The sequence below is a fragment of the Mya arenaria genome, chromosome 17 (assembly GCF_026914265.1).
Source record: "Mya arenaria isolate MELC-2E11 chromosome 17, ASM2691426v1".
Lineage (NCBI taxonomy): Eukaryota > Metazoa > Mollusca > Bivalvia > Myida > Myidae > Mya > Mya arenaria.
This window is the reverse complement of record NC_069138.1, coordinates 26,175,591-26,307,076: the sequence shown is the minus strand read 5'-3', so window position 1 is coordinate 26,307,076 and position 131,486 is coordinate 26,175,591. Positions and strand designations below refer to the sequence as shown.

Below are 131,486 nucleotides of genomic sequence, written 5' to 3'. Positions count from 1 at the left end.
GTATACAGTTCTTGTCCTGAATTTCAGACTTCATTTCCATTGCATTAATCTTCATTATCACTACCATACTCTTAGTAATGAGTGGTAAGTCCGTTGCATGCTGTTTTTGATTAATGTATGTACGTTGGTGTTCCTCTCCCGTCTTCGTATGTCCGACTGAAGGGCCGTCATACAGTTGCTGTCCTTGCTGATCACTTTTCGATAAGCGGCTTACCCGTCTTTGTCGTCCAATGCAGTCCTACATGTCCTGGATCTCATATAATTGGCCGTTTATGCTCCTCTAAAACCTCGTCGAATCTGCTGTTAAAGATGCACTCTTACTCCCAATTAGATTTACCACAATTAATAAAATTGCTTAAAGTATAAATAAATGTCAAATACAATGGTTCTAATGAAGGATACTGAGTTTAATTTAAGAAAGGGGCAGAAAACACGGTATTTCTAACTAATGAGACGATATAAGATAAAAGTAAATATTTTAGCACTCACCAATCATTTAATATTTGTGCATTTTCAGCTATTAAATACACAGTTATAATATTTTTATCAGTTATAAATTTTTACATAAATGCATTGTTTAATAATAAGTTAAAGGTTTATCACTAAAAAAATGTGTGTTTGTTATACATGTGTATGTATTGATTTTGAATAAGAGTGTCACTTTAACTAGCCTTTCACTTAAAGTACCATATTTATTTTGAAAATTCAGCTCCTTGTGAAGATTTAAGGACAGAGTTCGAAACCTCACTTTAATACTCTTTGTTAATTTCAGCAGGAAACGCAAAATGATCAGAACAATTATTCGATTATATATCTTGACCAGTCAATGCTTGGTTCACACGAATGACCTTGCAAATGCAATACTACTATATTTTAAACGTTTTATTTGTGTATACTTCCAACCATTTTCTCGAAATTTGTTCGGAAAATATACAATCATTGATTTAAAGAGATATTTGTACTATTTGTAGACTGTTATATAAAAAGGTATTGCATATATATGGCAATATCTGCATTCGCTTCGTTACTAAATTTGTTTGACAATAAGGGCGACAAATCAAATTTGCAGAATTCTAGCTCTAAAATGTCAATGTATGGCATAGTTGTTCTTATCGTCCAAAACGTTGCAAGTAGGCCATGTGTTAGAAATATTCATGTACCCCGTAACGCTTTAAAATAGCTGTGTGAAGTTAGCCAAACATACGACATTGGACATTCAAAATCGAATGTTGTGCTGGCACGACATTGGACATTGGACATTCAAAAGTGAAAGTCGTGCTAGCACGACATTGGACATTGGACATTCAAAATTGAATGTTGTGCTGGCACGACGTTGGACATTGGACATTCAAAAGTGAAAGTCGTGCTAGCACGACATTGGACATTGGGCATTCAAAATCGAATGTTGTGCTGGCTCGACATTGGACATTGGACATTCAAAAGTGAAAGTCGTGCTAGCACGACATTGGACATTGGACATTCAAAAGTGAAAGTCGTGCTAGCACGTCATTGGACATTGGACATTCATAATCGAATGTTGTGCCGGCAAGACATTGGACATTGGACATTCATAATCGAATGTTGTGCTGGCACGACATTGGACATTCAAAAGTGAAAGTCGTGCTAGCACGACATTGGACATTGGACATTCAAAATCGAATGTTGTGCTGGCACGACATTGGACATTGGACATTCAAAAGTGAAAGTCGTGCTAGCACGACATTGGACATTTAAAAATTGAATGTTGTGCTGGCACGACATTGGACATTGGACATTCAAAATCGAATGTTGTGCTGGCACGACATTGGACATTGGACATTCAAAAACGATTGTCGTGCCGGCACGACATTGGACATTGGACATTCATAATCGAATGTTGTGCTGGCACGACATTGGACATTGGACATTCAAAAGTGAAAGTCGTGCTAGCACGACATTGGACATTGGACATTCAAAATCGAATGTTGTGCTGGCACGACATTGGACATTGGACATTCAAAAGTGAAAGTCGTGCTAGCACGACATTGGACATTCAAAATTGAATGTTGTGCTGGCACGACATTGGACATTTAAAAGTGAAAGTCGTGCTAGCACGACATTGGACATTGGACATTCAAAATCGAATGTTGTGCTGGCACGACATTGGACATTCAAAAGTGAAAGTCGTGCTAGCACGACATTGGACATTGGACATTCAAAATTGAATGTTGTGCTGGCACGACATTGGACATTGGACATTCAAAATCGAAATAGCACGACATTGGGCATTCAAAACAATATGTCGTGCTGGCTAGTTGTCTTGGTAATAAATATAAATTTTGGACCCATGATAGACGGATAATTGGTGGTGGTGTTGTTGTTATTGTTGTTGTAAGAATATGATTTATTGTTTTTGTATAAGGCGTAGTTTTAAGAATATATGTTGTTGTTGTTGTTGTTGTTATTATTAATTATTATTATTATTATTATTATTATTATTATTATTATTATTATTATTATTATTTTTCTCATGCTATCATTATTACTATTTTTATTATTATTATTATTATTATTATTATTATTATTATTATTATTATTATTATTATTATTATTATTATTATTATTATAAGTATTAGTATTAGTATTAGTATTAGTATTATTCATTTTAATATTACATTTTCAAAATCATAATTATCAAACAGCAATGTCATCGACAAAATCTGTGAATAATATGATTCTCTTGCTTACCACCATTTTGGTCAATCATATATGTCACAGTTTGAAACTGTGAAGAATAGGATCCTATTTTTCCCAGACCTGTGAAGAATATGATCTGGGAATATTAAGGTACTACAGTGCTCCGTAATGACGCTAAGTAACACTCGAAAACTAATAGAAAATTGTATACTTCAAACTGATATAAAGAAGTCAATTTTGAACGGTACTTGTCAAAAAGGATCTCTTCTTTAGTTTGTTCTAAACAAAATCCATTGTTGTTTCTTATATTTGGAACACTATTTCTTAATTGTATTCGTCTATCACTAGTAATCTTGATTTTAATTATCAAAATCCCTCAACTGAAAACACGTCCATTACTGCTTACACCCCACGACCAACCCAAATAACCACACCAACAACGGTCATAACTATAACTTAAACTACAACAACAACATAAAACACAGAAAAATATTCTTTATAATTACTACAACAACAAATATCTCTATATCAAACGTTACTATGCCTTCAATCGCAGTAAAGTCGCAACTACTAATACAGCAACACACCATAAACAACGTGTTTTTTTTTACTTCAGTAATCACACCTAGAACAACAAAAACAACTATGAATAGAAAAGTGGCTCTTTAGACGAACATTTTACCATAGCTTTAAATTCCCAACACTATCTTTATTTAAAAAATGTGACAGAGATGTAAAAAAAATAAACATTTTGGTAAAAAAACTCACAGGAACGTATGTGTTTGAAATGTGTGTGGCAAATGAGATCCTATTATTCCCACCTGTTCGGAATAGTACCTTTTTTATGGATGTGACAAGATGATACAGTATGGGTAAAATAAGGTCATAGGCATCTCGGGCCGATCGTTCAGAATTTTTTTAAAGTTAACATCGTTGTTAACTTTTAAATCTTTCCTGCTCTGGAAGTTTAATGAACTCACTTGTGATCTGCTGTATTTCAAACAATATTTGAGCTGTACTTGTTAGCATTTAAATAAATCAGCACATCATCACTTATTCACGTTTAAAATAACAACGATGTCGTTAAACACGTTGTTAACTTTAACAAAGTTCTGGTTAGAGTGTGTCGGGAGCTCTATGTTTCCTTACAATGTTGAACGCAAATTAAAAAAAAAAACGTTATAGTTTCAATATCTCGCCGATACTAGGGGGAACACACAGCGTTTTACATGTAATGCTAGTATATCCATTTTTTTATGTTACTTAAGATAATTTTACCGGTGATAATACTCCAATTCTTAACTCATTAACAGCACATAACAAAAATCAAGCGTTTTCCGGACGTAAAAAAATGCTAAAATTGTAAATATAGTTTTTATAGAGTTGCTTCATACGTAGTTTACATTTCGTAATGGTTAAAAGTTGTACGAATGTACTCATAAAATAAGTGGTTTGATGTGACATAGTGAACATATTATTAATTAAATTAACATGCATTAACTATTTTGTGATGTACAATACTATTGTGTCAACTACCCACTAAGTGGGCCAACGACTGTTTATATATATCGGTTCACCTGATTAAAATCAAGAACGGCTGACTGTTGTTTACCAAAGAAACCCATTGGCGAATTTGAAATATACCACTGCGGAAAATGGTTTAATATACGGGAATGTACTGAAACCCGTACATCCAACGTGTACGGTAAGTGTACGGGATGATGAATATACGGGTGTGTTCTCGTACATCTTGAGTATATGGGATTCGATGTACGGGCGTGAACTTACCCGAACACCAATGTTATAATACAAAAATGAATTATGTCATCAAGTTAGGTATATTGGCGTTGAATTTGATAGCATGTATGCTATGAACAACATATATATATCATTGACTTGTTAACATTTTCCCGTGTTACGTAGAGGAACAGGAAAATGTAAGTAAGAGTCACTTTTTGTAGAAAATGTAATGCCCTTTTGGGGGTTTAACAGCCTTTGATGAAATTAAATCGACATCTTTATGATAAAAAATAATAAAATTTGACAATGCTTATTGGTGTATCATTTGACAGCATATATGATATGATCAATATTTATTACATATACCATTTTCGTTTTTCCGTGTTTCGCAGAGTAAGACGAGTCGCGTTTTGTAGAAATATTGACATCTTTAAGATACAAAATACTAGTAATTGAATTTGACAATGCTGGTTGGATTAATTCACGGCTAGGGCTCGGGAAGGTTTAGTTTCCCGTACATGATGAATGTACGGGCGTGTACAAATGCCGTATATTATGGATGTACGGAAATATACAAGTAACGTTACCCGTACAAAATGGAAACACGGACATTTGTGTTTCCGGTACACGCTTGGTGTTCGGGAATGTTTAGTTTCCCCGTATACCCATAGGGCATATTTGGTATGAGGGGAGGGGTTCACTTCTTAATGTTTGGGCTTATATGTATAAACACGTAAGGCTATATCACTTTAAGTAAATGGCAGGAATTAATAAATTCATTTTTCCGATAAATTCACAGACGACTGTTTCAACTTATGGGTGCCCGCAGAGATGTGGTGCTTAATTAATATATGTTGATTTTTATATTGATAGGCGGGACCTTTTATGTTTATAGTGTCAGCACTGTCTTGTTCTCGGGTACTTTTATGGCCTTTCCAATTAGTGCATGTCGCGCTGAGATCATTTGTTTACATAAACAACATGGCCAGTTAATAGTATTATAAATAGGATGATTAAAGGCAAACAGAAAATTAGTTGCCATGGTAACCATTAAAAAAATCAAAAAATGCTAAGAAACATGGGTTTTTGTTAAAAAGGAGAATTATGTATATCTTGCATTGATTTGCCTTACAATTGTAAAAAAGGTGAACTTTAACCCATCTATCAATTCTGAATCTTTTAATATAAGTATAAGATTGTCAGCAATTTTCAAGGTTAAATTATAAATATAATTGTATACAAAGTATGACCAAATGAATACAAAATAACAGAAATATTTCATTGACTGAAGCGGACATGCTAAAAAAGTATCACATTGAAAGTACTAAGGGTTTTAGACAACAATTACAGTTTCCTAAGAAAACTAGACTCTAGTTACCATGTCAACTGTTTAAAGTGACACACTTATTCAATATCAATGCATACACATGTATAACAAACATATATTTTGACTGTTAACTCTTTAAAGCTGCACTCTCACAGATATACCATTTTTACAACTTTTTTATTATTTGTCTTGGAAAGGGCAAATTTTTGCGTAAATATCTGCAAACCAACGATATAAGAATGTTGACAAAAATCAGATCGTAGATTTTCATATTTCCTTCAAAAATTAATGTTTTATGGCTTAAACCGTTACTGACGGTTTAAGAAAAAATCATTAACATCGATTTTTGAACTTGAATACAAAAATCTGCGGTTTAATTTTTTTGCAAGCAGTCTTGTATCACTGTTTTCCATGGATTTTCGCAAAAATTGGCTCGTTCCATGACAAAAAATAAAAAAAAGTTGTCAAATCGTTCAATCTGTGAGAGTGCAGCTTTAACTACTTACTTAATAATTCATTTATGGAAAATATTACTGAAAACAAGATTGTAACAGTGTATTTAATAGCTGAAAACGCAAAAATATTAAATGATTGGTGAATGCTTAAAGATTTACTGTCATCCACTATGATCTCAAATTGTGGAAATACTGTGTTTTATGCACATTTCCTTCAAGTTAAAATAGGTACCCTTCATTGGAACCATTGTTTTCGACATTTATTGATCCTTTTTGGAATAATAAAACAATAGTATTAATTGTGGGAACACAATTATTTCATATAATCTTTACCAAATGAAGACGACGTAGCATGTTCGACTAACTGAGTCGATAAAAAAACAAGTCGACAGGCAGGAATAGGTTACTTTATCGACTCATTGACAATATTTTTTTGTGTTTACGTAAAACCAGATAGATGTACGGACGATTACATTTATACTTGTAGGAATCACCAATGCATGTCTATATTTTCCATATGTCATTATATACTGTGGATATAATTATTTTCACTTCCTTTATAAATGGTACTAGACGTGTAGCAGTGGTGTGTAAACAATTAAGCTTATTAAAATATGCCATTTTGAAAGCATTATCACTGTTTGTCTACATATAATCCACTTTCTCTGCATATGTGACATCATATATATCTGAATCATGCTTAAGTTTCAAATATTGCGATGGAATCGTCATGACAATGCTCTCTTGGTGTTAATAAATTCTATAATGGTTCATTGCTTTGTGATCTCTAAACCTTTTCAAATAATTTCAAGACAATATCTCAAAAAATCCGAATATTGCATGCCATCAAAATTAATTTAAAGTCGGTAAAAAAAACCATTCATTCATAAAACATGTCATACATTGATTTGAATGTGCTAACTGCTAGCACGACTTTCACTTTTGAATGTACAATGTCCAATGTCGTGCCAGCACAACATTCGATTATGAATGTCCAATGTCCAATGTCGTGCCGGCACGACAATCGTTTTTGAATGTGCAATGTCCAATGTCGTGCCAGCACGACTTTCACTTTTGAATGTCCAATGTCCAATGTCGTGCCAGCACAACATTCGATTATGAATATCCAATGTCCAATGTCGTGCTAGCACGACTTTCACTTTTGAATGTCCAATGTCCAATGTCGTGCCAGCACTACATTCGATTATGAATGTCCAATGTCCAATGTCGTGCTAGCACGACTTTCACTTTTGAATGTCCAATGTCCAATGTCGTGTCAGCACAACATTCGATTATGAATGTCCAATGTCCAATGTCGTGCTAGCACGACTTTCACTTTTGAATGTCCAATGTCCAATGTCGTGCCAGCACAACATTCGATTTTGAATGTCCAATGTCCAATGTCGTATGTTTAGCTAACTTCACACAGCTTTTTAAAATGAGGTTTAGTATACAAGTTAATTTAAACATGTATCTGCCGCCATGTCATTTATGTTCATTTTATATACCTCTTTTGCCATATATTATGGTACGAGAGAATAAACGTTGTTTGACCTGACTTGACTTTAATTGTCAAATTTAAGAAACACATACTTGCTTGCTGGTTCTTGTCCGAGAATTAAAATTTGGTGAAACAAACTGCAATGGATGCGTTCGATTAGTAGCACATGAGTCGCAATCGCCTGAAAGAAGTCGTCTGACAAGTTGATGTATTACTAGATGAATAATACGACTAGTATATATCTTTGTTACTTATGCATGGGTTTGTAATTGGTCTTATTGCAATTGATCTAGGAGGCGTCAAGATATTTTTCATACGTTCATACGTGCTTTTGCATCTCATCAGTGCATATATATTTGAGGTTTTCATATAACCAAGAACTTGTTTAATACTATTGTTGTTTTCTAACCTTGATTTAATGACATGAGGGATACATGAAAACAGCTAAATAACCTTGCCAATTAATTTGTTATTCCTGAGTTATGCTTTTTGAACTGAATATTTATGCAAAAAGCTACAGAAACAAGCTCAGTAGCAAAAAGTTTAAACATAGACCCGGTTTAGTGGCACGGGGTAAACGCCAAAGACATAGAACATAAAATCACAAACAAGAAACATAGAAGAACAGCACAAAACTCCACAAACAGCACAGTGCATACATACTATATATAAAAAATAGGTATGTTTATCAAGAATTGTTAGGTACCGCCTTGGAACGGTCAGTAAAGTGTAAATTTACTGGGGGTTTAAACCAGTTTATGTGCACAAACCTCACTCTTATTCTAACAATTCTTAATAAAGATAAAACGCAAAAGGTAAATCTTATCAAAGTATGCATTAACTTGAGGAAACTTATCAATAAAACAAATAATAATAAACGTATAGGTAAACCCCAAGTACTTCTATGATGCCAATTAAAGCGAATCTTCTGTTATGGTTTTATCATTATTAAAGCATAGACGTATTGACATCTACACGTAGTGTTGTAACAATTGAACATTCAACAATGTTGCAGCTGCACGCTGATCAAAAAAACAAACTCAATATTAAACACAACATTTTATTGCTTAAAGCCCGTAACATAACAACAGAACATGTCTCAACGCATTATCAGCATGGGATTTGGGAATTACAACACAACAATACAAGGGTGTATATAAGCAAAGTAATAACTTAAAATACAACTCAAATACAATACATCTCGTCGGTAATACTGATCCCGTCGACGTTGGTAAAGAAAGGAAAATACACGGGCAACTCATCGTCGGGATATTTTGACAACGTCCCATGATGCTACCGTGTTCTGTTGCTTAGTGGAAGAAACTAGTAGGCTGGAAATAAATAACCAAGTCCGTATTCATTTTGATTAAACTTATCGAAAATGCCTATAATATAATATGCCATTTGATATTAATTTGAATATATGAATGTATCATAATTAAATTTGCAACACCACACATGTACAAATAGTGTATGCTAGTATCGTAAGATTTGCAGAAATGAAACCATTTTTGATACACTCAGGTTGAAATTTGAAAACTTACAACTTTGGTTACTATTTTGTTACCTTTTAAAAACCCACAGTTCATAGAAACTGAAATTAATTATTTTTACCATTGTATTTTTTTTCTAAATACCGATCATGAGTAATAACTGACTTCTGTCAATGGAGACGCCTCCGACGTTTCCACCGAAATCGCCTCCAAATGTGCCTCCAAAGCCACCATCCACAACACCTGGACCAGCTCCACCGAACACCGGAAGGTCAGGCATGGATCCTCCTGGGCCATTGTAAACGGGACCGCCTTGAACCGGGCTGCTAGGCCCGCTAGATCCGCTTGTCAAGACGAGGGTACCGCTGGCTCCACCTGAAAATGTGCCGCCTGGGTAGAAGCCACTGGGCCCAGCTACAGAACCTCTGGAAGAGGGTCCACCAGAGACAGGGCCACCCGGTAAGGAGCCACTGGGACCAGACACCGGGCCTCCGGATATGGGACCACCGGAAACAGGTCTTCCGGACACTGGACCGAATGAAGGTCCCCGAGCAGTGGGTCCACCGCTTAAAAATGCCCCGCCGGTAAATTAAATGAATAATATTAAAACCTTTTTTTAAATTCATCCTTATTATGCCATGCTGTTATTTGCATTCATTTCAATTAACCAAGGTATGAGCGCACTTAGCGAAGCTTAGTAAACAAAATTTTTGACAGGCTTATTTTAATAAGTTTCATTTTTTTATATCTTTGTTAGGTACTTATCCATACCCCCGATAGATCCACTTAATTCAAATCCATTGCTTGGTCCAGTACCGGTGGGGCCACCAGAAACTGGGCCGCCCGGGAAGGAAGCACTGGGACCAGATAAAGGACCTCCGGAAACAGGTCCATTGGAACCAGGGCCTCCGGATCTTGGCCCGCTAGGTCCGCTTGTCATGACGAGGGTACCGCTGGCTCTACCTGAAAATGTGCCGCCTGGGTAGAAGCCACTGGGCCCAGCTACAGAACCTCTGGAAGAGGGACCACCAGAGACAGGGCCACCCGGTAAGGAGCCACTGGGACCAGACACCGGGCCTCCGGATATGGGACCACCGGAAACAGGGCTTCCGGACACTGGACCAAATGAAGGTCCCCGAGCAGTGGGTCCACCGCTTAAAAATGCCCCGCCGGTAAATTAAATGAATAATATTAAAACCTTTTTTTAAATTCATCCTTATTATGCCATGCTGTTATTTGCATTCATTTCAATTAACCAAAGTATGATCACACTTAGCGAAGCTTAGTAAACAAAATTTTGACAGGCTTATTTTAATAAGTTTCATTTTTTTATATCTTTGTTAGGTACTTATCCATACCCCCGATAGATCCACTAAATTCAAATCCATTGCTTGGTCCAGTACCGGTGGGGCCACCAGAAACTGGGCCGCCCGGGAAGGAACCACTGGGACCAGATAAAGGACCTCCGGAAACAGGTCCATTGGAAACAGGGCCTCCGGATCTTGGCCCGCTAGGTCCGCTTGTCATGACAAGGGTACCGCTGGGTCTACCTGAAAATGTGCCGCCTGGGTAGAAGCCACTGGGCCCAGCTACAGAGCCTCTGGAAGAGGGACCACCAGAGACAGGGCCATCCGGGAAGGAGCCATTGGGACCAGACAAAGGGCCTCCGGATATGGGACCTACGGAAACAGGTCTTCCGGACACTGGACCGAATGTAGGTCCCCGAGCAGTGGGTCCACCGCTTAAAAATGGACCGCCTGTAAATTAAATAATTTTTTTTTTTTTTTAAATTCATCCTTATTATGCCATGCTGTTATTTGCATCCATTTTAATTGACGTTTGATCGCACTTAGCGAACCTTAGTAAACAATTGTTTTGACAATCTGTATTTCAATAAGTTTCAATATTATTTTTTTTATCTTATTTAGGTACTTATCCATACCCCCGATAGATCCACTAAAATCAAATCCATTGCTTGGTCCAGTACCGGTGGGGCCACCAGAAACTGGGCCGCCCGGGAAGGAATCACTGGGACCAGATAAAGGACCTCCGGAAACAGGTCCATTGGAAACCGGGCCTCCGGACCTTGACCCGCTAGGTCCGCTTGTCATGACAAGGGAACCGCTGGCTCTACCTGAAAATGTGCCGCCTGGGTAGAAGCCACTGGGCCCAGCTACAGAGCCTCTGGAAGAGGGACCACCAGAGACAGGGCCACCCGGGAAGGAGCCACTGGGACCAGACACAGGGCCTCCGGATATGGGACCACCGGAAACAGGTCTTCCGGACACTGGACCGAATGTAGGTCCCCGAGCAGTGGGTCCACCGCTTAAAGATACCCCGCCTGTAAATTAAATGAATAATATTAAAACATTTTTTTTTAAATTCATCCTAATTATGCCATGCTGTTATTGCATCCATTTTAATTGACGTATGATCGCACTTAGCGAACCTTAGTAAACAATTGTTTTGACAATCTGTATTTCAATAAGTTTCAATATTTTTTTTTATCTTATTTAGGTACTTATCCATACCCCCGATAGATCCACTAAAATCAAATCCATTGCTTGGTCCAGTACCGGTGGGGCCACCAGAAACTGGGCCGCCCGGGAAGGAACCACTGGGACCAGATAAAGGACCTCCGGAAACAGGTCCACTGGAAACAGGGCCTCCGGACCTTGACCCGCTAGGTCCGCTTGTCATGACGAGGGTACCGCTGGCTCTACCTGAAAATGTGCCGCCTGGGTAGAAGCCACTGGGCCCAGCTACAGAGCCTCTGGAAGAGGGACCACCAGAGACAGGGCCACCCGGGAAGGAGCCACTGGGACCAGACACCGGGCCTCCGGATATGGGACCACCGGAAACAGGTCTTCCGGACACTGGACCGAATGTAGGTCCCCGAGCAGTGGGTCCACCGCTTAAAGATACCCCGCCTGTAAATTAAATGAATAATATTAAGACATTTTTTTAAATTCATCCATATTATGCCATGCTGTTATTTGCATCCATTTTAATTGACGTATGATCGCACTTAGCGATCCTTAGTAAACAAAAACTTTGACAAACTGTATTTTAATAAGTTTCAATATTTTTTTATATCTTATTTAGGTATTTATCCATACCCCCGATAGATCCACTAAATTCAAATCCATTGCTTGGTCCAGTACCGGTTGGGCCACCAGAAACTGGGCCGCCCGGGAAGGAACCACTGGGACCAGATAAAGGACCTCCAGAAACAGGTCCATTGGAAACAGGGCCTCCGGACCTTGGCCCACTAGGTCCGCTTGTCATGACGAGGGTACCGCTGGCTCCACCTGAAAATGTGCCGCCTGGGTAAAAGCCACTGGGCCCAGCTACAGAACCTCTGGAAGAGGGACCACCAGAGACAGGGCCACCCGGTAAGGAGCCACTGGGACCAGACACCGGGCCTCCGGATATGGGACCACCGGAAACAGGTCTTCCGGACACTGGACCGAATGTAGGTCCCCGAGCAGTGGGTCCACCGCTTAATGATACCCCGCCTGTAAATTCAATGAAAAATATATTCATTTTTTTTTAAATTCATCCTTATTATGCCATGCTGTTATTTGCATCCATTTTAATTGACGTATGATCGCACTTAGCGAACCTTAGTAAACAAAAATTTTGACAAACTGTATTTTAATAAGTTTCAATATTTTTTTTTATCTTATTTAGGTATTTATCCATACCCCCGATAGATCCACTAAAATCGAATCCATTGCTTGGTCCAGTACCGGTGGGGCCACCAGAAACTGGACCGCCCGGGAAGGAACCACTGGGACCAGATAAAGGACCTCCGGAAACAGGTCCATTGGAAACAGGTCCACTGGAAACAGGGCCTCCGGACCTTAGCCCGCTAGGTCCGCTTGACATGACGAGGGTACCGCTGGCTCCACCTGAAATTGTGCCGCCTGGGTAGAAGCCATTGGGCTCAGCTTCAGGACCTCCAGAAATGGGACCACCAGAGACAGGACCACCCGGGAAGGAGCCACTGGGACCAGTTACAGAGCCTCCGGACATGGGACGACCGGAAGCAGGGCTTCTGGACGCTGGACCGAATGTAGATCCCCGAGCAGTGGGTCCACCGCTTAAAAATGCCCCGCCTGTAAATTGAATAAAACTTTTTTTTTTAAAAACATCGTCACTATGCTATGTTTTTTTTGCATGCATTTGAATTGCCCAAACTATAATTGCAATTTGCGAACCTTTTCAATAGTAAGCCAAAATTTTAACAAAATGTATTTTAATATTACGTTTATTTTTGTTATGTACTTATCCAAACCTCCGATAGATCCACTAAATTCAAATCCATTGCTTGGTCCAGCACCGGTGGGGCCACCAGAAACTGGGCCGCCCGGGAAGGAACCACTGGGACCAGATAAAGGACCTCCTGAAACAGGGCCACTGGAAATAGGGCCTCCGGACCTTGGACCAAATGTCGTTCCACCAGCAGTTGGTCCACTGCTTACAAATGCACCGCCTGGAAGTTTAATGTGAAATATTCAAGATTGTAATTGAATTATCCTCGATATGCAATATTGTTGTTTTTGCATCACATTTAGAACCAAAAAAATATTGACAAATTGTATTTTTAAAAAGAAAAAAATTCCGTCTATGATAAATAACTTATCCATTCCTCCAAAAGATCCACCGAATCCAAATCCATTGCTAGGTCCAGCACCGGTGGGGCCACCAGCAATAGGGCCGCTCGGGAAGGAGCCGCTGGGACCAGATACAGATCCTCCGCTACCGTAACGAGGGCCTCCGGACACTGGACCGAATGTCGGTTCACCAGCAGTAGGTCCACTGCTTATGAATGCCCCGCCTGAAGTTTAATATGTACTATTAAAGATCTGAAATAAACATCGTTATTATGCAATGCTGTTTTTAGCATCTGTTTGAACTGTCTGAAGTATGATCGCACATTGTGAATCTTTAAAATACTGAACCCAAATATTGATATACTTTTTAAATTGAAATATTATGTACTTTTTTAAAGACTTATCCATACCTCCAAAAGATCCACCGAATCCAAATCCAATGCTAGGTCCAGCACTGGTTGGACCACCAGGGCCGCTCGGGAAGGAGCCGCTGGGACCAGATACAGATGCTCCGGAAATGGGGCCACCGGAACGAGGGCCTCCGGACATTGGACCGAATGTCGGTCCACCAGCAGTTGATCGACCGCTAACGAATGCCCTGGCTTAAATGTTAATGTAAAATATTTAAGATCTCAATTAGTTAATCCTTACTCTGCACTGTTGTTGATTAGCATCCGTTTTAGCTGTGCGAAGTATGATCGCACATTGTGAACCTCTAAAATTATGAACTCAAATATTGACGTACTGTTTAAGTTATAATATTTTGTACTCTTTGTTAAAAATACTTATTCATTCCTTCGAAAGCTCTACCGAATACAAATCCATTGCTTGGTCTAGCATCGGTGCCGATGGATCCTCCTCCGTTCCTCCCTCCTGTTGATCCGGTTCCCCCCAATGTTGATCCCCAGCTACCACTAATTCGTCCGCCCCATCCTTCACCTACACCATCTGTTGGGCCAACACCACCACTTCCGCCTGTGACACTGCTACCTCCAGTTCCGGGCATGCCATCCCCGGGGAACGGTCCTTCACTTCCCCCGAATCCACCCCAAGAGCTCTGTCCGCCAGTTCCCCAGCTACCGGTTACGCTGCCGGATGCTCCTACTCTCCAGCCGTTAGGGCCGGCATTGCCACCAGGACCGCCATCACCAAAGGCCCCTATGGTTAATGTATGACATGAAACACTTTAATTTGCATTAAGAGATTGGGGTGGAGAATTATATATACCGTTTCCACCATTGGATATATTGTATGTGATGAGTAAAAAATAATTATATTAAAATCTAGGATTTCTTGGACTCATTTTATGCAATGTTTGTTTCAGCAAGACATGACCATTTTATGTTCTATCTTTTGGCGAAAGTGCATCAAGTTGAAAAAAGAGAGTCTCATATCAGCAAATACTTCGGAAACCAGATATAAAATCATTTTATGCAAGTGTCGTTTATCCATACCACAGCTACCGAGTTTCAACGCAGACCAGAATTAATCTAAAATCATAACTGCTCTGCTTTGAATTGCTTATGTAGTATGGAAGGGAGTTATAAACGTGCATTACAGCTGAACAAAATGCATGTAGAATTGGGAAATATCTCGATGAACCATTTTCAAAGGACATGACTTTTCTGCAAGATTTTTTAGTTCATTATCTTTAAGAAGCAATTACGGAGTTGTTCACAAATTATATACTGGCAATAAATGTTATCAAACTTTGTTAAAAATACCACATTTTAATTCAATTAAAAAAAAACCGAATACCCTAATGTAATTTAATTGTCAATAGCGTTAATAACGCTTTTTGCCGAGTTTGATCATTTTTGGTCGCAGTAGATATCTTATTTGATCTTACGATGCTGTTAAATCATTGTCATGAGGATGTTTTGTCCACATTTCTCACGTAAAACTGTTTTAGTTTTTAACCCTATAACACGTGAATATGTCGCGTTAATATTTGAAGCTGAAGGATATTGTTATTTAATAAAAAAAAAACGATAAAAATTTAAATCACGACTGTTGTTATAAAAACCAATCTCCTTCTCACAACTAAAAAAGTTATAGAAATTGTTCCTAGTATACATAGACAGTGTTTCGCCGATAATTAAATTAACAAGTCAGTACCTTGCAAGTTCCTTGCTTACTGAAAGAACAGCATATTGCAATATAAAAAAACATAAAAAGAACAATGTCTTGCAATACTATAAATTGACCGAGCACTGTACCACACCGCGTAAACGATTGTTAGTGCACTTAATCGAAACACTTTAACCATTGTAAAAGCCTTGTCCAGCACGTCTACACGAACCATAAAAACCCTTGCTGTCTTTGGGATATTCCAATATGAGAATCGTCGTGCATAAATATAACAAACGAAGATTGTCTTGTTATAATTAGAAGTTATTACTTTACTGTTATACAGTATATCAAAAGCAAAAGACACACTGTCAAATGATTTCTATGAGAGTACCTTCGACCGGATATCCAGAACCACCGCTGCCGCCAGCAACAACCATAACATGACCACTTCCTGATCCGCCGCCGCCACCTCCAAAAGCACCGCTACCGGTAAATGAACCACCGCCGCCTCCTAAAGTGCCGCCGGAAATGGTGCCACCACCTGCACCACCAAAACCTCCGCCGTAACCACCTGGGCAATAGCAAATGGAATTAAGAAATAGTACACGCCACTGAGGGTCATTTGACATTATAAGGACCGGCGAGTCAGCACCCGAAGGCCGGTCCTTATAATGCCATATGGCCCGAACTGGTGTGTTATATTTCTTATATTATGCCGAATACTTATTATACCATTGAACAATTTTAAAGCGCCTTTAACGTGTTTTATTGAACAAAGCCAATAATGTTTACTTGCGAAAAAAATGTCGTTGTGATAATTGCAAGCAGAACTAAGTTTTATGATGCCAGCGGTCCTTATAATATAACGTCAGCAGCCCATATTAAATTTTTGCCGAGTTACGGACCATTCAAACTGGATTTTTATTAAAATACAATGATAATTATATGGTCCGATCAACTTTATATACACAAAGAAGATACACATTTATGTAAGGTATCATATTAATCATAAATGGTACTGTTATCAAAACAAGTCGAAATTATAGCTCTATTTTCATGTTTCTGTTTTAACTGCACAAGAAGTATTAAATCAGAAGATGATTTATTATATTGACTTTTTTTGAAACCCATGTTAGTTATATATTTGGGAAATAACAAACATAGCTAGTTATTCAATGTTCACAAATTTATACATATTTCTATCTGTACAGCTAATACATAACGCACCTTTGCCAATGGCCAGAGAAGTACCGACCAGCAGACTAGCGATTAAGAGTATCTGCATCCTTGTAGATTGTCTGAAATATTTCAATGTTGCTTTATAATTATCAATTTAGCTTAATTCCATCTAATTTATCTACACATGTGACTGTCCCCTATTGTAAAAGAAAAAAAAGAATTCCTTTAATTCTTATTGTCTTAGTTATTTTGCACGCAAATACTTTGTTCACCCTTTTTCAATCTTAACTTAGCAAAAAAAAATTCCCAGCAAATGACTTACCCTGCGTTGAAATAAGATGGCGAATGCGAGATTGAGCGACTTATATATCAATAGTCTCGGAACCCATTCGATCAGCTAACATATCATTACATGGATGAAAAATGCAGAATTTATTACCTTGTATGTTAACATGTGAACACGGTGATAAAAGACAATGAACCATACATGTGATTCGCTTGAGTCATTTAAGCCGTTGATTTTGAATGTCCCTTTTTGTGATTGCAGTGGTTATGTTTAATTAAGTAATGAGCTTTGTAACAAGAGCATGCACCTCACTAATACCTTTTACAGTCGGGTTAAGATTATTTTGCATAACGAAAGCTACATATGTTTTTGTGATTTACAATGGGACTGTGTTTGTTTAGGCGTAAGAACTAATACCTTTAATTATTAATAGTAGTGTAGTTTTATGTCGTGTTATTTCGTCATTAAACAATAAAATATTGTGTTTAACAAATGGTTGTTATAAAATCTGCATACAGTTGCATCATTGATTCATGTTCAATTGTTTGAACACCTAATGTAGATGCAATTTTGTTTCGTGCTCAGTTGTAACATCATCGACCCCGGCCTTCCGAGCAATGCTTATGCAATCACTTGAAAAATATATTCAAATGTATATTACAACATATATGAATGTAAGCATTCATCATAGCAATAGTATTTATTGAATGCTACTATAAATGCACTACCTACGCAGACGTCTCCTTTCCGTGTGTTCGACTCACGTGCTTGTACTCGATCGCACCCAGGACATAGCATTGCATTTTGTTCCACCAAAGTTTTACCCCGGACAATAATAGTTGCTAGTAGAGAGGCTATACCATTTGTTTTCAGCAATCTCCTTAATTCTTGCCGTGATACATGTACAATATGTGTTTCAATGTATTTCATGAAATAAATAATGATTTTAACTAAGTTACTAGCAATTCTGTGCTTCCAAAAATGCACATAAAGAGTTATAACAATGTTGAGAAATGTGTGAGATTGTAAACCGAATCCCATGTTATAATGTTACGATTACCCCTATATGTTCAGCTAATCGCCGACTTGCAACGTTTGACAATGCATGGACATTTAACAGAATACCTATGGACCATATACTATTGCAATCCTAGTAAATTGTCAAATAATTGTAGCAAAGAGTTATGTAAAGCAACTGCTTTTAAATGCCTATTTGGACATTCAGGAAACCGTAACAGTTCAGAAATGTCTGTTGTAATCGTATTATTCACTCTATTCAGAAGGAGTGGTAAAAATGTCCTGACCTTTCCAAAAAGTATGCTGTTTTACTCTGTTCTAACGAGAGTGACTTAGAATAAATTTATATACATTTCGTTACAATTGTAGAATAAATAAGGTTATATTTAACTTTATTGCCATACACGAGCACTTCAAATGGAACAAGAGGAATTGAAAGGGGTTGAATTGTAAAACCGTTGTTTTATGAGTTATGATCATATTAGAACATACATTAAGAATAAATATTGTAAATGTCTTTGATTTGTGTAGAAATGAAAGCAAACCATCTTTGGATTTTATTGCTCGTATAAGTAAGCAGAAACACGGTGAATATCTACAACGTCAGGATTTTGCAACCACCCTGCGCAGACCGTGTCTATCACTTAATTTAAAATTCTTTAATTTTTATTTGTTGATGGTGGAAGTCTCAAATTTGCTTAAAATATAGTGAAAATATAACACTCTGATTCTCGATGTAATGTTTCTTGCTCAAAGAAGTATATGAACAGGGTTAAAAAAACTTATTTACGTTAGTTTGGATATTTTCCTTCGTATGAAAAATTCATTAGAATTAAATACAGGCAATGGATCCTACAGGGACATAGCCCTACCCCTAAATTAATTTAGAATTTTCGGCTTTTTTACTATTATTAATCAGTATTTTGTTCATGGAAACAATGCTTGAATGGTAACAATAGTTTTTCTTCAGTAGTTTGTAAAACAATTTTACTGATGATGATGGCAGTTCGCAATGCAATTTAGGCATTTGTAAAACATTTCCTCAGATAACACTTAAATCATGAAATACATGAACAAACTTGTTGCAACAGAATAGTTAAATAAAAATATATTTTGTTACTATATGCTCGAACGAGCTACCATATCCCCGTTATTGTTTTGATATTTGTCCATTTTAACAATTGCTTTTAATACTTGTAAAATTTTGGAAATTCAAATTGTTTCCGTATAACATATATAAATTTGGAAAGAAATGTTTAACCAAAGCGCTTTCGTTAAAAATGAGCGCACGCAGCATTGTTGGTTGTTCAATCATGGTGGCCAGAGAAGGGTAATTCATTATATACGTCGTCTGAGCGCAGTTACTCGGCATTTCCGTCATGTAGTACCGGTATTCGCGTCTAATTTTCATGTCCTAATTTCAGGACTCATTTCAATTGGATGTATGTTCATTATCACAATAATACTGTTAAAATGAGTTGAATCGATGGTTGTATGTTGTCTTTTTCGTTCAATGTCCACACTTTATTACATCTGGAGATATGACCATTAAAATGTAAATTTGACCGAATTAACTTTGTGAGCTCTCACAATCGAATCCTTACAGATTGGGCGACTGGCAATGGTGATAATATCTCATTTGATTTCGATAAACAAAAAGGTCGGATGATGTATTCTAGAGTTACGGTCTGTGAAAATCTCAAAACTTTAATTAAATACACTTTGTAAAATTTCAGTCGGAAACGCCATAAAATTAGGACCTAGCAACTACATAACACATATATTTCAAAAGGTTCACATTTCAATTTTCAAGCCTTTTCTCATTACTTGTGAAAAATAGATACACTCATTTATTTAAAGCGAGTTTGTTGCGTTTTAGATTGTATTATACAAAGAAGTATTGACTATATATGGCAGTATCTGCATTCGCTATTGTGCGTAAAATATTACTACTTAATTGGGTTTGACAATGACCGGCGCTCCCGACAGGCGACCTATTCGATTCGCGGAATTCTAGTATTAACTGACACTGTTATGTCATAGTTGCTCTTAAGTAAGTCATAAGTCAGATGCAAGTGTGCTTTATGGGATTTGGCAAACAAGCTTCCACAATTCTATATTATCAACCTTAGGGAGCACACTTACCAGCAATTTCTTGTCCGAGAATAAAACTTTGTTTGAGATGATACACTTTTAATGAATTTCCCTTTACAATTCAATTCAAACCGGCAACACTTCAGATTGAGAAAATGGCATTTTTAGCGATTCACGAATATGACAAACATACACTTTAAATTCAGATCAAACCCTATTGATTTAAACAATGAAAAAAAGATAAGTCGCGTTTCTCCTAAAAGGTCACTCACTTTGAAGTTTAGCACCGTTTATTATACCAAACGTTCATACTGCACCAGTAGTTCTTGTCCAGCAAAAACACTTTAATCTCTGATATATTTCCCTCTGACTGCACATATTTGGCTGAATTTTAAAGACGCACTCTTACTCCCAAATATAATTACCAAAGTTAATACAAGTGTTTTAATATACCAAAAAGGATGAATAAATATAAAAAAACTAATGGTTCTTACGAGGGATATCTACCATATGAAATGATAGTAAATCAGAGTAAATCTTTCAGCATTCACCAATCATTTAATATTTTTGCGTTTTCAACAAGTAAATACACGGTCATACTCCTGTTATTGGTAATATATATTTTTCAAAAGTGCATTGTTTAGTAAGTAGTTTAAAGTTTATCACTCAAACTGTGTTTGTAATATATGAATTTGTATTGATTTTAAATAAGAGTGTCACTTTAAATGTTAAGTGTACAAATTATGTGCAATCACTCAGACTCAACAAAATATCTATCTGAAGTAGCTTTCGCAATCTTAGTTAAAGAGGAAGCCAACTGGGGCCAGTCCCTGCATTTTCTTTTTTGAAAAAGACTTTTGATAGTACATACATAAATACACACACTTCTAGATCAATCTGATTGTCCCTGACAGGTTTTCTAGTTTCAGTGAATGCCATCCAATCACCTGTGCGTCTTTAATTTTAAGCGTTTTGACAAAAAGCCATTCTTCGAGGTTTTTAAACTGAACCTGGACCCATATGGCATCAAATGTTGCTGCTCCACACATCTTTGCACGCATTTCAAGTTCTAGCAATGAATATTTTACCATTTTTGGACAGTGTGCGTGCTCACAGGAATGCAGACGAATTAATTAAAAAATAGGTGAAAATTGTGATAACCAGAAAATGGAATACTTAAATCAACCGGACAATATAAATGCATTTAATAGTAGTGTCTTGCTGAAAAAGTAAGATGCCATATATTTCATAGCAAAGATTACACTTCTTAAACAAAGCAATTTGGACCAGTCAGATTAAACACTTCTAGTAAATTTGCCTATACATTTCAATGAAAAAGAGGCAACACTTCAGATTGGAAAAACACCATTTATAGCGTTTCACGTTAATGAAAACCATGGCAACCATACATTTCCTTTAAATTGAGTTCAAACTCAATTGATTTAAGCAATAAAAACGATGTGTCGCGTTTTACTTCAAACAGCTCACTATCATTGAAGTTAAGCACCGTCAATTTTTCCGTGAATCCATGTTGCCGGAAGTAAGCCAGGTTCTGGTCCAGCATACAATATCTCATATATGAGATATTTATGGATTTTTTTCCCTCTGACATTTTAAATACATTTTAAATAATCTGGTGATAAATAAAGCATGTGGACCGGATCTGATAAGTCATAAAATTTTGAAAAAAAACCCCAACGTTTTCTACCGTATCCGTTACAATTATTGTTTCATAAATCGCTTTGTGAATGCGTGTATCCTGCTTTTCGAAAAATAGCCAATGTTACTCCTATGTAACGGAAAAAAGGATAATAGATCTCTTCTGTCTAATTATCGACCGATTTCGTGAATAAACTGCGTAGGAAAGATTATTGAACGTATTTTTTTCAAATATGTCTGCCATCATCTACTTCCCAATATTCTTATTTATAATTTAAAATCTGAGTTTTTACCTGGTCTCTCCACGGCTTTTCAGGTGATTGATATATACAATCAAATATGTAAGGCATTTGATGAAAATAAATCAACTTGCATGGTTTTCTGTGATATGTTCAAAGCTGTTGTCAGAGTCTGACATATTTTTAAAATACAAGAATATGGCATCGAACACAATGAGAACGATTGGAGTTTTCATTATTTGTCGTATAAGCACATTATTGGACAAACGTCATCTTAAGTACGCAATGCTAATGCTGGTGTACCTCAAGGGTCTGTACTTGGTCCATTGCTTTTCTTATTAATGTTAATGCCATTAACAACTCCCTTGTTAGTACAACGCGACACTTTGCAGATAATAGCTCGCAAGCCATTTTTTCGTCAGATACCAGTCATATTGAATATACACTAATTAGCGATCATAAAAAGATTTTAAATTGGGCTTAACAATGGCTTTTTTATGCAATCAAATTCAACCAAATATTATGTTCAACGATACTTTGTTGAACTTTGTTTGGAATTATTAACACGTACGGCATTGGTTTATAGCGAATGGAACATTGCACGACCGTATAAGTCAAATTAATAATTCAGTCTCTCAAGTGCTTGTGTCAATAAGCTTGTTAAAATATAAACTTATTAAAACTCTTAATCTTAGACAGAATTTCTTATATCCACAATACAAGAATCAGAAATGCTTGCAGCAAATAAATGCACATCTCCATATAAGTTTTTTTCGTGATACTCCTATTGGTGACTGTGGATAAGGAACAGAATATGCAGAAATTATTTCTTTAAATGTACTAGATACGGCGAACAACGCGTGTTATTGTTTCGAAATACTCGAATATTTCATCCTTTAAGTACATTAGAATTATTATCTGGAATTGAAAATAACACAGGCGATGAAAACAGTGTGTTTTACTGAAGCTCTCAAGTATATAAAATTAACCAAACGCTCTTTTAATATCACTCTCAAGCACGATATAAATGGTCTTGGCTGTTATTACAATGTTTTTTTTTTCTTTTGGTGGCAACCAATTATCTTTTTTCTTAAATTAAAAATGTTAACATTTTCTTGTTACTTTTAATCAAAGATTAAAACGACATCGACGTAACATTGACGGCTGGGAAGGGGTTAAACTAAACTACCATTTCGTTAAAGCACACCTTGAACTATTGCTATGCTTTATTGAGGAAACTTTCAAATGCTTGCACATGCGTCGAATTCGCCAGAAAGTAAACATCCGACACAAAGCTTGAAGTACATTGAATAATATTGCTAGTAGACATCTTCGTTACTGCTTGTAAACTTCATTGGCATGATTTGTATTTGGCTTCTTTACATTTTCCCTAGGAATAGGGGCGTCAGGATATTTTGTATACGTTCATTGACATTTCGTTTTGCATCTGCATCAGTGCGCACACACTTGAGATTCCGCATAACCCAGAAAATGTTTAAGAATATTGTTTTTTTTCTACTCTTGCTTTAACGCTTTTGTTGTAACATGCAAACCTATCAAATAGCCAATTAATCTGACAAATTCATAAACGTTCTTTGAAGTGTCTTTTTAATCTAAGGCAGGTAGTCAAACCAAACAGCCAATGCCACTTCCAAATCTGTGTTCATGAGTTATTCTATGTTTTTATCATAGGAAAACATTAAGGTATTGACATTTGAACGTAGTTTTTTAACAACTAGACACTTCACAATGTTGTATCTCTATTCGGTGTTCAAACAATTGAGAATTAAACAATGCTGCAGCTGCATGCATATCTTATAACAAACACATTATGAAAGACAATTATTTATTGCTTCAGAAGCCGTAACATGACATCATTACATATCTCAACGAAATCTTAACATGACATTTGGGAAATACAACCAACATACAAACATACAAACGGAGTATTAAAGCGAACAAATTGATAAGAATTGAAGTAGTGTTCTAACAACTAGTAACACAGTTGGATACATTTTTTTATTAAGCCGTAAAAGGACTCATTCTCAACATGGCATTTGGGAAAAACAAATCAACAATATAAGAGAGTATATAAGCGAACTAATTGATTATAATTTAAATAAAATATAATATATCTCGTCGGTAAAACCGGTCCAGTTGACGTCGGTACTGAATGCAAAAGACACTGGCAAATCATCGTCGGCTAGTAGGCTGAAAATGTACCACAATGTTCGTATTCATTTAAATGTCCAAAAACATTGCGTCATAGATGCTTATTCGAAACTTTTAAGGCAACATAATAAATGACAACACTTTCAACACTTTCGCTAGTGAATTAATATAAGTTATTTGATCATTGTCATTGTTTGTAAAACACGTTGCTTCCCCAAAAATATGAATGCTCATTTAAAGAATTGTTTCATTTTTGGAGAGTCAACTTAAGCGATATATATATATCTCCTGATTGTTGCAGAAAATTTAATTTTAATTTGAAACCATATTTTGCACCTTTGTGTTTATATGCCTATAGACTGATAAACCATGCGAGAATTTAATATATAATCGTTAGATTAAACATTAGACATCGTTCAATATCAGCAATCGAGTAAAACATTTCGGTTTGCTGATACCTAAAGCCTAACTATACAATTATACTTCAAATAGATCAACGGCAATAACTCACTTTTTCTAACGGATGAACCACCGACATTTCCTCCCAAACTGCCTCCGATTGCACCCCCGAAGTCGCCACTTACAACGCCGGCACCAGATCCTCCGAACACTGGAAGTCGAGACCCGGAAATGGGGAGACCAGGAGCAGGGCCTCTTTGTCCACTTGTCATAACGACGGTACCACTAGTTCTGCCTGTGAAGAAGCCACTCGGACTAGCTACAGGACCACCAGAGACAGGACCACCCGAGAAGGGACCACTGGGGCCAGATACAGCACCTCCGGACATGGGGCCACCGGAGACAGGTCCTGCGGACACTGGACCAAATGTCGGTCCACCAGCAGTTGGTCCACCGCTTACAAATGCGCCGCCTAAAAAAATAGTAAAATACTTATTTAAAGATTTAAATTCATGAATTCGAACTGTGCAATGTTATTTAGCGTACGTATTAAGCTGATAGAAGTAAGTCTGAACTTTTCAATAGTAAAACAAATTTTAAAAAACTGTAATTTGAAAGTTTCAATATTTGTTTATCTTTGTTAAAGACTCATTCATGCCTCTGAAAGATCCACCAAATCTAAATCCATTGCTTGGTCTAGCACCGGTGGGGCCAACAGAAACAAGGCCGCCCGGGAACGAGCCAAAGGGGCCAGATGCAGCACTTCCGGAAATTGGGCCACCGGAAAGAAGGCCTCCAGACACTGGACCGAATGTCTGTCCACCAAACGTGGGAACACCACTTAAAAATGCCCCGCCTGGAAATTTTAAGTTAAATAATTTAAATTACAATTTATTCATTGTTACTGAGATTGCTGTTTTGCGTCATTTTCAGCTGATGAAGGTCACTTATCACACATGGTAAACCTTTTCAATAGTTAAACAAAATTTTGACAAACTGCATTTTAAAAGTTTCTGAATATAATATCTTCGTTAAATACTTTTCCATACCTCCGAAAGATTCACTAACGCCAAATCCAGTGCTTGGTCTAGCACCGGTGGGGCCACCAAAAACGAGGCCGCCCGGGAACGAGCCACTGGGACCAGTAACAGCACCTCCGGAAGTAGGACCACCGTAACTAGGACCTCCGGACACGGGACCGAATGTCGGTCCACCAGCATTGGGTCCACCGCTTACAAATGCACTGCCTGGAATTTATTTAAACTATTTGTGATTGCAATTGATTTATCCAAACTACGCAATGCTGTTTGTTTATTCATCCAAAGCTGTCGAAATATGAACGCATCTTGGGAACATCTAAAATACTAAACACCTACTTGACAAACTGCGAAAAGTTTAATATTTTTTCCTTCTTCGTGAAAAGACTTATACATTCCTCCGAAAGATCCACCGAATCCAAATCCATTGCTTGGTCCTGAACCGGTGCCGTCAATCCCTCTTCCAAAAGAGCTCTGATCGCCAGGTCCGAAGCTACCGGATACGCTTCCGGCGCCGCCTATTCTCCAGCCGCTAGGGCCCCAAGGGCCACCAGAGCCACCGGGACCGCCAGCACCAATACCCCCTGTGGTAAAGCATGAAACATCATTTGTATCAACAATTTGAGAGCGAATAACATAATGTTTCCACCATTGGTTATCTTGTATGTCAAGGCAAAAAGATTAAAAAAGAGCAACATGAAAATCCTTGGATTACTTTTGCCTATTTTTATGTTTATTTGAGCATAAAAATACCCTTTTATATACGTTTTTGAGGAAAATGAATCAGCTTTAAATATTATTTTGTAAGTCTCATATTACTGCATACATTGAAAACCATGTATAAAATCACTCTGTTAAAAATTCTTCATTCATACCACATCTAGAGGGGTACAACGAAGTACTAAATTGTTTTTAAAATTATAACTGTTCTGCTCTTAATTGCTTATTTATTGTTAGGCAATATTAAATGGAGTTAACAGCTTTCTCTATGATTGGTTTGCAAAGTGCCAGATTTTTTTTAAACAAAGGTTTCCGAGTTTTCTTATGTTAATTTAGCAATAAAGAAATAGTTCACGAATTTTATTAAAATAAACGTATTAGTTTTCCTTTTTCTTGAACAAACACCAAAATATCCAAAAATAATTTAATAGCCAAGAGCGCTGATAAAGCTTTCTGGTAAAATCGAGCTCTTATAGTCGCATATTCAATATATGTTAAAAATGGAGATCTTACTGGAATGATTTGTTTGAGAGTAATACCGTAAGGATATCCAGAACCACCGCCGCCACCAGCAACAACCATTACATTGCCACTTCCGGATCCCCCACCGCCACCTCCAAGAGCACCGCCACCGGTTATTGAACCACCAATTCCTCCTGAGGCGCCGCCACTTACACCACCAAAACCTCCACCATAACTACCTGAGCAAAAGCAGATGAAAATTTCCTTAATTGTAATGTTACGAAAACCGTATAGCAATAATACGTCTATATAGGTATACATTTCACGAGAATATTAAGTTGAATAGATATATTGACTTTATTGCAAAACATATTTGTTTTATATTTAAGATAGAAACAAACTTAATTATTTATACATTGTTAACTGTATTGTACATAAATCTGTTCAACGAAATAAAACGGACCTTTGCCGACGGCCAGAGTAGTGCCGACTAGCAGACTAGTGATTAAGAGTATCTGCATCGTTGTAGATTGTCTGAAATCTATAAATACAGATTTATTAATATCCATATAGCTTATTGCAATTAATATACACATGTTATAGTACTCTATTGTAAAAGAATAACGCATATCTTTAACGGTTATATCTAAGTTATTTTTGGCTTAATATTTCGTGCACTCTTTTCTCAATCTTAAAAAAAAACCTGAGTAAATTATTGAATGACTTACCCTGCGTTGAGGTAAGACGTCGAATGCGAATTGCTTACGAGATTGCGCGACTTTTATATCAAAAGTCCCGGAACCTATTTGATCAACTTACATATCATTACATGGATGAATAATGCAGAAATTATTACCTTGTATGTAAATATGTAAACACGGTGATAAAAGACAATGAGCCGTTCGTATGATTCTCTCGCGTCAATTAAACCGTTGCTTTTACATGTGCATGTTATTGTTACGAAGTGCATCACTTGATGCAACATAACCACTGCCGCACGAAAAGGAACATGCATATTTATTTTTATTTTTTATAATTATTAATATTAAGGTTAATTTAAATGTATACATTTCAAATAAATCTAAAAAAATATTTGTTTCCGATTTCACTGCCCCATAATAATTGGGTAGGATATTCGGGATACTGGGGTGTGGAGAGATAATGGGGTAGGTAAGTTGGAATGATGTGGTATGAGGGATTATAGGGTAGGTAAGTCGGGATAATGGGGTGGGAGGGATTATAGGGTAGGGAAGTCGGGATAATGGGGTGGGAGAGATAATGGGGTAGGTAAGTTGGAATGATGTGGTATGAGGGATCATAGGGTAGGTAAGTCGGGATAATGGGGTGGGAGGGATTATAAGGTAGGTAATTCGGGATAATGGGGTGGGAGAGATAATGGGGTAGGGAAATCGGGATACTTGGGTTGGAGAGAAAGTCGGGTAGGTAAGCCGGGATAATGGGGTGGGAGGGATTATAGGGTATATAAGTCGGGACATTTATTTATCTATTTTTTAGGGTGAAGTTGTGTCCGAATGTAATTGTTATTCGTTGTACGCACTTTAGATCTATGAGTCTAGAATTGCACTTTGTTGCTCAGATGATATTTTCATTTTCTTAAAATGAATTGACAAATTTACTTGTGCATGTCCTTGATACTACCTGGTGGGAATGTTTGTACGAGATGATTTTAGTGGACATTGCACATACAACACATCTGTTGAAGCCAATGTCGTTGCACATAAATTGTGTAAAACATTGTCTGCGGTGACGCCATGGTGAATATTGTTTGCTATGCCCTTGAATTTAATTTAATAAGAAAAGGTTTGAGATTAACATGTTTGTTTCTATTTGTTTTCGCAAAACAAAGTTCAACTTTCACAAGATGAAGTTTACATCAAGCTTAGTACTTTTACATTTAGAACATAATACAAAACAATGACAAATACAAATAATGTATGAATATAAATTACATATGCTTAAAGTTATTGTGATTTGCGTTTGATGATACTATTCGTTGCGTTTAATTATTATAATTATATCCGTGAAAAGTTAAGTAAAAGAAAATAGTGTTAAAGAAACCTATTTAAAAAAGGAGAAAACAAGAAAACGCTGATTTGTATCTTGGTCTTGTAAAACATTCAACCTACATGAATCTTTAATTAAAGTCGAGTATATACTAACATGGAATATTAGCACAATGAGCTGTTTTCCGACATGAAACACAACAATACATAACATATCAATACTTTTGTAAGTAGCAAAATGTGCATTATATTGCAGCATGGTACAGTCATGTGTAATAATAATTCAGCTTGCTGGTAAACAACTTAAACAAGTATTGCTAAGTGGAGGTATTTAATGTATCATGTAATTTAAATACTACAAGACTTTGTTGATATTATCAGAAACAGTAGCGTTCTAAGGCATGGTTGCTCCTTTGATTGGGTCAATCAGTACCTACAGATAACCATTCAAACGTCTGCCCGGTCACTGTCCTGACAATATCAGCTCCCACTACTGTGTAAGAATATTAATTGAAAATGCAAAATCCTGACACGGTAACAATACTTGATGAACAAACACACAAGTTGTTGTATGTGTTTGACAGATTTTAATGATCTATACATTTGAAACTGTCAATAATAGATATTAGACCCTGCTATTTAATTTGATATTTTTTATTCATATTCAAATATCCCGCTAAACTTTTTCAGTTTTATTTATGCAATTTTGTCCAGTGGATGTTAGCTATTCCACTGAAAGCAAATCTCCTATTCAGTGATGACAAAGGATAAAAGATATTCAGTGAAACACCTCATAATTCTATTTTTTTTCTTATGTTTTAAGTTATAAAATATTATTTTCACATTCAGCATTTACAAAAGGGACCTGTCCAGGTGCGGATCAGTCTTCTAAATTCCATGTAGTTTTGAGAGCACCTTATTTCATTTTGGAGGTTGTTCCATACATGACTGGCTTCAATGCGGATGTATCCATATTTATTTGTTCATACTGATGGCACATCTACACGGTTTTCTGGTATTATTCTGTCAAAAATATGCTAAGTGTTTGAAGGATGTTCAATTGCTTTGTTGCTATATTTTGCTTTCTTTAGACACCTGGGCATCAAAATCTAATAAAATATCTACCTCAACGCTAAAAGTTTAACCTCCTCTTCATAAACATTAATGGGAGTAAGTAAATTGATTTGTTTTATTTCTTAAACAGACTTTGAGCCAACTGAAATTCCTTGAAATATGTAAGGGATAGCCTGCAACTGATTGGAAGTAAACCAGTTTAACACAATGTTATTTTTCTTCTTAGTTAAGTGGTCTTAACAACATCAAGATTTTTATCAAACACACAGAGTATTGTCATCTGCATAATAACACAAGGCTGCCTTATTGTTGAAGACTAGAGGCCCTTGTGGCATGCCTTCCAATTTGACCATTTTTTGTCCTGTTTTTAAGATAGATGTGCGTAAGTTTACATGCTGCAGTTGAGATACCATATGCTTTAAGCTTCAGGCAGGCAGTCGAATGCTTTTGAGAGGTCCATAAGAGCTCCATCTACATATTTGTTCTCAAGGGTCTTTCCCAGTCTTCCAGCAGCCTTAGCTGAGTAGTTTGACATCCTTGTTGTTATGAAAGCTGCCATGGAAGAAAAAAAATGTTATCAAAATGACTAATCAGTTGCCCACTTATAAATCGTTTGACATTGATTGTAAAATACTGACTGGCTTAGAGTTATTTTCCCTAAACATAGGGGTAACTTGTGCTAGCTTTAGACTATTTGGAAATGATTCTTGACATATGATTTCATTGGCCATGTTTTGGTTGGGATTTTTTAAAGTATCAATGCCAGCAATGATGATTTTGGGAGTTGCATTGTTTTCTATTTTATCGATCAATATATTTTCCAATATCTTTATCGGTGACCGGATTGAAATAAAAGTCGGGTAACGTTTGACAATATTACTGTATATTGTCAAAAATAGGTTGTTGTTCATTAAGCTCAGTTCCAGATTTTCCATTATTTTTGGCTATATTGATGTGAAATATCGTCATGTAAGAGTTGTTGTCAAAGTTATTGTATGATCGTATATGGCTCACATTGATTTCTAATATTAGTTGCTATGTGACAGCCGATAAAGCCTTAATTAAAGTTGACATTTATACACACAAAATACTTTGCATTGGTGAGGATGGTGAGACACCTGCTGTTTTTCATAAAACATGTAGGTTCAGAAATGATATTTTCTAGGATAATGTTATCAGAGATGTTATGGAGGAGTTTACATATATGTCATTTCAGAAAGTCATAATTTAATTTTCCCATGCAGATGATATGTTCAAAAGTTATTAACATAGAGGCATAATTTTCAAAGTCTGTATCTGACATCTACGGTTTGCGATACAAGCACGGAATACCCAATTTAGGCCACTGGAATGACAACAATATAGTTATAAATGTTGTTTGTCTTAAATGAACACACATTTGTTATGTTGTTGACCAATTTATCATAATTTTATTGATAAACGAATCATTGGAAATGGTTCCAAAAACAACTAACTCTAGAAAATATACAAAATATGCAGGATTTGATAACGCAAGATGTTGTTAAAGCTGAAGTGAAGTTTGGACAAGGGACATCAGTGTAACATTGTATATCACCTTAATGGTGGATTAGTTAAGTATGTTTTGTAAGCCATACAAAGTATGTAGGTTTTGAAACGCAAGCTGTTGTTAAAGCTGAAGTGAAGTTTGGACAAGGGACATCAGTGTTACATGTTATATCACCTTAATGGTGGAATAGTTAAGTATGTTTTGTAAGCCATACAAAGTTTGTAGGTTTTGCCATTTTAAAACATGTGTCAAATGCATTAAACATCTGACGGCATATAATTTCGAAACATTTGGGTTCCACTTTCTTTCGAGAAGCAGTGATGAATATAGAGGAAGAACATCTGAAAGATTTCTGTTTCTTTAATATCCGACTCTGCTTTTAAAACAAGTTAAACATTTCTTAATGCAGCCATCATTGGATTGTCAAAGGGTTAAACAATTTACTTGCGTGGATTGTTGCATTAGATATTCTGTTTAATGCCATGCGTCATTATAGTGAATCACATCGTCGTCCGCTGCAATTCGGCTTTAAGTCAGAACCGCCAACTCATGAAAGCACAGACTTGCTTGTTAATATCGTGTCAGTAAATACAGCTTTGGCGGAAGAAAGGAAATGTAATGTCAAAGATGAGAACAAAAATCGCTAAGCTCACACAATGCACAAATATTATAACTAAATGAAAATCCTAGTACAGAATAACCCAACACAAATGTATTTTGTTGTGAAACTGCTTGTAAACTGTGTTAACATACTTTGCAGTTGATGCCGTTACAATTGCTGTGGGGAGGGTGAGGGTAGGAATATGTTTAAAGCTCGAAGACATATCTTTTCAATCGGCTTCAGTGCGTAAACACTGATAAGTTCTACAGAACCCAGTAATATTTCAGCTGATTGGCTTTTACACTCATTCAGCGACATGATGCATACAGAGGAAACATCAAAATATGTCTGGCATAAACGTTATATGGCATGTGGATTGTATTTTGTTTAAATTAAAAGTGGTGCAATAACTGAAATGCTACTCTCCCTAATTATAGGAATACGCCGTTAAAACTTGTGGTTCAAATGTTTTAATACAGCCGTGCCATGAGCAACATCGAATACATAGAGGATATTCGTTGATTTCGGAGTGAGGTCGTAGTTTATTTCACTAGTTTAAATATAGTTTATATAACATAATATATTTCGATTGCAAGCGAAATAAAATGCTTACACTGGAATCAAACAATGTTCTGTTTTTGCACGTTGTTTTAGAAGAGTCAATGGTGTTTTAATTTAACTATTTTTAAATAGCCTATTTTTGAATACCCCGTTGCTACCCGATCAATGATGACGTGGACGTTCGTTCCTCCGCAAGTTGCCCTTACTATCGTTTTGAAATAAATAACATTTGGTCGATGATGACGTAGAATGTTTACTCTTGTTTCAACAACATTCGTCAATAAGCGTTTATTAATGTGTGTTCCAGATATTATGAGTAAATGCACGATTTCATTTAAAATTGACTAGGGCATGAATACACTGACCAAATTAAACTGGTCGTCATTTACTGAATGAAAATTTAAAAGATCGAACGTATCAGCGAAACAAATTGGAAAAACATTGAGTTGATTAAAAACATATTTCAAACTTTTAGACTTTGTTTCCAGGCACATGGCTTCATGATACATGGATATTTACACCCTCACTGTCTGAATTCGATTTTAGACGGTTCGTTTTCCAGATGGAAAACGATGACTCAGCTTCATTCTCGTCATCTAGCAGTGGGGTATTTCAGTTAAATTAGTTAAGTTATAAGACAGTTGCTGAGTAAATTTTTCGCGATATTCGTATTACAAAGTCAGACGGTTTTGAAAATATATTAAATAAATGATATAAGACCGAATTTATGTTCAAGTTATTTTTGTGACTGTAATGAATTATGAAAACATAAGTTCGAGCATTCAGTTCAAGAATACGTTTGAATAATACGATTACCATATCCTAAATAAGTGAGGTCGAATTCCAATAAAAGTCCTTGTTTAAATATATGCATTTTTACATCAAATAATTATATTTTGACATAAGTTACTTGTTCAAAAGTGAGATACTCCATTTTGATCAAAGGAAAGAAACTACAAATGATTTTAAAAGTAATTCTTAAAATTGATATTGTCACTCTTAAAGTTGTAGTGAAAATATCCGAATTTCACTGTTATTTTTTCACTGATAAACTCCATATTCACCGAAAAGCATGACTTGTTTTTATATTATTGCAAATTCATATTTGTAGAGTATATGGTACGTCACTCAATTTGTTTGTGTTTGTGGCTGTTTTATGTATTTTGCCTGTTTTTAAAGGCACATCTTTAGCTTAGGCGTCAGTTCACATTAACGTTTGATTTTTGTACGCAAATGTCCAAAGACAAGATTGACATACCAATACATGATAAATACCTAAATAACCTTGCCGAATAATTATAATAGTTATAATCAGTCCAATTAGCTGGTCGAAATCTTAGTGTAGTTATTTACAGCCCAATAAATTGGACGCACTCGTTGTAGTAGTTCTTCAGGCCACATCAATTTCTTTTTTCAAGAATTTTTAAGAAACAAAATTGGGCTATCGAGCGAAAAAATACTTTCTTTACCTTTCAAAGAATCTAACGAATACAAACAAAAATATATTTTTACATTTCAATTTCCAAAATAAAATATGTGAAAGTCTTTATTAAAGGTATTGAATATATATATGGCAATATCTGCATTCGCTATGGTGTGTAAAACATTACTACTTAGTTGGGTTTGACAATGACGTGCACTCTCGAAAGGCGACATAGTCGATTCGTGGAATTCTAGTCTTCGAATATCAATGCCATAGTTCCTCTTAAGGAAGTCATGAGTCAGAAAGATACATGTATGTTTAAAGTTTTAAAATGGGATTTGGGATACATGTTCCCACAATTCTATTTTATTACCCTTAGGAAGCACATACCTGCTAGAAATTTGTTGTCTGGGAATGAAACTTTGGTTGAGATTATACATTTTAATAAATTTCCCTATACATTGTAAGCCACTTCAGATTTAGAAAATGCAATTTTTAGCGATTAATGTTTATGACAACCATACATTTTTTTTAAATTCAGTCCAAACACTCTTTTAAACAATAAAAGGGTGTGTCGCGTTTCTCCTAAAATATTCACTCACTGTAAAGTTTGGCATTGTTCATTTTACCAAAGTTTCATGCTGCACCAGTAGTTCTTGTCCAGCAAAAACACTATATATTTATGCACGAGTGTAGGTATTGGACTGGATTAAGGAATAACGTTTAAAAGTTATGTGCATCACTCACACTCAATGCAATATCAATCTGTAGAAGCATTTGTAATCTCATATATTAGGAGGGCATTCCAGACCCCGTCCCTGCATTTATTTTATAAAAAAACTACTTTCAATTAGTCCTACACACATAAATGCACTCATTATAGCACAGTGCGTGTGCAATTTTAAAGCGTTTTTACGAAAATGCCATTCTTCGAGATTTCCAACAGAACTTCGGGCCATGATCATTACGAACAATCCCAAGTCCAAGTGTCGACTCAGACACAGAAAAGCATTTGTGGAAATCATATTTATTCCATTTCTTTTATAAAAATGTATGTAAATAATATTAAAACATTCAAATGGTAATACATTTCAGCAAATTTTACCACCAATGCTTTGATAGCAGCAACATGACAATGAAATGAAGTTTTGCCATGATGAGTCTTCAGTCAGAACTCAGACTTGAGACTGTTCGTAATCACTGTCCCAGGACTCAAAAGGCATTTTAAGCATAAAATTATGCAATTCTACACATCTTTGCACACATTCTAAGTTATCGCAATCAATATTTAACCATTTTTGGACAGTTTCCGTGCTCGTAGGAATGCAGGCGACATTATGTTCACGTTCACACCAGTTAACACGATTAACGAATTAAAGTCAAATTAAGAAGATACACAAAAGGCTCAAATGTTCCGAAATAATATTTTGTCGGGGACAGACTTACTTACATCCACCATACAAAAATCGGAAATGTTTGCAGCAATCTTTATGCACATCTCCATATAATCTTTCTTCGTAATTATCCTATTTGTGACTGTGGATAAGGAACAGAAGATGCAGAAAATTATTTCTTTAATTGTACTAGATACGGCAAAGAACGCGGATTATTGTTTCGAAATACTCGAATATTTCATCCTTTAAGTACATCAGAATTATTATCTGGAATAGAAAATTACACAGGCGATGAAAACAGTGTGACTGTTTTATTGAAGTCCTCAAGTATATAAATTTAAATTTTATGTAATCTGTACCGTTGACAGGAAAAGAACAATACCCTTTGATTTAAACTTAGCATTTCGTTAAAACACACCTTGAACTATTGCTATGCCTTTTCAAGGAAGCTCTCAAATACCAGCACATGCGTCAATATCGCCAGAAAGTAGACATCCGACACAAAGTTTGAAGCATAGTTAATGATATTGCTAGTAGACATCTTTGCTACTGCTTGTAAATTTCATTGGCATGATATGTAATTGGTTTCTTCACATTTGTCCTAGGAATGGGGGCGTCAGGTTCCTTTGTATACGTTCATTGACATTTTCTTTCGCATCGGCATCAGTGCGCACACACTTGACATTTTTGAATAACCCAAAAAATGTTTAAGACTATTGTTTTTTCTACCCTTGCTTTTACGCTTTGGTTGATACATGCAAACCTACCAAATACCCAATTAATCTGACAAATTCATAAACGTTCTTCGAAGTGTCTTTTTAATTTAAGGCAGTTAGTCAAACCTAATAATGAAACGACACTTCCAAATCTTTGTTCATGAGTTATTCTATGTTTTTATCATTTTAAACATTAAGGTATATGCATTTGTACGTAGTTTTTAACAACTAGACACTTCACAATGTTGTATCTCTATTCGGTGTTCAAACAATTGAGAATTAAAAAATGCTGCAGCTGCATGCATACCTTATAACAAACACATTATGAAAGACAATTATTTATTGCTTAAGAAGCCGTAACATGACATCAATACATAAATCAACGAAATCTTAACATGGCATTTGGGAAATATAACCAACATATAAACACACAAACGGAGTATTAAAGCAAACAAATTGATAAGAATTGAAGTAGTATTCTTACAGCTTAGTAACAAAGTTGGATACATTTTTTAATTTCTTTTGAAGCCGTAAAAGGACTCATTCTTAACATGACATTTGAAAAAAAAACAAATCAGGAAAAAATATTATATATCTCGTCGGTAAACCCGGTCCAGTTGACGTCGGGACAGAATGCAAAAGACATTGGCAAATCATCGTCGGGAATGTTTAAAGAACGATTCACGTAAATCCTCACGACTAGTAGGCTGAAAATATATCACAATGTTCGTATTAATTTTAAAAAAATGCCTCATTTTTGAAGAGTCAACTTAAGCGTTATAAGGGGGCTTAAATGTTCGTTATTTATTTATACTAAAACATACAGGCTAGCATCTCCTGATTGTTGCAGAAAATATAATTTTAATTTTAATCCATCTTTTTGCACCTTTGTGTTTATACGCCTATAGATTGATAAACCATGCGGAAATTTAATATAAAATAGTTTGATTAAACATTTGACATCTTTCAATATCAGCAATAGAGCAAAGCATTTCGGTTAACTATACAATTATACTTCAAATATATCAAGGGCAATAACTCACTTTTTCTAACGGAGGAACCACCGACGTTTCCTCCAAAACTGCCTCCGATTGCACCACCAAAATCGCCACTTACAACGCCGGCACCAGATCCTCCGAAAACTGGAAGTCCAGACCCGGAAACGGGGAGACCAGGAGCCGGGCCGCTTTGTCCGCTTGTCATAACGACGGTACCACTAGTTCTGCCTGTGAAGAAGCCACTCGGACTAGCTACAGGACCACCAGAGACAGGACCACCCGAGAAGGGGCCATTGGGGCCAGATACAGCACTTCCGGAAATAGGTCCTGCGGACACTGGACCAAATGTCGGTCCACCAGCAGTTGGTCCACCGCTTACAGATGCGCCGCCTATAAATATTAAAATTTTCATTTAAAGATTTAAATTCATGAATTCGAACTGTGCAATGCTGTTTAGCGTACTTTTTTAGCTGATAGAAGTAAGTCTGATCACACATTTTGAACCTCTTCAATAGTAAAACAAATTTTGAAAAACTGTAATTTGAAAGTTTCAATATTTGTTTATCTTTGTTAAAAACTCATCCATGCCTCTGAAAGATCCACCAAATCTAAATCCATTGCTTGGTCCAGCAGCGGTGGGGCCACCAGAAACAGGGCCGCCCGGGAACGAGCCAAAGGGGCCAGATAGAGCCCCTCCGGAAATTGGGCCACCGGACACAGGGCCTCCAGACACTGGGCTGAATGTCTGTCCACCAACAGTGGGAACACCACTTAAAAATGCCCCGCCTGGAAATTTTAAGTTAAGTAATTTAAGTTACAATTTATTCATTCTTACTGAGAATGCTGTTTTGTGTCATTTTCAGCTGACGAAGGTCACTTATCACACATTGTAAAACTTCATTTTAAAAGTTTCTGAATATGTTATCTCCGTTAAATACTTTTCCATACCTCCGAAAGATCCACTAACGCCAAATCCAGTGCTTGGTCTAGCACCGTTGGGGCCACCAAAAACGAGGCCGCCCGGGAACGAGCCACTGGGACCAGTAACAGCACCTTCGGAAGTAGGGCCACCGTAACTAGGGCCTCCAGATACGGGACCGAATGTCGGTCCACCAGCAGTGGGTCCAAATGCACCGCCTGGAATTTATTTAAACTAGTTGTGATTGCAATTAATTTATCCAAACTACGCCATCTGATTGTTTATTCATCCAAAGCTGTCAGAAATATGATCGCATATTGTGAACATCTAAAATACTTAACATCTACTTGACAAACTGCGAACAGTTTAATATTTTTTCCTTCTTCGTGAAAAGACTTATACATTCCTCCAAAAGATCCACCGAATCTAAATCCATTGCTTGGTCCTGAACCGGTGCCGTCAATCCCTCTTCCCAAAGAGCTCTGCCCGCCAGGTCCGAAGCCAGAGGATACGCTTCCGGCGCCAGCTATTCTCCAGCCGCTAGGGCCACCATGGCCGCCAGAGCCACCGGGACCGCCAGCACCAAAAACCCCTGTGGTAATACATGAAACATGTTCATTTGTAACAACAATTTGAGAGGGAAAATGACATTGTTTCCACCATTGGTTATCTTGTATGTCAAAGAAACTTAACAAGCTTAAAAAAGAGTAACATGAAAATCCATAGATTACTTTTGCCTATTTTATGCAATGTTTGTTTGAGCATAAAAAAACCTTTTATATACGAAAATGAATCAGCTTTAAATATTATTTTGTAAGTCTCATATTACTGGATACTTTGAAAACCATGTATAAAATCAGTCTGTTAAGATATTATTCATTCATACCATATCTGGAGAGGTACAACGAACAAATAAATTATTTCAAAATTATAACTGTTCTGCTCTTAATTGCTTATTGATTATGTTAAGCAATATTAAAAGTACTTTACAGCTGTCAGATATATGAGCGGTATTGAAAAAGTTCTCTTTAAATGGTATGCAAAGTACCGGATTTTTCTACAAAGGTTTCTGAGTTTTCTTTTGTTAATATAGCAATAAAGAATAGTTCACGAATTTTATTAATATAAATGTATTAGTTTTCCTTTTTCTTTAACAAACGCCAAAATACCCAAATTTAATTTTATTGCCAATAACGTTGATAACGCTTTCTGGTGGAATCGAGGTCTTTTGGACGCATATTCAATATATGTTAACAATAGCGATCTTACTTAAATGATTTGTATGAGAGTAATACCGTAAGGATAGCCAGATCCACCGCCGCCACCAGCAACAACCATTACATGGCCACTTCCGGATCCCCCACCGCCACCTCCAAGAGCACCGCCACCGGTTATTGCACCACCAATTCCTCCTGAGGCGTCCGCACTTGCACCACCAAAACCTCCGCCATACCTACCTGAGCAAAAGCAGATGAAAAATTCATTAATTGTAATGTAACAAAACCGTCTAGTAATAATACGTCTATACAGGTATATATTTCACGAGTTTTAGAATATTGAGTTGATAAGATATATTGACTTTTTTGTAAAATATATTTATTTCATATTTAAGATAAAAACAAACTTAGTTATTTATTCATTGTTAACTGTATTGTACATAAATCTGTTCAACCAAATAAAACGGACCTTTGCCGACGGCCAGAGTAGTGCCGACTAGCAGACTAGTGATTAAGAGTATCTGCATCGCTGTAGATTGTCTGAAATCTATAAATAAAGATTTATTAATATCCATATAGCTTATTTCAATTTAATATTCACATGTTGTAGTACTCTATCTAAAAAAACAAATATCTTTAACGGTTATATCTTAGTTATTTTGGGCTTAATATTTTGTAAACTCTTGTCTCAATCTTAAAATCCTGAGTAAATTATTGAATGATGACTTACCCTGCGTTGAGATAAGACGTCGAATGCGAATCGCTAACAAGATTGCGCGACTTTTATATCAAAAAGGCCCGGAACCTATTTGATCATCTAACATATCATTACATGGATGAATAATGCAGAAATTATTACCTTGTATGTAAATATGTAAACACGGTGATAAAAGACAATGAGCCGTTCGTATGATTCTCTCGCGTCAATTAAACCGTTGCTTTTACATGTGCATGTTATTGTTACGAAGTGCATCACTTGATGAAACATAACCACTGCCGAACGGAAAGGAACATGCATATTCTCACCTCACTTAAACCATTATTGTTTGTTTATGATCAGCATGCATTAAGAAAGGTACATATGTGTTCCTGAACTGCAATTCATAAAAACAAATATTTTAAGTGTTAATATTAAGGTAAATTTAAGTGTATACAGTTTAAATAAGGCCAAAAAATATTTTCTTCCGATTTCACTGCCGTATAATAATTGAGAAGGTAAGTCGGGATAGTAGGGTGGGAGAGATTAAAGGATAGTTAAGTTGGGATAATGGAATCGGGTTTATAGGGTAGTTAAATTGGGATAATGGGATGGGGATGGATAATGGAAGATGTAAGTCGGGATAATAGTTTGGGAGGGAATATGGGGTAGGTCAGTCAGGATAAAGGGATGTGACGGATTTTGGGGTATGTGAGTCGGGATAATGGTGTGGGAGGGATTATTGGGCAGGTAAATCGAGATAATGAGGTTGGAGGGATAATGGGATAGGTAAGTCGAGATAATAAGGTGGGAGGGATAATGGGATAGGTAAGTCGAGATAATGGGGTCGGGAGGGATAATTGGGTAGGAAAGGCGGGAAAATGGGGTGGGAAGGATAATGGGGTTGGTAAGTCGGGATGATGGGGTGGGAAGGACAATGGGGTAGGTAAGTCGGGGTAATGGGGTCGGGAGGAATAATGGGGTAGGTTAGTCGGGATAATGGGATGAAAGGGATGATGGGTAAGGTTAGTCGGAAAAATGGGATGGGACGGATTATAGGGTAGATAAGTTGGGATAGTGGGTAGGGAGAGATAATGGGGTGGGAGGGATAATGGGATAGGTAAGTCGGAATAATTGAGTGGGACGGGGACTAGGGTTGGTAAGTCGGGATAATTTGGTTGGAGGGATAATGGGGTAGGTAAATCGGGGCAATGGGGTGGGAGGCATAATGGGGTAAGTAAGTCGGGATGATTGGGTGGGAGGGATAATGGAGTACCAAAGTTTGGATAATTGGGTGGGAAAGATAATGGGGAGTTTAGTTTTAATAGTGGGTTGGGAGGGATAATAGTATAGTTAAGTCGGGATAACGGGTGTAGGGAAGTTGGGAAAATTGGGTCGGGAGGGATAATGGGTTGGGAGAAATATTGGGGAAGGTAAGTCGCGATTATTGGGTGGGAGATATAATGGGTAGGTAAGTCTGGATAGTGAGGTGGGGAGGGATTATGGGGTAGGTAAGACGGGAAATGGGGTTGGAGGCATTATAGGGTAGGTAAGTCGGGATTTTGTTTTCGGGGGGGGGGGGAGGGGGGCGAGGTGAAGTTGTGTGAATGTTATTTTCACACAACAAAACAACGCCTTTTGCTGCAGATTTATGTTAACTAGAGCTTTGTACAAATAAATCATCAAACCTAATGAATCATGTCTAACGTCATCACATTGTTTCAGAAAAATATTTTGAATGGTATGACATTCAGCTGGTCGTTGTATGTACCTTTGACTGCGACCGCATTCTGATTTGATCAACATGAAGCATTTCATAATCAATTGTGTTCCATAAAAAGCCATCGATGACTTATTTGTTGTATTCACTTCGGAACTATGAGACTAGAATTGCACCATGCTGTTAAAATGATATTTACAGTTTCTTTAAATTCAAATGACAATTTTACTTGTGCATGTTCGTGGGAATGTTTGCACGAGGAGACCCATCGGTTAAAACAAATATCATTACACATACATGTGTTAAACATTGTCTGCGGTGGCGCCATTGGTGAATATGTTTTTGCTATGGACTGTCATTAAAATAAATACGATATAACTTTGATATTTACATTGTTTTTTCCCTTGCAAATCAAAGTTTAACTATCTCAAGATGAAGTCGTCATTAAGCTTAGTACTTTAAAACTTGAAACGTTATTTTGAAAACACATCTGCAAAACGAAATCATGCACGTTAATGTATACATATTACATGGAACAATATAAAAAGCATATATTTGCATTTATTGCTGTTTGCATTGGATGATACAATATTTATTTTTTACATGTTAATTGATTATACAATATTTCAATGTCGAACATAAAAGTAGTAATAACCCTATACTGCGGTCAAAGGTGACCCCTAAAGCTGATAGAAACATCCCATTTAAATAATTTTGTTGCAGCGATGTAATTGCAAGTATTCGGTATTATAAAAACCTAAGCCTAAATCCCTAGCTTTAACAATTACTAGTTATGGAAGACATGTATTAATATCCGTTTTTATCTGACTCATTAAGGATTTATATGTTCGTATAGATTTCCAATTATAGTGAGCTTCGTGAGCTTCACTATTTTTGCTGTTGTTTTTCTCATAATTCTTCTACTTCTTCTGATCTTTTTTTGCATGAATCAATACTTATGTGAAAATCTATTCAAGTTGAATTTTAATAAATACTCGTATGTCTGTGAAAAGTAAAGAAAACGATAATAATATTAAAGATACCTATTCAAAATTAGAAAAGAAGAAATTGCTGATAGAAGTGTTATACAAGATATAAGAATCTTTATTATATGTCGGGTATACACTAACAAGGTATATTAGCTCAGTGAGCTATTTTCCGTCATGAATAAAAACAATACATAACATAATAAAACTTTCGTACGAAGCATTATGTACATAGAAATTACAGCATGGTACAGTGATGTGTAGTTGGTAAAAATGTTATGATTAATTCAGCTTGCTAGTAAAAACTATTGCTAAGAGGAGGTACTTAATTTATCATGTAATTTAAACACTACTAGATTGTTCAGTTATATTATCAGAAACAGTAGCGTGCAAAGTCATGGTTGCTCCTAATATTTGGTCAATCCTACCTACAGGTAACCATCCATACTTCTGCCCGGCCACCTTCTTGACAATATCCGCACCTACCACTTTTTAAGAATATTAATTGAAAATGCCAAATAGTAATACAAATACTTGACGAAACAACACACAAGTATATGTATGTGTTTGGCAGATTCTAATGATCTATACATTTGAAAGAGTCATGAATATATATTTGCCCTTGTTATTTAATTCGATAATTTTTATTCATGTTCGATTTTTTCTGGTCTATGAATGCCAACTTTTGTCCAGGTATAGGCAATCCCACTGAAAACACGTTTTTCGTGAAGACAAGGGATAACAGATATTCAGTGACCACCTTATAAATATCAATTTCTTTTTATGTTTTAAGTTATAAAGTATTATTTGCTGATTGAAAATTTCCAAGAGGGACCTGGTCAGGTGCAGATCAGCCTTCTAGATTCAATGTAAATTTGATAGCACCTTATTTCTTTTGCGAGGCTCTGACTGACATCAAGGCGGAAAAGTTCTTCCCATATTTAGTTGTTCTTAATGATGGCACATCTACACAGTTTTCATAAATGAGAGGACAATTACATGTCTTAAAAGCTACACGGGTTTGAACATATCCTGGTGATATACCGTAAAGATATTTATAAGTTTCAATAGCGATACATCTTACCCTATTCAAAATAATGTTGGCAACTGAATTCTATGAAGAAGATTTTTGTAAGTAAAAGGGTGAAATTTTTCAGGGTTAGCCTGCAACTGATTGGAAGTAAACCAGTTTATCAAAATGTTACTTTCTTCTTCAAGAGTGGTCTTAAGAACGTAAGGATATTTTTATCACATACAGAAAGAGTCTTGTCATCTGCATATTTATACAAGGCTGCCTCACTGATAAAGCAGAATCAGTCATTTACAAAGATATCTGAAAACTAGAGGCCCTAATATTGATCCTTGTGGCACACCTTTCAAGATGGAGTCCCGAGCACTGGTAATTTGACCAAGTTTGACCCATTGATTTTTGTTTGTAAGATAGCTGTGCATAAGTTTACATGCTGGGGCTGAGATACCATATGCTTTAAGCTTGTTTAGGATGAGATCATGGGCCAGGCAGTCGAATGCTTTTGAGAGGTCCATTAGAAATGCACCTACATATTTGTTCTTATACAGGGGTTTTCGCAGTCTTCCGTCAGCCTTAACAGAGTCGTTTGATATCCATATATTGTTATGAAAGCTGCCAGGAAAAAGAAAAAAGAAAACTATTATCAAAATGACTAATCAGTTGCTCATTTATAGCTCGTTCATATAAGGTTGACATTGATGGTAAAATACTGTCTGGTTTAGAGTTCTCTTTTATAAAGGGGTCATGTTTCTTGAAAATAGGTGTAACTTGTGCTAGCTTAAGACTATTTGGAAATGATTCTTGGCTCATGATTTCATTGACCATGTTTCGGTTGAGAACATTTGAAGCATCAGTGCCAGCACTGATGATTTTGGGAGTTGCTGTTTTTGATTTTACCGATCACTATATTTACCAATATCTTTATTGGTGACCAGGATGAAATGAAAGTAAGATAACGTTTAGCAATGTTCCTATAAAATGTCAAGACAAGTGTGTTAATCATTTAGCTGAGTTCCAGATATAACATTATGTTCAAGTAGATAATTTTTGTCAAAGTTTATGCAAGATTTAAAAGTGACCTTCTTTTAAATAAATGGCTCACATTGTTTTCTAATATTAGTTGCTATAAGGTTATGACTGTAGATAAAACCGCAATTTAAGTTGACTTTCACACACATAAAATAATTTGCATTGGTGAGGATGACATCTTTACATGTGAGCCTGCCGTTTTTGATAAAACATGTAGGTTCAGAAATAATATTTTCCAGGCTAAGGTTATCAAAGATGTTATGAAGAAGTTTAAATGTATCTCTTTTTTGAAAGTCATAATTTAAATCTCCTATTCAGATAATATTTACAAAAGTTATTAGCATTTTGACCAAGCAGTTTTCAAAGTCTGTATCTAACATCTACGTTTTGCGATACAAGCACAGAATACCCAATTTATGTCTCTGGAGTGAAAATAATATAGTTATAGTAGTTTGTCTTAAATGAACACACATTTGTTATAAAGTTAACGCTAAAGTGAAGTTTGGACAAGGGAAATCAGTGTAACATGTTATATCACCTTAATGGTGGAATAGTTAAGTATGTTTTGTAAGCCATACGAAGTATATAGGTTTTGAAACACAAGCTGTTGTTAACGCTAAAATTTTACTAGTGAAATGAACACATATTTTTTATCAATAAACTGATAAGGTGAAAGATTTCTGTTTCCTTAATGTCCGACTCTGCTTTTACAAGAAGTTTAACATTTCTTAATGCAGCCATCACTTGATTGTCATAGGGTTTGACTATTTACTTGCGTGGTTTATTGCATTAGATATTCTGTTTCAACACAAATGTCATGTGTTATTATAGTTAATCGCGTCGTCGTCCGCTGCAAGTCGGTTATAGGTCTGAACCGCTAACTTAATAAAAGCACAGACTTTCTTTTTAAGATCGTGCCAGTAAATACAGCTTTGCCGGAACGAATGAAACGCCATGTCAAATATGAGAATCAAAATCACTAAGCACGTGAAAATTCCTAGTTTAGAATAATCCAAGACAAATGCACTTTTATGTGTTGTAGCTGCTTGTAAACTGTGTTAATATACATTGAATTTGATGCCATTACAATTGCCGTGGGGAAGGTGAGGGTCGAAATATGTTTGTAGTCTCGAAGACATATCCATTTGCATCATTTAGTGCGCATACACTTAAAATTTCTGCAACATGATACAGAGGAAAACATCAAATTGAGTCTAGCAAAACCTTTCTATGGCTTGAGGATTTTTTTTATGTTTTTATGGAAGGGATGCATTATTTGAAATGTTACTCTCCCATGTTTCAAATTGTTTTGTACAGCCGTGCCATGAGCAATATCGAATACATGGAAAATATTTGTTGATTTCGGTTTAAGATCATAGTTTATTTCAGGAATGTAAATAGGGTTTATATACTTAAATATTTTTACACTCGCGAGTGAAATAATATGTGAAGTTCGACTGAAATCAACACATTTTCTGCTTTTATGTTTGTTTTCGGAGATGTGTTGGAACTTTAATTTAATTTTCTCAATACCCCTAAATTTGAATACCCCGTTGCTACCCGATCGTTTATGACGTGGGCGTTCGTTCCTCTACAGGTTTACATTTTTATCGATGTGAAATAAATAAAGTTATTACAATTTCTGTTTGAGGCCCCTCATACTAGGATTTGATCGATGATTACGTAGACTTTCGTTCCTACGCAGACTTTTGGAGAAATAGATTTCTAATATGTTTTTTGTTTAAGTTTATTATTTACTCTTATTTCAGTAGCATTTATCAATATGCTTTTATTAATGAATATGTGTTCCAGATAATCAGAGTAAATGCACGATTTCTCTTAAAATTGACCAGTGCATGAAAAGAGTGACCAAATTGTACAGGTCGCCACTTATTGAATGTTTTAACAGCTAAATAACATGGCCAAATACTTAGTAGTTATTAACAGACCAATGCACTGGCCAATTACGTATTATTTGTTCTTAATGCCAACCCAAATTAATATTTAGCTCAACGGATTTTAAGGAAACACTTGCGGCGAGCGAGAGAAAATATATACATTTTCGTATTTAAAAGATATAACGAAGCGGCGAAAGAGGACTTTGATGAACAAACGCATTCTGAAGGCGAGCGATAAGTTGTGTATATCATTTACCTTCTCAGATTTGATGCAAAATAACTATGCAGGTTTTGTTATCATATCATTATTATTATTATTATTATTATTATTATTATTATTATTATTATTATTATAATTATTATTATTATTATTATTATTATTATTATTATTATTATTATTATTATTATTATTATTATTATTATTATTATTATTATTTATACAGGCACACGTGCAATTCAATCACCATAGCAGGTTTCCATGAACAATAATTTGAAATTGAAAGAAAACTTCACAAATTATACTGTTCTGTAGTATAAAGGATGTCACACCACATTGTTTTAAAGTTGTATACGTTGTTACACACTGAGAAAATGAAATTAAGGAAAGATATATGTTGTGCACCGAATAATCTTATTCTCTATTATGCCACTTGTAAATTGAGTCGTCGAAACCTGATGTTGATTAAACAGCAATTTACTTCTTAAGTTAGTAATATAGTACTAAAGGTGAACTGTTAATATCTAGACAGCCATCCATATTATTGTTTCCAGCGTACGAATCATGGTCAAAGCCTAAATTACTTTATTGTTTCCACACTTTGGAATGAACGTAGGAATGCAGACGACGAGAAAACAGGAAATGAATTATTATGATCATTTTTTTTATCAAAATCAATGCATTTTAAAGTGATAAGTTGCTAGAAAAAGTGTGATACCATACATCCTTTGCGTTAAATAAGACTTTTTTTAGCAAAACCGTTTGGTCTCTTTAGATTATATGCTTTGTGTACTTATTATGTTTTATACATTTCAAAGGAAACAGGCAACATTTCAGATTGGGAAAACGCCATTTAAAGATTTTCACATACATGAAAACCATAATTTCCTTAAATTATGTTCAAACCCATTTGAGTTAAGCAATGAAGTCGGTAAATCGCGTTACCCCTAAGACAATTTACTAACTGAGAAGTTTAGCACCGTTAAGGTTTCCATAAATCCATATTGCATTCGGCCGGAAAACAGTCAGGTTCTGGTTAAGCAAAATATATTTATTAGCTGACATATTTATGGAACACTTCTGTCTAAGTGCAAGTAATCGTATTTGCCTGAATTTAATGTATAAATAACTATAAATTATGTGCATGCTTTATCTAGGAAGCCCTCGAATGCTAGCACAGGCGTCGATATCGCCAGAAAGTTTGAAGTATAATGGGTACTATGGCTGTTAGATACCTTTGGTATTGCTTTCAAAATGTATTAGCATGATTTGGATTTGGTTTCAGTTCAATGGCGCAAGGAGTGGAGGCATCAAAATATATTGTATACGATCATAAACATATCCTTCTGCATTGGCGTCAATGCACTTACACTTGAGATATGACCTGGCCAATTATTTATGAGTTTTGCCTTTTGAATTACAATTGGTATACCAACAGCTAATATACCTGACAAAATAATAAGCATTATTTATATTTGTTTAATCGATCTGAAAAAGACATGCCAAACAGCGATATGGCAACGCCAAGAACTTAGTTCTTGAGTTATTATATGTTTTTCATCATAAGTAAAACATAATGGTATTGGCATCTGCACGTAGTGTTTTAACAATTGGACATTCAAAATACACTGTTGCATCTATGTTTTGGTATTCAAAACAATCAGCATTTATCACAGCTGCAACTGCATGCATATCTTAAAACAAACACATTATGAAAGACAATTATTTAATGCTTAAGAAGCCGACATCAACACAAACAAACCCAACAAAGAATTCTCAACATGGCATTTGGAAAATACAAACAACATACATACATACAAACGGAGTATTAAAGCGGACAAATTAATTAGAATGCAACTAAAATCTAATATATCTCGTCGGTAAAACCGGTCCAGTTGACGTCGGGACAGAATGCAAAAGACACTGGCAAATCATCGTTGGGAATGTTTAAAGAACGATGCACGTGATTCTTCACGACTAGTAGGCTGAAAATATATCACAATGTTTGTATTCATTTTTATTTAACTAATCCAAAACTCCGATTATACATAGTGTCATTTGATTTTCATATACAATTTGATATTAAATGATTATAACACTTTAAATAGTAACTTCGTATAAATCATTTGCCACCAAAATTCTAATCTTCATTTAGAGAACTGTTTCAGACTTCGATAATAAGTATGGACAACTTAAGCGATATAAAGAGGAATAAATGTTGATTAATTCTGTATACTAAGAAAAACACAGGCTTCCATGTTATAGTCTCCGTATTTTTGCAGAATCATGCACACAGAAATTACCTTTTGAATACAATTAAATCCATAATCGGATATTTTACATCATATCTACCCGTGACGATTGTCATCATGATAGATCCAGATTTTAATAAAAGAAAAAGGTTTTTCATATTTTAAAATCATGACGATTTTAAGAGAACTTTGTGGAGTCATTACTTACATTCTCGATTTAGTCAAAACGTCATACATGTTTGTTTAAAGTGCATAGATTATTAGCTAACGTTTAAATGCCTTTAGATTGATAAACCATGCGGACATTTAAAATATGATCGTTTGGTTAAATATAAGCCATCTTTCAATATCAGCAAATACTCACTTTTTCCAATGGAGACACCACCGACGTTGCCTCCAAAACCGCCTCCAAATGAACCTCCGAATCCGCCACTTACAACGCCGGCACCAGATCCTCCGAACACTGGAAGTCCAGACCCGGAAACGGGGATACCAGTTGCCGGGCCGCTTTGTCCGCTTGTCATAACGACAGAACCACTAGTTCTGCCTGTAAAGAAGCCACTCGGACCAGCTACGGGACCACCAGAGACAGGGACAGCCGGGAAGGGGCCACTGGGGCCAGATACAGCACCTCCTGATATGGGGCCACCGGAAACAGGACCTCCAAACACTGGACCGAATGTCGGTCCACCAGCAGTGGGTCCACCGCTTACAAATGCCCCGCCTGAAATTGTTATGTAAATTTAAAATATATATATACAATTTATTTATTCAAGCTATGCAATGCTGCTTTTTTCCGTAATATTAGATAATGGAAATAGCTATAACCGCACACTATAAACCTTTTTAGTAGTAAAGTACAATTTGACAAACTGTATTTTTAAGTTTCAATATTTTTCTGTTAAAGACTTGTCCATTCCTCTTAAAGATCCACCAAATCTAAATCCATTGCTAGGTCCAGCACCGGTGGGGCCACCAGAAACAAGGCCGCCCGGGAAGGAGCCAAAGGGGCCAAATATAGCACCTCCGGAAATTGGGCCACCGGCTACAGGAACTCCGAACACGCGACCGAATGTCTGTCCACCAACAGTGGGTACACCACTTACAAATGGCCCGCCTTGAAAAGTATAGTTAAATGATTTAAATTACAATTTATTCATTCTTATTGAGAATGCTGTTTCGCGTCATTTCCAGCTGACGAAGGTCAATAACCACACATTATAAACCTCTTCAATAGTTAAACAAAATTTTGACAAACTGCATTTTAAAATTTTTAATATTTTTTATCTTCGTTAAATACTTCTCCATACCTCCGAAAGATCCACTAACGCCAAATCCAGTGCTTGGTCTAGCACCGTTTGGGCCACCAAACACTGGACCGAATGTTGGTCCACCAGCAGTGGGTCCACCGCTTACAAATGCACCGCCTGGAATTATCATGTAAACTATTTATGATTATAATCGGTAACTACGCAATGCTGTGTGTTTATGCACTTGAAACTAATCGATATATGATCGCATATTGCGAACATCTAAATACTTAACAACTTTTGTCAAACTGCGAAAGCTTTAAATTTTTCTTCTTCGTGAAAAGACTTATCCATTCCTCCAAAAGATCCACCGAATCCAAATCCATTGCTTGGTCCTAAACCGGTGCCGACAATTCCTCTTCCCCCAAAGCCTCCGCGTCGACCAAAGGCAATCTGCCTGCCAGGTCCGAAGCTACCGGAAACGCGTCCGGCTCCGCCTATTCTCCAGCCGCGAGGGCCGCCAGGGCCAGCGGAACCGCCAGCACCGAAGCCCCCTGTGGTAAAAGTATGGCATGAAACTTGTTCATTTGTATCAGCAGTTTGACAGAGAAAATGACATAATCTTTCCACCATCTTGTATGTGAAAAAAATGAATAACGTTAATAAAAGAGTAAATTGAACATCATTGGATTAATTTTGCCTATTTTATGCAATGTTTGTTTAAAAATGACCATTTTATATACTTTTTTGGCAAAGATGAGTTTAAAATCCTATCATGTATGTCTCTTATAAATGCATACTTTGAAAACCATATATAAAATCACTCTGTGCTAATATCCTTCATCTATACCACATCTAGAAAGATTCAACGTAGATATCAATTAATTAAAAAGTGTAGCTGTTCTGCTCTGAAAGGCTTATTAATTATGATAGGCAATATTAAAATTACTTTACAGCTGTCCGATATATTCGAAGGATTGAACAATATCTCTATTAATTATTTGCAAAGTACCGGATTTTTCAACAAATGATTCTCACTTTCTTATGTTATTTAAGCAATAAGAGACTCTTTCATGAATCTTATACACATGGTTTAGTTAAACTGTTTTAATAAACAAAAACCAAAATCGCCTAAAATAACTCAATTACCTACAACGCTAATAACGCTTTTTGTTGAAATCGAGCTATTTTTTGTCGCATTTTCAATATTTGTTATCAATAGAGATATTATTTGAACTTGTAGTACGGTTTTATAATATCACGAGCAGTTTGTCCAGATTTCATACATAAAACATGTTCTCGTTGACAAACGAGTCACTTTAAAATCTCTGCATGTTTAGTCGCAAAGCCAAAATATGGAGATTGATTTAAAATAACAACAATTTATCTTTTATATGTTGTTTTTATTGAATATCTAAAAATGCTCTTCGGTATCCAATCGTTTTTAGTCTAGAAAGTTGTAGAAATTGCTCCTGCAGTATACATAGAAAGTGTTTGAAGACAATTGAAATAAACAAGTCATACCTTGAACAACTTTAAGTACTGAACGAATTATTTGTATAAGAGTACCTCCGTAAGGATACCCAGAACCACCGCCGCCACCAGTAACAACCATTACATGGCCACCTCCGGATCCCGCACCGCCACCTCCAAAGGCACCGTTACCGGTAAATGCACCACCACCACCACCTCCTGAAGCTGCGGCGGAAAATGTGCCGCCACCTGCACCACCGAAACCTCCACCATAAGTACCTGGGCAAAATATGATAAAAGTGTCTTTAATTTTAGTGTTAGCAATAATACATACATATGTATATTATTCACATTTCTAGATTATTGAGTTGATTAGTTGAATATTTTGCAACTTATATTTGTCATATATTTAAGAAAAAAAATAATTATTTAAACATTCTTAACTGTATTAAACATTAATCTGTGCAACCAAATATAAACGAACCTTTGCCGGCGGCCAGAGTAGTGCCGACCAGCAAACTAGTGATTAAGAGTATCTGCATCGTTGTAGATTGTCTGAAAGCTATAAATGCAGATTGATTAATATCCATATAGCTTATTTGAATTAAATATTCACATGTAATGGTACTCTACTGTAAAAGAATAACAAATATATCTTTAACGGTTATATCTAAGTTATTTTGCGCTTTAATATTTTGTACACTCTTTTCTCGATCTTAAATTGAACCCAGAGCAATTGACTTAAATGACTTACCCTGCGTTGAGATAAGATGTCCAATGCGAATGGCTAACGAGATTGAGCGACTTTTATACCAAATGTCCCGGAACCTATTTGGTCATCTAACATATCATTACATGGATGAATAATGGAGAAATAATGACCTTGTTTGTTAATATGTTAACACGGTGATAAAAGAAAATGAATCTTACGTGTGAATCTCTTGCGTCATCTAAGCCGTTGAAATTTCATGATTGCAGTGGTTAGGTTTCATAAAGTAATGAGCTTTGTAACAAGAACATGCAAGTGTAATAGACTGACCTCTCTAACACCTTTTACAGTTGGGTTATGGTTATTCTGCACTATGAAAGCTACATATGTTGCAATTGGCCTGTGTTTGTTAAGGCATAATAACTTAAACGTTAAGAAGATAAGGACCAGTAAGCCTACTAGTAGGTTATTTCAAGTGTTTATATTCCAAATAAGGCCCAAAATGATTTGTTTCCGATTGCACAGCCCCAAAATAAGTAGGATGGGATAATGGGGTAGGTTTTCAGGGTAATGGGGTAGGTTTGTCGGGATAATGGGGTAGGTTTGTCGAGATAATGGGTTAGGTTTTGGAATAATGGGGTAGGTTTGTCGGGATAATGGGGCCTATTATTTGCATTACTTGTATAAGGTAAAGTTGTGTCTAAATTTAATTGTAACATTACATAACTGTGTCACTTGGTCTGGATTAACATTAACTAGAGGGCTTTAAAGATTACTTAATTATTTCTAATTTTGTCATGTATGTTTGGTAAAGTATCTTGAATAAGTTATAAATACAGTTGGTCGTTGAATGGACCTTTGACTTTGTTCATTTTCTGATTTGATCAACATTCATCTTTTATTATCAATTTAGTGCCCAAATAAAAATCAATGACTAATTCTTTGTAGTCACTTCAGAGTTCATGAGCCTAAATTTCACTATTTTGCTAAGATGAAATTCAAATATTCTTAAAATGAATGTAACAATTTTACTTAAAATTATATGACCTTGATAATACTTGGTTGGAATGGTTGTTCGAGGTTATTTAAGTGTGGATTGCACATCGGTTAAAGCGAACGTCCTTGGACAGAAACGTGTAAATCATTTTCTGTGGTGGCGCCACTAATGAATATATTTTGGTATGACCTCTCGTTAAATTAAATACGATGTAACACTGAGGTTTACATTATTTATTTTTTTCTCTGCACATCACTGTTCAACCACATCAAATATAGAAGTCTTTTTTCAGCGTCTGTCGAACAATTCAGCGATACAAGTAAACATGCTTTAGCTGCTGATGTTCCCAGAAGAAAATGATGTATTGTTGGCAACGACACTTTAGGTTATACACGCATTTGTATGATGTGATGTGCATGTTTTGTACTTCTATCATGTAAACGTGCAGTTCTTTTAAATAAGGTATGTTTTTCTTGAGCAAATAAAATAAAAATGTTACAAAAACTGTGTTAATGATTCTTGTCAATTCTTATGCTTGACAAAGTTACTTCTCAAGGCTGAAAGTATAATCTCATGCAACATTCTTCAGAGGTGTAATGCGCAAATATTTAATATTTACAAAAAATATCAACTTAAACCTCTGGTTATGTTTTGACAATTGACATCATATGGAATACTGTATCTCTTAAAACATACCAATAATGTTTGCAGTCTTGAATACAAATAATTTCTTATAAACATGTTACGAATACATTTAACAACTGCACTCTCAACATATGCATATAAGATTAAGATATTTTGTGTTCGTTTTCTTTCTGAAATGAGGCGGAATATATAAGAAGCAATTAACAGTTTACAAGATAACTGTTTTCTGAATGTCCATTTTTTAATACAAGTTCTTCTGAATAACTCGATACAACCATCGCATGATCATTATAAGATTCTAATTCATTGTATTAGCTCGTCTGTTTAAAAGGAAGTCATGTATCGTCATAATTTCTCGCGTCGTTTAAAACGTTGGAAGTTTAACCGATACACAGTTAACATTGTGACATGGACTTTTGTAAACAGGCTCCATCAATTAAATTCAGTGCTTGTAACATTTTGTGAATTAATAAAAATACGTACTTTGTCCGAAAATGTACCTCTAGCTGAATGAAAGGCAATGTAGTGCCAATGATACGGTGTGAACCGAAAGAGTAGACCTGTGACACACCTAGTTAAAGTATGAGTAAATGAACATTCTTTGTTAATAAATACCAAATGATACAATAAAAGTACAGTAGCCGAAAATTAAAAAAATAAATCCTGTTTAGAGACACAAGTCAAGACCCGAACGACAATGAACTAGAGACACATGTGGAGTTGTGATACTGCTCTTTCAAACGGCTTTGCATACCCTGCATTGATAAACATTGCTGTGAAGGAGGAGGGTCAGAATAGTTATTTTACGACACAGTAAGAAGAAATAGGACATACCATTTCTAGTTTCTGTTTTCATAGCCCAAATTGACATTTTTGTAAAACAAAGTGGTATGTAACAAACATTTATTTTAAATCAGTTTATATAACACAAGTAAGTTATCAAACCCGGTTAATATGTGTTACTTTTTCTGTCAGAAAAGATAATGAAAATATCGGGGAGATGAAGTGAAACCAGCAGCTTGAAGAAAAGTATTCTTATAACAAAAGTTTAAAATAACATAGTTAAAAAGAAAATTATCTTATAAGTGACAGTCTTTAGTGGATAGTTCATTTACAAATACCATATAAATTTATTAAATGCTATTGTTTTTTCTACGTTCTTGTATTGAAATTCTCGAAGTTTTGTGTCAATTGTTAGTTTAAGTGGTTTTGCATACATATCTTTCCATTATATATAGTTTAGTTGAAAGTGTCTTTCCTACTTGTCTTCCAAGTTTCTCCGGTTGAAGTTGTACAATCAAGTAACTGTTTATTTTAATTTGTATGTTCCTTGATTTTCTCTAATGAATCAGTCGGTGTGTACATTTTCATTGTTGGTTTTAAACAACATAAAGATTTTAAAGTCATAAAATGATTTTGTTTATAATCATACAACAGTTTAAAATATTTTACAGCTTTGTCATACCACCCTTCATAGTAGATGATTTGAAATTTGCTTTATTTTTTCCATATTTGTTCAAATTTAGCATTTATTTATTTTTTTTCATTTGTTTTATAATGTTCGTGTGGTCAATGCTGAGTGTACTTTAATCATCTCTCGGACGTTTGGTATTATTTTAATAATTGGAATCCTCTTGTTTTTGTGACTTATTCTCTTTTTTGCTGTTCCTTAACATTCTTGTCAAGTTCACTAACGCTCACCATATTTAAGTTTCAATTTATTCATCAGCTGTGCTGTCCCCACACTCCAGGTTATTGAAGGTCATATTTATTTGATAAGTATGAATTTTACTTGAACGGCGTGGCCTTGTGCTATGTAATAATGTCGGGCAATCTCTAACATATGTTTTAACAAAATGTTAATATAACATAAATATATCTTTATTCATCCAAAAACTAATTTCACATGACCAACACTAAACTTTAAATTACATATTTCTTCATATAATCAGATGTTGACATGATTGCGTTTAACGGTTACTGAGCAGATACATATCTTTTACATCAGAAACACTAATTTAACGGCATGATGCATAAGGAGGAACATTCAAATTATACTTACGCTTGAGGTGGATTGCATATGTTTATTTGAAAAAGTTGCAATGGTTGACCTGTTACTATTCCTAAAGATAGCTATATACCGTTCAGAGCGATGGTTCAGATATGTTGTATATAGCTTCTTCCAGAGCATAGTTTTGTGCATACGTCTTTCTTATTATAGCCACTTCCACAGCATAGTTTTGTGCATCCGTCTTTCTTATTATAGCCATTTCCACAGCATAGTTTTGTGCATCCGTCTTTCTTATTATAGCCACTTCCATAGCATTGTTCTGTGCTTCCGTCTTTCTTATTATCACCATATCCTGAGCATAATCTAGTGCATTCGTCTTTCTAAATATGGCCATATCAAGAGCAAAGTCTTGTTCATCCGTCTGTCTAAATATAGCCATATCCAGAGCATAGTTTTTCGCATCCGTTTTATTAAATATAGCCATATCCAGAACATGATCCAGTGCATCCGTCTTTCTGAATATAGCCATATCCAGAGTATAGTCTTGTGCACCCGTCTTTCTGAATAGAGCCGTATCCAGAGCATAATCTTGTGCATTCGACCTTCTAAAATAGCCATGTTCAGAGCATAGTCTTGTGCATCCCTCTGTCTAAATAAAGCCATATCCAGAACACATCCTTGTGCGTCCGTCTGTCTAAATATAGCCATATCCAGAGAACAGTCTTGTACGTCCGTCTGTCTAAATATATCCATATCCAGAGCATAGTTATGTTCAGCCATATCCAGAGCATAGTCTTGTGCATTCGTCTGTCTAAATATAGCCATATCAAGAGCAAAGTCTTGTTCATCCGTCTGTCTAAATATATCCATATCCAGAGCATAGTTATGTTCATCCGTCTATCAAAATACAGCCATATCCAGAGCATAGTCTTGTGCATCCGTCTGTCTAAATATAGCCATATCCAGAGCGTAATTTTGTACATCAGTCTGGCTAAATTTAGCCATATCCAGAGCGTAGTCTTGTGCATCCGTCTGTCTAAGTATATCAATATCTAGAGCATAGTCTTGTGCTTCTATCTGTTTAAATATAGCCATATCAAGTGCATCCGTCGGTCTAAATATAGCCATATCCAGAGCGTAGTCTTTTGCATCCGTCTGTCTAAAAAAAGCCATATCCAGAGCATATTCTTGAGCATCCGTCTCTCTAAATATAGCCATATCCAGAGCATAGTCTTGTGCTTCTATCTGTCTAAATATAGCCATATCCAGGGCATCGTTTTGTGCATCCGTCTGTCTAAATACAGCCATATCCAGCGCATAGTCTTGTGCATCCGTCTTTTTAAATATAGCCGTATCCAGAGCATAGTCTTGTGCTTCCGTATGTCTATATATAGCCATATCCACAGCAGAATCTTGTGCATCCGTCTGTATAAATATAGCCATATCCAGAGCGTTGTTTTGTGCATCCGTCGGTCTAAATATAGCCATATCCAGCGCAAAGTCTTGTTCATCCGTCTGTATAAATAAAGCCCTATCCAGAGCATAGTTTTTCGCATCCGTCTTTGAAAATATAGCCATATCCAGAACATGTTCCAGTGCACCCGTCTGTCTGAATATAGCCATATCCAGAGCATAATCTTGTGCATTCGACCTTCTAAAAATAGCCATGTTAAGAGCATAGTCTTGTGCATCCGTCTTTCTAAATATATCCATATCCAGAGCATAGTTATGTTCATCGTTCTATCAAAATACAGCCATTTCCAGAGCATAGTCTTGTGCATCCGTCTGTCTAAATATAGCCATATCCAGAGCGTAATCTTGTGCATCAGTCTGGCTAAATTTAGCCATATCCAGAGCATAGTCTTGTGCTTCTATCTGTCTAAATATAGCCATATCCAGGGCATCGTTTTGTGCATCCGTCTGTCTAAATATAGCCATATCCAGCGCATAGTCTTGAGCATCCGTCTGTCTAAATATAGCCATATCCAGAGCATAGTATTGTGCTTATATCTGTCTAAATATAGCCATATCCAGAGGGTAGTCTTGTGCATCCGTTTGTCTAAATTTAGCCATATCCAGAGCGTAGTCTTGTGCATCCGTCTGTCTATATATAGCCATATCCAGAGCGTAGTCTTGTGCATCCGTCTGTCTATATATAGTCATATCCAGAGCATAGTCTTGAACATCCGTCTGTCTAAATATAGCCATATCCAGAGCATAGTCTTTTGCTTCTATCTGTCTAAATATAACTTTATCCAGGACATAGTCTTGTTCATCCTTCTGTCTAAATATAGCCATATCCAGCGCATAGTCTTGTGCATCCGTCTGTCTAAATACAGCCATATCCAGAGCATAGTCTTGTGCTTCCGTCTGTCTAAATATATCCATATCCAGAGCATAGTCTTTTGTATCCGTCTGTCTTAATATGTTAATATCGTCAAATTCGGAGTATAGTGGATTCGGCTTTCTATATTCTGAGTATAGTTTTGTGCATTTGTCTTTCTTAATTTAGCTATATTCTGAGTATAGTTTTGTGAATTTGTTTTTCTAAATTTAGCCATATCCTTAGCAATGATTTTGCATCGGGCTAAACATTTATGCATAACCCACATAATGGTAAAAAACGTTTCCTTGCTCTCGCAATTATATCAAGTATATTTATGTAGACAAGATAGACACACGATGCTCTCTGATTTGCAGTGAATCATATGTTTTGTTGCCTTCTTGCGTTGTTCGAGCAACTGAACGCTCAACAATGTTCAAACTGCACACAGTAATTGTGACAAACATATTATTAAAATATTTTTTTGCATAAGAAAGCCTAAATATGACAATATCAGATACCACAATGCATTCTCAACATGACATTTAAAAAAATCAACGCCACAATACAAGGGAGTATATACACAAACCAATTCATAAGAATACATTAAAAGTCAAATATATTGGAGATAGAGGGGGAAATCACCGTCGGGAATGTTTCGAGAGTGACCTCTGATTCTCTTGTTATCCGTTGTTAAGAGGTAGAAACTTGTAGCCTGAAAATAAATAAATTATATATTTGTTTCTTTATTGCGTTTAGCTGCGCGATATATTTCAACTAGGAGGCTTTACCGAAAACAAGTATGAATGTAAGAAATTAGAATTTTCTAAAGTACACATTTAAACATATCAAATGCATTGTATTGAATTAAGATCTGCTCAGCCGACCTCGGAAGTGGAAATATGAAAAGACGAACCTTTCAAAATACTTTTTATTTTGTTGAATATGTCAATTAAGCATTGTGTGAAATTTTGTGAATTTTTATTATTATAAAATTATATCACATACTAAGTAAATGTTTTAGATTTTTACAATTTTCAAATATCAATACAGACGACTGCAGCTTTAGAAGGATGCTTATAAATAATTTAACTTGTTTTACAAGAATACTTCAGGCAAATCTGTTAAAATTTCATTGTTTTTGCAGTAAATTGCACAAAACAGAAGATTTTTGATTTCTACAGTTGATTCAATCTTGAAGCTTTGCACATTGATATGTTTACATTCTGGTTTCAAAGTTTCATTTTATCTTCCAATGAATTTTTATTCAATTGTATTATATTTTGTTGTTCTTATTTTCTGTGTTTTAAAACAACAGCATTTTTTTCAGAACATAATATTCAAATGATGAATCATTAGCAGAGAATGATATACCAGACGTTTAAAACATCAACGTTTTAATAAAAAGCGGTCATCTCTCAATTTCAACAAAAATGTACAGACTACCAGTTTGACATTAGCTTAAGCATTTGTTCATATACTTAATATCAAACAAGGGAAAGAACTAAGTTTAATCGATTTGGACACAGCCAAAACCGCTTATGAATGTTCCTTCAAAGGTGCTGCTAACATCGCTTATAAATGCTTCATAAATGCTGCTGCTTTCACCGAATATGAATGCTAAATCGAAGCTGCTGCTAAAAACCACCGGTACGAGATCCTCCAAACTCTGGAAGTCCAGATATTGGTCCTCCGGGGCCACTGTTAATGGGGCTACCGTTAAAGCTTTTCATGACAAGGTCACCAGTTAACGGTTGACAATGCAGTGGTTTTGTAGCACCCGTTTTACAAATATCACACATTTTTAACCTTTTCAATATCAAAACAAATATTGACAAACTGTATTTTTCATACTTTTATACCTGAGTTAAACGGTCTGAAGCTTTGACCGAAAACTCCACCTAATCCATATCCATGGCTGAGTCCATCTCCTGCGCCGACGGTCACGCCACATACTGGCTGTCTGCCTGGTCCGCTCCAGCTGCCCCCCCACCCTTAGTATCACACCCACCGCATTTGCCGGTGACGGAACTAAAACCCAAATTCTTTATTTGTATTTTGTTAATGCAATATTAGGTTTAAAAATAAAAGTTATCATTATGTATACTAAGTTTGCGAAGTAGCTTCATCTGAATTGCTTTTTGAGCAATAGGACTTGTTTAATTATCAAGTCTCATCAAAAATATTATATGTGTGTTAACAAGCACGTTTTCATTGACTGAAGAAATTCATACACAAAATATGATACGCAGAAACAGAAGTAAACTATACCAATCCAATAGATGTGCTGGCTTGAAAAATATGCATCATAGATTTTAGCTGAAAGCAATTATGGCAATGTTTGTTCTTGTGTTGTTATCTCTGTATAATAGCCTTACTCGTATAAAGGAATGCGCAGATTGCGCTTTATCACAACAGCCGTAATGAATTATTTTCTCCTCAAAGTTGATTCAAGAATCTTGCAATAAGTGTCGATATCAAATCGTCCATAGTTCTTAGATAATTGTAGAAATTGCTTCTGCAGTGATCTAGACAATGTTTTCCAGACAAAATCAGTGTCTTGCAAAGCTATGAGTATTATAAGAAAAAAAAAACATCTTGCAATACAAAACAATTAAAACAATGTTGTCGCGCAATACTGAATCAACTGAAAAAACCTTATCTTTCAATACTAAAACAATTGAAATGGCATTGTATTTTAACTAAATGTTTTATATAACATTGTATTTTAACTAATTTTTTTATATAACATTGTATTTTAACTAAACTTAACTAAACACAACATTGTTTTGCAATACTAAAACAACTTAAAGAACACTTTCTGGCAATACAAATGCAATTAACTAGCAATACATCGCACGACGTTACCTAATGTATGAGCCTTGAACAGTAACAACTTCAAATTGCTGGCAGATTAGGGAGAGGTATGCTATTTTATATAAGTTCGAAAACATTTCCTTTGAGCCGGTATCAGCGGCTAACACTTTATGTCTCAAACATGTCCAGAAGATTTAATTTGACTCATTTTCAACGAACTAATCCATACAGACACGATTCAATCAGTATGGATTAATAGAGATTGAGGAATGTATATGTTTACGTTGTAAAAGGTGCAATTGCTGGGATGTTACTTCACCTGATTTTATGACTAGCCACCGGTCAGTGGTGATTGCATTGCTTTAAATACAGACACATCCTGAGCAATATCGGTTAAAATTTTGCATATTCCTGTGTGTAGTTCACTCGTGATTGTGTCTTAGTATGGTTTCAAGACGCATCTTTACCATCGGGGTCAGAGCGCATGCATCTTAAGTCTCTGTAAATAACAAACAAAATGCTATTGAAGACAAATTTCCAGCGACACACACAAATAATAAAGCCAAATACTTTGTAGTTCTTAAGTTATGATTTGTATCTGTAGTAAAACCTCTATAGTATGGTCATCTTTAGCGGTGCCCTAACAACTGAACACCAAACAGCCATACAACTGCAAGGACGGTGTAATAACAAACACAAAGTTGGATACATTTTTATTGCTTAAGAAGCAGTAACATGACATCAACATATATCTCAACGCATTCTTAACATGGCATTTGGGAAAAACAAAACAATAATGTAAGGGAGTATATAAGCGAACTAATAAATAAGAATACAACTACAATATAATACTAGTACATCTCGTCTGTAAAATCAGTCCAGTCGATGATGGAAAATTGGGGAAAATCGTCGGGAATGATTCGAGAACGACCCCTGATTCTTCCGTGCTCCGTTGGTTCGTGGTAGAAATTAGTATCCTGAAAAAAAACACCACCATTTACGTAATAATATTATAGCGCGCTTAGCGGAGTGATACATTGCAACAAAGAGGCTATTCCGGATACACGGATATTCGGATACACGGGTGCTACCCCACCTGGTAGCCGGTATTAACAAAAAAATAAGGTTTGAAGGATCAAGAGCTTGAAGTTAATCAGATAACAAAAACGGAGGAAAGGAATGAAGGTTAAATAGAAGAGCTGTTTAGTATTGAATATATATATTTTTATAATATATATCAAGTTTGTCATGCTTGGGTGGAAATAAAAACAATTGATGTTTTCTTGTCGACTTCTGGAAAAGCGTTTATGTTTAGTCATACCGCGTTTATTTCTAAAACCACAGATTTGTTTTCAACCATCTACCATACTTTCTATATACATTGCTTGATATTGGTAATCTCCAACCTTTGTTTAAAATTCTAGTTGTGAATGCCGGAAGAACATTTTGTCTCTTCATATTGATTTGAAACTTTGAATGAAACAAGATTAAATTTGCTAAAGCACATTCTTAAACATATCACATGCATTTTGAAGAATTTAGATACACTCATATGACATTGAAAGTGATATTGAAAGTAGAAATTGCGAGTATTGTCGGAAATTCTGTACACATAACAGTTTATATGACCATTTGTATAGGAAATAGCAGAGTCTGTTGTATGTTATTTGAAAAATATATATTTGGGCCTAAATTAATGTGTTTAAAGAGTGATAAAGATTGTTTCAAAACAGACTTACTTTCAAACCTTCATCGTTTTATTGAAAAAAGATTAATATAGTTTGACCAATTATTCAAGTGTTTAAAACTTAATGGAGATTGGCAAACGAAATCTTCAAAATTTAATCTTTTTTTAAAGTCATCGTTCAATTTCATTAATACAACAGAGACTATCAGTTGAACGTAACATTAAACATATGTATGAGGTTAAACTAATTATCACACAAGGGCAATAACTCACTTTTTCCGATTGGGACACCGCCAACGTTTCCGCTGATACCTCCTCCGAATGAGCCTGTGATGCTTCCACTTACACCGCCGGTACCAGGTCCTCCCAACCCTGGAAATCCAGACACGGGTCCGCCTGGGGCACCGTTAACGGGGCCACCGGATGTGAATCCACTTGTTCCGCCTGGCATGATAACGGGACCGCTTCTGAACGAGCCACTGACGCTGCCGCTTACACCGCCGGTACCAGGTCCTCCGAATCCCGGAAATCCAGACACGGGTCCGCCTGGGCCACCGTTAACGGGGACACCGGATGTGAATCCACCTGGTCCGCCTGGCAGGATAACGGGACCGCCTCCAAAGGTGCTTCTAAAGCTGCCGCTTACTCCGCCGGTACCAGGTCCTCCAAATCCTGGAAATCCAGACACGGGTCCGCCTGGGGCACCGTTAACGGGGCCACCGGATGTGAATCCACTTGGTCCGCCTGGCATGATAACGGGACCACTTCTGAATGAGCCACCGACGCTGCCGCTTACACCGCTGATACCAGGTCCTCCGAATCCCGGAAATCCAGACACGGGTCCGCCTGGGCCACCGTAAACGGGGCCACCGGATGTGAGTCCAGTTGGTCCGCCTGGCATGATAACGGGACCGCCTCCAAAGGTACTTCTAAAGCTGCCGCTTACACCGCCGGTACCAGGTCCTCCAAATCCTGGAAATCCAGACACGGGTCCGCCTGGACCACCGTTAACGGGGCCACCGGATGTGAATCCAGTTGGTCCGCCTGGCATGATAGCGGGACCGCCTCCAAAGGTGCTTCTAAAGCTGCCGCTTACACCGCCGGTACCAGGTCCTCCAAATCCTGGAAATCCAGACACGGGTCCACTAGGTCCACCGGAAACTTGGCCGCCTTGGAAGGTGCTTATGGGACCACCTACAGGACTTCCGCCTGTAATTTAATGTACACTTTTCACTATTGGAATCAAGAATTCTTACAAATGCAGTGGTTTGATAATGCGCCTTTTAAGCATTTCAAACAAAGATCGCACATAAAGAATCTTTCCAACAGAAAAAAAAAACTTTTGCTAAATTGTGTTTTATAGTTTTACAATAAAGTTAAACGACTCACTGCTTCGTCCGAAAACACCACCGAACCCATATCCATAGCTTGGACCAGCACCAGCACCGACGAACACTCCTCCGGTTCCACCTGGTGTTGGTCCACGTCCGCCCCCGGTTGTTCTCCAGCTGCCACCAGTGAGTCCGCCCCATCCTCCAGTGAAGCTTCCAGGTCGTCTTCCCCAGGTTCCAGGCGCGCCCCATCCGCCGGTGACGGAACTGGATCCCAAACCGCCAGCGCCGAGTCCTCCTGGGATAAAGGTAAAGAATGAAATCCCTTTATTTGCATTTAAAGGTTACTTGAATGAAAGTTCGGTTGCCATTTAAGTAACATACTGTAGTGGATATCTAGAATATCAAAGAGAAGATATTTCTAAACGAGAATCCTATCAAACCATAGATAAAGGCTTTCTATGAAACCATTATTATAACAGAAGAAGAGTTTTTACGCAAATCTGAAAAAAACAACAACAAAAAAACGAGTTGCTCTGCTCTTTGGTTACACGACGTGATTAAATTAGTGATAAGTTTACAGAATGCACAAATGGTCAATATAAGCGCAGGATTGAACATTTTTCTGAGTAAAACATTACCATGCATCATTTGTTAAGGTGTCAATAACTATTGTATTCAGGGCCTGAATAAAGTAGAAAATTGTTTGTTCATTTCTTAGAATTGCTGTATAATAACTTTAGTAAGAAGGAAAATGGAAGATCGCAATCATGTTTTTATATATTATTGTAAAAATTTATTCTATCGTATTTATTGACAATGTTTGTGTCCATAATAGAAACTACGAATAAGAGCCTTGCAATACTAAAACATTATACGAGCAGGGCATCCAAAATTAAAAGAGCACTAACTGTACTGACGTATTCCAGCAGCAAAAGATGAACCATAGTGCAATACTACATCAAATGAAAAAGTAGATTTTTTTTGTAATTTGTATGAATGTACCTCCGTAACGATATCCTCCTCCTCCGCCGCCGCCAGCAACAATCACAACCTGGCCACTTCCGGATCCACCGCCGCCCCCTCCGCTGATTCCACCACCGTCAATGCCTCCACCAAAGCCACCCGCACCACCGAAACCGCCACCATTACCAACTAGACGGTAAAGCAGATAAAAACAATTTAACTATATAACTTTTTAGTGAGAAAAACAAAAGTCTTACTATTAAAAGTCCTACAGTTAAAATTGTCACAAAATTTAATTTGTGCAAAAGACGAATTCAATCAAAATTTTAATTTCTTACGCTCAAGAAGCTTCATTTGGAGCTAATTAACACAGTTATTCTAGTTGTTTTGATTCTACTTTAAAGCATAAGTACCAAACCAAGTATTACCACACCTTTGCCGACGGCCAGAGTGGTGCCGACCAGCAGACTAGTAATTAAGAGTATCTGCATCGCTGTAGATTGTCTGAAATATATAATAAATATAGCCTTAACAATTCTTAACAATCTTTCTTGAAGTATAAAATTACCAATTTGAAAACATTCACAGCATTGTAAAACTAAGTAGTGAAATTTTGTAATAAAATGAATTGAAATCATTTTGTTTTTGTTTATTTATACGATTACATAGTTTTGCTATTTTAGATGAACCCCATCAATATTAGTTTCCAAATAGGCAGATAAGTGTTATTTAATCAGCCATATCTATGGGCGTATTGTTATTCTTGTTTCTTTGCTCAAGATTAAACCCTCCTGGATTCTAAGGACTTAATCTTGCATACTTTGCAACCGATATGGCATATGACCTGACTTTTCACACGCTTAGCAAATCCCAGTAAATTTTCAAAAGACTTACTTTGCGTTAAGATAAGATGGCAAATGCAAATTGTGAAGGAGATACGGCCGCTTTTATACCAAGCTCACTCGAACCCATTGGCTCATCTATTAAGTCATTACAGGGATGATTACAGCACATTATTACCTTGTTCGTTATGTAAACACGGTGATAAATGCAACTGAACCTTACGTGTGGTTTTGCTTAGGTTGTTAAATATGCATGTTATCCTTGTCGTAATTGTAGTGTTAATGTTTCTCATAACGAAGAGGATTTGTCACGGAACAAACAAGTTTTGGCTTACGGATTTTTCTTCGATTTACTTGTACCTATTACATTCTGTCTATATCTTGAGTGAACGGCTTATTCAACAATTTGTATCGCAACATATGCCTTCTTGGAATTGAATGTTTTTTGTGTTACATGGTATAAGCATAAGGACGAATAGTTTTAATCGTGAATAATACTATACTTCCGGATTTGAAACAAGACAATGAACAATTTATCGGAAATTACTGTTCAACATAAGTCAGACCTCCTCGTGTAATGGATATTCTGCTTAGTGAATGTATAGTCCAGAAATATCATCAAGAAACATGTCAATTGTGGAGAACATCGTAAGAGCTGCAGTGGACACCCTTTCGTAACTACTAAGTAGTGTCAATGTGAGTAGGCATTATCGGTTTTATATAATACATGTAGGAACAAACTCTGCAGCCAATTTAGTATGCTCTTGTTCAAGCGTTCAAGCGGACAAGGACCAACGCTTCAGAGACACTAAGCAGAACACATGGCATCACAACACAGACTACATACACATTATTTTTTATATCAATACATAATTTACATTTTTAAAACCCCTCTACGAGTATTCAAGCAAACAATTGTCTAATTATTTATCTACAGATAATTTTTGTTTTATTTCACATCATTTCTATATTTGTACTGTGATATAAAGAATCACATGAGCTCTTAATCAAGCCTAGTCGTTGTAGTCAATTTAGATTAGGAACTATTCACTTTTTTACCAAATCACATTCATATAATTTTTTTTAAATGTGTTGCCAACCATACTATCGACTACTAAATCGAATGTCAAGTTGGTGCATTCGATTAAGATTTTCGACTTATAACTATTCATTGTTTTACCAAATTATGTGAATTTGTCAACATACGTTTAGTATTTAATTAACAATTGAAATTGGATGACACAAATAAAATTACACAATGTATTAAAGGAATTCATTGAGTTGCCAAATCGGTGTGGTCCTCAAGGGTTATAAATCTTCAGTGTCAAACTAGGATCTAACGATTGTATCCAAGATCCATGCGACCTAACCCTAAAGGTCAGTGTACTTAAACGTGTATATTATCATTGTCTGCTGAGTTACCACTCTTAAATATACTTTTAAATGAGCTCTCGTTTACACGAATTCGATATCACACTATAAAACAACAAAAAAGTTAGCAAATAGCATACCAAAGTTCAAGAATATAAAATGTTTAGTAAAATAAATTGTTTTAAGCTCAGGTAAACTTGAAAAAAATGCAACATGAAATAATACATTTCTTTACGCATGTACTTGTAGAAAATCCAATGTAAATGGGTTGTTGTGCCGTTATTGTGATGAAGTAAATTAATATCGACATATATGCTTAAGTTCGGATGAATTTAAGTAAACTATTCTTTATATATTGTAATCTATATTCCAGTGTCTGTCACCCTGCCAAACTGTACAGGAAAAGGACTGTCCTCAGAAGAAACAGGATGCATTGTGGGAAACGACACTTCATGTGATACATGCCATTGTTAAGTCTGATGATGACATTAGCATGTATTGTATATTGCATATAAATAATAAAATAACATTTAATCATGTCTACATTGTTTGTATATAATGGTACTTCTGATGACAACTATGCAATTCCTCTCAGAAGTTTAGATAATCATTTGTTCAAAAAAGGAAGTGTATTGATGATTCTATCTTACAATGAGAACTTGCTTGGCTTCACAAATAAAGACGGCTCTTATTGCAATTGATAACACTTAGATTAAAGCCTTACCCTTTGGTTATGTTTGATCATCGATAGCAAGTATTATATTACGTATTTAGACATAAGTACGGTAAATATTAAGAGCTCTCTAACGTCAGTCTTTTCCAATAGTCCTCTGATAGGCGCTGTTTTAAGCGCCAGCCGAGCGGTCATTGTTTATATTTTATATGTTTGCATGCTCTTAATTGTTGAAGCCATTCGTTTAGGAGGTGGAATTACCCCAAAGTACATAGTTTATATTTTCGAAGTATGGAAACGGCAGTTATTATCGTTAAGACTGTTGATGGTAAATTGGTCCATTTGTTAATATTGTACCACCTTATATCTTAAAGAGATGAGGAATTAGCAATCACTGAACTATAAACGTTCTCGAAATGTTCGAAAATGTACATGCATAGTGTATACACGCAAGGGGATATGACGTCATTGTTGGTTTGATTGGATAAGCGCGCGATAACGAATGCTATGTCGGCTTTTTTATATAAAATATGCTTTCGATAAGCCCTCTTTAACAGTCCATACCCGGGTTCATAAGATTTGAATGATTCATATTCGTTTTGAGTAATTTTTAAATGTAAGTAAAATAAACATTCGCGTTTTTCCTTTGGTTTATGCCAATATATGAAATGGAATTGGATTACCTGCGCTTCTGCGTTCTTGCAGCATGAACACTCGAAATGATGCAACAACACATTATTTAGACATATAATTAAACATTATAGGATGCAAATTTATTCGTTCATTTTCCATTGTTTACCTGTCTACCGCTTAAAAATACCCTGTCTGTTCTGATTTTGTCATAGTTTTTTGTGCAAAGCAATGCCAGTTGCCCATAAGTCATAAACATATTAAAATTTTAATAACATCGGAATAGGTACACAAATAATACCTTATATTGCTTGTAATACAATTTTATAATTGGCATATACTTTTGTAGCAATTTAGTGTCATAGAATGCCGCTTTACTGGTACGAAAAGAATGTAACATAAGCAATGCCATTGAGATTCAGTATTTGAGTTTAAATTGCCGGAAAGTAGACCTCAGGGACAAGCTAGCACAGTTTAAAGTTTCATTTTATGAATATTGCTGGTTCAAATTTTCCAAAAGTGCATGTAATCAGGTTTAATGTTCAAGATATACCGCACATTCTCTCGCTCTCTTTTAAAACTTGCATAAAAAGAATAGCAGAACTGAAATCACATCTTCAAAAAATAAAACAGCCCACACAATTGATAGAAGGTGGAAAAAAGGATATCTAACAACACAGAACACTTACAAATGATTTTAAGAAAAGACTCGATTATAACATTTTGTAATATAAAATCAACACATGTATATGTATCTTACAATTTCAAACCATATCGAATAATACAAATATAACAGAACAGAAAATGGACCGTATTTTTAATATAATGTCAACTCAAATCTGATTAAAAGTAACAGGCAAGCATGTCTCTTAAAGTAAGTTCTGCTCGAAGCAAATATTACCTGTGCCTATCAAAATGTGTATCCCAGGCTATGCATTAACACGGAAAGGCTGTCAAAGGAAATTAAAATGCCAAACAACAAACTTTTGGAGCAGGGCAACATTTAATGATCAACATATAAACCATTCGAAACTACGACAAATACCACTATCAACAGATCTAGAAAGATGCAAACAGCACGTACCAAAATATCATATATTCCCGTTTTACAAGATTAAGAACGACAGTCGTACTAGAAGGAGATTGAATAGTTTCTTTCTCATAAATATGAACTTCCAGAACTTAATTAGAGTAAGATATATCATGCATCCTGATGAAAGGAAATGAAACCGGTAGGGGTATCATTATTTATGGCTTTATTTTATATTGTTTAAACATAAAACTATAAATATATTAATCACTCGCTAGACCTTTAATATAACCATCACATATTTTCTGTATAACACGTGTTTAATATAGGACTATCACTCTGCAGTTTTGTAAACAATTTAATTGGAAACAATACTTGCTTTATTGGTTATATTCCAGCAAGTAATAGGTTTATTTCTTATATTGTTTTTTAGATGAATTTTAATTTTGATTTAAATTTAGAGAAAACGTGATATTTTCTCTTCCATTCATGAAAACTATTGCCCAGCCTTTGGCACTTTCTTATTTAAACATTAAAGACGCCACGAACACATTACCCAAGTATGACGTCATCTAACCGTTTATGACATTTCTATTTAAAATAAATTTCGTTAAAAGCATAATGTTAATGTTATTATTCTTACTGGAAATCATCTCAGCATCTGATCAACTTATTACCGGATTTAAAACGATAGAGTATAAACTTCAATATTTATTCTTAGTTCAACAGTTCTGCAATGCATGTAACATGGGAAATGGCAATGCTTTATCAGTTTGTGGGTCTCGGCTCATCATAAGCGCTGGTGAATCAGGTACATCATTTTTGTTATAATGGAAACGATATGTGATTAAAAGAATCTGGCTCTCGTTATCAAATAAAACAAGTTTATTTAGCGACCCATCTTAGTAAGCGAGTCCTTCTGGACTCGTTCATAAATTGTGAGTTGCATTACGACTCGTGACTGATCATATATCTTGTCATTGCTTGTATACAGCATTTGCATACTTTGCAGTTGATCAAAACAATGGTAGCTACAGTGACAATTCCAGTCGCCGATATAAACTCAAAATCCTTTTTTAATGCACAAAAAGCCATGGATCCAGCAAACACTTACAGAGACAAGCAGCGCTTCGGTAAGACGCCACATTGTCTAGAAATATTAAAGATGATTGGATTTTTAATCATATTTCACTAAAATAAAACATACGGAGGAACGCTAAAATGATTAGGGACAAATAGAACTTGTGGAGTGTATATGTTTACTTTGTTATGCGTGCAATTGCTGGAATGTTACTTCGTCTAAGTGTATGAATAAGCCATTATAACCTGTCACTTGTGGATAGAATCTTTTAAATACAGCCTTACCTTGAGAAATATCGGTTACATTGTTTCCTTAGATATTTCTGTTTGTAGCTCGTATGGCATGTCATCCAAATTGTATTTCATTCGCGATTGATTTATGTGTTTCTCTGTGTTCAAAGACACATCCTTGTCATCGGCGCCAGAACGCATGGACTTTATTTCTCTAAATATAACCAACCAAGTACTATTGAAAACTATTGCTTTTCGTTCACATATTTCAACGACACATAAAATAACCTTACCAAATACGTAGTAATTATGCAGTAAAACATAGAGGTAATAGCATCTATAAGCAGTTGTTTATCAACTGAACAAAATGCAACTGCACTGGTGGTTTTATAACAAACACAAAGTTCGATACATTTTTATTGCTTAAGAAGCCGTAACATGACACCAACACATATATCATCGCAATTACAACATGGCGTTTGGGAAATACAACACAACAATATTAGAGAGTATATAAGCGAACTAATAAATTAAAATACAACTACATCAATATATCTCGTCGATCAATCGGTCCAGTCGACGACGGGAAAGTAGGGAAAGACACTGGCAAATCATCGTCGGAAATGTTTCAAGAACGACCCCTGATTCTCCCGTGCTCCGTGGTTTAGTAGTGGAAATTAGTATCCTGAAAATACATCAACCATTTATGTATTTATTTTTGTTGCCACATAGCTGTATGATACATTGCAACTAGGATACATGTATTATACACCAACTGGCGGCCGGTATTTACAAACTATTAAAGAGCAGTACGATTTGAAAGAAGAAGTGCTTGTAGTTAAAGAAAAATGAATGAAAGGTCGAAAAGAATGTTAGGTAATTATTGAATATATATCAGGATAGCCATGCTCGGATTAGCAATAAAAAGCAAGAATCTGAATTTCGAATTTGGATGGTCATTTCTTGACCTGCAAAAGGAGTGCGTTTATAAAATAATATAACATATATAGTTTACCATCTTCCTTCCTTTCGAAACACATTGCTTAATTTTAGGACTCTCATTCCTTTGTTTGATATACGAATAAATATGCCGATACAACATTTAGTCACTGGCTATCCTTTTGGAACTTTAAAGGAAACTTTTGAAAAACACACATTGAAACATGTCAAATGCATTTTGTCGAATGATGAAACGGCCAAGTGATATTAAAAGTGGAGGTTGTTAACACTGTGTGAAATTGTGTGCAAAACACTTTTTATGCCAAAATGGTAATACTTATTAAGAGCTTTTTAGACTTTATAAAGTTTTTTTTTCAAATGTGAGTACGGATAACAACTGCGGTAGATTTTGTTCAATCTGTATACTAAGAAAACAAAAGGCTAACATGCAATAATTCCTAATCTTTACAGTATATTGCACATTGTTAGAATTTCTACATTTTGTAGAGCGTTGACGCTGTGCATATTGATATATGGACATAATAATCAATGAAGACGGGATTTTTTAATCATGCCCTTATATCAATAGAATTTTCGTCGAAAAAAAGTGAACGTAACTTCAGCAAATGTTGATTGTTATGCTCATTATAAAATGAGGTTAATGACTTACTTTTGCCGATTGGGACACCGCCGACGCTTCCGCTAAAACCGCCTCCGACAGTGCCTCCGAAGCTACCGCTTACTCCGCCGGTACCAGGTCCGCCAAGTCCAGACACGGGTCCTCCTGGTCCACCATTAACAGGGCCACCGGATGTCATTGGGCTAGGACCGCCTGGCATAATAACGGAACCGCTTCTGAATCCGCCACCAAAGCTGGCACTTACTCCGCCGGTACCAGGTCCTCCAAACCCTGGAAATCCAGACACGGGTCCGCCTGGGGCACCGTAAACGGGGCCACCGGATGTAAATCCACTTGGTCCGCCTGGCATGATAACGGGACCGCCTCCAAAGGTGCTTCTAAAGCTGCCGCCTACACTGCCGGTACCAGGTCCTCCAAATCCTGGAAGTCCAAACACGGGTCCTCCTGGACCACCGTTAACGGGGCCACCGGATGTAAATCCACTTGGTCCGCCTGGCATTATAACGGGACCGCCTCCAAAGGTGCTTCTAAAGCTGCCGCTTACACTGCCGGTACCAGGTCCTCCAAATCCTGGAAATCCAGACATGGGTCCTCCTGGGCTACCGTTAACGGGGCCACCGGATGTGAATCCACTTGGTCCGCCTGGCATGATAACGGGACCGCCTCCAAAGGTGCTTCTAAAGCTGCCGCTTACTCCGCCGGTACCAGGTCCTCCAAATCCTGGAAATCCAGACACGGGTCCGCCTGGGCCACCGTAAACGGGGCCAACGGATGTCGAGCCGCTAGGTCCACTTGGCATGATAACGGGACCACCAGGTCCGCCTGGAATGAAAACAGGACCGCTGGGTCCACCGGAAACTGGGCCGCCTGGGAAGGTGCCACTGGGACCCCCTACAGGACTTCCGCCTAAAATTTAATGTATACTTTTTAAGATTTCGAATTAGGAATCCTAACAATCCTAAAAACCTTTTACATAGTAAATCAAACTTTGTAAAACTGTATTCTATTAGTTTTAGGTTCAAGTTCAACGACTTACCGCTTGGTCCGAAAACACCACCGAACCCATATCCATAGCTCGGCCCAGCACCGGCGCCGACAAACAATCCACCGCTACCAGCTGGTGTTGGTCCACGTCCGCCCCATGTGTTCCTCCAGCCACTAGTTGGTCTGCCCCATCCTCCGGTGACGCCACCTGGGCGTCCGACTGGACCGCTCCAGCTGCCACGTCCGCCCCATCCACCGGTGACGGAACTAGATCCCCAACCGCCAGTCCACCCACTTGTAGGACCACTGGTACTTCCGGGTCCGGCAATACCGCCAATGGGACCAAGACTTCCACTTCCACCGGTGACACCCCACCCTCCGGTTCCGGTCACTCCACCCCATGACGTCGGTCCACCCGAGCCCCCGTTTCCTCCCCAGGAGCCCCCACCAGTTCTCCAACTTCCGGATACGCCTCCGCCTCCTCCTGTTCTCCAACCACCAGGGACGCCAGCGCCGAGTCCTCCTGCGATGAAGATAAGACATTTAATCCTTAAATTGCATCTAAAGGTTAACAGAGAGAAAATAGAAAAGGTTGCCATTTGAGAAAAATACAACAGTTGATATGCAGCATATCAATGATAAGACTATTTTCAACAAGACTTATATAATACCATACATAAAAGAATTTGATGAAACCTTCTTTATCACACCTAGAAAGTTTTAACGTAGAGTTGAAATAATTTAAAATTCTAGTTGCTCTGCTCTGAATGGCGTATTTATGATGTTAAAAGGCGCGATTAAAAGTAGGACCCACAGCTGTCCAATATAATGGCAATATCTTAGTGTAGTATTCCAAAGCACCTCCTATTTGGTAAAGTTGTCTGTATCTCTTGTGTTTAGAGTTCAAGAAATAAGTTCTTATTTGTTCATTTCTTGAAATTGTTGTAATGTTTAGTCGTTAAAAGGAAATAGAAAGATCCATGTCGTTTTATTAAAATTATGATTTAATCTGCTATAAATTGTTTCAAATACCTTATAATATATGACAATGTAGAGATTACTTTTGCGGTATAAAATGACAATTGTTATCAGATATCAGGGTCTCGCAGAACTTTAACTACTTAGAGAACACCATCTTGCAAATGATCTACGTATTGCACAATTAAAAGAGCAGTAACTGTTCTGACAGATTCTAAAAGTGAAAGGAGAACCAAAGTGTAAAGCTTATGCAAATGAATTAGTAGTTTCTAAGTTATTGTATGAAAGTACCTCCGTAACGATATCCTCCTCCGCCGCCACCGCCTGCAACAATCACAACATGACCACTTCCAGATCCACCGCTGCCCCCTCCACTGGCTCCACCACCGGAAATGCCACCACCGAAGCCACCTGCACCTCCGAAACCGCCGCCACTACCAACTAGACGGTAGAGCAGTTTAAAAACAATTAATGGCGGGACAAATAAACGTCTTCATATCAAAATCCTAAAGTTAGCGTTGTCACAAGTTCTAGCTTGTACAAAATAATAGTTCAATCAAAACCGATTACATTTTTAATTTCCAACACTCAATAAGGTGCTATTGAAGCTAATAAACACAGTTATTCAATTTATTAAGATACTAATTTTTTAGGCAAAAGTACCAAACCAAGTATTACCACACCTTTGCCGACGGCCAGAGTGGTGCCGACCAGCAGACTGGTGATTAAAAGTATCTGCATTACGGTTGATTATCTGAAACATATTATCAATATGCCAGAACTCTTTTAAAAATACCTCCTTCATGAAATATATTAGTACCAATTCGGCATTCACATCATTGTACAACTAATTCGAAAATATTTTAAATAAAATAAAATTATTTTGATGATGTTGTCTGCGATGATACCGTTTGCTTTTTAAGTGATACTTCTGTATATAGGTTTTCAAATATGCTGATAACATTTATTTAAGTCAATAATATTTATGTGTTTATTGTTGATCTTGTTTCTTTGCTTAAGATTTAAGCTCCTGAACGAATGAATAAATTTTAAGGATTTAATTTGGCATATTACACAACCGATATGGCATTCAACTTAACATTTTACACGCTTCGCAAATCCCGGCAAAAGGTAAAAAAGATTTACTTTGCGTTGAAATAAGATGGCAAATGCAATTTCTGTAGGAGACAGGGGCCGCTTTTATACCATGCTTTCATGAATCCATTGGTTCATCTATCAAATCATATATGAACGAACAATGAACATTAATACCTTGTTTGTTATGTAAACATGGTGATTAATGAAATTGAACCTTACGTGTGGTTCTCCTTCATTTCTTAACTCGTAAAATATGCATGTTCTCCTTGTCAAGGGTGCAGCGGTGAAGTTTTACATGCTGACTTGATTTGTCACGGAACATATATATGTTTTTGATTTACATTTTTTCTTAGATTTACTTGTGCCTGCTACATTCAGTTTTTTTCTGAAATGTATGGCTAATTCTGCAATTTAAAGGGCCATCTGCGTTTTTTTGCAATATAATTAGTGTTATGTGACAGTGTTTTAAGTAAAATCTCGTATATTTTTTGTTCATTAAACATTCATTAATGGTTTGCAATTAAGCAACGAACATGCTATCGGAAATTTGTTCAAAACCAAGTCAGCCTTTGTCATATAATGGATATTCTTTATGTTTAAGTTTATGTTTAGTTCAGCAATATCTACAGGAAATATGTTAATTGTGGAGAACATCGTAAGAGCTGCAGTGGACATCCTTTTGCAACAACTAGCTATTGTCAATGTGAGTAGGCATTACTGGAATTCGGCAGCCAAATATAAGTATTGCTTTGTTTAAGCGGACAGTCACACGGCATCACCAACACAGACTACATGAATATGAGTATTTATATCAATATTATTATAATTGTTAGGGCTTAGGAACCGCTATACGTGTGTTCAGGAAATCATATTTTTAATTATTTATCTACAGGACATATTATTTTTTTTACATTCTTTCTAACTTTGGTTGCATGTTATAATACCTATTAAATCAGATGAGCTCTCCATTAAGCCAAGATGTTTTAGTCAATTTAGATTTTTGAATTCTAATGTTCAATTGTTTAACTCTCTGAATTAATATACGCTTATGTTAAACGAATTAAAATTCACATAATTCAGTGAAGGAATTCAATGATGAGCCAGATCAATGAGATCATTAAAAGTTGTGAATCTCCAGTTTCAAACTTGGCCCTAACGATGGTTTCAAAGAATAATGTGAGCTTTATTAAATCTGAATATGGCAATTACACTCGTTTATTTTTTGATAATACGAGTGGGAATGTATCAATGATAATTTGGCCATGATTTGATATAAAAGGCATCAGCACAGTTCAAGCAAAGGTTCATGTTATTAATGTTCTGCTGGGGTGCCACTCTTTAAACTACTTTTCAATGAGGACTCGTCAAATAAACATTGAAATTAGCAAAGAAGTTCGTTTCCATTACAATACCAAATGTCGAACATATAAAATGTTCAGTCGAATGAATTTTTGTTGAAGCTCAGTTAAACTTTTTTGAATAAAATATGCAACATGAAATAATACATTTTTATATATTTTTGTACCTACAAAATGTCCAATGTATCAGAAAACGTTTTCAATAAAATACATTTTGATGCAGATGTTAAATGCATATGTTAAAAAGGGAGCTGTTCGGTATATGCTTGGCGTTAAAAACACATAAATGCTGCTCTAATGGAATTGGATATTCTTAGATTAAAGCCTTAACCTTTAGCTATATTTGGACATCGTTGTCATTTATTTCATATTTCAAAACATACTTTTAGTTGTTGAAGACATTTATTTTAGAAAAAGAATTCTTCATAGTTTATATGTTAAAGTATGAAAACATCAGTTCTTGTTTCATTTAATCTTTTGATTGTCCACTTTAAAACAATTCAATCCAAATCTAAAAGAAAAGAGGAAAATAAATGTAACAACTACTGAACTGTTACCGTTTCCTTAATGTCCGAAAATTTACGTTCATAGTGTTTAACAGAAAGGGGCTATGAATTTATTTTTTATTTAAAAATTGCGGACGTTTTCTATCGACTGATATACGACGATGCAATTGTCGGCTATACTTTGTGATACGACTTTACCCCCAGCAGTTTTATTGAAAAAGTGTCTTCTTACGGTTGTAAGCGGACCATGCACGAGAATTTCGAGTAATCCGACTAGCCGATACACTGTATTTCGAAAAGCCATGATAATAATCTAATCTTTATATTTCGGAAAAATATTTATATTTATCTATTTATAAATCTGTATTTATTTGTTTATTTATTAATGTATTCATTTGCTCACGCAATATGCAAACTAATTATAGTCGTATTAGTCAGATATAGTTACTCGATTTTTCTTCATACAGACGTAAGACACAAACGTATGTTTTCAATAACCTGAATTTAACAGTACATTCTAGAGTGAAGCTGATAAAACTAATACTAAATCGTGGTGCGTAATTACTTAAAATGTAAATTAATGATCGCATTTGTTCTTAAGTTTTATTCTTTATGAAATGCGAAATGGCTCCTTCGTTTAAACATCATGAAGATACGAACAAAATTTACCAATCCTCAAATACACATACAATTTATTATCATAGGGTTCAAATATCTTCTTGTATTGACATGTGTGTACCTGCCCATCGCTTAACAATCCTGCTTCTGTTTTAAAGCAATGTCAAGGTGTTCTTATAGTTCTTAGGCCTTTCTATTTGATTGGTAACAGATCCGACACACAATTATTTTGAAAACTCCAAACAATCCGAAATCCTGTTGTTGTTTTCAGCAGACGTAAAAGCATTATGACGCAATAAGCTAGAACCGAGCAATCCCAGCATCTATCAGTTATATAATACTCCAAAACAAGTGTTTAAAATATTGAACTTTTACATTTTTATATAGTCTAACGCTTGTAAAGCCGAAGAACAGTAATCTACAACTGATGCCTTCAAAACCCTTATGTCGGTTCGGAAGGTTTACAACAAGTTTCCAAGTGAAAGGTACATTCTCTCACTACTCATTTTGGACAGTTTTTTCATAATAGTATAATAAATAGAACCTTTTATTAACTGGGATAGTGTTAATATATTTTGATATTTTTGTTTACTTTGGATGAACAGTTGAAACCAGATGAAAGCAAAACTTAAGCAAAGGTATATATATATATATTTATATTTACACCTCAACTTCCATTCCTTAAATGAACTGCATTTTGGCAATTGCGTTTATCAATCGATGAACGCAACATCTTCGGATATGTTCGGATCGAAATTCATAGCGTAACAATATATATAAAAACTATTGATCTTGTTATTGTTTGAATTGATCAGCAGGTCCCTTAAAATATCAATCAACATTTTAGAAAGCGTTTTTTTGTTATATTTTAATTGTATTGTTGCCATGTTTCAATTTTACGTTTTAAAGTGATTTCAAGTGGTTGATCTTTTCCCGCGTTATTGTGACGTCATTTGAAAAAAATGTTTCCGGTTTCAGTCGTGTCGTTCAATTTACAGAATGGGTAAGCAAAGATTACTGAAAGGTTTTCTTAAATGAAATGAAGTATTTTTTTTTTAGCAATTATTGAACGAAATGATGAACTATTTGTGTAAATATAAGTAATGCATTGCGGGGTTGATGTCATTATCGGGGAAATGAACTCAATTGGGATGGTTAAAGTACGCGTGGAGTCCGACTCCACACACTTTGACCATCCCAATTGCGTTCATACCCCGAGTATGACATCAACACCGCAATTCATTCCTTAAGTATACTAATTCTAACAGTTATAACAGTTATAAGCAGACCCTGTTAGCGCAGTTAGGAAAATGCTAGTTAAACTTTTTTGTCATGTAGCAATTAAGAGGCATTCTATAAACTACTTTCTATACATAAATCTGTTCTTTAATTTGTAGCTCAGGTTTGAAGCTTCACTTTCTGTTCCGAATGTTGAAAAAGGCGTGTTGTTTATTTTCAGCACCGCCTGGACACGAACCACATCGAGACGCTGGATGGTGTGTAGCTACCCTGTAGCCAGACCCAAGCCCATGCCATGACACTGTGTTTGTCAGAGAGGGCACTAATCGTTGAGGGGTTGATGTCATTATCGGGGAAATGAACGCAATTCGGCTAGTCAAAGTACGCGTGGAATCTTTTGGACTCTATCCAAATTGACCAGCCCAGTAGCGTTCAGCTTGAACTCCCAAACGTACCAAAATATAAAATATTGTAGTTCTACAAGATGAACATCGATGAACGTTTCAAATGGAGATTAAAAACAGAATCCTGAATTAAATAAGAGTTAGATATCGCTAAGCAGATTTTTTATGGCATTTTTTTTAATGGCTGAAAAAATAATCAAATATAATTTTTTACATTAGTTTAAGTGTTTTTGTAAAGGGAAATAACCGAAGCTTGGTGTTTTATACTGAATATCGACCGGTTAAGCATTGGTTTCAATAACTTCAATCAAAATGGCGGCTTCAGCCATTAACACTGTGGCTCGAATTTTGTAGCAATTAAGTGGCATTTTATAGACTACTTTCTATACATAAATCTGTTCTTAAATTTGTAGCTCAGGTTCGAAGCTTCACTTTCTGTTCCGAATGTTGAAAAAGGCGTTTTGTTTATTTTCAGCACCGCCTGGACACGAACCACATCGAGACGCTGGATGGTGTGTAGCTACCCAAGCCCATGCCATGACACTGTGTTTGTCAGAGAGGGCACTAATCGTTGAGGGGTTGATGTCATTATCGGGGAAATGAACGCAATTCGGCTAGTCAAAGTACGCGTGGAGTCTTTTGGACTCTATCCAAACTGACCAGCCCAGTAGCGTTCAGCTTGAACTCCCAAACGTACCAAAATATAAAATATTGTAGTTCTACAAGATGAACATCGATGAACGTTTCAAATGGAGATTAAAAACAGAATCCTGAATTAAATAAGAGTTAGATATCGCTAAGCAGATTTTTTATGGCATTTTTTTTAATGGCTGAAAAAATAATCAAATATAATTTTTTACATTAGTTTAAGTGTTTTTGTAGAGGGAAATAACCGAAGCTTGGTGTTTTATACTGAATATCGACCGGTTAAGCAATGGTTTCAAAAACTTCAATCAAAATGGCGGCTTCAGCCATTAACACTGTGGCTCGAATTTTGGGTTTAATCTTATTTTTTGACAATTAACGTGTTTTGATCATATTGGAAGTCAATTTCATCGTCTCATAAACGACAGGATCACTTACTGAATCAATAAGTATGCAATAAAACATGTGTATCTGATCCTGGTGGCTATAATATTGCGTTATTAGTTATTCGTTTTGGATGGACAATAGAATGATGAACAATGACTCAATTAAGTATTATTTGATTAAAATCAAGATACAAGTGACCTTTACATTATAACGTCAATGTTTAAGAAGACAGGAACATGGTTCATTGTTTGGTCCAAATTGATGTATCTAAGTCTTTTTTGACCAAATTCTGACTAAACGACAGTTTCGAACAAATACCCTTTTACAAATAGCGATATTTACACTGATCCGAATAACCAAAATATAGGTAAGCCTTACCTAAGTTTATCACCTTAATTTCTATATTCTTCTACACAAATTACAGCATAATCCGGGATTATAAAAAAACCTTTCTCAATGACCATAAAAGAAATCTGAACATACTCTTGTACTCTTCATTTGATAAGCACATGCCACTGCATTAACTGTGATATTCAAAACGAAATTAAATCAAGACATTAAAATGTTTTTGGAGTCTGATGATGCCAGTTTAAAACAATCTTTCTTATTTAAATTGATTTTAGCAAAATAAATAATTTTCGCACTTCGCTCGGATCGGGTTTTATGAAAACTGAATTTTTTTTTTGTTTCGCTCGCTCGCTTCCTTTTTTTTTGGCAAAAAAACGAGGAACGAAACATTAATTTGGTGTTGGCTTAGCTCCAGCTGATTATAAGTAAGGAAAACAATTGTGGTTCATTATATATACATATGTATGTATTTTCACCATTTTGTACTGTGTAAACATTAAAACAGTTATTATACATATATTCCTCATATGTTTTACTTCTGTCCTATATATTATAGCCATGACGTACTATTCTGTAATTCACATGTGTTATAAAGCAATATCACTCTGATGTTTGTTTACAATTTAATTGGAACACTAATTGCTAAATTAGTAATATTCCTGCAAGTCGTGTTTTTTTCTCCTTTTGATTTTATGATAAATATTTATTTAAATAAATGATTTCCTTTTTCGATTTCCTGAAAAAGCCATTGTCATTTCCTGTTTTAAAACAGGAAATGACGTCATGAATATTTCTCCAAACATTGACGTCATCTGACCAGTGTGACGTCACTACTTAAAAGAAAGAAAATACAGATAAATATTGTGTATTGTATGTTGTTGTTTTAACTGGACATCATCACAGTATTTATCATACGAAATTGAAATAAAAAAGTACTTTGTTTTAAATTATTCCTGACATAATGTCACGCGGAAAATGATAATGCTTTTTCAGTTAGGTAGGGTTTTGTTCTTATCTTTTTACCGGAAACATAATAAGTAAACAGTTATCTGACAATCGTAAACAAAATTATACACACTTTCATTAAACGAGTCCCACAAATGTATTAGTATGCTTGACAAAGGCGCGCTTACTAATAAATTTCCTGAAATAACTGGCATCAACGGCTAATGCTTTAAGTCTCCACATTGCCTTGAAAATAATAAAGATTATTGGATTTTTACTCATATATCAACAAAATAATCCATACAGAGGAATGTAAAAATCATAATGGACAAATAGAGCTCGAGGATTGTATATGTTAAGTTTAAAATGGTGCAATGGCATGATTGTTATTTCACCCTAGTTTGTATGAATAAACCATTTAAACCGGTGGTTACAGCCGTACCCTGACAGTGGCGTAGCTAGCCCTCTATTCATGTGGGTTCATAATTGTGCTAGGGGGGTCAGGCTGCATGCCCCCTCGGAAAAGTTTGAAAACAATGGTGCAATTTGGACCATTCTGGGCGTTCTGATGTACCTTAATAGTACTGGAAAATGGACAATTGTAGGATCATGTTGTCAAGTACGCATACTGCAACTTTGGCTATTTTTTTGTCAGAATCATGCGGATTCATCCCCGCATAGGCAGCTATGCGCTGCCTCAGCAATATCGGTTTTACTGTTTAATTGCATATTCTTGCTTGTAGTTCAATTAGAACGCCATTAAAGTTGTATTTCATTCGCGATTGAGTTATGTTTTAGTCCGTTCAAAAGACACATCTTTACCATCGGCGACAATGCTCATACACTTTTACCGGTGTTTTAGCATGAACATTAAACAATGTCGCAACTGCATTGGCAGTTTCATAATAAATACAAAGTTTGATACATTTTTTATTGCTTAAGAAGCCGTTACATGACAACAAAACATATCTCAACGCATTCTCTACATGATATTTGGGAAAAACAACTCAACAGTACAAGAGAGTATATAAGCGAGCTAATAAATTAGAATACGACTAAAATCTAGTATATCTCGTCGGTAAAATCGGTACAGTCGACGACGGGAAAGAGGGGAGAAGACACTTGCAAATCATCGTCGGGAATGTTTCGAGAACGACACCTGATTCTCCCATGCTCCGTTGTTTAGTAGTAGAAATTAGTATCCTGAAATTACATCAGTATTCATGTTTTATATTGTTTATATCGTGCTTGGCTGCGTGATATACTGCAACTAGTAGGCTTCTCCGGATATACGTGTTCGACCCCACCTGGCGGCCGGTATTTACAAAACAATTACAGAGCAGAAAGGCTTGGTTGATTAAGTGCTTGAAGTTAAAAAGAATGCTTAAAACAAAGGAGGAAAAGAATGCTATGTTCCAAATTCAAAATTCATTTCTTTATCCTCCATTTTATTCATTTGAATCATGCCCTTAGATTACATTCTGGCGTTTGGTTATCTTTATATGACATTTTCCAATGGTAATAACAATTTCCTTTGTTTTGTTTTTAAAACAAAGATTTGGACCAAACAATCAAGTGTTTAAGAATAATGAAGATTGGTATACACGAACCTTTTAAAATATGATCGTTTTATCAAAAAATGTCCTCTTTAATATTCAGCAATTCAACAAAGATACTATCAGTTAAACGTAACCTTAATAATGTGCTTATAGTTGTGCTTATTCTCAAACATTATCAAAAACTTACGTTTGCCGATTGGGACACCGCCGACGCCGCCGGTGAAACCACCTCCGATTGTGCCTCCAATGCTGCCGCTCACATCGCCGGTACCAGGTCCTCCAAATCCTGGAAATCCACCGTTTACGGGGCCACCGGATGTGAATCCGCTAGGTCCGCCTGGCATGATAACGGGACCGCTACCGAATGAGCCACTGAAGCTGCCGCTTACACCGCCGGTACCAGGTCCTCCAAATCCTGGAAATCCAGACACGGATCCGCCTGGGCCACCGTTAACGGGGCCACCGGATGTCGAGCCGCTAGGTCCACCTGGCATGAAAACGGGACCACCAGGTCCGCTTGGCATGATGACGGGTCCGTTTGGTCCACCTGGCATGATAATAGGACCGCTTGGTCCACCGTTTACAGGGCCGCTAGTAGCCGGACCGCTAGGTCCGCCTGGCATGTACACTGGACTGCTAGGTCCACCGGAAATTGGGCCGCCTGGGAAGGTGCCACTGGGACCCCCTACAGGACTTCCGCCTGTAATTTAAGGTACAGTATATAGGATTTGGAATAAAGAATCCTAACAATGCAATAGTTTGATGCACCTATTAAGCCTATCAAACAAAGATCGCACATTGAAAAACCTTTCCAATAGTTAACAAACGCTTGAAAAACTGTTTTTAATACATTGTTGTTTTACATCTAAGTTAAACGACTTACTGCTTGGTCCGAAAACACCACCGAACCCATATCCATAGCTTGGCCCAGCGCCGGCGCCGACGAACACTCCTCCGCTACCAGTTGGTGTTGGTCCACGTCTGCCCCATGTTGTCCTCCAGCCACCAGTTGGTCTGCCCCATCCTCCGGTGACGACACCTGGTTGTCCACCTGGACCACTCCAGGTTCCACGTCCACCCCATCCGCCGGTGACGGAACTAGATCCCCAACCGCCAGTCCATCCTCCTGTAGGACCACTGGTTCTTCCGGGTCCTGCAACACTTCCAATGGGACCGCCTGTGACACCCCATCCTCCGGTTCCGGTCACGCCACCCCATGACATCGGTCCACCCGAGCCCCCGTTTCCACCCCAGGAGCCCCCACCCCCAGATCTCCAACTTCCGGTTACGCTTCCGCCTTCTGTTCCCCCTATTCCCCAACCGCCAGGGCCACCATTGCCGCCATTGCCGCCATTGCCGCCAGCGCCTAGTCATGCGATAAAGGTAAGCCTCTTAAATTGCATCTAAATGTTAATAGAGCGAACACAGGTAAGACTGCCATTGGAGAAAAATACTGCTGTTGATATCTAACATATCAAATGAAAAGTTTTTTCAAAGAAACTAATTTGAGATCATATATAAAAGCTTTCGGTTCTCCTTCATCATAGAAAGAGAGGTTTTACGCAGATTTGAAATAATATCAAATTCTAGTTGCTAAGCTCAGAATGGCTTATTAATTGTTTAATACAGTGCTATTTAAAGTAGATAAAATGATTCTCATCGTCCAATATAATCATTCCAATGCAAAATATGTATTGGTTAAACGATAGAAGTAAAATCTTAATACCATGTTTTGTCGACAATTGAAAAAGATATCAAATCAAAGTCTTGCAAAATTTTAACTACTGAACAAACGAATGAATAACATCTTGCAATACTTATGCATTAAACGAGCTATGTATAGAATAAATAAAAGACAGATAGCTGTTTTGAAATATTCCAAAAGCAAAGGGAAATCCATAATAAAATACTCTTACAACTGATAAAGGATTGTCTTGGTAATTTGAATGAAAGTACCTCCGTAAGGATATCCTCCTCCTCCTCCACCGCCGCCGCCAGCAACAATCACAACATGACCGCTTGCGGATCCACCCCCGCCTCCTTCGCCGGATCCACCACCGGACATGCCACCACCAAAGCCACCTGCACCACCGTAACCGCCACCATTACCAACTGGACGGTAAAACAGATGAAAAGCAATTTATCATTGGCAAACAAACGTCTTACTACAAAAGATAATATTGTTAAAGTTGTAGGAAGTTCTAGCTTGGGCAAAACATAGTTCCATCAAAACATATTACATGTTTAATTTCAATTACACAAGAAGCAACTTTTTGTAACAAATCGGAGCTACCAAACACAGTTATTCAATTTTAGATACTACTTATTTAGGCACAAATACAAAACCAAGTACTACCACACCTTTGCCGACGGCCAGAGCGGTGCCGACCAGCAGACTAGTAATTAGGAGTATCTGCATTGCTGTAGATTGTCTGAAATATATCATAAACATAGCCTAATAATTCCAATACAATTCTTCAAGAAATAAATTACTTCCAATTCAAAGACATTCACAGCATTGTGAAAACGAAAACTATTTTAAATAGAATAAAATTAAACTGTTTAAGTTTGCACAAACCTTTTTTTTCATATACGATACTAGACTTAAAAGTGTATTTTATAACTATGATGTTCTATTCGATATGTGTCGTATTCCGATAGATATTAAGTCAGTTATATTTACGTTATTGTTTTTGCGTTTTGATTGGAGTTTCCAAACATATGAATAAATTCTTAGGATTTAATCTAGCATTTGTCACATACCCAACGGAAATAGATATTTAACTTAACTTTGAACCCGTTATGCAAATCTTAATAGCAAATTTTAGAACTGAATAAAGCATAATACTTGATATCAAACCAAAATTGATTGAATTGACCTCAACTATATCACGCTTTGAAAATCAATGTTAATGTTCCATAAACTAACCTTATGCGTTGAGATAAGATGGCAAATGCGATTTGTGAACAAAAGGGGGCTGCTTTTATACCAAATCTCCCTTAACCCATTGGCTCATCTATAGAGCAACTACATTGGTGATTAGTGCACAAGTAATTGCCGTGCATATTATGTAAACGCGCTGATCAAAGAAAGCGAACTGTACGTGCGTATGCTTCATTGTTCATTTGTACGATTACATTGTCTATGATTATAAAATTGCAATAAATTATATCTTATAATTACCTAGTGATCTTGTTAGCTTTGTTGAGTGACGTTTCCTTAAATGCTTATATCATACATGTTTTGAGGGACTTCGGTACGTTTAGGTTCGGTTGTGTAACATTTCAAAGTGTATTCTGATAATATCATGATCATAAATTAAATATACACATTCATTTCATTACTGTCAATACTAAATCTTGCAAACGAGGACATCTATGACCATATCACGAAAAAAGGAAAACTTAACACAGTTAACTTAACTTAAAACGTCCTTCATACCACCATTCACTTCGCTGACTCAAATAATATATCATTCCCAAACTATTTGCCTTTGTTTTTAGTTCTAAATTAAGAGTTTACTTAATTTGGCAGTTTTTTGTTCTTACTTATGGCAATTTACTTATCAGTTGCCTTTCCGGTCAGTCCTGTTATATTAAATTTATAGGTTCGCCTTTTGACAGTTTGTTTTTTGCTTGTACAGAATTATTTTAATAACTTTAGGAACCAAACAACTTCTCTAAATGTCTTGTCCTTACACACAAGGTTTGCTTGTTAACGATATATTGTTGAATGTTAGGCGGATCCGTTGATTTTGCGTCAATTTTTAATGATTGTCAAATGGGAAGAATTGGTAACGATTGCGCGTATGAGTTCTTTTTGTCAAAACTATTCAATATTAACAGGTTGCCACAACGATAGAACAAACATAAATTGTATTATAACATACATTCACTTTGGGGGATTCATTGTATCATATCTCTAAAACTGATAATTAAGATCAAAACAATGCGACTACTCAACCAATTGTTTTTATAACACATCATAATTATTAACATGCCATTATAGTGTGGTGTTTCATTTAATTTATTTGTGCACAATGCATTTGCTTCTGTAATATAGCAGTGGTAATTTTAACACACATGCTTAATTATCAACCTTGAGAATAGTACGATTTGGAAATTGAAACTACATTAATTTTTTTCATTTAAATTGACTTCCTAGAAATCTCAAGCTTAAATTAAGATGGAAATACAGAGACCAAATAAAGAAATATTAATAATTATAATGGTTTGTGTTTTGTCGAAAACGTGTAAAATATTTAGTGGAACTGATTGTGACGATTTGCCATGGCTTCATTGGCATAAACGGCAAATCCGATACTTCCACTTAACATATGCCTATATTTAAAAGCACAATTATTTCGTTAACGTGTGAAACCAATAAGCGAATGCTGCTGAAATTGTGTTTTAGGCAGAAAAAATAGAAACAGATCCCTTGATATTTACCAAAAATGAACAAAGTTAGATAATAGGCGCCAACGATGTGATTTAATATTGGAAAATGCACTCCTAAAATATTCCTTAAATATTATAAGGCTGAAATGGAAGATGTAACTCGAACAATTACAATGATTTACAATGTCTGTGCAATTAACTTCAGTTCGAGGAGTTCACGGCAGGAAAGTTACTGATCTTTGCTGTGCAATAAGGATCAGTTTAAGGACAACTAGTACGCAGCAAAATTGTTGACCACGGCTGTGCAATAAGCATCAATGAAAAGACTACAGCACAGCAAAGTTGTTGACCATGCCTTGCAATAAACATCAGTTTAAGGACGATTACAGCGCAGCAAAAGTATTGACCACGGCCTTGCAAAAAACATCAGTGCAATGAATAAAGCGCAGCTAAATTGTTGACCATGGCTGTTCAATAAACACCAGTTTAAGGACTACAGCGCAGCAAAATTGTTGACCATGGCCGTTCAATAAACATCACTGCAAGGACTACAGCGCAGTTAAGTTGTTGAGCACGGCTATGCAATAAAACATCAATGCAAGGACTACAGCACAGCACAATTGTTGACCATGGCTGTGCAATAAACATCAGTGCAAGGACAACAGCACGGCAAATTTGTTAACCATGGCTGTCAGGAGTACAGCGCAGAAAACAGTTTTAAATTACATTTGTCCTCGCAAGAAGATATGTGTCTGATGGGCTTTTCAACGTTATTCTCATTTAAATGATATTTATCATGTTTGAACAATACAATGGAAACTCGGGAACAAGTCAAATGACCAATTCAAACATAACCCAACTGTCTAGGGGCACCAGGTTGAGGCCTGCATATAGATTAAACACACTTTATTCAACATAAATGTCATACACTGTAACATTGTTTGTCATTTTATACATGATATATTAAATTTTTATATAAGGCCTTCACATTTTGTCACAACACAAGAAAGACAGACGACATATGCATTTCTAGACGTGAAATCAGCTTCCACATAGTTGCAAAAAGACGTCAAATCAAGAGATCATTACAAATTACCGTCAAATATATCTATATAAAATCGATTCCAATTGATCAATCCACTGGCTTTATTTAAACCTCTTCAAGATACTCTTTATGTTGAAGTTTAAGTTTATGTTTAGTTCAGCAATATCTACAAGAAATATGTTAATTGTGGAAAACATCGTAAGAGCTGCAGTGGACATCCTTTTGCAACAACTAGCTAATGTCAAGGTGAGTAGGCATAACCGGAATTATATATTACATGTAGGATTAATAGGAACATACTCAGAAGCCAAAACTAAGTATTGTTTTGTTACAGCGGACATAGACCTAAGCCTATAAGACGCTTAAACAGGCACACGGCATCATCAACACAGACTACATAAAAAATAATATATCGATATTTTTCTTATAGATATTAGGGCTAAGGAACCGCTATACTTGTGTTAAATTAAACATATTTCCAATTATTCATCCAAAGACCATATCAGTTTTATTTTACATCATTCCTTACGTTGGTTCCATGTTAAAAGACATATTAATGATAAGCTCTTTATTAAGCCTTGTTGTTACTCTCTGAATTAATAACCGTTTAGTAAAACGAATTAAAATTCACAAAATTTATTGTAGGAATTCAATGATAAGCCAGATCAATGAAAATCTCCAGTGCCAAACTTGGCTCTAACGATTGTTTCAAAGATCAATATGAGCTTTTTGCAAATCTGAATATGGCAATAACACTCGTTTATTTTTTTATAATATGAATCGGAATGTATCTACGATATTTCGGCCATGATCTGATATAAAACGCACCAGCACAGTTCAAGCAAAGTCCATGTAAATAATGACCTCCTGTGGTGCCACTCTTTAAGATAATTTTCAATGGGGACTCGTCAAATACACATTGAAGTTAACATAGAACTGCATTTCATTTAGCATTCCAAATGTCAAACAAATTTAATGTTCAGTCAAATGAGTTGTAATGTCCGGTTAGCGCACTCGCAACCCGGGTTCCATTTCCGTCCTGGGTGCATGTGAGTTTGGTTAATTGTCACCAAGCCGGACATGTGGGTTTCTCCGGGTACTCCGGTTTCCCCCACAACAGAAGACCACACTCACCAACGAAAGTGACTTAGTATAAGCTATGATAGCTTTCTTCACAAATCGTTGTATCATATACAAGGTTTCAACTAAATAAGTAGTTTTTAAGATTAGTTAGTTAAACTTCTTTATTTTCTACGGTATATTAAATGAAATATGCATCATGGTGTAATATAGGGTTAATATACCTTTTTGAGGCCGTTACCATCTGCAAAGGCCCGCAAAAAAGTGTTTACAGCCCGAGGGATGGTAACGACCGACAAAAAGGTGTATTATCGCTATTATTGCATAAAATACACACCATGAGAAACGTTTGTGTTTTAAAGGGCTGTTAAATGTAACGAAAATGCAAAAACAATTAATTCAAAAAACCTCCATAACAGGTGCTTGTGTGACGTCATGAGAAACATTGAAAAAGTTTAACATTAAACTCGATTCGGACCGCAGCATAACTCGGCAGTTGCATTTTTGTTTCGACGCCATTTTGAGAAACTCAGAAGAAAATATGTAAGTTTAATGCGGTTTATTTAATTTGTTGATATTTGTAAACAGCTTTATACGTTTAAATTTGTTTTTGTGCAAAAGTTGGCATCGTTGACCCACTTTCGGTCAGATCCAGATCGCTCAGCTACCATTGGTATGATGCGAGCCCTGAAAGCGCTTATGTAAAACAAAAAGCCAGTCATTAACGGCACGTGAATTTACTGAATAATGCACGTTTTCTACGCGTCTTTGCATTTTAACACAGCACGATAACGGACCGAAAACACATATTTTATGCAATAATACATTTTTATATGTTTTTGTTCATACAAAACGTCCAATGTAAATGGCGTACTTTAATCAAAAAACAGAAATCATTCATTAAGTTTAATAAGTTCGACATAAGTATATGTTTTTTATGTATTTAAGTAAACTAGTATTTAACTTGTGTTATTAATTTTCCAGTGTCTGTACCTACCCCCTTATACAGAAGAAGGCCTGTCTCCAGAAGAAGAATATGCATTTAGGGAAATGAAACTGCACGTGCTATATGAAGTAGATAATAATGATGGTGATATTTGCTTTAACTGTATGTTTATGTTGTATTATAAAATATCACACATTTAATTTTGTGTCAATTGTTTGTTTGTTTTTGCATTTAGGCGCTCCTGGTGACAGTGATGCAATTCCTCCTAGCAGATGTTATAATTTTCTGTTACAAAAATGGAGCTGTTCGGAACGCTCGGCTGTTTATTGTCGGAACTTGCTTGGCGATAAATACACATAAAAGCTGATTCAATGGAAACTGGATATAATTAGATTAAAGCCTTAACCTTTAGCTATATTTAGATATAGTTTTCAAATATTTCATTTATATCTCAAAGCAAACTTTCAATTGTTGAAGACCTACATTCATTCAGGAAAAAGGGTACTCCATAGTTCATATGTCAAAGTAAGCGAATAAGGAAGCGAATAAATTCTAACCGCCTAAGTGTTAGCCCCTCCAAAATTGCATCAGCTTTAAAATCAAGCCGTGCGCCTGTCAAACAGAATTGTCAATCAGTTAAATATATATTGTGAGGTTATTTAAATCAGCGTTGACACTGAAATAGCGCCTTTGCATATGCAAACAGTAGGCGTGGCTATATGCGAACGCACAGTAATAGCAATTTATTTAATCTTGAAGAGAAGTCTCAGATATATAATAACGATTCTTCATAAACAAGAAACGAAAGATTTTTAAAATCTAGCGCCTCTGATTGGCTGACAATGTTGGGCAAACACTTATTTGATATAAACGTATGTTTTGAATAACCTAACTTAAATAATGCATACTAGGATGTAGCAGGCAGATTAAACTTATTTTTAATCCAGGTAAGTTATTATTTAAAAGGTAAATACATGATTTATCGCATTTGTTCATAAGGTTTATGCTTTATTTAATTGGTTAACGCCCCATTATTTTGAAAACTGAAAAAAGATCCGAAATCCTATTGTTGATTTTTCCGCCGACGTAAAACTTGTTGTCTGCTCATGTAAAACATCCTGTCTGCTCCTTTGTTACAGTATGGAGTAGTATTTACCCTTGTTTTCAAATTGATGGTTTCCTTAAGCAGAGGTCAAACATGAAATTAATTCACAACTTCAACACACCATCTTCATGTTAACGATTTTTTTGTAAGAACTGACAACTAAACTGTAGGTGATGTAATCGCCTCAGCATAAGGTGAGGCAAACTTAAGCACTATTCATGTGGCAACCGATGAAAAGGAATGGACGGGGACACAACTAGAATATACTTATTCTAACAGTTATTACAGCTATAAACCGGTACAGTTAGCGCAATTTGGAAAATGCTAGTATACCAATTGAAATGTGCCCGGTTCGAATCTGTAGTCTGCTGGCTACAGTCGAGATTTGATTCAAGTAAAGTGAATATTTAAATGAAAAACTATTTGAAGAATTCTAACTCTTTGAAAAATATTTGAAGCATAGGAATTTACTGGTGGTGTAGCTCAGCTAGATCCTGCACAGACTGACGACACCTCTAATAACATAATATTATTTTTATCGTGTGCTCACTTTAACTTTTAAAGTCTAGTGGCAATGGAGTGGCATTTTAGCAACTACTTAACATGTATTTATCCGTTCTTTAATGTGTAGCCCAGGTTCGAAGCTATATTCTGAATGTCGGAAAAGGCGCGTTGTTTAGGCGTAAAATAAAGTTTTTTGTTTCCACTAACCCGACCGACCCTATTTTTTCCTCCAGACCCTACACTTTTTTTTGCGTGTTTTGATCGGTATTTTCTCCGCTTTCAGACAAAATTGCGATGAATGCAGCACGTTTCGGTATTTAAGGCGTGTCATTTTCATCTGGGTGAATAGGCGCTTTAAAATATAAGTTGTAAAAAGCGTCTAGTATACAAGCGCTTTTAGTACAAGCGTCTATTAACACAGAACTCAAAACAAACGAGGATGTCCTCAGTGTTAGGAATCAAACTTTTAAAATGTTCACTTGCCGAGACTCGTTCATATAGTAACTGTACCTCGACTACAAACATTTTTTGACAAGTTCATCCATGCAAAACGTCCAGTGATAAACAGAAAATTGAAGTGAAAGTGACAGGTTCGTCCTCGGAAGATGGAGCAGAATTTGAAATTGATCCTGCACTTAGTGTGGGGGACATGCCTATGTCTCTGCAACAAAGAACTGGAGGAAGCATCTGCTTTTCTTAACATTGTTACGAAAAAGCTGACAATGCCTTTGAATTCTTGATGAGCAAAGGCAGGTCTATCCCTGAGAAGAAATCGAGCAGGTATGTCAAAGATAATTCGAGCCACAAGCAATTTTCAACCTTGAAATAGTTTTCATAGTTTGTTCATAGTATTTTATGCAGTTTATAATATAAATGGTGTAATGTGGCCTGAAGGGGTTAGGTTTACTTTTTGCAGATAAATTTGTTTTCGGTCTCTTCATCATTGCTGAAGAGATGTTCTAGATGCTCGGATACAACTATGGATATTTTGAATATGGTTTTAGTCTTGTTTCTACACTGTTTTACATCTTATCTTAGTCAAACTGAAGAAAGTCATGTGTGCATATATTCGGACAGATTTATATTTCGGACAATTGTTAATATCTGTTCTCTTAGGCCAAGTTCTATTCTTTTAACAGCATCAACTATGCAGTATAAGTAAATTAAATAGTCTTCATGGTAGGAAAGGCTTAAGTGATCATAACATTCAGTAAAAACTGATTAAATACAACATTTGATGGTGTGCATCCCTGTCCAGGACAAGAAACAGTTTAAAACTGAAAATATTTAAATACTTAATAAGTAATAAAATTTAGGTCTTATCGTAGTGCAGCTCCGGTCTGAAGGATGGTCTTTCGCAGAAGGACAGAATGTATACATTCCCTTAAATTAAGATATGGTAATATTAAATTAAGTTTTTTTTAATGTACAAAAATGTGTGTCAGTACAACCAATTTTAATCACATTTAAATCTCTTGTTTTTATTTTAATATCTTATTTGAATATTATTGATAATGTTTGGTATTGAAACATATTAATTGTTGTTGTGTTAGCTGTATTTAAGTTTATTTTTCTTGGTAAAAATGATCAAGGCAAAAGAGCACAAGTTTGTTAACCTTTTTCGTTATTTAAAAAAAAAAATCAGCGAGCTGAACAACTTGCCATTCCAGATGATGCTGATATTGACCAAGCCAGCAGCAATAGTGCCACTGATCTACCTGTTCATGACCATGCTGATGATTTACATGGTAAGAAAATAGCTTATACTTTATATTTGATTTTTGAAAATCTGCCTCATTCAACTTAAACAAAAATTAATGCGTAAAGGACGAGGGAAGAGAGGGTTGATATCTTACCCAGATATCACTGTTCACTGCAGAGTTATGACCCTCTTAAATTGTTTAAAATTGGCCAATATTGATTAAGGGTATTTCAAGCATATAGCTTCTTCAGTTGTTTGCGGGGGTTCTATTTTAATATTCTGTGTTTCAGAGTTTTGATCTGCAGAGCCTGGCAGTGTTGTTGGACAGACCAATCCAGTCGTTCACTGCTGTGAATGTAATAAACCTCGACTCTACTACAATCGCACCAAGTTGACATGCAAACAAACCTTTTGATAGCTAAATGTATATTTGAATTCACCTTTACATGTGGGGCTCCTATTGCCCATCCTTATTACTTGAGTTTAAGAGGTGTAGTATCCAGAAAACTTACTTGTGGCAACCCGATAGAAGTTTGTTTCTATGCAAGTAAATTGAGCAACAGAGTGGATGTGTGTTGTCATTGTGGGGACACTGGCGGTTTACCACTTTGAAAGCAAAATTCAAATCTGTGTTACCCATTTGTGAGAACTGCCTGGATAATGGAAAACATCCAATAACCCAACGCCCATATGGAAAATAATTCCTGTTGAACACAATTGGAACATTCATATACATAATATGTGGAAATGACACCGAGAATAGAAATGTGAAATTCTGTTCTTTTATTTTTTATAAATTATAACATTGTTAATTGATTGAAAGAGAAAAACCGATACAAAATCCGACTTCCGTGTGTTTATATCTGAATAAAAATGTGTACTATTTTGAATTTTAAAGAAATCAGTAGACATTGATATATAATATCGTAACTGATAAATTGTGTTGATGTCTAAAGGAAAGATTTGTGCCTTTGTGTAAATTAATTTAGTAATTTTCTAAATAAATGTGAATTTATTCATGTGAACATGTTAAGATTTGACCATTTTATATTATTTATTTTTTTACAATAGTGATATACCCTGATATAGGTCTTGGGGTTTGGTACAGAATGCCGGTTCTCAAAAAATAGATAGAAAAAAAGTTATGCCTACCTACCTACCCTATTTTTTTTGAGAAGTTAGCGGAAACAAACAAATTTTGTTTGGCCTTATTGTCAGCACCGCCTGGACATGAACACATCGAGACGCTGGTTGGTGTTGAAGAAGGGTTAACTTATGTGTGTGGAGCTACCCTATTGCCAGACCCAAGTCCTTGCCACGACGTTTGTTCGAGAGGGCATTAATATGGAGACCAACTATTATTTAAGAAATCAAAATCTTGGTTTAATTAAATTATGCTAAAGATGCAAAAAATATATCTTAACTTCAAAAAGCAATGCTAAATATAAATTTATTTCAAGATTCAAACTAAGACACTTTCTTAAACCATTAAAAACTAATCGAGGTTGAGTGCAAAGTAAAGTTTTATATACTGCAGGTGTGTCAGTGAAATTTGGTACAGTGGACTTTTTTTGTGGAGATGAAGAAATATTGCCCATTAATAAGGAGCCAATTGTTAGTCTGACATAGACATATTCCATTGTTAGGCAAATATGGTGTAAATTGGAAAACTCTTACTGTCAGCAATGCTCTTAAAACAACAAAAAGTGACATTAAGACTGAACTTATAATAATATTGATTTTATGTGACATTAATTCTAGGTAAAGTGAACAAAATGCGTATGTCTTCATAGAATCATTTTAAAACTGAAATAGGGAGGGGAGAACAGCGGACGGTAAAGCCAAAACCATGTGTTTGACAAAAGACATTTACACATGTCAATATTTATTATAATATTGAAGCATTGCAAACATAATGTAAGATAATTACAAAGCATATTTAAGCATCTATTCGTTTTCAAATGTCATTCATATGTGTTTTTGAACATGTCATTTTAGTTTGTTGACATTTTGACCTTTGCCACCAACACTATGTTTAATACATGTATTGTTAAAATTACCTGTCTTTTCCCATCATCTATTCGACATTTTTTTCAAATGCTTCCGTTAACCAATTCATAAAGAATGGCATTATTTCGTTCAAAACATTGCCATTGCCCGCAAGCCAGACACCGATAAACAGTTTAATATCATTGGAATTGGTACACAAAATTGGTACACAGATAATACTATCTTATACTTGTCAAAAACAATCAATAAAAAACATCTTACAAAATTGATAGGATATTGCAACGGCTGTCAGAGGAAATACATCGGACGAACAACAAATGTTTGGAGCCGAGTAACGTAACATTATTAATATATGAATCATCTAAAACTACGACATATATCACTATTAACACTGGCTTAAAAACGTACCAAAATATCAAATATTTCCGTTCTAGAACATGACGAGCGATGAACGTTTCAAAAGGGAGATCAAAAACCGAATCCAGAAGTAAATAAGAATTATATATATAATACCTCCTGATTATAAAAAAAGAAACCAATTGTGGTTCATTATATATTCATTTTGTATTGTTTAAACTTAACTTAAAAACTTTTAAAATAGATATATTCATCATATGCTATTTCTTCTGTCCTATCTAATATAGCCATGACGTACTTTTCTGTAATTCACATGTGTAATGAAGCAATTTATCACTCCGCAGGTTTGCTTACAATTTAATTAGAACCAATTATTTGCTTAATTTGTAATATTCCAGCAAGTCGTGGGGTTATTTCTCATTTTGATTTATGATAAATATTTATTTAAATAGATGAGTTATAAACGTGAAATATCCTTTTTTGATTTCACGAATCGTCATTTTCTGTTTTTAAACAGGAAATGATGTCATGAATATATTTCAAAAGAATGACATCATCTCACCGGCGTGACGTCACTTCTTAAAGGAAAGAAATTCCGATAACAGTATAATGTATGTAATGTTGTTGTTTTTACTATATATCATCACAGTATTTACTATACTTATAAACGGGATTAAAATTTAAAAAAAATACTTTGTTTAAATTTTTCCTGACAATATAGTTTTGATATGCATGTGACGCGGAAAATGGCAATGCTTTTTCAGTTAGGTAGGTTTTTGATCTCATCTTTTATCGGAAAAATAAGTTAAGCGTAACCTGACAATTGTAAACATAATTATACACACTTTATTTTAACGAGTCCCTGTTACTTCACCCTATTTTGTATGAATAAACCATTAAAACCGGCGGTTAAAGCCGTACCCTGACAGTGGCGTTGTTAGCCCTCTTTTCATCTGTACAGCCGTAGCCTGAGAGTGGCGATGTTAGCCCTCCATTCATCTGTACAGCCGTACCCTGACAGTGGCGTTGTTAGCCCTCTATTCATCTGTACAGCCGTACCCTGACAGTGGCGTTGTTAGCCCTTTATTCATCTGTACAGCCGTACCCTGACAGTGGCGTTGTTAGCCCTCTATTCATCTGGATTCATGATTGTGCAGCCGTACCCTGACAGTAGCGTTGTTAGCCCTCTATTCATCTGGATTCATAATTGTGCAGCCGTACCCTGACAGTAGCGTTGTTAGCCCTCTATTCATCTGGATTCATAATTGTACAGCCGTACCCTGACATTGGCGTTGTTAGCCCTATATTCATCTGGATTCATAATACAGCCGTACCCTGACAGTGGCATTTAGCCCTCTTTTCACCTGGATTCATAATTGTGCTAGGGGATCAAGGAGCATGCCCCATCGGAAAAAAATGAAAACAATGGTGCAATCTGGAGCATTCTGGGCGTTCTGATGTGCCTTAATGGTACTGGAAAATGGACAATTGTAGAATCATGTTGTCAAGTACGCATACTGCAACTTTGGCTATTTTTTGTCAGAATCATGCGGATTCAGCCGCGTATAGGCAGCTACGCGCTGCCTCAGAAATATCGGTTTTACTGTTTAATTGTATATTCTTGCTTGTAGTTCAATTGGAACGTCATTAAAGTTGTATTTCATTCGCGATTGAGTTATGTTTTAGTCCGTTCAAAAGACACATCTTTACCATCGGCGATAGAGCGCATACACTTAAAGTCTTTGCATAACCCACAACATGTTATCGAAGAAGAGTACTTTTTGTACACATATTCCAGCGACACACACACAAATAATATAGCCCAATACTTCTTTATTAATGTTATGCATCTGCAGTAAAACATAGAGGTATTGTCATCTTTTACCGGTGTTTTAGCATGAACATTAAACAATGTTGCAACTGCATTGACAGTTTCATAATAAATACAAAGTTTGATACATTTTTTATTGCTTAAGAAGCCGTTACATGACAACAAAACATATCTCAACGCATTCTCTACATGATATTTGGGAAAACCAACTCAACAGTACAAGAGAGTATATAAGCGAACTAATAAATTAGAATACGACTAAAATCTAGTATATCTCGTCGGTAAAATCGGTCCAGTCGACGACGGGAAAGAGGGGAGAAGACACTTGCAAATCATCGTCGGGAATGTTTCGAGAACTACCCCTGATTTTTCCATGCTCCGTTGTTTAGTAGTAGAAATTAGTATCCTGAAATTACATCATTATTCATGTTTTATATTGTTTATATCGTGCTTGGCTGCGTGATATACTGCAACTAGTAGGCTTCTCCGGATATACGTGTTCGACCCCACCTGGCGGCCGGTATTTACAAAACAATTACAGTGTAGAAAGGCTTGGTTGATTAAGTGCTTGAAGTTAAAAAGAATGCTTAAAACAAAGGAGGAAAAGAATGCTAGGTTATATAGAATAGCAGGATAATGTTAAATATATATCATGTTTGTCATGCTTGCGTTTGAGATAATACCCCCCAGAAATGTTTAAACTACGAATTTGACACATAAAAGGTGCGTGTACGTATATAGATAGTTTATTTGGGTCATTCCAAATTCATTTCTTTATCCTCCATTTTATTCTTTAACCATCTTTCTTCCTTTCAGAATAGATTGTCTGCTCTAAATTCTTTATATATATACTAATTATACATGCCGAAACAATATTGACACTTGATATTTATTTGAAACTTTGAATGGAGCAAGATCAAATTTGCTTATGTACACATTTATACATATCGAATGCATTTGTCGATTTTTAGAAGCGCTAACGTCACATTGAAAGTAGATATTATTTGCACTGTAAGAAATTGTGTGCAAACAATATTTTATGCCAAATGATAATACTTATTCAAAAAGGAATTTAGGCTTTGAAACTTGTCAAATTTTAGTGCGGACAACTACTTCTTAGATTTCGAAAACAACAGGCTAACATACAAGCAATACTTCCTAACCTTTGCAGTAAATCTTGTTTGAATTTCAACATTTTATGAGCGTTGACGCTTTGCATATTTATATATCAAAATATTATTCAATGTAAAAGGGTTTCAGAATCTTGAATCATGCCCTTAGATTACATTCTGGCGTTTGGTTATCTTTAAATGACATTTTCCCATGGTAATAAAAATTTCCTTTGTTTTGTTTTTAAAACAAAGATTTGGACCAAACAATCAAGTGTTTAAGAATAATGAAGATTGGTATACACGAACCTTTTAAAATATGATCGTTTTATCAAGAAATGTCCTCTTTAATATTCAGCAATACAACAAAGATACTATCAGTTAAACGTAAGCTTAAGAATGTGTTAATAGTTGTGCTTATTCTCAAACATTATCAATAACTTACTTTTGCCGATTGGGACACCGCCGACGCCGCCGGTGAAACCGCCTCCGACTGTGCCTTCAATGGTGCCGCTTACACCGCCGGTACCAGGTCCTCCAAATCCTGGAAACCCAGACACGAGTCCGCCTGGGCCACCGTTAACGGGGCCACCGGATGTAAATCCGCTAGGTCCGCCTGGCATGATAACGGGACCGCTACCGAATGAGCCACTGAAGCTGCCGCTTACACCGCCGGTACCAGGTCCTCCAAATCCTGGAAATCCAGACACGGATCCGCCTGGGCCACCGTAAATGGGGCCACCGGATGTCGAGCCGCTAGTTCCACCTGGCATGATAACGGGACCACCAGGTCCGCTTGGCATGATGACGGGTCCGTTTGGTCCACCTGGCATTATAATAGGACCGCTTGATCCACCGTTAACAGGGCCGCTTGTAGCCGGACCGCTAGGTCCGCCTGGCATGTACACTGGACCGCTAGGTCCACCGGAAATTGGGCCGCCTGGGAAGGTGCCACTGGGACCCCCTACAGGACTTCCGCCTGTAATTTAAGGTACACTATATAGGATTTGGAATAAAGAATCCTAACAATGCAATAGTTTGATGCACCTATCAAACAAAGATCGCACATTGAAAAACCTTTTCAATAGTCAACAAACCCTTGAAAAACTGTTTTTAATACATTGTTGTTTTACATCTAAGTTAAACGACTTACCGCTTGGTCCGAAAACACCACCGAACCCATATCCATAGCTTGGCCCAGCGCCGGCGCCGACGAACACTCCTCCGCTACCAGTTGGTGTTGGTCCACGTCCGCCCCATGTTGTCCTCCAGCCACCAGTTGGTCTGCCCCATCCTCCGGTGACGCCACCTGGTTGTCCACCTGGACCACTCCAGGTTCCACGTCCACCCCATCTGCCGGTGACGGAACTAGATCCCCAACCGCCAGTCCATCCTCCTGTAGGACCACTGGTACTTCCGGGTCCTGCAACACTTCCAATGGGACCGCCTGTGACACCCCATCCTCCGGTTCCGGTCACGCCACCCCATGACATTGGTCCACCCGAGCCCCCGTTTCCACCCCAGGAGCCCCCACCCCCAGTTCTCCAACTTCCGGTTACGCTTCCGCCTCCTGTTCCTCCTATTCTCCAACCGCCAGGGCCGCCAGCGCCGCCATTGCCGCCATTGCCGCCAGCGCCTAGTCATGCGATAAAGGTAAGCCTCTTAAATTGCATCTAAATGTTAATAGAGCGAACACAGGTAAGACTGCCATTGGAGAAAAATACTGCTGTTGATATCTAACATATCAAATGAAAAGTTTTTTCAAAGAAACTAATTGAGATCATATATAAAAGCTTTCGGTTCTCCTTCATCATTTGAAGAGGTTTTACGCAGATTTGAAATAATATCAAATTCTAGTTGCTAAGCTCAGAATGGCTTATTAATTGTTTAATACAGTGCTATTTAAAGTAGATAAAATGATTCTCATTGTCCAATATAATCATTCCAATGCAAAATATGTATTGGTTAAACGATAGAAGTAAAATCTTAATGATTAAGAATCGGCGGAATGAGCGTATGAAACGAGCCCTTTTAAATCATTTATGTTTTAAATCAGGTCATTTAACAGACTTTGAATTGAACACAACTTCATTGGCTGACAAATTTCCGAACAGAACTCTGATACAGGGAGTTTGTATCAGATGAATGGCAGTAGGCAGACTTCTAAAGTTGTCATCATAATAATTATCCCTAGTACTTAATGATTGTCTTCCTGAAATTCCATTGGCTGAAACTGTAAGTTGTATTCTAAGTTTTGTAAAGGTGTCTCTATCTATTGAGTTCAGGGTCTAAAGAAAGAAAGGATTTTTTTTGTTCATTCCTTAAATTGATGTAGTATAGCTTTAGTCGATAGTAGGCAAGAAAAAGATAATTGATTAAATCAGCAACAAATTGTTCAAACTATTTTACAATATGCATCGGTATGCAATCCTTGTTTTTTTTTATATAATTGTACGATTTTGTGCTGCGATATACCATGTTTTGTCGACAATTGAAAAAAATATCAAATCAAAGTCAAAATCAAAATTTTAACTACTGAACAAACGAATGAATAACATCTTGCAATACTAATGCATTACACGAGCTATGTATAGAATAAATAAAAGACAAATAGCTGTTTTGAAATATTTCAAAAGCAAAAGGAAATCCATAATAAAATACTCTAACAACTGATAAAGGATTGTTTGGGTAATTTGTATGAAAGTACCTCCGTAAGGATATCCTCCTCCTCCTCCTCCTCCTCCACCGCCGCCGCCAGCAACAATCACAACATGACCGCTTGCGGATCCACCGCCGCCTCCTCCGCCGGATCCACCACCGGATATGCCACCACCAAAGCCACCTGCACCACCGTAACCGCCACCATTACCAACTGGACGGTAAAACAGATGAAAAGCAATTTATCATTGGCAAACAAACTACAAAAGATAATATTGTTAGAGATGTAGGAAGTTCTAGCTTGGGCAAAACATATTTCCATCAAAACATATGTTTAATTTCAATTACACAAGAAGCAACTTTTTGTAACAAATCGGAGCTACCAAACACAGTTATTCGATTTAGATACTACTTATTTAGGCACAAATACAAAACCAAGTACTACCACACCTTTGCCGACGGCCATAGCGGTGCCGACCAGCAGACTAGTAATTAAGAGTATCTGCATTGCTGTAGATTGTCTGAAATATATCATATACATAGCCTAATAATTCCAATACAATTCTTCAAGAAATAAATTACTTCCAATTCAAAGACATTCACAGCATTGTGAAAACGAAAACTATTTTAAATAGAATAAAATTTAACTGTTTAATGTGCACAAACCTTTTTTCATATACGATACTAGACTTAAAAGTGTCTTTTATAACTATGATGTTCTATTCGATATGTGTCGTATTCCGATAGATATTAAGTCAGTTATATTTACGTTGTTGTTTTTGCGTTTTGATTTTTTGAGTTTCCAAACATATGAATAAATTCTTAGGATTGAATCTAGCATTTGTCACATACCCAACGGAAATAGATATTTAACTTAACTTTGAACCCGTTATGCAAATCTAAATAGCAAATCTTAGAACTGAATAAAGCATAATACTTGATATCAAACCATAATTGATCTTAACATTGAACGCGCTAAGCAAACATATGTAAATGTTTTAAGGACTTGCAGTTTCCAAATAAATGAACAATTTCTTAGAATTGAATCTGGAATATCCACTGGTTGATACCAAACCAAAATTGAATTGTAATTAACTTTGAACCTGCTAAGCAAAAACTATGCATATATTCTGAAGACTTTCAGATACTAAATATTTAGGAATGAATTAGGCATTCTTCACAATACGAAACAAAAATTTAATTAAAATTAACTTTGAACGTGCTAAGCAGACATAATTATGAAATTTTCTAAGGACTTGCGGATTCTAAATAAATGAATACTTTTTAAGGTATGGGTATGAATGTGGCATGTTACTTGATACCAAATCAAAATTGAATTGAATTAACTTTGAACGCGCTAAGCAAACATATGTATATATTCTCAAGACTTGCACTTTCTAAATAAATGAATACATTAGTATACTTAGGAATAAATCTGGCATATATCACAATACCAAACCAATATTGAATAGACCTCAACTATATCACGCTTTGAAAAGCTATGTTAATATCCATAAACTTACCTTATGCTTTGAGATAAGATGGCAAATGCGATTTGTGAACAAAAGGGGGCTGCTTTTATACCAAATTTCCCTTAACCCATTGGCTCATCTATAGAGCAACTACATGGGTGATTAGTGCACAAGTAATTGCCGTGCATGTTATGTAAACGCGCAGATCAAAGAAAGCGAACTATACGTGCGTATGCTTCATTGTTCATTTATACGATTACATTGTCTATGATTATAAAATTGCAATAAATTATATCTTATAATTACCTAGTGATCTTGTTAACTTTGTTGAATGACGTTTCCTTAAATGCCAATATCAGAAATGTTTAGGGACTTCGGTACGTTTAGGTTCGGTTTTGTAACATTTTAAAGTGTACTCAATAATAAAGTATTCTCAGGCGATTTGCCTTTATTGTCTGTTCTAAATTAAGTGTCTTCTTAATTTGGTAGTTTTTTGTTGTTACTTATGGTAATGTACTTATCAATTGCTTTTCCGGTCGGTAATGCTATATTAAACTAATAGGTTAGCTTTTTTGACAGCTTGTACTTTGCTTTTACAGAATTATTTTAATATCTTTAAGGAACCAAACAACTTCTCTGAATGTTTTGTCCTTAAACGCAAGTATGCCTGTTTACGATATATTGTTGAATGTTGGGCCGATCCGTTGATTTTGCGTCATTTTTTAATGATTGTCAAATGAGAACAATTGGTAACGATTGCGCGTATGAGTCCTTTTTGTCAAAACTATTCAATATTAACAGGTTGCCACAACGATAGAACACACATAAATTGTATAATTCCCTACATTCACTTTGGGTGATTCATTGTATCATATTTCTAAAACTGATTATTAAGATCAAAACAATGCGACTACTCAACAAATTGTTTTTATAACACATCATAATTACTAACATGCCATTATAGTGTGGTGTTTCATTTAATTTGATTTATGCACAATGCATTTGCTTCTGTCATTTAGCAGTGATAATGTTAACAAACATGTTCAATTATTAACCTTGAGAATAGTACGATTTGGAAGTTGAAACTACATTAATTTTTTCATTGAAATTGACTTCCTAGAGAGCTCAAACTAAAATTTGTAAAGATGGAAATACAGATACCAAATAAAGAAATATTAATAATTATAATGGTTCGTGTTTTGTCGAAAACGTGTAAAATATTTAGTGGAAATGATTGTGACGATTTGCCATGGCTTCATTGGCATAAACGGCAAATCCGATACTCCCACCGAACAAATGTCTATATTTAAAAGCACAATTATTTCGTTAACGTGTGAAACCAATTAGCAAATGCTGTTGAAATTGTGTTTAAGGCAGAAAGAATAGAAACAGATTCCTTGATATTTACCAAAAATGAACAAATATAGATAATAGGCGCCAACGATGTGATTTAATATTGGACAATGCACTCCTAAAATATTCCTTAAAAAACATAGGCTGAAATGGAAGATATAACTCGAACAATTACGATGATTTACAATGTCTGTGCAATTAACGTCAGTTTGAGGAGTTCACGGCAGCAAAGTTGTTGACCTTTCCTGTGCAATACGTATCAATGAAAAAACTACAGCGCAGCAAAGTTGTTGACCATGGCAGGCCAATAAACATCAATTCAAGGACATCAGCGCAGCAAATTTGTTGACCATGGCTGTTCAGTAAACATCAATCCAAAGACTACAGCGCAGCAATAAACATCAGTCCAAGGACGATTACAGCGTAGCAAAAGTGTTGACTACGGTTGTGCAATACACATCAGTTCAAGGACTACAGCGCAGCAAAATGTTGACCATGGCTGGTCAATGAACATAAGTGTAAGGGTTACAGAGCAGCAAAATTGTTAACCATGGCTTGTCAACAAATATCAGTTCAAGGACAACAGTGAGGCAAAATTGTTGACAATGGCAGTGCAATAAAAATCAGTGCAAGGACTACAGCGCAAAATTTGTTTTGACCATGGCTGTGCAATAAACATCAATGCAAGGACTTCAGCGCAGCAAAATTGTTGACCATGGCTGTTCAATAAACATTAGTTCAAGGACTACAGCGCAGCAAAATTGTTGACCATGGCAGGCAAATAAACATCAATTCAAGGACATCAGCGCAGCAAATTTGTTGACCATGGCTGTTCAGTAAACATCAATCCAAAGACTACAGCGCAGCAATATTGTTGACCATGGTTGTTCAGTAAACAATAGTTCAAGGACTACAGCGCAGCAAAATTGTTGACCATGGTTGTTCAGTAAACATAAGTTCAAGGAGCAATATTGTTGACCATGGTTATTCAGTAACATCAGTGCAATGACTACAGCGCAACCAAAATTGTTAACAACGGCTGTTCAATAAACATCAGAGGACTACAGCGCATCAAAATTGTTGACCATGGATGTGCAATAAACATCAGTGCAAGGACTGCAGCGCAGCAAAATTGTTATCCATGGCTGGTCAATAAACATCAGTGCAAGGACTACATCACAGCAAAATGATGTAAAATAAGCATCCGTGCATGGACTACAGCGCAGCAGAATTGTTGTCCATGGCTGGTCAATAAACATCAATTTAAGGACTACAGCGCAGCAAAATTGTTAACCATGGCTTTCAGGAGTACATCGCGGAACAGTTTTAAGTTACTCGCAAAAGTATACATGTGTCTGATGGGCTTTCCTATTTCAATGGTTCTGATGATGTTTGAATAGTACAACGGAAACTACAGGGACAAGGTAAATAACCAATTTAAACATTACCCTGTCTAGAGGCCTCAGGATGAAGGCCTACATATAGATAAAACACACTTTATTTGACATAATTGTCATACACTGCAACATTGTTAGTCATTATATACATGATATATTCAATTTATATATACGGCCTACATATTTCGCCACAACACATGAACGACAGACGATATATGCATTTCTAGATATGAAATTAACTTCCATTTAGTTGCAAAAAGACATCAAATAAAGAGATCATTACAAATTACCGGCAAATCTATGTATATTATAATTGATCCCAATTGATCAATCCACTGGTTTCATTTAAACCTCTTCAAATCTACCTTACCGTAACTCACTGAAAGCAAACAACGTCCAAAAAAGAGAGTTGTGATCTAAAGTATGTGTATTTTACAAGTAAAACTTAAAGATAAACATTTTTATGCTGAAACATTTTGAAGCAGACAACTCCTGGTAAGTCATGGATTGTAAAAAACGTCGCATTTCGATACCGCAGTGGTATAAAGGTTACGACCTTCTCTATCTAGCACTCTTGATGCCTGGTGTGGATTCTTTTTATTCCTTTATTCATTTGTCTTTGTTGGTTTTAGAACAGGAATACAACCAATACACGCAGATAACGGGAAGTGGGAAACGCATAACAACAAACTGGAAGGAATAGAAGTTTTGGACGGGCTTGTAAATAACGCAGCACAAACTGGCATCCCTCTAATCACTGGATTATCCCCGACAGAAGTTTCTGAGCATTAGTGATTCACAAGTTGTAGGACTCGTCAAGGCGATGTAGTCTGTTGGAAAGAAAATGGTAGCAACAAGAAAGCCTTGATCTATCGTAATTGTGTCCAGCATCTGGTCCAAGCAAGCAGTTCCTGGGCAATTGGCATACACAATGACGAAGGCTACAGTTGATATGATCACCAAACAGTATGCTCTAGAGCTTGGTCCTAATATTATTCGGGAAAATGAGGTAATGTGCTCTCCCGTACATTGAAAGAGCTATCATATAATGGTCATTTGACGAGATTTTTATTGATATGACAACAGTTTATCGAATATGATGTCAGTGAAATTGCCCTTCATGTGCTTTAATTTTTATCGGACTTGTCCATGCTTTATTGTAAAAACAGTGGGGTTGCTTTTATGTGTATGTATTGTTTTAGACCTTGCGGTCAAGGATAACCCGTGAAAGTGCAAGCACTTATTTCCAACAGGCTCCTTTGTTTTTGTTGAAGGTACAGCACGCTGAAGAGACAGTGGTGGGATACAAGGAGGTCCGGGTACTATACCCTAGCTCTTTTTCGAAGAGACCCCTTGGTTCTTTTACGTGCTCGGTGTAAAGCACCGATGCACGGGGTACACTTTTCCTGGGTTAAACCAGTACTGAGTACACCACTTTTCCATGCACTACCCTTTAAATGCCGAGCGCCAGGCAAGCGAGCTACTTGTACCAACTTTTAACGTCTTTTGGTATGACGCGGCCAGGGATCGAACCCACGACCTCCCGCTTCGTAGGCGGAAGCTTAACCACTTGGCAACAGAGACGATTATAATGCTGGTAGAACTCAAACTTTACTTAATCAATGTCCCGAACCGTTGTAAAGGAAGGATTACAAGTTTGTATTTATTTCCCATTTTATGAATGCTTAAGACGCTATGTATTGATTCGATATAAAGACAAAATATTATATTTCTAGTTCATGATATTTAATCAAGGATGCCGTACAGCTGCGTCCAGATGTCATTTTTTCAGCACATTTATCTTGTGTTTTCTGTATTCAGTTAACATATGGTGAGAACAGTAATGATTTTATTTCTAGCTTTGCTTCGTTGAACACATAGAGACACATATGTTTTCCAGGGATCAAGAAAAGAAAACGTCAAAAGGAATATATAAATGAAAACTTTGACGAACACAAAATGTTTTTGTAAACAGAGTTATTGATCGGTTCATCGTATCTTTGAAAAGTTTATGCTTTAGGTGCTCTGATTTGTATTCCTCCGTCTGCAGATAGAGTTGGGATTTCTAATCATTGAAATACTTGGGGTTTAACTATTATTATTTGTTTAATTATTAAGTTTCCTCAAGTTAATGCGCTTTGATAAGATTTACCTTTCACACTTTTTTCTTTATTTAGGATTGTTTGGATAAGAGTGAGGTTTGTGCACGTAAACTGGTTTAAACCCCCAGTAAATTTACATTTTACTGACCGTTCCAAGGAGGTAACTAACAATCCTTGATAAACATACCTAGTTTTTAATATAGTTTATATGCACTGGGCTGTTTGTGGAGTTTTGTGCTGTTCTTCAATATTTCTTGTTCGTGATTTTTGTTTTTGTGTTCTATGTCTTTGGCGTTAACACAGTGCCATTAAACCGGGTTTATGTTTAAACTTTTGGCTACTGAACTTTGTTCTGTAGTTTTTCACATTAGTATCAGGATAAAGGTATATGTAGAAAGTAAATACAATGTGAAGATCTCAGAATCATTACTCTTATTTTTATTTGTTTCAATATAAAAAATCGAGTTGACGTTTAATCGGTCACATGATCATTACTGCACGAGTAGGCAAATTTTAAAACTTATTTAACCCAAGCCTTATTGGTGCATGTTAAATGAGCAGGGGATGTAGGTTACAAATATGCAAAAGTCGTCGGTTATAACAATCAATATAGTCAATGATGTCATATTTATAATTGTATTAGATTTAATAGAATTGTTTAAAACTTAACATTTAAAACTTTACCTATTTTACAGCGATTGTAAAGAAAGTTTTATTAACTTATACTAAGTCACACTGTTGTTTGGGAAACAGGAGAACCTGGAGAAAACCCACTGGTCCGGCTTGGCGACCACCAACTAAACTCTTATGCGAACGTATATACAAACACTTGCTGTACCACCCATATTAAATCATTTTAGACCACTCCTCTGTCGTTATCCACTTAATCCATTATTTAGTTTGGTTAAATGAAATGGAAGGCAGGTTCCAATTGGAATTAAATCAGTCTGCCTCTCGACACTTGCAAGCCTCATTGATTGACGAAGCGGTAGACAGTCTAGCTCTGGCCAGGCTCTGTTGTAGTTGAAGCGGAGGATAGTCTGGCCGCTCACGCCTGATTGAACGTAAGTTGTGTTAAGACTGTAATTTCAAGGCCCATTAAAATTATGCGGAGACGCAAGTCTGTTATGCAAGAATATGTCTTCGTATACTATCTAAGGTCTTAGTTTTTTTCAAAATACATATTCCTTATGTTAAGATAAAGTTCTATAGAAGTGACTGCACTATGTAAACCGTAATGCAGTTGCGTGCATAAAGCTGTCGGCGTACGAAATGGAGTTGTTTGATCTGGAACTTTCCGGAGTTTGTAATTATAATGGTCTAGCAGTATGCTCATTGTTGACGACTATCACATTATATTTACCTTCGCATTTTAATCATTTTGAAATCACGAATATCTCAAATAAAATTTCACTGATGTTTACATGTACTGGTAACACATTTTGTGCGTAGTTTCATTGTAATAGTACACTTTTGAGAGTGGGTGTTCTCATTTTTCTAACAAACGTTTGGCCTTTCTTGCAGTGTGAATACTTTGACCACGGGTTTTTGTCGATATCTGAGTACTTAAAAGGCGTTTATAATGTAGTTCTGGGCTACATTGTTTGGTAAATTTGAAAATTTCATTGATTTTCACTTTGCTAATGTTTATTTATCGAAGAAGTAAATCGAAAACCACCTCAATAACATTTAAATTTAAAAGTACTGTTTGTTACAGGTGAGCTCATGTGTAAATGTCTCCTATTGTTATCTCGCATATAAATTCCGTGAAACGTCAACTGTTTGGTTCGTATTCCTTTCAAATTGAAATCGGCATTGACAGTACAATACAATCAAAGTGCGAGTGAGCACATTGTTAATCTCAATACGAATAACTAACCAGTAAAATACCTCTTTACTGAAATCAAATGGGGGATCAATTACCAATAAAGCCCATTAACTCTTGTTTCCATTTTGTAAATGCCAGAATGTCCGCAAATATCAAGGAAGCTTATGTTACCTAAAATGGGCCGTTAGTATTATTCGTTGTTTTGAAAAGGTGAGAGCTGGAGCGGACATGGTAATATCGAGTGACATTTCATTCCGAAGTTGCCCGGATATTTCTACTCGTATATCGGTTTTCGATGTAACGCGCTCGCCTGATAAATCTGGTCTTTAAAAGACATGCTGCTTCAGAATTGGTTTTATTATTTTGCAGAGAGGGACTGACATTGTGTTGTTCATAATACGTCAGCGCTTGAGACATAAATAAATTACATGTTATTTGATTATACTTTTGAACATTTGAAATTCAGCTGTGATACTACAATATAGTGTCACTGAATTTTGTGGCAAGTACCGGTAGGTAAATGTTTTCAGTATATGTGTGTTATTTTGTTTCAGTTATAATTCACGTATGCATGTATGTATTTTCTTGTGCTTAATATGGAATATCGATACTCATAAAAAGATTTTACTTTGGTCAAAAAGTTATACATCTTGTAATCACTATACGCTTTTGAAATGAGAATTTACCTTACAATATTTTTGCGAAAACTATTTTTTCATAGATTAATACCAAGCTTTTTGATTTTTATATTTTTATTTTGAGTCTAAACGTTCATTCTTTTTGCGGGAAATGAAATGTTTTAGAACATTTTTAAATAAAAAAACAACAAAACACAAACTTTCAAAGAATTTTAAAACATATTACTTTTGTCGGTTGTCTTGACTTCCAGTGACATAAAAATACAATTTCATGCTATCAGAGAAATATGGTGTTAAGTTTTATATATCTCCCTTTTTTGTGTCATAATGTATGGAACAAGTTGTTGTACCTGAATTCACTGAAGATGAAAACGAAGATCCGCTATAGTTACGTGCAACTCAAGTTTCATTTCCCTTATTGTTTGTAAAATCAAAGACGATTGCTACTGTTATGCCTCTTACTTGTCCATTTCTAGATAAGTAAAACATTTTGTTAAAATTTCAAGAATTATTACAAAAACTATGACATATATATATTATCATTGCATTATGCTAAGGAGTAAGGAGTAAAATGGTTTTGACAGAAAGAGCTGTACTGTAATTTGCACAAATATATACTAAGAATTCGACATTTGAATTGTATTTCACAACCGTGATTTTTAGCTATATTTATTAAGTGAAAGAAATGTATTTGTTCCTCCTTTACTATATATATTATGGATAGACTTTTAATATGTTCATAAGAAAATAGATGTATAATACATATATTTTCTTATTAACATATTAAAAGTCTATCCATAGAACATTTAAGTAGACTATAAGCGCAGTAGTAGTTACATAAACGAAACACAACCTATCCCGAACTATTTTCCATCCTGATGTCGGGTGGACAAACGGGCTTATACACATTTATCGTATATTCTCCAAGAGTGTGACTTTTTAAGTTATTTCTAAGAAACGTTATGAGCCTTGACATTTGAAATACCGTAAATAACATATTTTCTCTAACATATTTTCTCTTAAGATATTATACCAATCCTAGAACATGTGGTTGCTCTGGCATTTAAACATTTACATCGTTACCTCGCTTGCTTTCGTTTTTATTAAGAGCGTTGGTGTTAATTCATTTACGGTTTGTTAGACGATATCTTATCACCTTTAATACGTCTTGCTTGAGGCTTGATTTATATGAATTTACTGATGCGTAAGTGAACACCACAAGTGAAATTGAAGACGCACACTACAGCACGTTTAAGCATTAATTTATCTGAATGATAAAATCAGGTTAATTTTCAGTTACTTAAAAATGAGTTGCAAAAGATGTGTGTATCTCAAATGTAAAGTCCTTATCAACCAAAAATGTCAATGATGAACATATTCAATTTTTAATTCAATGACATTGAAATTATAGTAAAAGAAATGCTACTCGATACGTGGCTACATATCATATCATATAACATGTGCACACATAACGATGAGCTTTCAAATAATGAAAGGGCACTTTCTACAATGCGAAAAGTAAAACTAAAACCTACAGACACAAATCTGTGATTAATTTCCACGAAAAATATTTTTTTGTCAAATTTCTGTTTTATCTCCACAAATCACCCTTTAAACAATGCATATATTTATATAAAATACGGAATGCATGTACCATGAAGCTAAAATTGACATGTTTGGGCAATTCAAACATTTAACGCTAATATTTCCGTTAATATGGTCGCCGAAAGAATACGATTTTTTTTCATTTAGAAAGCTTGAAAGTTGAAAAGTTAAAGTTTAAAACGAACTTGAAAGTTCCATTTACTTAATAAGTCCTTTAACTTCGTTGGTTATTCAGCGTTTGTTTGCAAACTCGTGGGGAAGCATTGAGACATTCGCGCCAACGCTAAGGACTTTTTTATTTACTATATCGACAGGCTAGTCCCCACCGGCTACGGCTGTCAAAGGCAGGTCAGGCTGTCGTTAAATATCGTATAACTGTTAAACGATAAATCTTCTTGAGTAAAACATGTGTGGGTGTCGTTATATGATATATCCATGTACTGAGATGCTATAATCATTCGAAATAGGTTGTCATTTACGTTCCCGCTCTTTCCTAAATATCTGCAACCTACACAATGCGGTTTTCAGAGGCGTCTGCTAATTAACGTTGAAACCTCAAAGTCTTAGAGTAAGATTAATGTCCTTTTTTTTTGCTTAAAGTGCAAGTTTAAGTAATATTTATATTTGTCTATCTGCTCAAAATAGTTTTCATAAAATGATAACTGAAACAGGAAAAAGGTGGTTAGATGGTTACCTCAACAGTTACCAATGCCAACAAAGTTTGTGTTATGTTTGATGTCTTACTGCGTTGTGTCATGGCTTTGATCCTTGTTTCTTTAAACAATATCTTTTTCACATTTTAGTATACTAGGCTTGTCCGTGTAGATGTCATTGCCTTATTAGTAAGAGACTGTAGCGACTAGCTAAAGGACACTGATTATATGTATATATATATATATATATATATATATATATATATATATATATATATATATATATATATATATATATATATATATATATATATATATATATATATATATATATATATAAATTCCATTATTTTACCTAACATTGTCAAATCTAGCTTTACCGGGTTAATTGATGCATGTTAACAAACATTTATGGGCATAATATAAGTTTGTCTACTGGCCAAGTCCCTTTTTGAGTCAACCGATATCAGTTACAGCTTACTAATTTACTAACTTTAATGTACGGTGAATTTGAATAAAATAAGTCATCCCATTGGATACATAAACTTTAAAACACTGATGATGGATAAAACAAATTGTGAAAGAGTAGAAATAGTTTCCTTATAATATATACATTAATGTATCTTATAATTAACATCACACAGGCAAAGTAAGGGGGTTAGTGATTGACTCAATCACAAACTATAAATATGTACCTTTAAGATAAATCTTAGCAAACAAATGCCAGTCGGTGGTAACGTACCATTTTTAAAGTATATGTTACGCAATGAACACATGCTAGGAAACATCATACAAGTATTTTAATATTAAAACAATCAATAAACTGACGTAAATATTATAACCAACATTCAGTTATTTAATTGACAAAGCAAGATCACACGAGGATCAATGTTTTATGTTAGAGGTGCAATCGTGCGCGTTTGATACAAGAGGAATTTAATAAAATTGCATGTTAGGTAGTCATAAATTTAGGAGAGGACTGAGCGAGATTTATGGAGATGTATTTAATTGAAACATATAACGTTAATAAACCTGGCCTTTACAAATACTCATGGAAATATAAAGGTCATAATGTAATTTCCACATTCGCGAAAAAACAAAACCTTGAAACTTCACAAATTTATTGTGTCCATTTTCTTTCATAATTCGTAGTTCTATATAGATATATTTCGAATCGTTTTTTTATGAGCATTGATTTATATCACTATCAATTTCACAAGTGATTTTGAATGGCTCAGCTTCTACCTTATTCAATTTTTTAATATCAAACTTTCAAGGCAATATTGTTTATATGTAAAACATCAACACTCATACAATTTCAGTTTATCTTTTATGTCCATTAATCTTGAACAATTCTATTTGACATCTGTCTAAATAGAACGTTGGCTTTTTGGATTATATTCGGCATACTTTTTGTTATTTCAGAACATTGAACATGCCGCTCATCAAGAGGAAGCAAGCATTATCAATTGCATTGTTTTCACTGGTTACACTTCTGACAATCACCTTATCACTTGGCGATGCTGGACAAGAGGACAAGGACATAGTTAACCAATGTGACTTGGATGATGGTGTTGCAAACATTTGTATGCAGTGCTCAATGGTTCCAATTCAATTAGACATCTCATTGGACACCTGCTGTACCGACAAACACTCCTTTTTGTTCTGCGATGCATGTCTAAATGACAGACAAGCGTGCGAGAAACTTCTCAGCGAAATTCAAGAAGTAAGAGAATTCACTGAAGACCAGTCAGAACCAGGGGAAGAGTATTATTATGATGAAGACGTTGATGACAAAGATCAATCTGATGTCGATGATAACGATGCAAACAAAGAAAATATTAATGTATTTGATGAAGTTGATCCACAACTTGATGTTAGTAAGAGATTCGGACGGCTGTTTGTAAAAAGTCCTAAGCGTTTTGGAAGGGTCTTTTTTGGAAAAAGAAGTTGGGACGATGATTCTAATGAGATAAATTATGACAAAAGATACGGTCGAGTTTTCTTTGGTAAAAATCCAAAGTCTTATTTCGGCAAGAGGTCTGAATATTCAGATTCGCTACCTTACGACAACTTTGATAAAAGGTTCGGTAGGATTTTTATGGGACAAAAAGGTCATCGCCACAATTACTTTGGAAAGAGAAATTTTGATAACCTTGCACTGGACAACAGCGTTCCGGAGAAACGCTTCGGCCAGATATTCATGAACCGAGGTAAATCCTTATTTGGGAAGAGGAACAACGGAGACCAAAATGATTTAGATATGTTGGATGAAGAGTATGAAGGAAACGAGCAAAATGAGTATCCAGAAAAACGATATGGAAGAGTCTATCTCGGAGGTGGAAAGTTCTTGCTAGGGAAAAGAGGCGCACCGTATCCTTATAATTCAATTGGATATGAACATGAGTTATCACCTCTTGATGGCGAAAATAACGACTTGAACATGGACAAACGTTTTGGAAGGATTTATATGAACCGAATGAATTTATTTCAAAGGAGGCCTTCGCACAAACGGTACGGTCGTCTTTTCACTGGTTAGAGAGACTACAAAATGATTCGCTTCGAATGTGATTTAAGTAACTTAGTTTTTGTCCTACATTGAAGTTATATCTGTGCAAATATATTTGTACTATTCTTTCTACGTATGCCTGTCATTTTCCTTACGTAATCATTTAGTTTACTTGTCAAATGTTTTAAAGTATACACTCGTTCACAAAACATGAATACTCTATTTTAAGATCTAACTTTCATGATAATACTGAAATAGCTATATTGTCTGCCATTTTAAACTGTTTCAAACAGAACTGTGGTTACATCTTGCAGAATGTTAATTACGAACTTATATACTTTTTTATCAGTCCTATAATAAAATACTCAATGTTTATGTTTTTTTGTATAATTCATTGTACTCGTATGTTTCATTATATGCAATTTTCTATGTACACGGTATTATTTCATTTAAATGTTTGACAATATTCTGTTTGAGGTGAATACATTCTTTTATTCATAATATTAATATTTGTGACCAACCATTGCTCTGTATTATAGTTTTATTAAAAGAAGTAATCAACAAATGCTATTCATTGTACTATAAACAAACGTATATTGCATTATCTTGCCTCCAACTTGTATCTTTAGAGAAGGTAAAGTGTTTTATAAATGAAGGACAAAGTTTCAATCCAGCGGAAGAGACACTTTAAAATAAAAAGGTTCCAAGTGGTACATAATTTAGCATCTCCATTCAATTACGTTCTATGTTCATGTAGCGCCACATGTTTGTAAAATTAGTATTCTCAGTTTTAGTATATTTTGATATGACAGTACTCATCTACAGAGTCCACATTACATTTGACAATAAATTGATGAATGTCTGATAATTCATATTTGGTACATATTTCTGTTATTGGATTCCAAACACCAGCATCTAAAACTAGACACTTGCAACTCTAATTCTCCAAAGTATTTATCATAAAATTCAATAATATATCTAATGATATAGAGAGCTTAATTGATAAAATAATTGAATAAAATTATGAGTAGTATAGGTTTATATTTTCGTTTATCCATTAAGCTCAACATGAGCAGATTAGAAGTAGACAGCAATTTTATCATTTATTTATATAAGAATTGGCCCTTAAATTAACCCCTAAATCCGCATAATATAAAAATATAACTAGGTGACTTCATGTTAATCCGAGGACAACAGTATTGAGACCGAAGGATCGAGATCAATACTGCAGACTGAGGACGAATATTTCAACCAATATTGCATCACCTATTTGATAATGATCTTATATGTTAACCCTTCATTTAAAATATATTTCTCGATTTCTTAGTTTGCTTTAATAATTGTTGTATATACAGACGTTGTATCCCACTCATCTTGACGATGACGAAATAACTTACACTGAAGTTTGTTTATTTTCTGAATAAGTCAGATCGAATCGAATTGCGTATAAATTCGCCTCTTAATGAATAACTCTGTTCCTGTTATTATATAGATTCCACTTTCAGGGATAGAATCATTAACTTGCTAACCAAAAGTCTTTAGATACATGCACTTCAAATATAAAAGTATTTAAGTTAAAGAATCCTGGTGTCCGTTTCACTAGAAATTTTGGAGACATTTATTTCTTATCTTGGAGGTATTTTCAACAGTTGCCAAGAACTGTCTAGACTCAATCTTAGATACGAAATCGCTCGTAGGATTCATGACGCAACGGCCCCCGGATATTAAGGCAAATATGGAAAAATATATAAGAACAGCTTTAGATATTGGAAAACACATTAAAGGAAGGTATTACCTACTTATTTGAATAAAAAAGAACAAACACGTCAACAAGTCGTTTGATCAAATATTCGAAAGCTATTATAGACGATCTTTAAACTGCATTTACTACTCAATTTATCAAACTTGGAAAGAGAGTCCAGTAAATATATTAATTTCAATTAAGCATGCTGCACACATGCAAAATCCATAATTGATTTTCTGTATGATTTATAAATAATTATAAAAATGTCTGCCAATGATGAAAATGATAAAATTAATCCTAAGGGGAATTTGTCCTAATAATTAGTTTATCAAAATGTTGTCGCTTTATAATTTGTAAGACCGAAATCGACGGTATTTCCTGCAGTGCTTGACAGATCCGATATGAACGCTTCCATCCAAAAATGTCTTTGCGATAGTGTCATCACAAACTATTTTTGAGTGATATCGTATTCTTTTAATGATCCCAGAAACTAGCTGTAAACTTGGCGAGAATAAACGCCGAAATGATTGGTATTTAGAAAACTTGGTTCCACTTAATTTAAAGGCCTTAAGCTGAGGGAAGAATGACAAAAGCAAATTAAACTAAGTGACATTATGTAAAGAATAATCCAGACGTTCTATTCCTCTTCTTTAATTAATGTCACTTCAAACCTTTTCGCTACCACCGCGCAAAATAAACCAAGAGTTATATCCAATTAACTCCACATATTGTTTCGGTGATATAGTATGTGTTTCAAAATGTGTAATAAGATCTTCGGCTCATCTTTTAGGCGCTCTGTATATGCATACTGTCATCTGTGTGAGCTATTCAATCCTGTTTTATGTTTTAAGTCTGAAACTTGTCTAGTATTTTGCATCCAGCTAAATAATTGTCTAGTGGCAAGCATAAGTAAGAAATGCGAGTATGTAAGTTTGTCGAAACTAATAAGTTTAATAAAAGGAACCACGAACAAAGGAAAACATAAATAAAATTATTGCGCACATGCACTTTTTACACACATTGGATCGATTACTTTTGAGGTAACCACAGCAGTAGGAAAACGGATATAGAGAATAATTGTTTGTTTCTGTGTTAGATCGTTATATGTTTCACCGAGTGAGCGCCAACATTTATAATTCACAAGTTGCGTAGCCACGAGTGAAAAATTCACTTTAAGTGTTTACAAGGTGAAATAGATTGCGTTCTTGCACTGATTATTTTTCAATATGCTTAAAATTGGAATTAAAAGTCATTTAAATACACTTTTTAGAGATTTGAGATTAACTAGGGTCGGGATTTCAATTTATTGAGTAAGAGGGCCAATGACACTTGAATAAATAGTATTTTTAATGTTAATGGATGGAGGAGCGGGAATTCCGACCCGAAGACGAAAGGAGGCTTGGCTTATAACCGCCAAGGACCTGATATATTTATGCGGACCACATATATACAAAGGATACCTTATTGGCTTAGCTGAAACTTTATAATTACTCAAGTGGTTTATTGACGCATACGTCATGGGACGAAGGAATTTGAAGTTAACATCGAAAAGAATCTTTAAAATTATATTTGTAATAGATATTTATACTTTTGACCGTGCTTTCGTCGATATCTGTTTCTAAATTTGGTTGCACCAAACTGGAACTTCTGACGTAGCTTTAAGCTCTAGTTTGGCTCTTATTGATCATGACTTTACTTATTTTAATTCATATAAGGGCGAATCGAACATGCTAGTTCCAGCGTATCAGACGCAAATGTCTCCTGTCGTTATCGCGCATACAAAATCTGAGTAACATCAACTATATGTTCATTTTCCGTTATTGGCATTGTAATGCGATCAAGTCGCCAGTCAATCTTTCTAAATACAAATAACAAACAAAAGACCACTTTACATAAATCAGATGCCAATAAAGCCAGTTTACTCTTGTTTACGCTAAGTACATGCCAGAAATAACGCACGTCTGAAAACAACTATTGTTACCTGAAATGGGCCGATAGTATTATTGGGAATTTTAAAGGTGAAAACTGAAGGGGACTCGATAATGTCGAGAGCAATTTCACTTGTTTCATTATAAATTCAAGGCGAATATCGGCACTCATTGTATCGCGTTCGCCTGATAAATTTGTAAAGACATGATGCCTCTGAAATTATTCTATTCTTTGCAGAGAGGAACTGTCCATGCTTTGTTGATAGCATGACGTGGATATGAGAGAGACATTTGACACTATTTCAGAACGTTTTTTAGTCATATCGTTTCAATACCTTTGGTCATTTGTATACGCTTTTGTTGAAATGAAAAATGCTTTGTCAAAATCTAATACATTTATAACAGGGCTTTAAATATTCAAATAGTCAAAATATTCATTCTTGTTTTTTATGAATGTATTCAGATAAAAAGATACTTACACATATGTTATATTCGGAAGGTGCTGATATTAAAATCAGAATCAATGCGAAATTCAATTTCAAGCTATCAAACAACATGTTTTTTTAAGTATGATATATTCTCTCTCCTGTCTTAATATATATCACAAGTTGTAATGTTTGATTGCAGTCGTACAACTGTACACTAGTGAAGCTATATTATTCGTGTTATATAGAAGATTTTTCATATAATTTGTGAAATGGTGGAGGAAAGTACTGCTACTTGACTAGTTTTACTTTTTGTAAACAATTAACTAATCTGATGTAGGCATAAGAAATAAGTTTCTGATGTAGTTATCGTTTTAATCAACTGAGGTAGATTCTATGTCTTTGTATGTATAATTGTGGTTTAATGCCATAGATTGAAACTCATGTATACTAATGATTCGAATCATTTTGCAGAACAGTAATTGTTCAATTATGGTAGTTTAAGTGAAACAAAATTGTTTGGGCAGTCTCTAATGGGTATATATATTATTTTCAAGTAGTAAAAACATGTAGTCGGTTAAACGAGCGACAAACAAACATAAGGTTTTAGGCACAAAAATGCTTGAACACAAAACAAATATCCTCCAATACTTTCACTTATCTCTTTAAAATGGTACGAACTCTTACATTTAAGATACCGTAAATTACATATTTGCTCTGTATATATTATAACCACCATTGTAAATGTGGTCGCTCTGGTATAATAAATTGTTAAATCATTACCATCCCTTGCTTTCACTTTCATTAAGAGCATTGATGTCTCTTTTAGTATATCGTTACGCACAATTCGACAGATGATTCCTTGTTACCATTAATGTATCTTACTTAAGTTGTGGCGTGATTTATATCAATTTACTGCTGCGTAAGTGAACATCACATTAAGTGAAGCACGTGAATGTTATAATTATGCGAATTATTGTAGAGGTTAGAGAATGGCAGAAATCAACTGAAGTAAAGAAAGCTTTTTGATTACTTATAGTGGACGCTAAAGTAATAAATTATTGTGATAATTTATGAACTGTTACGTTTTTATCTTTAATGGCTACTACATATGAGCCGCGTCGTGCGATTTTGGGACTTCGGACATTTTTTGCATATTTTGAGGTTTTTCATTAGTAAGAAAGCAAAATAATTTCTGAAAACAAATATGTTTTCCGTTTTCAAAAATATGCACAAATAACTGAAATATACAGATTTAAAGTTCTTGGTCTTTTAATCCGCGTCGACAAGGAAGCGAGCGTCACGACGTTGGAATGACGTTGCTATATAAACAACATAACGTGCGATGGTTTTCAAGAAACAAGTCTTGTAAATGATTAACGTCAATTTTATTTTTTAGCTGACGTTCTTGTAATATGAATAAAAACTAAAATAAAATTTAAATATATTGTCGATGAAGTCTTAAATATTAAAAACAACTACATATCTAACAATGTGCTTTCAAAACCAAAATATACATGACAAGTTATGTAATAAATATATATACGTAACTAAGAAAGTATATTTCAAATAGCCGTTATCTCTAATCATTACGAAACAAATGTCTTTGAAATCAAACAAGCTGTCAAACTTTTCTTCGGGACACGTTGAATCACTGCACGCTGGTCGCATATACTGGCGTACGTGCATCCTTAGGTAACGCCGTCTTTCTGCAGTAAGACCGGCCGGCGTTACTGTGTTTGGCATTCCCTGGCTATAGTCAAAAGTGTAGTGCACATGCACTAGCTCCGGTCAGCTGAGCACCGGAACTGGACCAATGGCCCGGACGTGCGAGGACATTTCGTCTGCGGCTTCTTTTAGTGTCTCCCTGCACACCTCTCTTTCTCTACGTGCGACCTATAATCATATTTAAAACAAAAGCATTACTGATGTATTTATTAATAAAATATTCGTTTAACTGTTCAATTGCAGTATAGATTACGTTGTTTGCTTAAAATATTTCAATAAGCAATAAGTTATCTTACTTCATGTATGTAACAGAAGGACTTTTATTTCTTATAAAATAAATTGAGTTTAGAAATTTGATACTTGATTTAAACTTTATTTTTATTACCCTTGACAAGATTAGTTTTACTATTTAAACGTGAGATACATCCACATGCTCTAGGAACGCAGATGATGCATCCAACTTGTTCTGTTCTAGGACGGCGTCAACTATTTTCTTCCGTAGTAGTTCGCACGTTTGGCAAACATCGTCACGAGGACCACTTATCCTGATGTGTGGTACACATTGCCGCCATATGTCATTGAAGCTGGTGATGCCCAACTTTCTTGTACAGGCTTTATTGGCCTCTTCCTGATATGTTTTATGAAGGCCAAATTTTGTGTTGTCCGATGGTAAATAGATAGGCGCTTCACCATCGCTGCCCCTCGGAGCCGCAGGCTGAGGCAGACCATCTGTTTCTGCAGTCTTAAGAAGGAAGTTGACCACCAACTTAACATTGTCATATTTAATTGCATTGTGGCGCTTTCTCCCGGTGTTTCCATGCACTCTTGGAACGGGCCCATTTTCGTTCAGATGCTCCTGAATAGTTCTTAATGTTTTTAGTTTGAGATCGAATATCTCGGCAAAAGCTGACTTGCACACGTTTCGCCCATCGTAAACATATCTGTATCTTATTCTCTTTCTTTTTCCACTCTTAGTTTTTTCATGGGCAAATTTTTGCAAAGATCCCATAACGTATAACTCCTTTTCAGATTTTTTCCATTTCTCGCACTGAAAGTATATGATCTTGAATTCTGTCTAAATAAAACAGACTCATGCAGGTTGTTTTACACCTGCAGTCGTCGGTACTCATATCTTCATCCGGTGCTTGCATGCTTTCGTCATTGTCGACACACATGGAACCCGACAGAAAATCTTCTATCCTGGTATCCAGACGAGACAGCTCACCATCCTCATCCGTTCCCTCTACAACATCCCAACCAGTGTCTCCTCTCTGTGTTTCATCCCTGTCGTTGTGCTCGGGCGCAGATGTGGACTCACGTATTGAAATAGTTTCAATACTATAGGTTCCCAGGAGTGAGTCCAATTCCTAGTTTTGAAATAAAATATGTAAAATATAAGTACAAAGTTTAATAATAGAACACCTATATTATTCATGCAGCTCACAAATTAAAAACATATTTTATGGAAAAGACATGCACACAATTTGTCAAAAAAATAATCCACTCCTAAAAAATAAGTTACATATAGGTGTGAGTTTCTTTAAGAAAAAAAATACAAAAAAATTAAAATGCCGAATTGCGGAATGGTTCCGCGAACCTTTCATTAGACAATCCGACGCGCACCTACTGAGCTATTTCCCCGTCCCACAGAGTAAGGGTTTTAACACAGATATTAAATAATACTTCTAAATATAGTTTTTCAGCGTCGCTTATAGCAACTGAGCGTAAACAAAACTTTATTTCTTATTTCATCGCTGAATACTTATGGAACTAATACTTAACTTAGGTTTCAGAAGCTGATATTGTTTTCTGCATAAATTGTACATCTAAGCACTTTCATGATTTGCGTAAACTTTATTATTACTTCGATTTTGCCTCAGCGTAAAATAAGGAAATTGGACGCACTGATGCAGACGCCTTCAGCGGATTTTTCACGGAGATATTTTTATCATGTTTTTTATTAATTTATGTCCACTAAGATTTCAAAATAATTGCAAAATAAATTCAAAGATATTACTTACCTCGAATGGGTCCATTTCTTTTGCTCAATGTACAGTGCTCTTTCAATGCTCGATACGCTCGTTCATAAACCAATTCAAAACTTTTCGGCCACTTTCCGTCGAAAACAACCTCGGATGTATGCCGGTACATCAGATGAAGAAGTTCGTAAAAATCTAGACTGTCCAATCAGTCGTAATTCATATCAATTGACTTGAACTGAGGCTTTGGCCGAAGTAACATCATAAACTTTGAACACTTTGCCGGTAAATGTCTTTTTAAACATGTATTTAAATTCAAAATAGTCGCTGTCTTTCAACTAGTTGCTACAATCTCTCACTTACAATGTATACGTACTTGTATGAATGAGTGTTCCTGTTGTGCATTGGACAAGCCTGTTAGCCTAAAATATAACATGATCCTGTTAGTAAATACAAGGATCAAAGCCAAAGACGATATAACAAAACATCAATTATTACACTTATCAAACTGCGGCATTTGTAGAAGCTTGAGTAACCGTCCTACAAACCGTTGGACAAACTATAATTCTGAACACTAATTATGATTAAAAGAATTATATACATAGTTGAAATGATTTGTATCATTGTTGATTTTAATGAACTTAATACTTAAATTTAAACGACAACATTGCGAGGGCTAGTAGTTATTATCACAAATGTTCAATAGTTTGCTTTAAAACTTGCAGATATGAGTAATGAGAGTAATATTTTTAAAAATGCATTACATAACATGATGTGTGTTTTTTAATACTTTTTAACAGGCAAACGTATGTAGGTCGATTATTTACCGTATAAAACCATGTTAAGCAAAGAACACATGCTAAGTGATATGAAACCAATACTTAAACATTATATCAATCAATGAACTGGTGCAAACGTAATAAACAACATTGAGTTGTGATATTGACAAGTAAAGATCAAATGAAGATCACTTTGTTATATTACAGGTGCAATCGTGCACATTTGATACAGGACGCATTTATAAAAGTGTTGGTTAGGTAGTCATATTTATTTGGAGAGGACTGGGCGTAATGTTTAACAAAGCTTTCAATTAAAACAAATAATGAAACACATGTCTGTTACAGAATTTCATGGAAATCTAAAGGCCATTATCGCGAAAAGCAAACTCTAGGCTTTGAAAAGTGCGCATTATTCATGTATATGCATATTATTTGATCTTGATATCAAGATATATCGATTTGAGTAGCTATAAGCGTTATTGTGTATAACGGATTCGATAATTAAAACAATACTTTCTTCTTTATATATAATATATGCACACTAAATCATTTAAACATAATGTTTTATGCAAACTTTCCCGGAAATTCCATTTATATTTGTCTGTCTTTTGTCCTTTGTTTCACCTCTGACAACAACCATATCACTTCGTGGGAATGGACATGAAAACAAGGACTTATATATGTAATGTGACTTTGATGATGGTGTTGCAATTATTTGTATGCAGTGCTCATTTTTGGCATTTCAATTTGGCCTTTCCTTGAATACCTGTTGTTCAGACAGGCACGCGTTTTTATTCTGCGATGCATGCCTCAATGACAAACAAGCGTGCGAGAAACTTCTAGGCGAGATTCAAGAAGTCTCAAGCAGAGGAAGAGTTTTATTATGATGAAGACATTTCTGACAAAGATCAGTCTGATGTTGATGATGATATCTATGCAAACAAACACAATAACAATATACTTGAGAACTTGATGTTAGTAAGATATTTGGACGGCTGTTTGTTAAGCGTTGAAAGACTTTAGTACAATGTTAGTACAATGATGCTTTTTATTATGAAACTCAATGATCACACAGTTTTAAACCTTTTATTTCATAAGGCAGACTATATGTGATGCTCATAGTTTCAAACAATGACTGAATCGTATCTTTGAACAGATTATGCATTAGGTGCTCTGAATTGTATTCCTCCGTCTGCTGATAGAGTTGAGATCTCTTATCAAAGTACTTCGGGATTACCTATAAGTTCATTATTATTTGTTTTATTATTAAGTTTCCTCAAATTAATGCATACTTTGATAAGATTTATCTTTAACGTTTTTTCTTTATTTAGGATTGTAGGGATAAGAGTGAGGTTTGTGCACTTAAACTGGTTTAAACCCCCAGTAAATTAACATTTTACTGACCGTTCCAAGGCGGTACTTTAACAATCCTTGTTAAACATACCTAGTTTTTTAAATATAGTATGTATGAACTGTGCTGTTTATGGAGTTTTGTGCTGTTCTTCCCATGCTTCTTGTTTGTGAGTTTTTTTATGAAACCGGGTTATGTTTAAACCTTTTGCTACCGAGCTTTTTTCTGTAGATTTTCACATAAGTATTTATATGAACTGAATAAATTTATTTCAAAGGGAGTCTTATCACAAACGGTACGGACCTCATATCACTGGTTAGAGGGACTACAAAATTTGAGTTTGATTTTAGTTACTTAGTTATTGTTCAATATTGAAGTATTATCTGTGCATAAATATTTGATCCTCGTTTGTACGTTAGTCTGTCCTTTTCATAACGTAAGTAATATGTTTACTTGTAAAATGTTTTTAAGAATATACTCGTTCAAAACAATTACTATTTTTTTTAAATCCCATTCACATCAATCGGTACTCTGCCTCGTATGAATTCCAACTGTTCTAAGAAGTAAAGTATAATAACTTTTTTTCCTCTTATTTGAAGGTATAACACCCACTATTAAGCAATGTTGAATGTTCTGTTGAACTTGTTGAAATATAATACAGGTCATAGTTGCTTATCAAAAATAACGTAATGTAAATTATTCATTAGTATTAACGACACATAAGCGACACATTTTAGAATAATAAGATTTGCGAAAGACTATTTCCTCAAATTTCATTGATAAAAATAAGTACTCTGCTTGTTATACAATTCTACCTCCAAGCATTACTGTGGTTACATCTTGATGAATGTTTATTTCTAACTTTTATAATTTCTATCATTTATCAATACTATAACAACAATACTCAATTTATATTTATTGTGTTTTGTATCACTCTTTGTATCTTTCATTACATGCAATTTTCTATGTTGATATTTCATTGAAGGTTTTACAATATTCTGTTTGAAGTATTCCTAATATTAATATTTATGATCATGGTTCTGAATTATAGTTTTGAAAAAGAAACATATAACTAGTGTTTTAATGCGCTATAAACACATGCATATTACAGTTATCCTGCTTTTTAGCTGTAGCGTAAGAGAATGTATGGTGCTTTACACATTAAGGCTCAAGTTTCTCGAAACTAGTAAAAGATTTATGTGAAAATGTGAAACAAGAATCAAATTCTGGTTAGTTCATATAAATTTATTTCTTGACGCTATGTGAACAAAATGAATGGCCGATACAAGATTAAACAATATTAAGTTTATCTTAAATAACTTTTTGTGGAATTATTAAAGGAGTATTGTAACACCGACTTTATGAATGCGAGAAACATTGAAATGTTAAACAATGCTGAACTTTAAAGTTAAGTCAGTTATCGAATACTTTTTTCAGTATTTCTTTAACACTTGGGTTATATTTTTGCAATCTTTGTTCTCTGGTGATTTCGACTACCTTAAATGTGTATGCAGATGCACACTTTTGTTATAATTAGGTTTTTTAGATTTACTATGTTTTGTTATGTGTAGTCGGTAACACCGGGGTCATCTTTCAGGCACTTTGTATACACATTATGTTTATGTCTTCTGTGTAGGCTAATCAATGTTGTTTTATTTGCGAGTCCATTCTAAAAGTTGTCTAGTAGATTTCGTACGGCTTAATGTTTGTCTAGCGGTAAAAATAGGAAAGGATTGCGAGTATGTAAGCTTGTAGAAACTATAAAGTTTCATCAGAAGATCTTCGAAAAAATGGAAGAAAAACAGCATTTATTTAATTATTATATTATTGCGAACACGAACTGTTTTGGATACATTGGATCAATTACGTCTGAGGTAACCACATCAATTAAAAACGTATCTAACATTTATGCATACTTGTACTTTATATATATATAGGATCAATTACCTCGAGGTTACCACAATAATAGTAAAAAACATACATACTATAATTGCGCACATGCACTTTTGTAATTACATTGGATCGATAATTTCTGAGGTTACCACAACAATAGGAAAAACACATATATAACATTATTATGCACATGAAACTTCTGGGGTTACCAAAACAAAATGAAAAAAACATATATAACATAATTTCTTTCATGCTTTTCGATGAAATATGGGGTTTTATCAGTGAAATAACAACAGTGAAACTATCAATTTGATATTTTCAATGCAAAAAAGGAGTAAAAATATCAACTTTCAGAACTACTTTTAAAATCCTTTGTCGTAACTTCCCCTTGATGAATCAACAATGGCACAACAATTTCACAGTTTGAGCTTGGAACAATGAGGCGTGAACACTTCACTTTGAACCAGAACATTTTGGTAAAAAAATGTTAAAAATTTAAAGAAGAAATGTTCAATAAATTTAAATAAATAAATATTTGGACATTAATGACTTACCATTTATTACCGGTTATCCCGTTTTTTAAACGTTCTCTTCATCTTAAAGCTGATCGAATGTTCGAACATTTGCTTTCATACCAAACAAATTAAAGACGAAATCAACTGTTCGAACATAACTTTTTATCATCGTTCAAATGTATTTTGAACTGTTTGTCGTTGTTATACGTAAAACGAGCTTCCCGGAAAATCCACACAACTTAAAAATAATCTGATATTTTTTTTAACTCCACCCACGCCTCAAAATTTGTCAACAAAGTAGCGTGGGCATTCACTCTTTACCTGGAAAACAAACCTGTTTTCAAGCGAAACAGACTGGTAATGGCGGCGAAGTAATTTGGTTATGTATTCGTGCCCCGCTTAATATAAAAGTGTTTTCGTTATTTTTTGGAACATATTTGAACTTATAACACTTCATTGATTACTGATCATAAAAGATTTTCACTAAAAAAACGAGCGAATAATAAACTATAGCAATAAATAGCACAGAACTTTTCCTCAACAAACCGTAAATAGAAAAGTTGACAGCTATAATTTTGCGCAAGGGGCGCCTCACGGGTAACGGCGTAAATAACACCCATTTCAAAAAAGGGATTCATTAAAAAAAATATTAAAATAAAAAAAAACTCCGAAAAAAGCATAAAAAAACAGAAAGTTTGTTTATTTCAGTGTAAGATCGTATTTAATTTCATTCGTGATCATAGAAAAACTATATTTTCATTTTCTATGACACTCGTGAAATAAAACACTGAAATAAACAAATATCCTCTAAATCATTGCGCACAAAACTTTTGCGGATGCATTGGATCAATCACAACATAGGTTACCACAAGAATAGAATGTAATATATTATATGTATACGCACATCCACGTTTGTTAATGAATTGGATCAAATTACTAGAACTGAAAATGAGGTTCAAGACCTCAATTGCGTTTAAGACCATCAATTCGAATCGAAATATCCAGACGTAAACAATGAAGTGGCAACATGCGGTATCTGCAAATAATTCTAATATCGATACCTGGAAAACAAGTTAAGTTTATTTGTCCGTCGGAAGCTAAATCTTGTACAGACTTAAGTATTGATACCGTAACATAATAAAATGTTTAGTTTTGGTATATTGACGAAAATGTGCCCTATCTATGATCAATTTTAAGGCCAAATGAGTTTGAAGATTCTTAATGTAATAAATGGCATTTTCGAAAAGATCCGATACTCTGAAAAAAACAATTGTCTACATTAAGTTGGAGGGCTATTGTGTTATGTGTGAAACAATTAGTGGATATTGATGTGAGTCTGTTTATGGTAGACATACTTGAAACAAATCCCTTGATATTAACAAAAATGAACAAATCAAGATAAGCAGTCGCCAAAAATGTGTTTTGTATTTGAGTACGTCTTTAATAATCCCAAATGTTGCATAAAAATGCTTCAAATCTTTAATAGGGAAAACAACAGACGCATTAATACTCTTTATAATGATTTCGTATGCCCATTGATAGATGGTATCGATACAATTTGAGATTCGAGAATTCTGATCCGACGACACGTTCGGCAGACGTAAAAGAGGTTTGGCTTATCACCGCAAAGGTCCTGATTTTTTATCCGAATTACATATATGCAAATGATACCTTTTTTAACATAGCTGAAACTTAATAATTACTAAAGGTTAGTTTTGTTTATGAAGTTCTTGTACCGTTCACCAATAGCCGCTTGTAAAGTTGTTAACTGTCACCTAAGTCATGACACGCAGTAATTTGAGCTCAACATCGAAAATTCTCTTTAAAATTCTATTTGTTATAGAATTTATACTTTTGACCGTGCTTCTGTCGATATCTATTTATAAAATGGTTGCACCAATCTGGCATTTCCGACGTAGTTTTTAGCTCTGGTTCGGTTGAAATCAAGACATTATCGGTTCTGAATTTACCTATTTATATTAATCTAATCGAATCGAATACCGCCTCAATAACATTTACATATGCAATAACTGTAAGATCCAGCAGATCACAGGCGCAGATGTCTCCTAGCGTTATCGCGCATATAAATTCAGTGAAACATCAAGTATTTAATCATGTTCCGTTATTGGCATTGCAATGAAAACAAGCCGCAAGTCAATCTTTCTAAATACAAATAACAAACAAAAGACCACTTACCATAACTCAGCTTGGGAATCAACTACCTATGAATAACATTTTCTATTGTTTACTCTTGTTTACGCTGTGTAAATGCCAGAAAGAACGTACGTCTGAAAACTACTATTGTTAATGGGCCGATAGCATTAATGGTTATTTTAACGGTAAAAGCTTGAAGAGGACTCGATAATATTGAGTTTAATATCACTTCTTTCATTTTGCTTCTAGGCGAATGTCGGCGTTCATTGTATTGCGCGTGCCTGAAAATATTGTCTGGGAAAACATGATGGCTCTTAAATTATTCTACTATTTTACAGAGGGGAACTGTCCAGGGTTTGTTCATAGCATAACGTGGATATGGGAAAGGCATTTGACACTATTTCATTACGTTTTTAAGTCATATCGTTTCTATACCTTTTGTAATTTATATACTCTTTTGTTGAAATGAAAACCATCTTACAACAATGTTTTGCCAACATATTTATAGATGTAACATTGGGAAGGTCTGATATTGATATCGA

The 131,486-nt window shown here is 35.6% G+C and overlaps 9 protein-coding genes across 9 annotated transcripts; 1 reads left to right on the top strand and 8 right to left on the bottom strand.

Annotated features, from left to right (window-relative positions):
- Positions 1-10,194: 10,194 nt before the first annotated feature.
- Positions 10,195-18,152, bottom strand: LOC128223321 (uncharacterized PE-PGRS family protein PE_PGRS46-like). The gene is made up of 13 exons (XM_052932599.1): positions 18,082-18,152; positions 17,112-17,182; positions 16,276-16,455; positions 14,622-14,969; positions 14,222-14,413; positions 13,862-14,035; positions 13,493-13,690; positions 12,900-13,313; positions 12,312-12,710; positions 11,724-12,122; positions 11,135-11,533; positions 10,551-10,949; positions 10,195-10,346 (listed from the first exon to the last, which is right to left on the bottom strand). Exons 1-13 carry the CDS (start codon positions 18,150-18,152, stop codon positions 10,195-10,197), a joined length of 3,396 nt encoding a protein of 1,131 aa, XP_052788559.1.
- A 6,242-nt stretch (positions 18,153-24,394) lies between these two features.
- LOC128223320 (uncharacterized) lies at positions 24,395-27,684 on the bottom strand. Its single transcript, XM_052932598.1, has 7 exons — positions 27,612-27,684; positions 27,226-27,387; positions 26,361-26,550; positions 25,979-26,172; positions 25,588-25,785; positions 25,042-25,401; positions 24,395-24,569 (listed from the first exon to the last, which is right to left on the bottom strand). The coding sequence occupies exons 1-7, from the start codon at positions 27,667-27,669 to the stop codon at positions 24,562-24,564; spliced, it is 1,170 nt and encodes a 389-aa protein (XP_052788558.1). The 5' UTR covers positions 27,670-27,684; the 3' UTR covers positions 24,395-24,561.
- Positions 27,685-36,807: 9,123 nt separating this feature from the next.
- On the bottom strand, positions 36,808-40,338 carry LOC128223319 (uncharacterized). Its single transcript, XM_052932597.1, has 8 exons — positions 40,334-40,338; positions 40,073-40,150; positions 39,682-39,843; positions 38,808-38,978; positions 38,416-38,604; positions 38,056-38,253; positions 37,513-37,857; positions 36,808-37,176 (listed from the first exon to the last, which is right to left on the bottom strand). Exons 2-8 carry the CDS (start codon positions 40,128-40,130, stop codon positions 37,169-37,171), a joined length of 1,131 nt encoding a protein of 376 aa, XP_052788557.1. The 5' UTR covers positions 40,131-40,150; positions 40,334-40,338; the 3' UTR covers positions 36,808-37,168.
- Positions 40,339-48,895: 8,557 nt separating this feature from the next.
- Positions 48,896-66,139, bottom strand: LOC128224637 (uncharacterized). Its single transcript, XM_052934562.1, has 6 exons — positions 66,075-66,139; positions 65,681-65,830; positions 64,734-64,973; positions 63,618-64,553; positions 62,568-62,634; positions 48,896-49,118 (listed from the first exon to the last, which is right to left on the bottom strand). Exons 1-5 carry the CDS (start codon positions 66,130-66,132, stop codon positions 62,627-62,629), a joined length of 1,392 nt encoding a protein of 463 aa, XP_052790522.1. The 5' UTR covers positions 66,133-66,139; the 3' UTR covers positions 48,896-49,118; positions 62,568-62,626.
- Positions 49,027-52,922, bottom strand: LOC128224639 (uncharacterized). The gene is made up of 8 exons (XM_052934563.1): positions 52,910-52,922; positions 52,640-52,717; positions 52,252-52,434; positions 51,041-51,236; positions 50,743-50,861; positions 50,354-50,549; positions 49,797-50,158; positions 49,027-49,165 (listed from the first exon to the last, which is right to left on the bottom strand). The coding sequence occupies exons 2-8, from the start codon at positions 52,695-52,697 to the stop codon at positions 49,158-49,160; spliced, it is 1,122 nt and encodes a 373-aa protein (XP_052790523.1). The 5' UTR covers positions 52,698-52,717; positions 52,910-52,922; the 3' UTR covers positions 49,027-49,157.
- Positions 66,140-71,924: 5,785 nt separating the features above from the next.
- Positions 71,925-76,235, bottom strand: LOC128223318 (uncharacterized). The gene is made up of 6 exons (XM_052932596.1): positions 76,186-76,235; positions 75,723-75,793; positions 75,331-75,480; positions 74,114-74,584; positions 73,108-73,983; positions 71,925-72,183 (listed from the first exon to the last, which is right to left on the bottom strand). The coding sequence occupies exons 2-6, from the start codon at positions 75,778-75,780 to the stop codon at positions 72,176-72,178; spliced, it is 1,563 nt and encodes a 520-aa protein (XP_052788556.1). The 5' UTR covers positions 75,781-75,793; positions 76,186-76,235; the 3' UTR covers positions 71,925-72,175.
- Positions 76,236-83,528: 7,293 nt separating this feature from the next.
- On the bottom strand, positions 83,529-86,574 carry LOC128223317 (uncharacterized). The gene is made up of 5 exons (XM_052932595.1): positions 86,508-86,574; positions 86,103-86,258; positions 85,030-85,512; positions 84,334-84,846; positions 83,529-83,790 (listed from the first exon to the last, which is right to left on the bottom strand). The coding sequence occupies exons 1-5, from the start codon at positions 86,563-86,565 to the stop codon at positions 83,783-83,785; spliced, it is 1,218 nt and encodes a 405-aa protein (XP_052788555.1). The 5' UTR covers positions 86,566-86,574; the 3' UTR covers positions 83,529-83,782.
- A 12,684-nt stretch (positions 86,575-99,258) lies between these two features.
- On the bottom strand, positions 99,259-102,791 carry LOC128223316 (uncharacterized). Its single transcript, XM_052932594.1, has 4 exons — positions 102,779-102,791; positions 101,387-101,869; positions 100,679-101,212; positions 99,259-99,530 (listed from the first exon to the last, which is right to left on the bottom strand). Exons 1-4 carry the CDS (start codon positions 102,789-102,791, stop codon positions 99,523-99,525), a joined length of 1,038 nt encoding a protein of 345 aa, XP_052788554.1. The 3' UTR covers positions 99,259-99,522.
- Positions 102,792-111,332: 8,541 nt separating this feature from the next.
- LOC128224462 (uncharacterized) lies at positions 111,333-117,291 on the top strand. Its single transcript, XM_052934301.1, has 2 exons — positions 111,333-111,555; positions 115,365-117,291. The coding sequence occupies exon 2, from the start codon at positions 115,375-115,377 to the stop codon at positions 116,476-116,478; it is 1,104 nt and encodes a 367-aa protein (XP_052790261.1). The 5' UTR covers positions 111,333-111,555; positions 115,365-115,374; the 3' UTR covers positions 116,479-117,291.
- Positions 117,292-131,486: the final 14,195 nt, after the last annotated feature.

Bases quoted from the DNA above. Each gene is read 5' to 3' on its own strand.
- LOC128223318 (XM_052932596.1), bottom strand. From the start codon at position 75,780: ATGCAGATACTTTTAATCACCAGTCTGCTGGTCGGCACCACTCTGGCC. The intron at 75,481-75,722 runs GTGTGGTAATAC...TCTACCGTCTAG, and splicing joins CACTCTGGCCGTCGGCAAAG to TTGGTAGTGGCGGCGGTTTC. The intron at 73,984-74,113 runs GTAAGTCGTTGA...ATTAAATTTTAG, and splicing joins TGGTGTTTTCGGACCAAGCG to GCGGAAGTCCTGTAGGGGGT.
- LOC128223317 (XM_052932595.1), bottom strand. From the start codon at position 86,565: ATGCAGATACTCCTAATTACTAGTCTGCTGGTCGGCACCGCTCTGGCC. The intron at 86,259-86,507 runs GTGTGGTAGTAC...TTTACCGTCCAG, and splicing joins CGCTCTGGCCGTCGGCAAAG to TTGGTAATGGTGGCGGTTAC. The intron at 85,513-86,102 runs GTACTTTCATTC...TCGCATGACTAG, and splicing joins AGGAGGATATCCTTACGGAG to GCGCTGGCGGCAATGGCGGC.
- LOC128223316 (XM_052932594.1), bottom strand. The intron at 101,213-101,386 runs GTAAGTCGTTTA...CTTAAATTACAG, and splicing joins TGGTGTTTTCGGACCAAGCG to GCGGAAGTCCTGTAGGGGGT.
- LOC128223320 (XM_052932598.1), bottom strand. From the start codon at position 27,669: ATGCAGATACTCTTAATCACTAGTCTGCTAGTCGGCACTACTCTGGCC. The intron at 27,388-27,611 runs GTCCGTTTTATT...GCTTTTGCTCAG, and splicing joins TACTCTGGCCGTCGGCAAAG to GTAGTTATGGTGGAGGTTTT. The intron at 26,173-26,360 runs GTATAAGTCTTT...AATTCCAGGCAG, and splicing joins GGTGGATCTTTCGGAGGAAT to TGCATTTGTAAGCGGTGGAC.
- LOC128224639 (XM_052934563.1), bottom strand. From the start codon at position 52,697: ATGCAGATACTCTTAATCACTAGTTTGCTGGTCGGCACTACTCTGGCC. The intron at 52,435-52,639 runs GTTCGTTTATAT...TATTTTGCCCAG, and splicing joins TACTCTGGCCGCCGGCAAAG to GTACTTATGGTGGAGGTTTC. The intron at 51,237-52,251 runs GTACTCTTATAC...CTTTTACCACAG, and splicing joins TTCTGGGTATCCTTACGGAG to GGGGCTTCGGTGCTGGCGGT.
- LOC128224637 (XM_052934562.1), bottom strand. From the start codon at position 66,132: ATGCAGATACTCTTAATTACTAGTCTGCTGGTCGGCACCACTCTGGCC. The intron at 65,831-66,074 runs GTGTGGTAATAC...TTTACCGTCTAG, and splicing joins CACTCTGGCCGTCGGCAAAG to TTGGTAATGGTGGCGGTTTC. The intron at 64,974-65,680 runs GTACATTCATAC...CCTTTATCCCAG, and splicing joins AGGAGGATATCGTTACGGAG to GAGGACTCGGCGCTGGCGGT.
- LOC128224462 (XM_052934301.1), top strand. From the start codon at position 115,375: ATGCCGCTCATCAAGAGGAAGCAAGCATTATCAATTGCATTGTTTTCA.
- LOC128223321 (XM_052932599.1), bottom strand. From the start codon at position 18,152: ATGCAATGCTATGTCCTGGGTGCGATCGAGTACAAGCACGTGAGTCGA. The intron at 12,711-12,899 runs GTATGGATAAAT...TTGAATTTACAG, and splicing joins TTTTAGTGGATCTATCGGGG to GCGGGGTATCATTAAGCGGT. The intron at 11,534-11,723 runs GTATGGATAAGT...TTTAATTTACAG, and splicing joins TTTTAGTGGATCTATCGGGG to GCGGGGTATCTTTAAGCGGT.
- LOC128223319 (XM_052932597.1), bottom strand. From the start codon at position 40,130: ATGCAGATACTCTTAATCACTAGTCTGCTAGTCGGCACTACTCTGGCC. The intron at 38,254-38,415 runs GTATGGAAAAGT...TAAAATTTCCAG, and splicing joins CGTTAGTGGATCTTTCGGAG to GCGGGGCATTTTTAAGTGGT. The intron at 37,858-38,055 runs GCATGGATGAGT...TAATATTTATAG, and splicing joins ATTTGGTGGATCTTTCAGAG to GCGGCGCATCTGTAAGCGGT.